Source organism: Cornus florida, unplaced genomic scaffold (assembly GCF_030987335.1).
Source record: "Cornus florida cultivar Cherokee Brave unplaced genomic scaffold, ASM3098733v1 CherokeeBrave_3.0.0_Hap2_Chr01, whole genome shotgun sequence".
In the NCBI taxonomy this organism is placed as follows: domain Eukaryota; kingdom Viridiplantae; phylum Streptophyta; class Magnoliopsida; order Cornales; family Cornaceae; genus Cornus; species Cornus florida.
Window position 1 is genome coordinate 95,043,111 of NW_026775571.1, and position 132,692 is coordinate 95,175,802.

At 36.5% G+C, this 132,692-nt stretch overlaps 5 protein-coding genes across 7 annotated transcripts; all 5 read right to left on the minus strand.

Annotated features, from left to right (window-relative positions):
* Nucleotides 1-11,779: 11,779 nt before the first annotated feature.
* On the minus strand, nucleotides 11,780-58,984 carry LOC132307371 (dihydroflavonol 4-reductase-like). Of its 3 annotated transcripts, none has more exons than XM_059805102.1 (2): nucleotides 58,702-58,943; nucleotides 11,780-12,079 (listed from the first exon to the last, which is right to left on the minus strand). In XM_059805102.1, exons 1-2 carry the CDS (start codon nucleotides 58,805-58,807, stop codon nucleotides 11,877-11,879), a joined length of 309 nt encoding a protein of 102 aa, XP_059661085.1. In that variant the 5' UTR covers nucleotides 58,808-58,943; the 3' UTR covers nucleotides 11,780-11,876. The 3 variants fall into 3 exon arrangements, 1 of the variants encoding a protein (XP_059661085.1); XR_009482222.1 differs by lacking the exon at nucleotides 11,780-12,079 and adding an exon at nucleotides 12,246-12,436 and having other exon boundaries at nucleotides 58,702-58,984; XR_009482221.1 differs by lacking the exon at nucleotides 11,780-12,079 and adding an exon at nucleotides 52,327-58,604 and having other exon boundaries at nucleotides 58,702-58,984.
* Nucleotides 58,985-64,487: 5,503 nt separating this feature from the next.
* On the minus strand, nucleotides 64,488-67,888 carry LOC132307387 (anthocyanidin reductase ((2S)-flavan-3-ol-forming)-like). The gene is made up of 6 exons (XM_059805122.1): nucleotides 67,676-67,888; nucleotides 66,051-66,217; nucleotides 65,756-65,956; nucleotides 65,450-65,609; nucleotides 65,052-65,265; nucleotides 64,488-64,829 (listed from the first exon to the last, which is right to left on the minus strand). Exons 1-6 carry the CDS (start codon nucleotides 67,779-67,781, stop codon nucleotides 64,685-64,687), a joined length of 993 nt encoding a protein of 330 aa, XP_059661105.1. The 5' UTR covers nucleotides 67,782-67,888; the 3' UTR covers nucleotides 64,488-64,684.
* Nucleotides 67,889-73,218: 5,330 nt separating this feature from the next.
* Nucleotides 73,219-79,249, minus strand: LOC132307395 (protein HEAT-STRESS-ASSOCIATED 32-like). Its single transcript, XM_059805133.1, has 5 exons — nucleotides 78,962-79,249; nucleotides 75,264-75,455; nucleotides 74,956-75,166; nucleotides 73,625-73,848; nucleotides 73,219-73,522 (listed from the first exon to the last, which is right to left on the minus strand). Exons 1-5 carry the CDS (start codon nucleotides 79,085-79,087, stop codon nucleotides 73,412-73,414), a joined length of 864 nt encoding a protein of 287 aa, XP_059661116.1. The 5' UTR covers nucleotides 79,088-79,249; the 3' UTR covers nucleotides 73,219-73,411.
* Nucleotides 79,250-102,282: 23,033 nt separating this feature from the next.
* Nucleotides 102,283-102,974, minus strand: LOC132278009 (uncharacterized). Its single transcript, XM_059779846.1, has 2 exons — nucleotides 102,891-102,974; nucleotides 102,283-102,831 (listed from the first exon to the last, which is right to left on the minus strand). The coding sequence occupies exons 1-2, from the start codon at nucleotides 102,972-102,974 to the stop codon at nucleotides 102,283-102,285; spliced, it is 633 nt and encodes a 210-aa protein (XP_059635829.1).
* A 3,356-nt stretch (nucleotides 102,975-106,330) lies between these two features.
* On the minus strand, nucleotides 106,331-112,096 carry LOC132307403 (protein HEAT-STRESS-ASSOCIATED 32-like). Its single transcript, XM_059805147.1, has 5 exons — nucleotides 111,805-112,096; nucleotides 108,299-108,490; nucleotides 107,990-108,200; nucleotides 106,731-106,954; nucleotides 106,331-106,627 (listed from the first exon to the last, which is right to left on the minus strand). The coding sequence occupies exons 1-5, from the start codon at nucleotides 111,928-111,930 to the stop codon at nucleotides 106,517-106,519; spliced, it is 864 nt and encodes a 287-aa protein (XP_059661130.1). The 5' UTR covers nucleotides 111,931-112,096; the 3' UTR covers nucleotides 106,331-106,516.
* Nucleotides 112,097-132,692: the final 20,596 nt, after the last annotated feature.

Here is a 132,692-nt window from a genome sequence, read left to right on the forward strand (position 1 = left end):
GCGTTGAAAAAAGGCGGTTCTAATTAACGTGGTCCTTTATTTGAAGGAGAATTTTACAATTTTTGGAAATCAAAGATGAGAGCCTATTTGCAAAATTCTGGCGTTAAAACATTGGCAATAGTTGAATCTGGCTATACACATCCTACAGTAGATGCAACTGTGGATGGTAAAATAGTCAAAGAGTTAAAAAATACTTTTGCTTTTACTGCTATTGAAACTGAGGGTAATGATGCTAATGGCAAAGTTTTATATTCAATTATTAATTATGTTGTTCCATCTGAATATGCTAGAATTTCTGATTGTAAAACTGCTAAAGAAGCTTGGGATATTTTGCAGGTTACTCATGAAGGAACTTCAAAAGTGAAGTTGTCCAAAATTCAGTTGTTGTCTTATAAATTTGGTAACATTGTGATGAAAGAAGATGAATGAAATCTAAAAAAGATAAACTGAAAAGGTTCAATATGAGTCAAAACAATTTGAATAAGATAGTCAACATGGGTCAGGATGTGAATGATAAAATAGAATTAGGATTTGTTAAGGGTTCTTCTAGTAATCAAGGTAAAACAAATTTTGTTAGACCTACTATTATGCCTAAACTATGTTTGACTGTTACATCACATTCTGATATGTCTTATGTGCCTAAATTGTTGCATTTCACTTTTTGTGGAAAAAATGGACATAAGTATAACTCATACCTTTATAGGAAAAAGAATGACTTTTCTGAAAATCATTCTAAAAATTCTCATGCTAAAAAGAAGGTGCATTCTAGGAAGAAAAAGAATGAAGTATCTCCTAAGATGTCTAAAGCTGGAAATTTTCCTAAGAAAGAGGTAAAGAAAGAAAAAGATTTTCAGGAAGTGAAAGTGAGAACTGTGTAAATCAAAAAGTCTGATTTGATCAATTATGTGCCTATTGAGTCCTTGGAACAAGTTTCTAAGAGGACTTCACCTTCAAACTGAGTCCTACAAAATTTAGTGATCATGGCTTGTGTTTAAAAAGAAAATTTTGTTGCCATTAGATCAGTTGTTAAGGTTTGGTTAGGATTTGATTTACTGATCATAATCTTCTTGATATGCATGTGAAAATTCTTTTAAATAATTTATGATCTATCTTTGAATGCAAATTTAGACACATAATAATTTAAATAAAAATAGATTCTTAGTATGTAATCTATACAGTGAAAGATGATTTGCATTGTTTAAGGAATTTTTAGATTTGAATATCTTAAGTTCATAGACTTTTGTGCACTATTCCATCTTTGACAAATTTGGTTGAAAATCTTTTGATCTGTTGACTAGGGTTTATTGTTCACAAAAGTTATAAAGGTTATTATTTAAAAAATATGAGCTAAAAACAAAAAGAAAAAAATATATTCAGCTTGAAAAGAAAAGAAAAGAAGAAAAAATGCTGAATAAGTTGCTAAAGAAAAGGCTACCTATTGAGATTTGATCGAAAGTTCCCATTAAATTATGAATTGAACCGAAAAGTGGAGATAAGTTGAGTTAGGGAATTGCTGACTACTCTTTAGAGTGAAAGCCGCCTTGCTTAAAAAAAAATTGCTCAAAACAATTTTATCTTGATACTTTTCGATCAATAAGGTTTAGACAATGATCTGTTGAAATTCAACTGAAGATGAATTAGATTGGATTTCACACACACACATGAACTTGCTAGATTAATTTCTAAACTTTTCTGTAAACTTTGCAAGTTTGATTTCATGTTGTGATTACTTTATGAGATTTAACATTATTTGAAAACTCTGTGGAGTCAAATATTTATTCTCTAAGATAAATTTAAGATTTTCTAAAAGGGTTTTGAATCATGTGTTGACTGGATGATTTTAATGATTAGTGAATTTGTTTTTAGTTTTATTGATAAAAAGAAAAACAAGAAAAAAAAATTGAAAATTTTGGAAAATTATTAAAAAAAAGTTTTGATTTTTAGGTTTTTAGTTTGTGTTTGTTGCTTGTTTTTATCACCGATGTGTTAAAATTTTCTGGAAATTCATTGGAAAAGTTTTTTTTTCAAAAAATACACTGTAATTTCACGACTGGAGGTCTTGAACCTGTTCAATGGGCCATGAACCAGTTCAAGCATGTGATTTGGTCATGATCAAGTGACTGTCTATCTTGAACCAATTCAAGATTGTGGAACCGGTTCAAGTTTTAATGCAGAATTGTGCACTGCCTTTCTTGAATCGGTTCAAGAGGGTTGAACCAGTTTAAGAACACGGGTTTGGGTTTTTATTTGCTTCGGACCTCATTTGTTTGCAACATCACTCTATCTCTCTTGCACTCTCTCATTCTCATATGCCATAACATTCCATCATATATTCTTCATCTTTGTCATCATTCCATGCCATAACATTGATCGTTAAGTGATAATTGGAGATTGACAAGGATTGAAGAAGTTATACGAAGAAGTGAAATTCAAAAATGGGTTAGAAAAAGTTTTATGGAGTTTAGGATTTGTAATACCTTTAATTTTAAAAGGATATTTCTGGTATTTAATTTTTGATCTGGTATCTAATTTTTGATTTCATTGTTTTTATTTGATTAATTGTTTAATTCTTTTATTGTGTTGATTAAATATTATTTGTTTAATTGGTTTTAATTAATTATTTAAATTAAATTAAGTGCTGAATTTATGTAACGTGGATTAATTTCCTGTTTAATTTTTAATACTGATTTAATTGTTTTATTTAATTAATGTACTGTATTTTCTTTATGGTAACTTAGGGTTACAGTTATAAGAGCCGCCGCAGGTTAGAACTGATAGTTTCTATGGGCCGAGTTATGTATGGATTAGGGTTCATGTCTAAGCCTATAAAAACATACGCTTACTGGGTTTCGGGTTTTAGAAATATATAAGTTTACGTCTGTAACACAATGGACTGCTAAGAAATAGAGAGTGAGCAAGGGGGCATAGCAAAGCAGAGCAAGGGAAAACTCAGAGACGTGGAAATTGTGTTTCAACTTTGAAAAGGTAAGTCTCTGTTCTATTCTTTTCCTTTAATTCGTGTTCTGTGCGTGCCTAGTTAGACTCCAAGGATTAAAAACGGATTAAATAAACATAATAACATGTCTTTTATGCATATATGAAGTTTATTTGATCTCGTTGAATTAACTAGTTTGCATGAATTTTGTGACGTTCTGTTATTTGTTCTTTCTGTGGTTTACGATTGAGCGTTGTTTTAATTGAGATTAGTTATATAATTGGAGGCCTTGTAATTCATCTGGGACTGAGTTTGAACTCTAGAACAGGTGCTTAGAACAGTATTTAATTGTACTAAATAAATCTGTTTTAAATCTGTCGTGACTTGCTAAAAAAAAAAAACTGCTAACAAAGGTTCTGTAATCGTGGCTCTAAAACTGGTGAATATACACATCTTAGGATAGGAGTTCAGTGGTTTAAATTTATCTAGGACTAAGATTGAACCTAGATTAAGAATTAGAACACATTACAGAAGTTCTAGAAATCACTGGGGATAGAGAAGATGATGCAGGAACAGACTACAGCATCTAAGGAGAGAAGAGCAGGCTCCAAAGGAGGAGGAGCCGCCTCTTCCTGACCTTAGAGCCGGCTCCCTAAGGTGTGGAGCCGACTCTACCTTGTTAGGAGCCAGCTCCTAAGGTATTGGAGCCGGCTCTTGTTGAAGAAGAGCAGGCTCCTCATTTTGGAAGAGCCTGCTCTCACTTGAAATCCTACGGTTGGGTTATTTGGGGGCTGTTTGGGCTGTATAGTGTTTACTAAAGCTGTTTAAAAGCTACTACATGGTGTAATTAAATGTTAGGGACTTATATAAATATTGGAAACATTTGTTACAATAATGGATTAAGGAAAGGAGCAACGAATAGCTCAAGGAAAAAATCTATACGTTACACTGTTTTGCTAAGAAATTTAAGTACCGGAACTTAGCAAATCTTTGGTATATGAATTAATTATATTTAATCATATTTTCACCATGTTATAAACATAGGGGATTATCTATAAATTCAACTATGATTGATTTGAAATACATTGGTACTTAATGGCTGTTAATTGTATCAGTTTACGAACTATATGGAGAATTTAAATGCTATGACTTATTTTAGCTATTTAAATTGTTGGAGCATGATATTTAGGTTTTGAATTGATTACCTAATATTGTTATATATGTATGAATTTATATTAATGTATATTTTAGAGGATGGTTGTTGCTTACATAGTGTTGATTTTGTAACTATGCTATGTGAAGGATTGTATGTACCGGTATGGGACGGTGACATACTAGGTATAGACTAGTTAAAATACTAAGTTCTACCTAATTTGGATTAAGGTATTGATTAACCATAAAGGTTAAGTCCATCTCTTACTGGTGTCATGTCAATAAAATAATTGAATGGCCTACTATGGTTTCAGGATGGAGTGTTATACATATATCAGACCACTATACAGATGGTTAATATCTTGTATTAGGAGTTCGAACTTTATATATTTAGTATATGATGTCATAGTATGAGCTTGAGTCTTAGGACCATGGTTAGGGCACGTATATCGCCTAGGATGGATAACTAGACATAGGTGTTGTTCCCTGGTAGATCTAGGTACTCATGACCACGTTATGTGCGATTTGCATGATATCTCTACTCAGGCTGAGACAGACCCACTGGACTAGTGAGCGTTCTATTAGTGTGTACTATATATATATATATGGACTACTCTAGGTATTGTTGAGTCTTTCTAGGATGTATCTGCGTATCGAATTACTGTTTGGATCATAGTAGGATAGGACTTGCATGTGGGCCTGACCCACTCTTTTATTTTTCAGGTGCTCGTCAGTTCTAAGGTTAGAGCTTGGTTGTGCAGAGCAGATACAGACTTCTATTCCATCGACTACGTAGGACTGCTTACTTTTTAGCTTTGGATCTTATTTTAGTATTTTCATCTACAGTTGGGATTTTTATTAAAGGTCCACTAGATGGATTCCCGAGTTGTTAAACTTATGGAGTTTTGGATTATCAGATTTGAATAATTTTATTTTAAGGATTTTCAATTAGCATTCCTTCAGTTTATTATTTTATTTCTTATTTCATCTTGTATTTTGTGTTCATTAAAGTATTAATTGTTTGATATTTCCCTCGGGTTTGGGCCTGGGCCTGATTAACCCGTGTCTCGGATCCGAGGGGTATCACAGGATTAGAAATTAGAGGATTGATTAATCTTTTGAGTTATTTGAAGAGATTAGAGCTTGATTCTGCTTGAGGAATATATATTTGCATTGTGTTGTTGATTTAGGGAGGATTGAAAATAAATACAAGTTTTTCTCTTTAACACCTTTTGGGGTTTGTTTGACAAAATTACTAAAAAAGTTTCAAAGCTTCAAAGTAAATATTTTTGTACAGAACATGGCTCCTAAACTGTCTGGAGAAGCTAAAGGAAAAAGGATTGAAACTCATAGACCACCAAAGAGGTCCAGAACCGACATTTTTATTCAAGAACCTCAAAGTGGTTTGCAAGCTCCAGCATGGCTCCAATACGTTATCTTTCAGTTTCTAGCACTGGAAGGATTGAATTTACAGCGTCACATTTTTACAATGAAGAAGCTTGGAGGGTGTATACCTCTGTTTACAAGGATGGTGCTACTTTTATTGTTAATTTATCATGCATCATGACATCCTGTTTTGTTTATTATTTCACAACTTGTCTATGCTTGTGGATATTCCTGGAATATGCTTTTATTGCATTCCTGATGCTTATCCGAATTGTACTTTAATTGACTCCTTAAATTAGACTTTACTGTTCTATTATTCTTTTATCTCGTTTGTCAATTTGTTACAAAAAGGGGGAGATAACCAATTGTGATGTTAAGGGGGATACCACATTTAACATTTAACTGTTTTGGATTTTTACTTCAGGGGGAGTGCTTATAAGTTTTATTATACTTCACTGGTAGTGTTGCTTAATGGTGTGCAGGAAACAGGTCCAGGTTTGAATACAAGAAGAACAGTGTTCCTATTTTTGTTTTTTTTTTTTTTTTTTCCTTTAAGCATATCATTTAATTTACTTTTTTACTTTGGGTAGATTGCAAGAGTGTTTTTAGGGTTTTGTCACGAAATTTCCAAAAGGGGAGATTGTGAGATATTAATGTATTTTTGGCAATTATCGTAGACATAACAAAGACATAACAAGTTTAAGTTAGGTTGTAATTTAAATTACTTGTTCTACAAGTCATCAAGTTCGACAAGGACTACAGAACTGGGAAGGAGTTCAAACTTACCATACTTGAAGATTTTGTGAAGAAAAATGTAAGGACACCATTTTAGGAAGGGATGTGAATAAGGTTGGACATTCTACACTTACTATGTTGGTAGTACATCACCGTAGAATGAAACAAGGTAGAAAGAATTCGAAATTCAGGTCTGCCAACCTTGAACCGGTTTAGCTTCCTTGAACCGGTTCAAGATGCTCAAGTTTGAGTCACTGCCAAACTTGAACCGGTTCAGCTTCTTTGAACCGGTTCAAGATGTCCTGATTGCTCTACAATTGCAGTTTCCTTTTCCTAATTTGTTTCCCTATTGATCTAGAATTATACCAAATCCTATACACGAACTCTTCCTTATTTTTAGAGGGATTAGGTCTTTTATACTCTATATAAACCGTGTCATATATATTGATTTATTTATGGCTTTTACATTATTATTCAAAGCCTTAGGAAGATTATTTTTACAGAAAATCAGAGTTAATTTTTCTGATATCTTTCTAGAACACATACACATAAACACAGAGTTTAGAATTGTGGTGTTCGAATCCTGATCGTGATCATACAGTTGTATTAACATCGATCAGACGAAGCAGATTTTCTGTGATGTTTCTGATTTTTCAGAATTTTTATTTTTCCAATAATTCGTGGAGACAAGGGTATTTCTGTCTTTTCGCATGTTATGTTCGGGATTGTGATTGGGTCTATTTGCATTGTGCATTTTAATTTATGTGGGTTGAGTAGTATTGTTATGTAGTGGTGCACTATATGAGTTGTGTGGTGTAAAAAATGGAAGATTAAAGAAAAAGAGTAAATAAAAAGAAATTTTGGAGCCCACCACTATTTCAAAAGTGGTCTAGAGACCACTATTTTGCTTCACACTTTCTCTGTCCCCATAAATTCCTCTTCTCTCTCAATTCTCTTCCATTTTTCTTTTCTTTTTTAGACAAACTTTGATCCTTGATTTCATCTTCATTACTTGTCGAAATTGGGTGCCGTTTGAGGCAAAACGACGAGCTCTACACGTCCACACAAGCAATTTCAGTTTTAGAGCCCTCCTTGGAGTTCAAATCTAGGGACCCATTGTTAGGATTTTGATGCAAACTTGACGTAGGGGCATCTTAATTCATGTTTTCTTGCTCTTTTGTGAATTATACCTTCCCTGTGTGATAATATGTTTAATTTAAGAGTTAATTGTATTAATGATTATATTAGTGATGTCTAGAGAATTTCATGATATTGAATGTGACTTGTATTATGTGAAAAGCATGTCTAGATGCTACCTTGTTATGTTTAATTTGATGATAATCTATTTTGAAATGTTGAACATGATATATGCTTGAGTGATTGTTGTTGTTATTTAAATGTCTTAATCTTGGAACCATGGAGCATATATATACAAATGCATCATTGGGTTGCATGAAATGGGAGGAATTGGTTTTGAAATGAAAAAGGGGATTTTTGGGATATGAATGTTTTGGAAATGGTTTTATGCAAACTCGGTCGCTGCGTTGTTACCAACGGGCCGGAGGTTAATATAGCCTAGGGGGGACTAGGGAGTCGTCTTAGCGTGGTTGAGCTAGCTGAGTCCCATAATGACGCCGCGGGGTTACCAAGAGTCAGGGACACTAGCCAATCCTCCTCTCGTGTCGCGGCGGGGTTACCAAAGGGCGGGTTGTATTAACATTTGGAAAGTGATGGTCTTAAGAATGAAAATGGGGAGTGGCATGAGCATGCATTCGCATTCCACGGCATAACGTTCTTTGTATTCTAATTTGGTTGGAATGATGTATTAATTCCCTATGTTGCATGCTCCCTATTTCCCATTGGCCTATGCTTTGATTGGATTCACGGGGACACAAGACGCATGTCTTAAGTGTCACATACTGAGCATATAACTCACCCTACTATATATTAAATTTTTTTTCAGGTCTTGGAAAAGAACCGGCGGATGCTAATCTACCTCAAAATTGAAAGTTGTTAGAAGATGATTTTTGCTATCTTGTATTTAGCTATTTCATGTGTAATTATAGTTTTAGGAATGTAATTAAGTTTGTGAATGATCCTTGAGAAAATGTAATTAAGTATTACTCACCTAAAATCAGTTTTGTATATTCTAAGTAACGTGTTGTAAATTACGTCACCAACGTGGTAGTTGTTATTACAATTTGATGTTGAAGCATATCTTATTTTGTATGTGAATGTAGTGGCGGGGTGGTTAATTACCCAAGTGTTGGCGTAAGTGAGTTATCACTAGACAGTGGGAAGTGGGAGTGCAATTTTCCCAGAACCGGTCGACATGTGGCCTCCCAAATGTCGACCGGTATCTTGGGAGAATGGTCATTATGGCATACATCCCAAACCAGTCGACCGGTATCCATTGTAACTTATGTTCAGAACCAGTCGACTGGTTACCGGTATCTTGGCAGTGGGTTTTCCCACTATTCATATCCCAAACCAGTCGACGTATAAGGAGTATACGTCGACCGGTTCGGCCTTTTCATGTAATTACCAATTTAAGTTCTTAAAATTACACTTTGGCATCATTTGAAGTTGAAATTAATTATTTTTATGACCCAATTAAATGCCATAATTATATTTTTGCCCCAAAAGGATTATTTTACCCCGGACCTCATTTTAATTATTGTGTGATGCACGTAAATGACTATGACGTCCTTTGGGTCTTAATTTATTGAAATATGACAAATTACCATCTTGCCCTTTTTGGAACTCAACATTTTAATTTAACGTGAAATTACCGTTTCACCCTTGGATGTTTTTGGGTTGGGTTAGGACCCGTTTAATGATCTGAATCCATGAGGAGCTGGGTCATTATATTTTCTTCTATATCATTTAGACGATTGAAGGACAGAAGTAAACGCAGTCACACTTTGAAAGGGTTAGAGCATTTATGGAGTGTTGTCTGATCTACCTGCCACTCTTCTACAAATATCAAGTGTAAGCCTGAGGTCAAGTTGCTGTTGGATGGGGAGTCGCAAAGCCAGATGATCGTCAGCGGTTGGTGTGGTGTAGAACGATCGGGTGTGAGCCAGAGTCAAAGTTTAGTATACTTTGTTTCAACCATAGTGGATTGGTTTACTTTGGACTTCACAAGTCCATGAGCTTTTTCCCATAACAGTTGACGTATTTTATCAACTGGGGTTTCCTCGTTAAAATCCTGATTTCATCTCTAACTTTACTTTGCTTTATTTTATTTACATGTGATTAACTGTTTAATTGCTAAAATAAGTAAAGGTAATAACAACACAGATCTGTTTTTACAAAATCTAAAACTTTCCTAAATATATTCCGCTGCGTAAGACTCACACATATATATATTAATTATAATTACATTTTCATGATTTACATCATGAATATTTTAAGAGAAGTGATAGGTCTTCCAACCTCAATTGTCAACTCATTTTCCGAATACAACGTGATTGGGAATGAGTCGAAAAGAAAGAGATGTTTATGGAATTTTGTTTCAAGAGTTCCAATGTGATTCAATCACGTTGTACTCAGAGGATGAGTCGCAATTGAAGTCGGAAGACCTATCATTTCTCATATTTTAATTGTTCCATACAAACTTTAATTCAATACAGAAAGCTGGAAGAGTGATGCTATCCAGGCAAATCAACCCAAACCGACTAAGAAATTGCCGGCCACTGAGTCCAATGGGGGCAATTGCCCACCATTGGAATTTTTTTATTTATTTTTCCAAATGTTGGGCTTGTAGTTAGCCGATCGCCTTTGGGAGTTTTGGTGTGTGATATTGAAGGATTCAGCCTTCATTTGGCACTGAACCACTTGTTGCTATAGAGAGTTTAGTAGTTAAGATGGTATGATTTATCTTTTTTAAGAAATAGATATTGAGTGTTTGAACGGTAATATTGTTAGTGTACCAATTTGTTTGATGTAGATAATACCAAGATATTTTGCGGGGGTGATGTGTGTCGGGTCGAATTTAAAGAAATTTCTACCATCAATTCCTCAAGTTAGTGTTCTTGTCATGAAAAGAGTACAAATATCAATTCAAGAATTTAGAAGTAAAAATTTGTGGTTCTCAAACAAGCAACGCATGATCGCTGTCCCCTATTGCTCAGGTGGTGGGCTTCGATCCAGGTGTACCATCTGATGAGCCGGGAAAATTTCTTCCAGCATATTCAGAGCATGTTGGTCTGACAAAAGTTGTTCATAGTCTAAACATTACAACTAGTTGTGGGGGGGAAATAAACCCCTAAAAATTTAACTACTATCAAAAGATTTTTTGAAATTCATAGAAATATTCTTAACATGTTAGTGAAACTCATGTAGGTCCTAACCCTAAAAATTTAGTTGCTATCAAAAGATTTTTGAAAATCGTGAAAAGATCTTAATAGATTTTTAATCACGTGAACACAGAAGACGCATACAAAACTTTTACCATCTGAACGTGACTCGGAGTTTAAAAAAGAACTGTTGTTATTGATTATTCTATTTGTGGTTTTATAATTTTAAAATTAACCATATCATGTGAGCTTAATTTTTTTAGGATACTCGGTGTTGATAGTTTTATTTGTGGTGCTAATATTTCTTAACCTTGTCATTTTAGTTACATTTTATTAAAATAACAATGGGCGTGTATTAGTTTAAATAGTATAATCTTTTCTCACTAAAAAGATGTTGTGGTGTTAGAGACAATATTGTAAAAATTTGTGTTTACTTGAGTTTTAAGAAAATAAATAAATAAATAAATTTCACAGAAGTATATTTACCAAAAAATTGAATGACAAAAATATATCCTCGATTATCCATGAATAAGAACAATAGTAACATTTTACTTCAAAAAGAAATGTGACTGTCTAAAAGAGAAAGTGTTTAATGGGATAGCTTCATGCTATGAAGCACGGACACTCCTTCCAGGGGCCCCGTACCCGTGTCGGATACTTTTCGGACACCGACACCCGTGTCCGAGGCTCGGACACGTGTCCGACACTTCTATAAAGTGTCCAAATATTATTTTTTATTAGACACGCGTGTCTGAGGCTCGGACACACGGTCCGACACTTTTGTGAGACAAAATTTATTTTCTCTCACTCCTCTCAGTCTTTCCTCTTCTTCAATTATCTCTCTTCATGAACAAGATATATATATATATATTTAAGTTACATGAACAAAACTTTATGAAAGACTAAAAGTATATATGTTTATTCATATACATATTTAGTTCATTATAGCTATATCTCTTTTGCACATCTTCTTTTGGAATTTGGATCAACTTTATTTTTTCATTTATTTTCTGTTTTGTCTTGTCTATATTTTTCTTATAACAGAGATGAAATTATTGAAATTGATTCTGTTCTTTGTTGTTGTTTTATTTTTCTGTACAAGATTCTAGTAATTATATTTTGAATATATATATATATATATATATATAGGCGTATCCCCGCCGTGTCCGTATCCTATTTTTTTGAAATTTACCGTGTCGCCGTATCCGTGTCGTGTCGTACCCGTGTCCCGTATTCGTGTCCGTGCTTTATAGGCTTCATGTGACGTGACTGGTCTAATAAATTAAGAATATATTTAAAGTGATATATATAACTTATTGTCTATGGATTTTAGAGGAAAAGATCCACATGTTCTATGGGATCAGACTCTACGACCATAATATAAACATCATCAGGTTAACACAAGCTACCATCCCGGCTTCAGACTCTACGACCATAATATAAACATGGAAATTTTCATCAAAGCCAGAATTCCCTATGTCATCAGACCTCCCCCAGAAATTGAGATATCTCCAGAAGTTGAAGAAATAATCAATGAAGAAAAGATATTGCTTGAACAGTTCGAACTTGCCTACAAAAATGAAGAAATCAGTTCACTAGACAGTATTGATGCATATGTGGCCCGCAGAGATGATAGCCCACCAGATAGCAGTATCGACAGAAATTTTTTCAATATGCTAAAGTTCTAAAAATTGCAAAGAGCATCCAAGAAAAAGCAGATTCATAACAGTGTACAGTTAAAAGCAGATCCACCAAAAGTATATTTTCAACAGTAAAAGTTGATAAGACTCTACAGAAGCCGACATCAATAGCTCAGCAATAATTCAAGCTACCTTATCTCTAAAGCATCTTGCATCTCAACCATCTATGCAGCATCAACAATCTCAACCGTAGTTTCATTCCCACTTTTACTATAAAATGAGCCACTCTGCCAAGCAAAGATCATCAAGTTTTAGAGCAACCAAGCTAAGAGTCATCCAGCATTCCAGCCCTCTGCCATAATTTTCTAGTGTGCTTTCTTTTGTGATTTCTTTGAGTACATATCTCTTTGTAAAATAGTGTGTGAGAGTGTATCCATGTATAAACAGTGTGCATATATATATATATTTCCCATGAAATAAATTATCCACGTTGTTCTTATTTAAAAATCCCTTTTCTTTATTTAATATTTTCAGTACTTCCAGGCAAAAGACTTCGGTGACAAAAATATCAAATATATAGATTTTGTTTAACCAGACAGTGTAGATCCTAGAATTTTCTTAAATTCAACCAGTACAAGTAGCCTTAGATTTAATTTAACAATTTCTTCTGTGAGTTGACTCGAACTGTTGGCTTGTTGGCCTGTTCTTGCCGGTGTTCAGGCGTTTTTACAAGGCGTTATCAGGTTCGGCAGTCATTTCTGTGATTTGATTGTTAATTTTATTTCTATGTTATTTGCATGATTCTATCCAGTTAGATTGAACTTAATTTCGGTGTCAGAGCCTATACTGTTTCTTTAAATTTAATTTATATATAAGATCTTTTGTCTAAAGAAGTCTATAAGTCTATATTACTCTACTGTGAAATCTTAATTTACTGTGAGAAAATTAAAAAGTAAAAAGAAATATTAAATAAGTTTGTTCAAGGATTTTTCCATAAGTTTATTTCATGTTTTAAGGCTTTTATGTTATAATAATATATTGCTTTGCGTCATTATAGTAATATAGTTTGTTATGGGGTATAAAGCATAAAGTGGAGTTCATTTTATAGAAATAGTTATGTGGTCCTTTCATTTTTAAGAAAAAGTTTGTGTGGTCCCCCCATTTTCTTGATAAATCAAAACTTTGACCTCATTGTATTGTAGTATTTGGGCCTTAAGCCCATGTATTGGTAAAAATCCCTTAATTTTATATAAATTGTAGCAATGTTTTTGTTGTATTGTGATTTATTTCAAAATAAAAATATTTTTGGTAACAAAATTTGATGCACAATGTTTTAAACAAAAAATAAAAAAATTTAAATGAGTTTGAATGACAAAGAACTCTCACAATACTATTGAGGAAAATTTAAACTCTTTTTATTTTATTTTAAAAATAAAAAATATACCACTAAATCATAAACTCCGTCATATTATTATTTTTTGCCTCTATGATTCATGTCACAACTTTAGAGACTAGAACATGGTGCTTACACGCGCCTTTCCTTTTCACAAACCATTTTCTTTTCCTTTTATCAATAGAGTATTTTTTGTGGTCTGTTTTTTATTTGTAAGTTTGTAAGTATTGTAATTTACATTGCCATCTTTACTTTTAAATTTTATAACAATTTATGATGTGACATTCATTGTATTAACCGTGGTATAACCTAGTCGTATTACCTTTATATAGGCGCATGAATTTCTTATCAAAAATTAAAAAATATATAAATATATATTTATTTCTTCCAAAACTAAATAAATAAAAGTAAAGATACTTGCACCGATTTATTGTAGTGAATTACCTAATCGAAAGTTTCTGATCGATTATTTATACACAATACAATTAAGTAGAAGATCTCACTTCATTATTTGCTATATAGATAGACCAATTAAAATAAATAAGTTTGATAATTCATTGTAACAAGTCAGTGTAAGTATCATTTTTTAATAAATAATTGAAACATATTTCCACAACACTCTTTTCGGTCATATGTATTCAATAATCATAAGTAATTATATATAAAGAATTATAACAAATAAATATATATATACATATATATATATATATATAATTTCTGAAAAATAAATATATACATATTTTATGTCACTTTATTGACTAGATAGTGTAGATATGACAAAATTGAAACTACAGAGTTATCAGAAGAACAATGGTAGAAATGTCAAAACATGAAATTAATCTTTGCGGATGTGGTTCAGCCATGTCACCAAGGGTCAAATCTAAGTGAGCCTAAAATAGTACTATCTTTGATCAAGAAGACAAAATAGTGTAACACTGGCTCGAGACCAAGAACACCTCAGCAAAGTCAAAAAACGGTGGGCCTCGAACCTTGGCCCAACCAAACAAATCATCGATCGACGGGCCTTGAACCTCGATTCGACCAAGCCATGAATTGTCGATCAACGGACCTTGAACCTTAATCTGACCAAGCCAGGAATTGTCAATCGACGGGCCTTGAACCTCGATCCGATCAAGCCATGAATTGTCAATCGACGGGCCTTGAAACTCGATCCGACCTACCCACGAATGGTCGATCGACGGGCCTTGAACCTCGATTTGACCTAGTCTCAGATTATCGATTGACAGGCCTTGAAACTCTATCTGACCTAGTCGTAAATTGTCGATCGATGGGCCTTGAATCTCGATCCTACCAAGTTGCGAACTATCGATTGACGGGCCTCAAACCTCGATCCGACCAATCCATAAATTGTCAATCGACGGACCTTGAACCTTGATCTGACCAAGCCACGAATTTTCGATTGACGGACCTTGAACCTCGATCCGACCCAACTACAAATTGCCAATCGATGAACTCCGAGTCTCGGTTGACAGAATCGTGTTCAAGACGAGAAAATGATAAATGGTTATTATAGGACTCTTCAAGGCCAAGGGGATGCAGAAGGGATCTTAGAATGGAAGATGAAAAATTAGTAATGTCTTGCTCACTAAGGCAAGGCTAATTTGAAGATAAGAGTAAAAGACAGCTAGAATAGTACAATTGCCTTTACAGCTAGCCTTGCTTGGGTTACTCAATAGGGTAGATACACTTGGCAACAACACCAAAAATATAGGGATTAGGGCAACATGACCTAGGGGCATGGGCCCTGACCCATTTTCGATCTAGAGGCCCAACAAATATCACCTGAGTGACCTAAAGCTATAAAAAAGGCAGTGACAAAGGGCAAAAGGCTAAGGAACTGACGGCAGCATTTTCCCTAACATTGCTCCAATTCTCTCACTGGACTGGTTTTCTCTCACTTCTTCCACTATTCTACATTCCTCACACTGTTTAGTGACATATTCCTAAGTCTTTTGACTATTCAAACACCCTCGAGAAACAGATAACTACATTTGGCGACTTCGCTAGAGATTATCCTAGCAAGAATATAAATCTAGATGAGATTCCCCCCCCCCCCCCCCGGCACAAACTGAGGTGTCTCCCATCGGGGCTACCAGCATCAAGGCCACTGGCGCCAAAACTACTAGCGACAGAGCCACCAGCTCTAGGGCTACCAGCACCAGGTCTCATTCCTCAAAGTCAAGGCACAGATCTAGTACAGACGCTATTCTAGAGACGATGCAGAGCATGAATCACCATTTGATGACTCGGATAGAGAAATTTGAATAGGCCCTCCATGCGCTTGATAAGAGGCTTCTAACTGCACCAACTATAACCCAGACAGAGTTGGTCATAACTAATTAAATAATGCACTCTACCATTACTCCAACTGGCATGAACGTCCCACCGTAGTGTAACCAGTAGACCATGATGCAATCGCCAATGGGTTAAGACCATAGTACAGATCTACTCTCACAACCCATCCCAGAGCCCTACAACCCACCACTGCAGGTAACCCCCAGAGCTCCTCACACTTTTTCATCTCAAGGCAAAGAGCCCATGTTCTACTCCCCACCCACCTATGCCCAAGCAAACCTTAAAACTAATTGCCCTCTCCCTTCTACTCCTACTCTTCCCCAAAATAAGTGTTCACACGCTCTGAAGTACACGACCTCTTCAAAAAGGGTACCTCAACCTCTCGAGCCTTGGACTTTGGTAACGAGCCCCCTTATCCATGCTCCATCATGCAGACCTCATACCCACAAGGATACTTAGTTCCCAAATACAAATCTGGCGATCCCAGAGAGCACGTCATGTGTTTTGTTGAAGCTTTAGGCCACTTTGGCGATAACCATGTGGTTCGCCTGCGAGAATTCTCCAAGTCCTTAACTGATTGAGCATACCATTGGTACTTCAACCTTGAGCCAGACTTTATCAGCACTTCGGAGCAGCTGAAAGATCATTTTTTCACCAATTCTTCCTGGTTGAAGAACGTGTCACCACTCTCTCCCTAACCAAAGAGGCTCAAGAGGACAATGAGGATGTCCTTGCCTTCATCAACCGATTTAGTGATCCTGCAGGTGAATGCTTTGAGAGCAGTAATGAGATGGACCTAATTGACATCTGCATCCAGGGCATGTTGCAAGCCTATAATCTCCACCTAGTTAAACTCCAGATCACAAGTTTTGGTGAGCTAAAGATTTCAGCTAGAAATTTAAAAGTCCTCAAGCCAGCAGCCACCAAGTATGAGCCTACCAAGTACGATTCCCCTAAGTTCGAGGCCCCAAAAGTCTCCAGCCGCAGGCCTGCACCGGCAGTGACTATCGAGGAGCACCCACGGAAGCGATTTGATAAGACTTCCTAATCCAAGCCCACGAGTGAAGAGCCACTACCTTTCCCCATTCGAATTGAAGAGGTCAAGAACACACTAGCCAAGTGGGTTAAAGACGGTGTCATTGTTTTGCCCACCCTATGCCGTGAACCCACCCCAGCACATAAGGTCAGCGCTGACTTCTACGTCTTCCATTAGAGTCTCATTTATCCCACAATCAACTACTGGGGCCTACGCAGCCTTTTCCAGTGCCGCATGACAACAAGAGACCTTGAGGTTACCCCTCCCAAAGATGTTTATTGTTTCCCATATCCCAACCATCGCATCGCAACAATCACTTGCTATGATGAGCTCAAAGAAACAAACCCAGGCCATAGCACAGAGCCATCTCCATCAGAGGTTGATCATTGCCTTATGGTTGCTACAGCCAAGCCCATACCGCTTGGTACAAAAAAGGTTATCTCCTTCACTGATGCTGACAAACAAAGCCAAGGTGCCCAAAATCAACCCTTGTATATCCTGGCCATGATCAAGGGCGTAGAATTCAAGTGTGCATTCCTTGATAATGGCTCATCCATTAACGTCACGCCTCTTTCCACTTTTCGCAAGACAGGTATCTCTGAGGACCATTTGGTCAAAGAACCAATCAAAGTTATAGGATTTGGCAATGACCTTCGTCGTATGATGGGTTATGTCAACGTTGATCTGGCAGTCAACAAATTCCAATCTTCCACGAACTTTCATGTGATTGACAGCAACACATCCTATCACATCCTTTTCGGGCGCACGTGGATGCACCGTTTTAGCATCGTCCCTTCCATATACCATCAATGCTTCAAAGGCATTTGGAATAATAAGATTGTCACTGTGCCTTGCTCTGATCGTCCTTTCGCCACTTTCGAAGCTCACTACACCTATGTTTTGTTCTTCAACGAACTTGATGACTACGCCAAGACCGCCACTTGATGACTACGCGCAAGACCGCGATACCACCATCATCAGCACTCCTCTACCGACTTGGTATGATGCCCAGAAAGACATCTTCCAACCCCCCTCTCAAGTCCAGAGCAGTGACGCCCCACGCGAATGCAAGCGTGTCCGTCTCCCCAACGGTCTAGTCATCTATCGATTATGATGGTGCTCAGGGTTAACAGAGGTTCACTCCACTAGCCTGCAGAGTAACAACCTCGAATCCTCGAGAAACCACCACCACCGGACCTTGTTGAAGTAACTCTTGCTCCTTCCAATGAGTAGCACCGCACTACTTTTCTATTTAGTGCACTCAACTCTCTAGATCAGTCTCAACTCATCTCCCTCTTACAGGAGTTTCACGATGTCTTCGCATGGACATACCTCAAAATGCTAGTCCTTCACCTTTTGTTGGTCTCACACCACCTCAACATCTTACCCAATGCTAATCTAGTTAAGCAAGGCTCCTGCACTTTTCTGGCCAGAGCTTGAACTGCAAATCAAGGATAAAGTTTAAAAATTGCTGGAGGCTGGTTTCATCAAGCCCATTATCCACCCTACTTGGTTGGCCAACATTGTCCCAATTCAAAAGAAAAATGGTCAAATAAGGGTGTATGTCGATTTCAGAGATTTTAATAAGGCATGCCCAAAAGATGATTTCCCTTTGCCCATCATTGACACTCTGGTCGACAGCACTGTAGGACACGAAATATTCTCTTTCATAGATGGCTTTAGTGGATAGAATCAAATTCATATGGCTGAGGGCGACGCAAAAAAGACAGCCTTTCGAACACCTCTTGGCAACTTCCACTATACCGTTATGCCCTTCAGATTAAAGAACGCATGTGCCACTTATCAGTGCATAATGACTGCCATCTTCCATGATCTGCTCCATCATAACCTCGAAGACTATATGAATCATCTGGTCATTGAGTCCAAACAAGCAACCAACCACCTCCATGACATACAATAGGTATTCAAGCGATACAAGCAATACAATCTCAAAATGAATCCCCCTAAATGTGCATTTGGTGTCAATCATGGCAAATTCTTAGGTTTCATGGTTAATCGACAAGGTATCGAAGTGGACCCCGTAAAGTCTAAGGCCATACTCAATATGCCTTCTCCAATAACTCCAAAGCAATTGAAAAGCCTCTTAGGCAAAGTATCATACCTCTGTCGATTCTTACCAGGCCTCGTCGAGGCAACCCATTCCTTCAGCACTCTCGTCAAAGGTAAAGCAAAATTCTTCGGGACGGACACCCACTAGGTAACCTTCGAGCGGATTAAACAAGTGTTACTTTCCCCATAGATCATACATGCCCCACAGAAGAAGTAGCCTCTCTTGCTATACATCACCTCCACTCCTCGATTCATAGGGGCACTTCTGGCTCAAGAGGTTGAAGGTCAAGAACGACCGGTCGCCTGATCCAAGATGTTGAGGAACGGTACTCCATTATCAAGAAGTATTGTCTCACCTTGGTCTTCGCAGCATCCAAGTTCAGGCACTATTTTTTCACTCATCGCATTATCTTACTCACCAAGTGTGATCCTTATAAGTATCTCCTCTCCAAATATATCCTCACAAGTAAGGTTGCACGCTGGTTTCTCTCTCTCGCTGAGTTTGACATCACCTGCCAACAACCTAAGGTTATCAAAAGTCTAGCTCTAGCCAACCTAGTTGCTCAATTCCCAAATGAAGCCCACGAACATGTGGTTGAGTAGCTACCCCTCGATAACCTTCTCGTAACATCAATTGAGTAACCCTAGGAATGGCACTTATCTTTTGATGGTTCGTCCACAGCAAGAGTGGTGGCGCTGGCATTGTGCTCTCATGCCTTATGATAACCTCCACTATTGCTATCAAACTCAACTTCAAATGCACCAATAATAAAGCAAAGTATGAGGCCCTCATCCTTGGACTTCTAATAGCACTTGACAAAAAAATCTCCCGGACATACATCGACGGTGATTCAAAGCTGATTGTTTAGTAAACCTCAGAGGAATTAGCCATTCATGAGCCTTCATTAGCATCTTGCCGGACGATCATCCAAAAACTCCTGCCTTGATTCACTAGTGTTAGCCTGGCACATGTCCCTCGATCTGCCAACTGATACCCTGATGTTCTCGCCACACTTGCATCTAAACTCGACATCTCTAACGACAACCAACAGATCACTATCCATAGACAAGCATAACCTGCCATCACCATCATCCTCCCACCTTTGGAATTCATTGATCGGCGCCGACCAATCATCGACGAAATGCAGTCCCTCATAGGGTCACTACCCCTCGCCTAGCTCAAAAGTTTCTATCTTATCCAAGGTCTCCTTTACCATCGACCCCCTCGAGCATTCTCAGCCGTTGCCTTAGGGACATAGAGGCCAGCGAAGTATTGCACAAGGTTCATTAACAGCACTGTGCTACAATTAATATCGCCCTCTACCACCGTCTTCAACAACAGGGTTACTACTGCCCCAGATGTCCAATCAGGCTGCCACATTACAACGCGCATGTGTTGCCTGCCATAAATGCCCTGATGAAGCTGAAATACTTGAACTCGAATTGGCCGATTGGAGAACTCCCTTCATTCGCTACCTTCAGCATAATCATCGCTCGGATGACCCAACCTTAGCTACAAAACTTAAACACCAGGCATCACGCTTCTAGCTCAATAATGGTCAGTTGTTCCGCCTCTCCCGAAAAGGAAGATGTCTAGCTGGTGTTGAGATCTATAAGGCACTTCATCAAGCCCTCTCCCTCGAGCATCAAGGCGCCTATAAATTATTCCAACATTTCGTCTAGAAGGGACTTTATTGACCAACTATGGAACGCAATGCCAAGGCACATGTACAGCAGTACAAGCCTTGTCATTACTATTATCATCAGATACATATTCCCCCAACAGTGTTATATCCACTCACTGCCCCCTAACCCTTCCACACTTGGGATTTGGATCTCATTGGCCCAATTAATCCTATAGTTTGTCAAATGCACTTGACCCTTATTGCCACTGACTTCTTTTCCAAATGGATCTCATTGGCCCGATTAATCCTATAGTTTGTCGTTTTGGCATCCCAGCGATTATCCTATCAGATAATGGCACACCCTTCGTCAATCACAGGGTTCCCCAGCTCCTTTAGTAGTATAACATCAAGTAATGTCGATCCTCCACTTATTTACCCAAGGGAAATGGCTAGGCTGAAACAACCAACAAATCCCTCCTTAAAATCCTCAGTCAAACACTCGAAGAGCACCAATCCACCTGGGTCGATCAATTGCCTCTAGCTTTGTGGGCCCACTGAACTTCAAATAAACGATCGACTAGCTAAACTCCTTTCTTTATCCTCTACAGAACGGAAGCCATCCTTCCGGTCGAGATCACTATCCCTGTCGCAGCATTAGCAGCTCGAAGTGAGGTCGACCACTTTACTCATCTTGAAGCACTGGATGAGTGACAAGAATTGGCACGGCAACATCTCAAAGTATACTAACACACCTTAGCTAAGGCTTATAACAAACATGTGAGGCCTCGAACATTCCAAGTAGGTGATCTTGTCTTAAAAGCTGTCAAACATATTATACACAACACCTCTACCCGAAAATTCACCCCCAAATGGGAAGGACCCTTCATTGTCATCAAGGTCCAACCCAGAGGATACTACAGACTGCATGGTGATGGGCGCAGGGCTGAGCCTATCAACTTCAGTTGGTTGAAACTTTATCACAGTTAGCTACACATCTAGCTTTTATGTACTTAGTTCCCTTTAAACATCAATAATATTTCTTGTTTAATCTTATTTGCTTCGTGCCATCACATTGCAAAAACAAAAAACTAACATTTCCTTTACCATAATACTTGGCGCTTTATTCAAATTCATATATCATTATATCATACTATGGTTACCCATTATATCCATCACACACATATCACTACACTACTCATAAGACAATAAAATTGCTTCATTGCAACCAAGCTCGTGATATGTCTCTTCTACAAGCGTCCGTTCTTGTTCTGCAATCACTAGACGTGCCTGAATCTCCTTTATCATACGCCTATCCCTAGCAATCTTGGCTTCTAAATCTGCCATCTGCTAGGTAAGAAAGGCTCGCCCCACCACTCGATTACATGCCTCAAGCCTAATGTTTAACCAGTCAATTTCTACCCTATCTTTTAGCAGCTCGACCAACTCGCATGCTTCCTATACTAAACCCTCTGACCCCCCCTTCTCAAGCCATAATAATGAATATCTCAAGCACTCAACCCAAGGCTTCATAGCTAAAGCACCGAAACACTAGATGTTCTCCTCCAATAGCCTGAATTGTTAAAGGGTGCGCTTGACCAGCAACCTCTAACAATGGAACATAGTCTGCACAAATTAATACCCCACACCAGGTTACCTCTGGCCTCACAACTTTTTCCATATGCACTATCACTCAATCGGCTTCTGCAACCACCTGTTGCCTCTCCTCAAAGGGTGGCACTTCTTCATTTCATTAGCCCACTTTCTCTGCGGAGGGATCGTGGGCATAACCTGCCCCACCAGTTACACTATTTCTCCCACTCTCAATCTCCTCATCCGATGTTCGTCTGTTCATGGTACTTTTTGAACCCTCCAAAGAAGACAATGGCATCATCCCTTCTACTCCATTGCACCCCAGATTTGCTTCTGCCTTTATGTCTTCAAATTTAACCATATCACCAGAAGAATGATCCTCGGCTATCTCCTCATCACCCATCTCCAGATCCGCGACTGGATGATATTCTAAGAGGAGCAATGATGTAGGTACCCTCGGTTTGAATGGTACCTCTACACGCGGCATCCATAGGACCCTGACTTTAGCTTCCCTTTCCAACTGCGAGCGATAGCCTGCTAACCAATCAATCGCATGTCAATAAAAATTACAGCTATGTTTATTTACAAATTTTGTTTATCAAAGCACAATCTTACCCATAGCAGTGTCGATTGAAGCACGCACACTACCAGCTGTCAATAGGCGTCTCAGTATCTCCCTCCTCGAACCTTCTGCTGCCAGTGTTGCCCCAACACTTCCACTAAAGGTTTCTTATGAGCCCAATGGCCCTCTCATCTCTGGCTCCATCGAGCTCTCAGCCCATTGTTCAGTCTAGCCCGGCTCATCATCACTTACATCCACGACTTCCTCCGAGCTATCATCCAATAATTAACCATAGGCGCCTGCCGCTTTGGTCGAACCAAATTAATAATTAGCTTATCACTCCCTTCTATCGAGGATGTCCCCCTCGTCTGCCCTTCACTTGTCCATGGCTGCATAGGAGTTATCCCCTTGGTTAAACTAGGCTCAACTGGTGTTTTACCTTTGCTTGCCCTTGAACTACTAGGAGCCACAGCCACCACTGCCTCTAGCACTGCATCGTATGCCACCTCACCTATCTCTGACGCACAGGGCGTATTATCCAACGCTGCTATCGAGATCCCATACGAGGCATATGCAGTGACACATCATCCTTGTAGATTTGTATAGGTTCACACGGCTGGGGCACTTGCAAACAAAATACCTTAAACACTTTGAGATACTACAGCCAGAACAACCGATAACCCTCTATAATGTTTCCCACACGAAACCAGAAAGGAATTTCAATATCTCACATCCCTTCCTCTACCAGGTTATAACATATAGAGAATCAAAAAAGAGTGTCCTCTAATTCCTCATACTTCTCTACTAAATCACAGCCCCCTGGCACCCCTTGGTCAAAACCAAACTGCCTTGGCACTAGCCTCGGATTGAATTCCCGTGATTCCTTCCAATATAACTCCACATCAACCACCCCAGCCACTTCGTCTCTGTACGGCCTAAACACAAATTCTGTCTCTTAGTCGATCACGTTGCCTAAAGGTTCTCTCTAACTACGTCCCATCCAGTGTTTCCCTCACGCCCCTTGCGATTTCCCCAACTCCACAGGAAGGGACCCGTATGAGGGGAATCGCTCATATAGAAATATCTGTAAGAACCCAGTCGCCACATAGGGCACAATAGGGTAACGACCCACTGAGCGAACACAATCCTCTGACACCATATCCAAATGCTAGTATAAAGTGCCCAAAAATATAGGCCCCAACAGAAGCACAACCCTACTGGCTATCTTTATTGCGATCTGCAACCACCTACTCAGGGGCGCATCGTCCAAAGTCCCTAGAAATATGTACTTAGATAACCAGCATAATACATATGCTGCCAATTCAGCTGGATGCCCAATCTTGTCCCCACCAATCGCAAGGCGCAAGGCTTTTTCACCCTTGAACTCGGGCTGAAAATCCTTAAAGAAATATTGAATCCAGGCCCCAGTAGTGCTTTTCTTGGCCCCTTTAGTTCTTTCATCGCACAAACCCCCCTTGGGCCCATAGAAGGACCCATAATACATGGTTTTCTCTAGACCCTCTTCTAGGGTCTCCATAATTGCTTGTTCCCTCTCATCCATCTTCAACGGCACAGTAAAGGCTCCCCCTATCACATGCAAACCCAATAGATGAGCCCCGTTCTCCAAGGTGGGTGTAAATTCACCCCACCTTATGACAAAGGTATGAATCTCGCTACATCATTGTGACAACAGCAATTCCATGCCTACAACATCCCTCGGCATTTTCAAAATGCGAAATAGTCGCACAGATTGAGCCACCCTCGACTGATCAAATCAGATCCAAATATATCCAGAGTAAAAAGATATGCTCAGTCCACTCATCCCAGCCTACACATGGGTCCACAGGCGCCTTGAAGTCTACTAAGCAATAAGGGCAAATCCCTTTGTTCAATGGCGAACCGGTGCATATAACCTGTCTGTGGCCTTGCTCCGTCCTTAATAGAACCCTCATCTTCCATTGACTGAGCAACACCACTATCTATACCCTCCTCCATGACATCACCGGAGGATGTCTAGAATTTTTTAATTGACCCAAAGAACAGAGCCCTCTTCCATTCCTCCTCCGGCGGCATATTCAGTACTGGTTAACCCCATTTCCTCAGTTCTTTGCGCTTCGTCATCTTCACAAGTTTGATTCACATAAGTCGCACTGCCACAGATGATCTCGTTACTCAAATCTATACCGATCTCCCTCTGTTTGCTTGTCTTTCTTCTCTCACTCCACAACAATGGCAGTTCTCTCTCTCTCCATGGTAGCCCGCTGTCTTGTCTTACCCTCTTTATTTGGGGAAGATGAAGACCAATGGTCATAACCCCACTACCACAGTCATAACCCAGCGTAAGGGTTACACCTATTAATGACCTAACCAACATAGGTTACACAACCCACGTTTCCCAATGCCAGCTGTACCACGCCTCTTTACACGCGCCCTATTTTTTTTCAAACTCAAAAATGACCCGTGTAGGGGGACTAAATGTGGATATGGTTTAGCCACGTTACCAAGGCTCAAATCTAAGTGACCCTACAATAGTACCATCTTCGAGCAAGAAGACAAAATAGCGTAACATTGGGTCGAGACCAAGAGCACCTCAGCAAAGTCAAAAAACTATGGGCCTCGAACCCCAGCTTAACCAAATGAATCATCGATCAACAAGCCTTGAACCTTAATCCGACCAAGCCATGAATTGTCGATCGACAAGCCTTGAACCTCGATCCGAACTAGCCACAAATTATCAATCGACGAGCCTTGAACCTCTATCCGACCAAGATAGTAGTTGTCGATCGATGGGCCTTGAACCTCGATCCGACCAAGCCACAAATTATCGATCGATGAGCCTTGAACCTCGATCCGACCTAGCCACGAATTGTTGATCGACGGGCCTTAAACCTCGACCGACTCCAGGAGTAGTCAATCGACAGGCCTTGAACCTCGATCCAACCTAGTTGTGAATTTTTGATTGATGGGCCTTAAACCTCGATCTGACCAAGCCACAAACTATTAATCGATGGGCCTCGAACCTCAATCTGACCAAGCAATGAATTGTCAATCAATGGACCTTGAACTTCGATCCGACCCAACTATGAATTACCAATCGATGAACTCCGAGTCTTGGTTGACAGAATCATGCTCAAGACGAGAAAACAATGAAGGGTTATGGTAGGACTCTTCAAGGCTAAAAGGATGCAGAAGGGACCTTGGAATGGAGGATGGAAAATTAGTAATGTCTTGCTCACTAAGGCAAGGCCCTGTTTGAGGACAAGGGCAAAAGATAGCTGGAATAGTACAATTGCCTTTACAGCTAGCCTTGCTTGGGTTACTCAATAGGGTAGATACATTTGGCAATAGCACCAGAAATATAGGGATTAAGACAATGATGAGCGCTGAATATATGCATATTCGAGCCCCTAAATATACGTATGTTAAGGCCTAAAGTAATACTTCTATCAATAGTTAGACTAATTTATGTTTAATATGTGTTTACAGGTACTTTCCCAGAGAAATAGTTAAAACCGGGACGTTATGGTGATATCGAACTTACAGAGTCGTTGCTGATCATTCAAAGCAAGCTGAGAGCTTAAATGGTGAAGTTTGAAGAAATTCAAGCCCCGGAGCTCGAGCCTAAGTGATAAGGCTCAAGCTTTGCAACACAAAAAGGAATAAAAGTCAACAAGGTATTAAAGCTCGAGCCTTGCACCTTGATGCTTGAGCCCTAGCCTTGGGTGCTCGAGCCTTACCCAAGGGTGCTCGAGCCTTGACCCTGAAGCTCAAGCATAAGGCGTCGGAAGTTGAAGAGTTGATTTTAATTGAAGGGTTATGCTCTTAGGTCTTATGCCTTACCTTCAGGATCGAGCACTATACATTGGGCTCGAGCTTGGTACCTAGTGCTCTAACCCAAGAAGCTTGGATCGAGCAATATTAAAAGATTTCAATCCAAAAATATTTTAAGTGTTGAAGAAAAAGTCACTTCGGAAAATAGTCGAAGAAAATTGGCTAAGTGTCAATGTGAGGATCGAGCACTGAGGATGCCAAAGACGGCTCGGGCCAGATCTAACTCGCATAACAAAGTTTGGGCCTAATGATCGACATAGGCCCAAACTTGACGTCCACAAAGCAGACCAGGTGTAGTGGACTGACTAAAAAAGGCCTTCAAAGAGGATTCAGGCCCATAACCATTTAACCTTGAGGAAAGGCCCAGCGGCGGAAGTTAGTTAAGAATGCTCTAGAATAATACAAACTATCTACAAATAGAAATGAGAAAGGAGGAATGGGGGATGGAAATTTTGAAGTGTAATGAAACTCTGTCAATTTAGAGAAAGAGAAAATTCATGCATCTTCAATGGCGTCGTTTGTGGGAAACGAAGAAGATTAATGAGTGTTAATTTCAGCTTGATTCGATCTAGAATAGTTCATTAGGATGAAGCTAGATCGCTAAAGGCAAAGTCGTGATCGGTGAAATCACAGTTTGTGTTACCGAATCTCGATTCCGTTTGATTTGGAAAGCTCGATAGGTCACTTTGCACAGCTCTGGTTTGCGTTTGTTCTGATGAGTTATGTGGTTGGGATCAGTAGAGATTACTGAGTTTGTTGAATTTATCGTTAGAGCAATCCAGATCCGGTCAATTGCAGTCAGAATTCGACCGAGCTTGAGTCTGGATCTAGTGCGTTTGTATTAGCAAAGTTCAGATCTAACAGATAATTTGCAGTGAATGACTTTACTTCAATCCGGCATGATGATCGGAGGAGAGAGCTTGAATCTATTGGATAATGGCCAGCAGTCAAAGCTCGATGAGTTGATCAATATGATTGATGCGTTACGAAAAGAGAACGCCAAACTACGAGCTGGAATGGAACGTCGTGAGGTTCCTATAGTTCTAAGGCCATCTCCGATAGTTGAAGCAGTTGCACCGTCCAATGCTGTTCATCATGACGATCTAGAAGGGGAAAGTCGCCTGGATCCTCACCACGACGAGATGGTGCAAGTTGATCTACCTCCTAACCTCCGATAGATGGAGGATAGGGAGGGATCTATCCACCACGATCCACACCGCGAGCGGGTCACGCGAGAAGGAGCCGCAACATTTGATCCAAATCATGGAGGATTGTGACGTGATGAAGCAATGGAGGTTAATCAACACGTAACCTCGTCGCCATGGCAAAGAGGATTTATGGAGGAGAGGTAGTTCGATCCGCCCTACCATCCTTCAATGTCGACCTATGGTTATAAGAGTTCCAACAAGAGGTCGGCGGATCTGAAGGTTCCATCGCAGTTTTCAAGAGAGAATGAGGCGCTTCATTCATCTGCAAGAACGGTTGCCTCTCCATTTACTAACGAGATCCTAAACGCTCTGAATCCGAGGAAGTTCTCCATGCCTGTGTTCATTCTTTTTTATGGAACAACCGATCCGATTGATCACATTTACTATATTCAGTTGAAAATGGCTTTGAATAAGAACAACGATCCACTGATATGCAAGTGCTTTCAAACGAGCTTAGCTGGCCCAGCCCTCAATTGGTTCAAGAACTTGGCTCAAGGTTCAATTGCTAGCTTTCAAGATTTGTGTGATAAGTTCATAAGTCAGTATTATGGAAATAAACGTCCGGCAAAAGATGTGTCAAGTTTGTTTACAATGAAACAGCATGAGGATGAGCGGCTCCAGGCCTTTCTCACCAGGTTTAACCTTGTTAAAAGTATAGTTATGGAATGTCATCCATCAACAGTTGTTCAAGCGTTCAAGGTAGTAATGACCCGAGGGACTCCGTTCCATACAAGTCTGGTGGTCAACACACCAAAGACGATAGACGAGCTGAACGAGAAAGCTGATGGTTTCGTTCGTCTAGAAGAAGAGGAAGTAGCTAACGCTAGGAAGACGTCTATCATCTCCATAGAGGAGAAGTTCAAAGCCAAGATTCGGCAGAAACAACCTCCGCCGCAGCGTCAGATCTCCTGGAAGGCAGAGAAAAGGCCCAGAGAGGATGAACTGATTACCCCACTCAAAGTTACATTGGCGAGGCTCTACCAAGAAAATAAAGATAAGTTTCCTCCTCCCTTACCAATCAGACAACCTCTCGAGCAGAGGGATCAATCTAAACATTGTGCTTTTTATAGTGATTTTGGTCATCAAACTAACGAATGCAGGAATCTAAGGAGGTAAGTGGAAATGTTGATCGCCAGAGGCGAGTTTGTAGGGTATGTTCAAGGGCCGACGCAAGAGCAAAATCGTCCAGCTGAGTAGGTCAAGAGAAACCAAAAACCAAACCACCATAGCGCTCAGCCCGTATGGATTATCAACGCAATCCATGGCCGACCCGAGCAGACCACAGAATCCGAGGAATTGCTCTTAACAAGCCTCCGCTAAGCGCAAATGAAGACGCGTGTAGGCAGTGTCAACACCCTGCACCAACAAAGCTCGGCCATACATATAAGGTTCGATAAGACAGACCTGATACGAGTTTAGATTCCGCATGAGGATCCCTTGGTTGTCAGTTTGACAGTGGCAGAATGCTTAGTACTAAAAGTGCTCATCGATTCGGGTAGCAGTGCGAATATCATGCCTAGAGTCACTTTCGATCGGCTTGAAATTAAGCCAGAGGAGCTCAAGTCTACAGGAAATCCATTGTTAGGGTTTGATGGCAAACGAGTCGAACCGATCGGCACAGTTGAATTGGTGGTCCAAGCAACTGAGAAGGACTTAGTCGAAAGTTTTGTGGTGGTGGAGATCTATCCCTCCTTCAAATTGTTGATGGGGAGAGCATGGATCCATAGGGTATAGGGAGTCCCCTCAACCCTACACCAAGTGATGAGATGCCTAATCCCATACAGGAGCAAGGTGATTGATATCCATGGGGATCAGGTTGCAGTAAAGGAATGCTACTCAATAACTCTGAAAGCCGCAGGGAAGGGAAAGGCTCCCATCCGATCTGTTGCTGCACAATAGCAATTACAGGAACCTCCCCTCGGTATGAGCAGGGAGGAAGAGCCCACGATATTGACCGAAGAGCCTCTGGATGAAGTTCAAATTGATCATTTGAGGCCAGACTGAACCACAAAAGTAGGATCGCGACTCTCAGATGAGGAAAAACGCCAGTTAATTAATTTCCTTTCTCAAAATGCAGATGTGTTCGCTTGGAGCCATACAGACATGCCAGGGATCGACCCTTTTATCTCTTTTCACTCCCTTAATATTGATCCGAACGTCAGGTCTGTGAGGCAGAAGTAGAGGAGGTTCGCCCCGGAACGCAACCAGATCATTGCTGAGGAGGTAAACCGATTGGTGGAAGCTGGGTTCATTCGAGAAGTACAATACCCGAGCTGGTTGTCAAATGTGGTTGTAGTGTAGAAGAAGAATGGAAAATGGAGAGTTTGTATTGACTTCACTAATCTGAACAAGGCCTGCCCGAAGGATAACTTTCCACTTCCGAAGATTGATCAAATGGTAGACGCTACAACAGGGTATGAGCGGTAAACTTTTCTTGATGCTTATTCAGGCTATAATCAAATTCCTATGGATCCGAACAATGAAGAAAAGACTTCTTTTATCACCGAACGAGGGAATCTAATAGTGTTTAAATGATGGATGCAAAATAAGGCTTCACCGGGAAGAAGGTCTTCACCAGTTCTGATATTTACATTTATGGGGCACTCCCTAACATGAATATTAGTGGGAAGATGGAGTTTCATGTGAAGAACATCTAAATCAATGGGCATGGTGAAAAAGATTATGAGCCTTGGCAAAGAATGCAAAGATTTTAGGAGGAGAGAGGCAACAAGACTAACCTCAAAAGATATTGCAAGGAAACTAAAGATGAAGAATCTTTTACAAGATTTGCCAGAAAAGATGAGATATAACCGGAAAAGATGCAATTCGCCTTGAGAAAGTGGACTGAATTGATTGACAGCAGGATGTAAGAGATGCGACAAGAAAAGCTTCGATCATGGAAGAAGGGTATTTAAAGGGAAAGTGGTCCCATTTGCCGAGACGTTAGGAAGCTGAAGGGATTCGAATTTCAAAAGGGACATTAATTCTGAGGTCGACCGCTCGGTGCCCCACGCAATCGTCTTGAGCCGTTAAATCATCATAAGCCATCAAATCATCATTGAGTCTCTAAATAATCACACCCTAATTAATGAGGAAGTGATTATGGGGGCAGTTGAGGATGCCAAAGACGGCTCGGGCCAGATCCAACTCGCATAACAAAGTTTGGGCCTGATGATCGACATAGGCCCAAACTTGACGTCCACAAAGCAGACCAGGTGTAGTGGACTGACTAAAAAAGGCCTTCGAAGAAGATTCAGGCCCATAACCATTTGAGGATAGGCCCAGCGGCAGAAGTTAGTTAAGAATGCTCTAGAATAATACAATCTGTCTATAAATAGAAAGGAGAAAGGAGGAATGGGGATGGAAATTTTGAAGTGTAATGAAACTCTATCAATTTAGAGAGAGAAAAAATTCATGCATCTTCAAGCACCAATTCTTGAAGCTTGAGCATCAATCTAGAAAAGCTCGAGCCTTGTTCCTAAAGCTCAAGCCTGCACCTTAAAGCTCAAGCCTCTGTTTCTAAAGCTCAAGCCTTCTATGACATATTAGATTTAAAGTACGGGATTATTCTCTTTATCAACCGTATCTCATCCCAGATGGGCCGGAAGACCTAAAAGCCCACTAGATCCTTATTTTCTTTTATAAAAGAAAGCGTAAGCCTTGATAGAAGAGGTCTGAAATTTCAAGTCTTAGTACGGTGTTATTCAGAAGGCTGGTAGCATGATGACTTATAGGGTTTCCCCATCCTTAAAAGTGAAGATCCTGAGAAGAGAAGTGTCATCCATGACGATGGAGACAACTCCAACACAGATGACATCCGACATCGTCATAAGTAGCTAATTCCTCTCTTAGGGCACTGATGTTACCCAATCTAGTATTATGATTTGATTGTTCTTAACTCTGGGATTATTTTAATATATAATATTTTCTTAATTATATGACTATGAGCAAATGAGATAACTCAATCGGTTTTCATGCTTTAATAGATTACAAACTTTTATTACCTTGTCTTAGATATAATTGTTTGTACTCTATTCTCAACCTAGCTTATTGGACGGTATCTGGTGGAGCCCTGTTGGCCATAAGAATAGATGTTATATAATGGTATTCCAATGTTTTTTACCAAACAATGTTTTCATAGTCTATACTTAGGAAAGACTTATTTGCAAAGTAGTTAAAGTAGGTAGAGTAAGTAGGCGGATAGCCCATACAAACCGCAGATAGGTTCCAGTTAATTGAATTTGGTAAAACATCTTTCTTTAAAACCCGAATTGAATGAATGTCATTGAGTTCAATTCATTTGAAAACATAATTGGTTAAACTCCCAAAGTTGATGCAATTGACAATAGTATGATGATTGTGGTAAAGATTGTGGTAAAGTCAAAGTCCTAAGATTTCTCTCTCTGATTACTTAGTTTAATAATTTAGTTTCATTATAGTTTGTTTTTAATCGTGATAACCAAGCAAACTTTTCAACCAGTTACCTGTAAATTAATAGAACCAACCTAAAGACTAAACATAAATCTCGTCTCCCTGTGGGTTCAACATCTCTTTTTATAGCACTATTCTACACAGAATCGTCCTATTGCGAGTGAAAAACATACATCAGGCAACATGACCTAGAAGGGGCATAGGTGATAAGTGCTCAAATGTGATGCATTTTAGCACCTAAGCTAGGGTATTTTAGTCCATTCATCTATCTTACTTTCTCGTTTTAGTTGTACTTTGTATTTTTGTCTCTTTTAGGTCAATAAGGTTCAAACAGATTAAAAATAGCCTTTTAGCTCCTTTTTAAAATTAAGGAGAAAATTCAGAAGAAGTTAGAAAAATCTGCAATGGACAGTCTTTGATCAATCGAAAAAAGTCCCGATCGATCGAAAAGAGCTAGAATCGATCGAAATTAAGGCGGTGTTAGCTCAGTGGATAAGGTCGCCAGTTGTCAAAAATATCTTTGCCATGTCATCTTCAATCTATCGAAAGGAGGTTCGATCGATTAAAGCCAGCTTCGATCGATCGAAGCCCCTGTTGGCAGTGAGCTGTTTAATTCCCAAGCGCGTCCGAACTCCACCAACTTTTGTAGCTGCGAGATTGCACCAGTCAGAGGCCTATTTTCTGACTTATTGCTTACTCAAAGAAGCTTGTATTTAAATCAAATGAAACCAATTGTATAGGTTCCCAATTAGTAGTTCCACTAGTTGCTCCAATTTTTGGAAATAGTTTTTAAATATTTTTCTCTCTCTAGATTAGGGGTTTTGGAGCAAAGCAAAGAGGAAGAAGATGATGCTTACATTGAAGAAATCCCTCGAGGGTTGGATGACAACAACCATGAATGGCTAAGTCCTTCTCATGGGGCTAGAGATTGCCCCTAGGCTTGCTTCCTAAACTTAATATTTTGTAATTTTTGGGGATTTATATTATAAATGATGTTTTGACTATGAATATATATAAATCTTGTTCTTTTACATGGTTTATATGAATTAATGCTTCTAATTGATCTTTTAATTTTATTCATATGTCTATGTATGCTAGAATGAATGGTCATGTGCTTAATGCATGTCTATGTGTGTTGGAATTATAGATTTAATGATGGTTAATGTATGGTGCTTAATTGATTACTATTATGGTTTATTTGATGGATTATACTTATTTCTTGATGGATTGTGCTACCACCTTAGATTAATTAGTTTAATTTTCTTGTCATTAGTCTAGTTGTAGTGTTGTTGCTTTAAATTCCTAGATAGGTAGACAATCCATTCTTGTTGTTTGATGATCCATGCTTATAAGTGCAAGTAGTACATTTCTCTAGATTTTTGTGTGTGCATTAATTGTGGTTTTGTTGAATGGTTAATGACTTAATTGGTTGTGCTACTCACTAGATTGATTAGACAATTTATACTTATTTTGCTATCCATGCTTAGTATTTCAATTAATGGCACACACACTTGTTTTATGACATATAATCCCCTTAAATTAATAAATACTAAATGTGTAGTGAAGTGAAGCTTAGTGGTGAACTCTATGTCCTAAGAATTCTCTCTCATTCTCTATTCCTTAATCATTAGATTGTTATTAATTTGTATGCTTTTTTAATTGAATTATTAGCTTAATTCAACCAACCAAACCCCTCTTTGATCATTCGACCTACTAGCCCGAGTTCAATTCCGTAGTACCCTGCAAATCCCTTGGGATGATCCCTTTTCACTCATATAACATAGTATAGTGTTAAGTGGATTTTTATAAATTTTGAATGTGGTGGCTGATGAGCGCTGTATGCATATTCGAGCCCCTAAATATACATATGTTAAGGCCTAAAGTGATACTTCAATCCATAGTTAAGACTAATTTATGTTTAATGTATGTTTACAGGTACTTTCACAGAGAAATGGTTAAAATCGGGACTTTATGATGATATCGAAGCTTACAGAGTAGTTACAGGTCATTCAGAGCAAACCGAGAGCTTAAATGGTGAAGTTTGAAGAAATTCAAGCCCCAGAGCTCGAGCCTAAGTGATGAGGCTCGAGCTTTGCAACAAAGGTAAAAAGAAAAGTCAACAAGGCATTAAAGTTCGAGCCTTGTACCTTGATACTCGAGCCCCAGCCTTGGGTGCTTGAGCCTTAACCCTTAAGCTCGAGCATGAGGCGTCAGAAGTTGAAGAGTTGATTTTAATTAAAAGGCTATGCTCCCAAGGCTCGTGCCTTACCTTCAGGATCGAGCACTATACATTGAGGCTCGAGCCTGAAGTCCCAAATGCTCGAGCCTGGTACCTAATGCTCGAGCCCATGAAGCTTAGATCGAGCAATGTTAAAAGATTTCAATTCCAAAAATATTATAAGTGTTGAAGAAAAAGATACTTCGGAAAATAGTTGAAGAAAATTGGCTAAGTGTCAAAGTGAAAATCGAGCACCAATCCATAGAAGCTCGAGCTTTATTCCTAAAGCTCGAGCCTAAACCTTAAAGCTCGAGCCTCTGTTCCTAAAGCTCAAGCCTTCCATGACATGTCAGATTTAAAGTACGGGATTGTTCTCTTCATCAATCGTATCTTACCCCAAATGGGCCGGAAGACCTAAAAGCCCACCAGATCCTTATTTTCTTTTATAAAAGAAGGTGTAAGCCTTGATAGAAGAGGTCTAAAAGTTGAAGTCTGATTACGGTGTTATTCAGAAGGCTGGTAGTGTGGTGACTTTTAGGGTTTCCACAACCTTAGAAGGGAAGATCCTGAGAAGAGAACTGTCGTCCATGACGATGGAGACAACTCCAACACAGATGATATCTGACATTGTCATGAGTAGCTAAGTCCTCTCTTAGGGCACTGATGTAACCCAATCTAGTATAATAGTTTGATTATTCTTAACTCTGGGATTATTTTAATATATAATGTTTTCTTGATTATATGACTATGAGCAATTGAGATAACTCAATTGGTTTTCATGCTTTAATAGATTACAAACTTTTATTACCTTGTCTTAGATATAATTGTTTGTGCTTTTTTCTCAACCTACCTTATTCGACGGTATCTGGCAGAGCCCTACTGGCCATAAGAATAGAGGTCATATAATGGTATTCCAATGTTTTTTACCAAAGAATGTTTTCATAGTCTATGCTTAGGAAAGATGGCTTATTTGCAAAGTAGTTAAAGTAGGTAGAGTATGAAGGTGGATAGTCCATGCGAACCGCAGATAGGTTATAGTTAACTGAATTTGGTTAAACATCTTTATTTAAAATCCGAATTGAACGAATGTGATTGAGTTCAATTCATTTGAAAACATAATTGGTTAAATTCCCAGGGTTGATATAATTGACTATAGTATGATGATTGTGGTGAAGTCAAAGCCCTAAGATTTCTCTCTCTGATTACTTAGTTTAATATTTCAGTTTAATTTTATTTTGCTCTTAATCGTAACAACCAAGCAAACTTTCCAACCAGTTACTTGTAAATCAATATGACTAAATTAAAGGCTAAATATAAATCTCTTCTCCCTGTGGGTTCGACATCTCTTTCTATAGCACTATTCTACACGGAATCGTTCTATTGCGAGTGGTAAAATTAGAGACATATCAATTTTTGGAGCCATTGCCGGGGAGATTAGTTTATTTTTAGTTTTTAATTAGTTATTTTGGTTTACCAGTCTTTGAATTTTTTGATATCTCACCTTACTTCTTTTTCTTTTCAGGTACAAGTTAGCAGTGAGGACGAAGACGCTTCAGGGATAAAAAGCTTCGATTTATCAAACCTTTTGCGAGTTCTTATTGTTTTCTGTTACTTGGAATATTTTATTTTTACTACTGTTAGGTCTAGTGGAACCAGTGCATATTAACTCGCCATAATTGGACAACACCTTTAGTGCATGATCCTGAGATAGAGAAAACTCTTTGACAATTAAGAAAGCTTAAAAAACATCTGAATTCTATAGGAAGTTCCTCTGATAATATGGCTGACCAACATGATGCACCGGGTAATAATAATGGTAATGGTAATGGAGAATGGGTTCCTCCTGTTCTTCCACCACAATCTCAATTAAGGGATCACTCCATTCCTACCATATACACTTCCCCTTCGTGCTTTGTTTTTCTGGATGTTGATGCAACCCATTTTGAGATCAAGCCTGCTATAATCCAAATGTTTCCTACCTTCCGTGGGTTTGCAATAGAGGATCCTTAGAAGCACTTGGATGTATTTTTGGAATTGTGTTCGACTACCAAGTTGAATACTCTTACCAACGATTCATTAAGAATGCGTCTTTTCCAATTCTCTCTTAAAGATAAAGTGAGAACTTGGTTGCAGTCCCTTCTAACAAATTCCATATCTACATGGGACATGTTGCAACAGGAGTTCTTGAAGAAATACTACACTGTGGGTAAAACCATACAAATGAGAAGAGAAATCATGGCATTTTCCCAAATCCCGGGAGAACAGCTTCATAATGCATATGAGAGATATAATGATCTTCTATGAAAGTGCCCATACCATGATATAGTCTCACTGATTCTTATAGGAATATGGTCGATGCTTCCAGTAATGGAGCTTTTCTACGTAAGAGTCCGGTTGACGCTTGGGAACTGTTTCAGGCCCTAAGTGAAAACTTAATACAACATGCTTCTTCCTCTAGGTCTAGGTATTCACCTGGAATGCATAAGGTTGAAAAACTTTGTGAGGTAGATAAATCTAGTGAGTTAGCTGCTCAAATAGAAGCCTTGAACTGTAAGTTCGATCAAATCTTATCATCTGGTTTCACTCCTATTGGTAATCCATAAACTGTCTTACCCAAGGAAGTTTGTTCAATCTATGTTAATCCAAATCATTTTGCTAACACTTGCCCTATGCTGTGACAATCATCTGAGATCCCACAGGAGCAAGTGAATGTTATATTCTCTAGACCAGGTTATAATCCATATTTTTCTACATATAATCTTGGCTGGAGAGATCATCCCAATCTATCATGGCGTAATCAAAATCAAGGAACCACTGTTCCTCAATCACAGGGGCAGTATCAAAATTCATCCAATCCTATGCCACAAAATAATTCTTTCAACCAATCTGGTATTTACCGTCCACCTCAGTTTAGGAATCAACCCACTCAAGCTCCTAATCCACCACCTCCTCCTAGAAATTCTACATTAGAGGATCAAGTACTCAATGCTCTTGTTGATCTGAAAGTCAATACCCAACTTCTTAATTCTCATTCTCAAGCCATAGCAAAACTAGAAGCATAAGTTAGGCAAATAGCGAGTACTCTATCTCAAAAAGAGGATGGAAAGCTGCCTAGTCAGCCAATAGCCAACCCGAAATGGTAGACTTACATGATTGATGAAACCAATTCCACATGTATTCATCATGAGCAAGTTCAGGCTATCACTACATTGAAGAGTGGTAAAGTGGTTGAAAACCAAGTTGAGAAATGACAGAAGGAAAAAGAAAGGCTTAGGATTCTCATAATTCCTATCATTCATAATCTACATCCCAAGGATGTTCCCTAGAGTTCTATTCCATAATCCACCAGAGGAGTTGAAGGTGGAGTCACTTCTTTATCTACTCCTAATCTTGAGTTAGCTTATAAGCCAAAAGTGCCTTATCCTGAACGTCTCAAGGAACCCTCCCACTTTGGTAAACAAGGGGAGAAAATTCAAGATATGATGGAGGTCTTTAAACAAGTCAAAATCAATCTTCCTCTGCTCGATGCTATAAAGCAAATTCCAGGCTATTCCAAATTTTCAAAGGACTTGTGCACTCTTAAGAGAAAATCAAAAAGCCAAGTTCTTAATAAAATTTGTCTCACCGAACAAGTCAGTGTTATTTTTAATTATAACACTCCTTTAAAGGTTAAAGATCCTGATGCTCCTATAATTTCTTGCGTCATTGAAATGTAATAGAGCGAGCACTTCTTGATCTTGGAGCAAATGTTAATCTTATTCCTTACTCAGTGTATGAGAAATTAGGTTTGGGAGAGTTAAAACCTACGTCTATAGTTCTACAGCTTGCTGACCGTTCTGTCAGACAACCACGAGGTATTGTTGAGGATGTACTCATAAAAGTGGACAAGTTCTATTTTCTAGTCGATTTTCTAGTTCTTGATACAGAACTAGTATACGATTCCAAAAAGTATATTCCAGTTATTCTTGGGCATCCTTTTCTAGCCACAACAAATGCTTGCATTAATTGTAGGACTGGAGCCATGGATTTATCTTTTGGAAATATGAAAGTCTAGCTAAAGATCTTCAATGCTATTCATCATCCCACAATGACAATGAATGTTTTTTCCTTAATATTATTGATGAGTTGGTTGAGGAATCACTCCCAACTATTTTATCCAAGGATCCTTTAGAAGCTTATCTGAATCACTTTAATTACGAAGATTTCGATATCGATTCTTCAATAGCTGAAGTGAATTCTTTGCTCAATTCCACTCCTATCACAGATTTTCCTCCATAGAAATCTAGGTTAGAGCCTCTTCCACCACTTTCTAGTACTCCATCTATTCCTTCCTTAGAGTCTCCACCTAAGCTTAAGCTTAAGCCACTACCGGAAAAGCTTAAGTACGTTTTCTTGGGTTTAAATTACACCTTTCCGGTGATCATTGCTTCCAATCTTACAAGTTCCCAAGAAAGTAGTCTCTTAAAAGTTTTTAAACAAAATAAAAAGGCTATTGGGTGAAGTATGGCTGATTTGAAAGGAATTAGTCCCACAATTTGCATGCATCAGATCCATTTAGAAGAGGATTCTCAAACATCTCGGCAACTTCAATGAAGATTAAATCCTAATATGAAGGAGGTGGTGTTGAAGGAAGTTGTGAAGTTGCTAGATGCTAGAATAATCTACCCTATCTCAGATAACAAGTGGGTGAGTCCTACTCAGGTAATACCTAAAAAGATAGGTGTTACAATAGTTGAGAATTTTGAGGAAGAATTAGTTCCACACCGCACCACCACTGGATGGCGTGTGTGTATTGATTGCCAAAAACTCAACTCCGCTACTAGAAAAGATCATTTTTCACTTCCATTTATTGATCAGATTCTAGAGCGATTGGCTTGCCAGAGCTATTATGGCTTTTTAAATGGATATTCTGGCTATAATCAGGTGGCCATTGATTCTAAGGATTAAGAGAAAACTATTTTCACTTGTCCATTCGGTACATTTGCATATATACGGATGCTTTTCGGATTATGTAATGCGCCAGCAACATTCCAAATGTGTATGATATCTATCTTTTGGGACATAGTTGAAAATTTTCTCGAGGTCTTTATGGATGACTTCTCTATTTTCGGGTCCACATTCGAAAACTGTCTCCAAAATCTTTCCCTAGTGTTTCAGCGTTGTAGGGAAACCAATCTTATTCTTAGTTGGGAGAAGAGCCATTTTATGGTTCAAGAAGGGATTATTTTAGGACATTTCATTTCAAAGAGAGGTATTGAAGTTGATAGAGCTAAAGTAGATTTGATCTCTAAATTGCCTCTTCCTACCTCCGTAAGGGGAGTGCGATCATTTCTTGGGCACGCCGGATCCTATCGATGCTTCATTAAAGATTTCAGCAAAATTTCTTGTCCTTCGTGTAATCTACTTGCAAAGGACACTCCTTTTGTCTTTGATGAATCATGTCTGGAAGCTTTCCAAAAGCTTCGCTCTCTTTTTTCTTCAGCTCCCACCATGAATCCTCCAGACTGCACTCTTCCATTTGAGATTATGTGTGACGCATCTGATAATGCTATGGGTGCTGTCTTGGGACAACAAGTGGATAAGCTTCCTCATATTATCTACTATGCGAGTAAAACTCTTTCAGATGCACAATTGAATTCTACCACTACTGAAAAAGAGTAATTTGCGGTTGTCTTTGCTTTGGATAAATTCAAATCATATCTATTAGGTTTCAAAGTTATAGTCTATTCTGACTATTCTACTTTGAAACAACTTCTTTCTAAAAAGGAAACCAAACCCCGTTTGATTCGATGGATCCTCTTACTTCAAGAGTTTGATTATGAGATCCAGGATAAGAAAGGGTCATTAAATGTTGTAGCTGACCATCTTTCTAAATTTCATATTGAGGATACCTTATCTTCACTTCTAGTTTATGATTTCTTTCTAGATGAATAACTGTTCGGGGTTTCTCATAAGGATTTGCCTTGGTTTGCTGATATTGTGAATTACCTCGCAATAAGTAAAATTCCTTTGTCTTGGTCAAAGCAGGATAAAGATCGATTCTTCTCTCAGATAAAGATGTACTATTGGGAAGACCCTCAACTATTCAAACTGTGCTGATCAAATAATTCGTAGATATGTTCCTGAGAGTGAGTTTCATAGTATTCTGACCTTCTGTCATAGTTTGGCATGTGGAGGTCATTTCAGTGCAAAGAAAACTACAGCTAAAATTCTTCAGTGTGGTTTCTTTTAGCCTTCACTCTTTCAGGATGCATATTTATTCTGTAGGTCATGCCTTAGATGTCAGTAGCTAAGGTCAATTTCTAGAAGGAACATGATGTCATTAACTTTAATCTTAATTATTAAGGTTTTTGATGTTTGGGGTATTGATATTATGGGTCCTTTTATTCTATCTAATAAAAATGAACACATTCTTATGGCTGTTGACTATGTGTCTAAATGGGTTGAAGTAGTAGCTACCAAAACCACCGATCACGTAGTCGTGGTTGAGTTCATTCAAACGAACATCTTTAGTCGGTTTGGTATGCCACGAGCTATTATTAGTGATGGGGGTTTTCATTTTTGTAATAGGTATTTCCATACCTTGATGCAAAGATACTCTATCACTCATAAATTTGCTTCTGTCTATCATCCCCAAACAAGTAGCCAAGTAGAAGTATCCAGTCGTGAAATTAAGAGAATTCTTGAAAAAACGGTTAAGCCATATCGTAAAGATTGGTCTCATAGACTAAACGATGCTTTGTGGGCTTACCGTACTACTTATAAGACCCTGATTGCTATGTCACCTTACCATCTAGTTTATGGTAAAGGGTGTTATCTTCCTGTAGAGTTAGAACACAGAGCTTTCTGGGCCATTAAAAAACTCAATTTTGATATGACATCTGCTGGTTCTAACAGGAAGCTTTAGCTAATTGAGCTTGAAGAATTGCGTAATGATGCTTATAAGAGTGCTAAGGTTTACAAATCAAAAACTAAGGCATTTCATGACAAGCATATCTTACGTAAGACTTTTGAGCCTGGGAAGAAGGTTTGGTTGTTTAATACACGACTGAAACTGTTTCCTGGAAAGTTAAAGTCACGTTGGGAGGGTCCATACATGGTTATTTCTGTTATGCCTTACGGTGCAATAGAAATACAAGATTATAAGACTAGACAATTGTCCAAGGTCAATGAACAGAGACTCAAACGCTATATAGAGGGTAGTGTGTAGAGAGACACAGTCGAGGCAGTAGAATTTCATGATCCTATCTACTTGGACTAGGGAGTTGGTTTACGTCGAGCTATCGACGTTAAACTTAGCATGTTGTCGAGCTGTCGACGTTAAACTTAGCATTTGTATGTTGTACCGTTGTTTTGTTTTGTTTTATTTTTATTTTTATTTTTCATTATTTTCATGTGTTTTAATTAGTTATTTTTCTAGGTTTTAGTAATTTTTAGGTTTATTTTTATTTATAGTTTAGTTTAGTTTTAGGTTGAAATAGAAAAAGAAAATAAAAATTGAAAAATAATAAAAATCCAAAAATTTGCCACAATGCTCGAGCCTGAAAGTTGGGGCTCGAGCATTAGCTACTAAAGGCTCGAGTATCAATACCTCAAGCTCGAGCCTTTCATCATCGTTAAATCTATGGGTTTCAGCAGCCATGCTCGAGCCTCACACTTGAGGCTCGAGCCTCTGTACTTTAAAATAAAAGAAACCCTCGAGCCACAGATGCAAACCCTCGTGCCTTTGCTTCTTTTTGCCTCCATACACTCTCAAATCTCTCCAATCTTGAGCATCAACATCATTCTAGGTTTCGATTCCACATCAAAAAGGTATGAACCTCTTCCTTCTTCTTGGTTTTTATATAAATATATATATATATATATATATATATATATATATATGTATGTATATATTGTCTATATCTACACTGATATCATCTCCAAGTGATGCCCAAACCTATTAAAAACCTTCCTTTTGAATTTGTATCATCTACTCTAATATGGAATCTATCATCCAACCTTGCAGAAATTTCAAATCTCAAAGGATTTGAAGAATACGGGTTGGGTCATTTGAAGGATTGCCATGCAAATATAGGAAGTATGGGGGTTGTAGTGTGATTGTAGAGGTGTGTTGGGGTCAATTTGGAGTAATTTGGGGTCAATTTCGAAGGATTTGTGGGAGATTTGCTTCTGTTGAAAACTAGGAAGCTCGAGCCTTCAGATTGAGGCTCGAGCATCAGGTTCCTAAGCTCGAGCCTTATACAATATCAAGCTCGAGTCTTTAGCCTCTAGGCTCAAGCCATAGAGCACAGAGTTGGGAGTTTTGCTTGGCTATTGTTCTTGGATTATAGCAATGCCAAGACGGTTGAGGCAGAGAGTTATTCGGACACCAGCGATGGCGTTAGATGATTCATAGCGGTATAGTAAGATCTACCATGAGACGAATATTTTTTTAAAGGATTTTTAGCGCCTCCGTGATACATTCTGGGTAGTGGAGGCCCTACAAGCTGGCCAGCTTTCAGGATTCTTGCAGCATCCAGCCCAGATTGCCTACCCCAAGCTGGTTCAAACTTTCTACCGCTTTTTACAGTTTCACGCAGGAGACGAGGAGGAGGATGAGGAGGATCATTTTACAACCACTGTCGAGGGCGTACGGCTGACAGTGAGCTGTGATACTATTGCTTAGGCTATGGGTTGCTATAACAGGTGCCCAGCCGCTCTTCAGGACAGATTTCCACAGATTCCCCCGGGCACGACCCGGGAGGTGATGGTTCCTGCTTTGGGCTAGGGATGACATTTCACCACCTTAGAGACGATTCGGAAGTCACAGCTTTTGCAACGTTTTTGGTTCCTAGATACTGTCCTTGTGGCCAACGTTCGCCCTATCGGACACAAGATAAGGCGATGCCTTGAGATGGTGGATGTGACCTACACATTCCATGCCAGCTACTGGGTGTCTATACCCCAGTTAGTTTTTGTGCAGCTCCGCCGGCTATACGATGAGATGGGAAAAGCCCGACGCCCTCATATTTATCATATTCACTTTCCCAGTCTAGTCACATGCCTGATGGAGATATCAGGGGTTCCGATACCCCCGAATGAGGCTTCTGTGACCGTCTTCACCCAGTACCATTTCACGCAATGGAACAACGTCTTCGAGCATATCCCAAGACGAGGAAGTTGGAGTAGGGTGTTGACGATGAGATCTGAGAGGATCGACGGCGCAGGAACGCCGAGGCGAGGGGTGTGCCTTATGTGTTACACTTTCCACCTTATCCACCCTCACCTACTATTCTTTGTACCAACCTTGCTAATGTGGTGATGGTAGAGGCGGATGAGGATGAGGATGAGGACGACGACGACGATGATGAGGCTACGAATGAGGAGATGTATCTCTCTGATTTCAGCCCCCAGGTTAGGAGGAGGCTCACTTCTACAGCCCAGCCTGAGAGTTCTTCTCAGGCTGAGATTAGAGCTTTACAGGCCAGGGTGGCTGAGCTGCAGGATGGCCAGACGGTGTTGCGGCAGATGCTGACTGCGCAGTAGAACATATTGGAGGAGTTACTGCGCCGTACTCCATCTGCTCCTTCTACCTCTTCTGATCCACCACCACCACCTACGGATTAGCTTGTTAGGGCTTTTCTATATTTTTGTTGACTAGAGATGTCTTTTTGCTATATTTATTTCCATATGATGTATATCTGCCATAAGTCTTTCACTTAAAAGTATTGTAGATTTCTGATATATATACATACTTTTTGCTTATATTCTCCTTGTGTTGATATTTTAGTTCACTGTGATATTTCTCTATGCTTACTCCATATACTTAACACTCTGATGTGTGTTGGAGTTTATTGTTTTTTCCAGATACAACAGATTAAGTTTGGGGGTAATGTGACTACAGCACCATTGAGTGGTTTTGAGAGGAACCACTATGTTTAAGGAGGAGATGCTGGAAACTCTTTTTACCCGTCTTTGCATTATTTTGTCATATCTTTGCTAGTCTGCTTGTATGGTAATATCTTTCTAACTTTTTTTTATTCTCCCACGTTGAGGATAATGTGCACATTAAGTTTGGGGGTAAGGTTGTGTTTGGAAATTTTAACTTTTGCTTACACAAAGGCATGATTTGATAGTTGATGATATAACCATGTGTTTGAGGCTGTTGATTATTGTATAATCTATTTACAGTCTGATATTGGTTAGAAATGGTTTGTATGCTAAAACATTGTGGAAGGGATTTCTTGACAATTTTTTAAATCAATTGGTGGCTTGTGGTCCACATTGCTAGGGTGATTATTGTTTAATAATTTTAATCTCTGAGATGTTACACTTTGCACATATTCACACGTGCATGAATTCTGTGGGGTAAAAAATAGAAGTCTTATTTTGTTTTGAGTTAGACTAAGATGAGCAAGTAGAGTTGATAATTTTGATGATCAAGGCATAAAAAAATAATATAAGAAAAAAACAAAGAAATTGGTATGTATGCAATACAATAAAAGAAAAAAATTATTTACCAATGTGAATGAAAAAAAAAGAACAACATGAAAGAAAATAGAAAAGTATTAAGTTCAGGTTTGTACTTAGATTGCTTGAGTGATTAAGTCCTTAGGGGTGTGTTCTAACACTTAATACCCTAAAACCATCTGGCCTGGGAATCATTGGCTGAAAGCTTGTTACATAAGGAGTTTAAGTTGCCTAAATTACTTGAACAATTAAGTCTTTAAGGGTGTTTCAACACTTAACACCCTAGGATCATCTAGTATGGGAGTCGTTGGCTAAAAGTTCGTTACATGGGTGATTTAAAAAGCTTAATAAACCTGAACATTGCAAGGGATAAATGCAAGTATGGACAGTAAGCCACACGTTGAATTGTAGGATCACTTCAAAAAAGTGTTTCAGAGATTAAGAATGTTGAATGATTAATTAAACTGATATGTGGGGACCATGGTTGTTTAATTAAAATTGGAAGTTGAAAGTTTTTCTGATTACATAATTGGTATACTTGCAGTATTTAACTGATTAATGAACTATAGGGGATGATATGATTTGAAAACAGGCTCGAATGAGCTTGCTGTGCAATTAAGGCACTGATTTGAGAAGTTTGTAGGTATCTTCACTAGAAACCGTCATGAGAATACAATTCGTCCACTAGGGGTAACCTAGGGTTTAAAGGCTTGTTGCATAGGCTAAATACAACCGTGATTCCCACGAAAACGGCTTTTTAGTTCAGTATTGCTAAGGGACTAGCAATATGTAAGTTTGGGGGTGTGATGAGTGCTGAATATATGCATATTCGAACCCCTAAATATACGTATGTTAAGGCCTAAAGTGATACTTCTATTCATAGTTAGACTAATTTGTGTTTAATGTATGTTTACAGGTACTTTCTTAGAGAAATGGTTAAAATCGGGACTTTATGATTATATTGAAGCTTACAGAGTCGTTGTCGGTCATTTAGAGTAAGCCGAGAGCTTAAATGGTGAAGTTTGAAGAAATTCAAGCCCCAGAGCTCGAGCCTAAGTGATGAGGCTCGAGCCTTGCAACAAAGAAAAGAAGAAAAATCAACAACGCATTAAAGCTCGAGCCTTGTACCTTGATGCTCGAGCCCCAGCCTTGGGTGCTTGAGCCTTACCTAAGGGTGCTCAAGCCTTGACCCTTAAGCTCGAGTATGAGCATCGGAAGTTGAAGAGTTGATTTTAAATGAAAGGCTATGCTCCCAGGTCTCGTGCCTTACCTTCAGGATCTAGTACTGTACATTGAGGCTCGAGCCCATGAAGCTTGGATCGAGCAATGTTAAAAGATTTCAACCCTAAAAATATTATAAGTGTTGAAGAAAAAGACGCTTCGAAAAATAGTTGAAGAAAATTGGCTAAGTGTCAAAGTGAAGATCAAGCACCAATCCAGAGAAGCTCGACCCTTGTTCCTAAAGCTCGAGCCTCTGTTCCTAAAGATCGAGGCCTCCATGACATGTCAGATTTAAAGTACGGGATTGTTCTCTTTATCAGCCGAATCTCAACCCAGATAGGCCAGAAGACTTAAAAGCCCACCAGATCCTTATTTTCTTCTATAAAAGAAGGTGTAAGCCTTGATAGAAGAGGTCCAAAATTTGAAGTCTGATTACAGTGTTATTCAGAAGGCTGGTAGCGTGGTGACTTTTAGGGTTTCCACAACCTTAGAAGGGAAGATCCTGAGAAAAGAAGTGTCGTCCGTGACGATGGAGACAACTCCAACACAGATGACATCTGACACCATCATGAGTAGCTAATTCCTCTCTTAAGGCACTAATGTAACCCAATTTAGTAGTATGGTTTGATTGTTCTTAACTCTGGGATTATTTTAATATATAATGTTTTTTTGATTTTATAACTATAAGCAATTAAGACAACTCAATTGGTTTTCATGCTTTAATAGATTACAAACTTTTATTACCTTGTCTTAGATATAATTGTTTGTGCTCTATTCTCAACCTACCTTATTGGACGGTATCTGGCAGAGCGCTGCCAACCATAAGAATAGAGGTCATATAATGGTATTCCAATTTTTTTTTACCAAAGAATGTTTTCATAGTCTATGCTTAGGAAAGATGGCATATTTGCAAAGTAGTTAAAGTAGTTAAAGTAAGTAAAGTAGGTAGGTGGATAATCCATGCAAACCACATATAGGTTATAGTTAACTGAATTTGGTAAAACATCTTTTTTAAAACCCGAATTGAACGAATGTTATTGAGTTCAATTCATTTGAAAACATAATTGGTTAAATTCCCAGAGTTGATACAATTGACTATAATATGATGATTGTGGTGAAGTCAAAGCCCTAAGATTTCTCTCTCTGATTACTTAGTTTAATATTTTAGTTTAATTTTAGATTGTTTTTTCACGTGACAACCAAGTAAACTTTCCAACCAGTTACCTATAAATCAATAAGACTAAATTAAAGGCTAAATATAAATCTCTTCTCCCTGTGGGTTCGACATCTCTTTCTATAGCACTATTCTACACGGAATCGTTCTATTACGAGTGGTAAAATTAGAGACACATCAGTGGCCACTTCTCACACTCACACTTTTAACATCATTTTGAGGCTACGGTCGAGTCCACACCAAGTTTTTGGTGCCATTGCTGGGGATTAGCAACGCCGTATTAAGAATTGAATAGGAATTAGTACTCTTTTAATCCTTGTTTTATTTTATTTTATTTTGTTTTCCCACCTTGTTTAATCTTAATTGACTAGGTACTTAGAGCAAGGAAAGCAAAGCAAAATGAACCTCAAAGCAAACAAAGCATAAAAAACAAAAATAAAAATAAAAATTGAATTGCAAAAGCAATGCAAAAAGCTTAAAAATTTCTTGAAGTTGCTTAAGGACCTTTGTGAGCGTTTTTAACTCCTCTTGCTTAGTTTAAATCATCGGCCTGTGTGGAGGCAATTTTACTTCATTGTTTGTATATCATCGGCCCGTGTGGAGGCAATTTAATTTTTTGCATTATTGAAAAGCATGGGAGTATATGATCAATATATGTGGAGGCTTGTTGTTGATTGATTTGTGTTGTGGAGGAGAAGTATTTGCTATTTGTTGTTCATGTTGATTTGTGTTGTGCATGCATAGTCGTAAGTCTTTAAATCCTCATCTTGTTCCATTGAATCTTAATCTTGAGTCAATTGTGCGCAATCCAAGGGGTAGGGGCAATTCAAGTGAATCCATTGCATCAATGGATGATCATATTGAAGACCTTGGTCATGTAGACCAATAAGGCATACTTCATCTTAATGTGTATGAACATGATAACATGCACGTTCCTTTAGGCATGCCTAGACCTTTTGCTCCTCAACCACAAGGCCAAATTCCAATTGGAATGCCAAGGCCATTCTTTGTGTCACCTCCACCACCTATTGTCCAAGCTAACAATGGAGCTCATATAGAGCCATCAATTGCAAATCCTCCCATGGCTTTAAAAGATCACTATGTGCCTAATGAGTATAATACACCCGCATGCATTCGTCTTCTTCAATTTAGAGCACATCATTATGAAATTAAGCCACAAACTATTCAAATGCTCTCAAATTATTTTGGGTTGACCAATGAAAAACCATGCAAGCATTGGGATGAGTTTTTTGAAATTTGTTCCACCGTAAAACATACGGACATACCGGAAGAAGTTTTAAGGTAGAAAAATTTTCCCTTTACCCTAAAAGATAAGGCAAATTATTAGTTTAACAATTTAAGACCTCTTTCTATAACTTCTTAGGCGAAAATGCAACAAGAGTTTTTGAGAAAGTATTATCCCGTTTCCAAAACCAATACCATGCGAACTTCAATTCGTGAGTTTTCACAAGGGGATGGGCAAATGTTACCTGAGGCATAGGAACGGCTGAATGATTTGCTTGGGAAGTTTCCTCATCATGATATTCCTAAATGCAAGTTGTTCAACATTTTTATGAAAGTTTTTCGAATACCCATAAAGGCATGGTTGATGCCTCAATGGGTGGATCTTATTTAGATAAGCATGAGGATGATATGTGGCGTTTATATGAAAGCATGTATGAAAACTCAATGCATCATTCATTGTCCTCTAGTAATGGTAGAAATTCTGTTGGAGGGAGAAAGAATTCAAGCTTATATTAAGTTGAGAATTCAAGTGACATAGTTCCTGAGGTAAAAACTCTAACCAAAAGGTTTAATCAATTTTTTATCAATCAAAATTCAGTACATCATACGTCTTCTTCCCCTCTTCATCATCATTCAAGTGAGTCATGCATGACATGTTCAAGTGTGTTACATACTACTTCCAATTATCCCCATGGACATGTGCATAATGAGCATCATGAACAAGTCAATGCCACATTTATGAATCAAGAGAATAATCTCTATAACAATCATAACTATCCCGGGTGGAGAAATTATCCCAACTTCTCTGGGAAAAGTCAAGGGGAAGGTTCAAATCCTCCCCAAGGTGATTTTCAAGGAAAATATGTTCCACCCTATTTGCAAAGCCAAAATTCTCAAGGCTATCGTCCATCCTATCAAACTTCCAATGTAAGTCAATTTTCAAATTCTCATTTTCCCAATCAACCATCTTATTCTCAAAGTCATCCTAGAAATCTCGCTTTTGAGGAAAAAGTTTTATCCGCTTTAGGTACTTTAAAGATGAACACTTAATTACTTCACTCTTACTCACAATCAATTGCCAAGCTAAAAACCCAAGTAAGGCAAATAGCTAGCACGTTGAATATGAAAGAAAAATGAAAAATGCCTCTTAATCCCGCACCAAAGGAACAAATTTGTAGTGGAAACCACTTTCCCTTTGGAAGGTCCTTCACTTGAACAAGTCAATGCAGTGACCACTTTGAGAAGTAGAAGGGTGATTGATAATCAAGTTGATATTTTTAATTAAGAGAGTGAACCGGTGCAACCTAGTGTTGACACCCGTCCCATTTCCCATCCTATTCCTCCTTCATCTAGTGCAAAGGACCCCATTGTTGAGAGTTTATCACAAAATGTGTTTGAAAAATCTTTTGAGCTAAAAGCTCCATTTCTGGATGCTTTGAAACCATCCACATCTTTTGAAAAGTAACAAGGTAAAGTGAATGAAATCATTGATGTGTTTCAGTAAGCTAAAATCAATCTTCCTCTCGTAAATGCAATTAGACAAATTCCGGCTTATGCTAAGTTTTTAAAAGATTTTTGCACTCTAAAGAGAAAGAACAAGATCCAAGTACTAAGGAAAGTTGTCATTACCAAACAAGTTAGCTCTATTTTGCAATACAACACTCTTCCCAAAACAAAGACCCCGTTCACCCACTCCATCTTGCACCATAGGTGACCATGTCATTAATCGGGCTCTTTTGGATTTAGGGGCAAGCATAAATCTTCTTCCCTATTCGGTATATGTCCAATTAGGCTTGGGCAATCTAAACCCAACATCGGTAGTTTTGCAACTAGCCGACCGATCTATCAAAAAGCTCCAGGGTATAATTGAGGATGTTTTGATAAAGATTGATAAATTATTTTTCCCAGTTGATTTCGTAGTCATTGACACAAAACCGGTTGCAAATCCAAATAGCCAAATTCCCAGTATCCTTGGTCGTTCTTTCTTAGCTACCGCCAATGTAAACATTAATTGTAGGACGGGGATAATGAAGATTTCTTTTGGCCACATGAAGGTGAAATTGAATATATTCAATCCAACCCCTAAATCAATGGACAAGCATGAAGAGATTTTTGTTGTCGAAAAAAGTTTTGAAAGCAAAATTGACAAAAATGAGTTATTTCCTCGCGTTGAAAAATCAAATTTTTTGCCTTTGAACCAATTTTCAAAAGATGTTGTCGTGAATTCCAATGTTGAAAGGGCATGGAAGACTAAAAGTTTCTTTGACCAAAAGCCGTCAAGCGTACTTGAATCAAATCCAACAATTTCTTTAGGGAATGATTTGTTGGGTGGGATTCAAAGTTCAATTCACCCCGTTGAGAAGGGGATGTCCAACAAAATTTTTGATCCGAACTAAAAGAGCCCAACGTCTTGCTAGAAACGTTAAACACTAGTACTTCGTAGGGTTTTCCAACCCTATTGCTCCCTCATTTCTTCTTTTCTTCTTTCCTGCATCGTCTAGATATGTTTTGAGTTGATCATTCAGGTTTCCGGGCAGTTTTAAGCATTTCCTGCACTTTCAGTGTCATCTTCGATCGATCAAAGACCCCTCTTCAATCGATCAAATTCTGTAGAAGCCCATTTTGCCTTGAAATTTGCTCTCGAGATCTCATCTTTTCAACCGATCGAAGCTCTTAAAATCAAGCTTTTCATCTTCCATTCTATCGATTGAAGCTGTTTCGATCGATTGAGAAATTTTCTAATCGATCAAACTTTTGCATAATTCTTCCAAAATTACTCTTTCGAGAGATCGAAGTAAGTGTTCGTTCGATCGAAGACTTCTTTGCTCGATCGAGATTACGTCTTTTCAAATTCCGAGAAAAAGCCATTGGGTTTCCGAACCCTATTTTTTTTTTATTTTCTTTCTCTTCCTTTTTTTTTTTTTCTTTCTTCCTCCCTCATTCTCTCTCTAACTCTCGGCCTTCCTCTCTCTCCTCTCTCTCCCCGAATCTCAAACCCTCAATCATAATCTCCCTCTCTCAGTCTGGTAACCGCCAAGACGCCATTCACCATCCATCAACCTCCCTTCATCCCTCTCATTTCCGGTGAACCCAAGCCATCGCCGTTCTCCATTGAAACTGGCGAGGAGCTTTTGGCCTTCGGCCAAGCTCGTTCTCTCTCCAACCTCTCGGATTTCTCTCTAAATCTCTTGATCTCCGGTCGATTTAGGCCAAGGAAATCCCATCTCAACCTCCGGCGAGTTTCTGCAGAGTCCAGCGAGACTACGGTAGTCACTTCCGGCCATAGTTAGGCCGAAAATCTTGAGTTCATCCCAAATCTCTCTCTCTCTCCTCTTCTCATTCTTGAGTCGGGTATGTAGAAATTCATTTTTTTTTTTTAATTTTTCTTTTGTTTTTGCATTTTGCAATTTTAGTTTTATTCTCTTTTTGAATATATGTTTGTATATATTTTTATATTCAATCATGAAAACAACAATTGAAAAATAAAAGAAAATGGAAATCAAAAAAAAAAAAAAAAAAAAAATTGGACCACATTGGACTGAAACCATGGGACTGTGATAATACTTACACTATGATGGTTTGTTATTAAAGAGGTAAGAGGTGAAAGGACTGAAAACTTGGCTTTTTGATGTTAGGTTGTTTGTTTCATGAAGGATGGACATCTGTAAATGGAGTATGGGTATGGTTTGTTGTTGAATTAAATGGAGAATGGGCTTAAAAATGTGCCTTTGTGATTTCATGTGAATGGAGGATTGGGGCAATATATGGATATTGATTTTGATGTATATATGCATTATATGTTGCCTTTGTTGATTTTTTTTTTTTTTTTTTTTTTTTGTGGAATGCATATTTTAAAGGGAATTAATGCCAAAATTTTGCAAAAATAGATTTAGATTTTGGTTTTAAATTCTTTAATAGCACTTGGTTTATTTTTGTCACTAGAATTGAAATGTGAATTGGGAAAGGAATTTAAAATTCAAATGTTGAATTGAATTGAAGAAGAAAAATATAATTTTTGGGAAGTTGTTTTGAGATTTCAATTTGTGAATGGAATTTAAAGTTAGTTGCCATTGAATTTTGAAGTATGAATTGGAATGTTTGCTTAATAATTTGAAATAAAGGCATGATTGTCAAAATTGTTTTGATTTTGAAAGAATTGAATTAAAATTGTAAACTTTTTGGACTTGAAAATTTTCTTGGAAATTTTGAATTGCAATGGCATATGAAATTGAATATTGATGAGCATGATTCTCAACTTGTTTCATTTGTTCGTATTGAGTATGAAATGCATGGATTTTGTTTGTTTCTAAGTTGTTTTAAATGCATAAAAGCATGACTTGAGTTGAAACTTGTGCTTCTGAAACTTGAAAATGCAAAGTCATGATAAAATGAATAAATATGTTTCAAATGGAATCTCTTTGCAAGTTTGATCTTAAATTGTTGATTGCTCATGGTTAAGATGCTTTGTTTTGGCAAAATAATTTTTGAATGCTTAAAATGCCTTTGTGATCACACTTGTTGGTTTCAAAAAAATAAAAATGAGTTTTTGAACTTTGTTTTGAAAATGCGAAGTCGAGTTGTTTAATTCCTTTCTTTGTTGAATATTCAATGCATGATTCTTGTTATGATGTTTATCTATAATGCATTTGAATGTTTGACCTCAAAGTTTTTAAAAATTCCAAATTTGCCCCAAAAGTGTTGAAAATTTCCAAAGTTGACCAAAATGCCCTTAAATGAGTTGAAACTTGTTCTATTTGTTTTCTCTCCATCCAAATGCATGTGCTAAGTGCTATTGAACTTGTTTGTGCTCCATTCTTGATTCTTGCCATGCTAGGGCATAGGTTTGATATCTTTTGACTCCATTTGTCATGAATTTTGAACTTTCTTGAAAAATGTATTGAATTGACCTTCTAAACCAAACGTTTTGAAGTCAAATGTTCCAATATTGTTTAATAAGCTTGAAAAATTGTCAAATGAATAATTGTGTGTATTTTGGAATAATTTGCAACTCGTTGCTTGTATATACACATTTTGCACACTTTTGTCACATTGATGGTTTTTAAAATGTTTGTGTGCATCTTTTGAATAGATCTTTATGGCATTGATCTTTGAATAAGTTTTGAGGAGGGAAATGAATGTTTAGAGTTCAAAAAAATTCATGTTTGGGATATCATTGTTATTCTTTGGCCTTAGTACCTATTTGTGAGCATAACTTGAGTTTTAAACTGTTATTTGAAGTAAGTTTGGGGGTATGTTGTCTTATCTTGCAAAGTCGATCTTTAAAATGCCATTTGCTTGATTCTATACACTTGTGATCTATTTTTGGAAGCTAGTAAGGGCTTGAGACCGAGGTTCTTTACCGGTCATGATTTTGATTTAGAAAAGGGTAAGTTTTTTGTTATTCTCAGTCTTTGACCATTCTTTACTTTATTTAAGCTTTAAAGGGGGTCGCGAGCCATAAGCAATCAATTTTCTACTTATATATTGCTTAGAGGGGGTCACGAGTCATGAGTGATCATAGGATGTTGATTTTGTTGATATGGAGTACGGGATATTTCTGTGACTGGAATTTGACTTTGTTATTTGTGCATCATTCATATACATGCCATCTAGTTGCATACCATGTCCATGATTCATTTTTGAACTTGTGTATCATAACATGCCTAGGATTGAAGTGTTTTGCAACCGTGCAACCCAGTTAGTCTTTATTTCATGATATACATGCTTCTTGAGTTCTAGGTAGACAGTTGCCATGATTACATTCTCCATGTCATCATGCTAGTTCCATTGGTCTTAAATGTTGAATTTATAGACATTCTTGCTTAGGAATTGGTATGATGTCATCCTAGGGTCTACTTGCCATGAAATTACAGAATCTTCTTGAGTTTTAGGTTTATGAACGCACGTTGCATCCTTTATGCACATCACATCCTATACTTGTCATTTTGATCTCATTTTTGCTTGATGCTTCCAAAAGTGACTTTTCTGCCCTCTATGTTATCATTGCATTATTTTGCGTATCTGAGACTGCTTGTTGTGCCATGATCTATTATTGTCTTGTTGAAGTATATTAAATGATATTCTTGAAACTATCTTGATCACATCTTGCACAAGTATGTTCTTACATGTCTCTTTTCTGTTTCTACTTGATTCAGGCATGTTTTGTGTTTTCTTATTAGATACTTACCTCATTTTGTACCTGTGCACTGATTTATATTTGTTGTTTTTACAGATGCAGCATAGGCAAAAGACTCTAGCTAAAAAGAGAGTAACCAAAGCTACACAACCTACTCCATCTCCAACAGAGGAGTCATCTTCGTTATCAGAGCCATCTTTCATGGAGGCACAGGGTCCCATTGTCAGAGCAGTGCCTACTATCTTTTTCTCCGACAGGAAATTAGAGTTGGAATTCAGATTTGACAGAGAGCTATTTTTTGGGGTTAGAGCAAACAGCGTAGTCATTTGCAGAGCTCACCCGTAGGGGCATAGATACTATCATGACCCCGGCAAACACTACTGTTTATCCCCAGTTGGTTGCTTTGTTCTTCCAGCACCTCCGGTTGGATGAAAATAACCGAGAGCTGATGCACACGACTATAAATGGTCAGGATATTGATATATTCGTCCCTGCCATTGCTGCCGCCTGTAGATGCCCCCATCTCTCACTAGTGGTCACTGACTCTGAGGATCAACAGTATCTGATCATTACAACTTACCCTGCTGAGATGACCATGGTTGCTACACTCTCTCCACAAGCTGTCTACGAGGGCAATATATTTACAGACCAAGTTGATATTGATCCCCGCTACTGGTTCTTAGATTCTGTGTTGCATCTCAATGCCTTCCCTTCAGGCCATGGTATACAGAGGCAAGAGGGGATGCTAAAGGTTCTCTACTATTTGAGCCAGGGCTGCTAAATATCTATTCATGCTCTCATCTGGGAGATTAGTCACAAGTACTGGGACAATATGATCTTCAAGCACAATTCCAGAGCTGATACTTGGCCTTTACCATTTGGCCATCTTATCACACAGATATTGATTGACCAGGGTTATTCCTTTGACCCAGCTGAGATTGCAGAGTCTACAGAGCAGAAAGAGAAAAGGGTGTATGACAAGAGGCAATAGACCAAGACTTGTAATGTTTGCTTAAAGAACAGAAATAATAGAGAGCATAAGAGGCAGGGAACTCAGCAGAGAGCAGAGGAGGAGGCAGACGAGGGATCTCAGGGATTACCTTCTTCCTTCCAACCCAGACAGAAGCATCATACTACTGCTTCCACATCTACGTCGCAGCCGGGTCCACCTCTTCCTCCCCATCCATCTCAGCAGGCCGGCCCCTCACATGTCCCTTCTACAGAGCCGATGCCCCAAGCGACATTCCTCCCATCATGCCAGTTGAGATTCCAGCTGCAGAGCTGACATGACTCAGCTACATTCAGATTTTACTTCTTTCAAAGCTAACATGACAGTGCGGCATGATAATTTGGCGAAGCGGCATGATGACTTAGTCAGGCAATTTGACAATCTGGTGAGGGTTGTAGCTAATGTGAGGAGAGACATTTCTGATTTGCGGACAGACATTCAGACATCTTTTACTCGACATGCCGAGAGATGTCAGATATGCTCTAAGTCATTACAGATATGCTTGTGTCGGATGCTTCTCCTTGATTTCAGCATTCTCTCTATCTCTATTACTTATTCCTTGCCCTGATACACTTTTGCTACACTGCTATTTCTGGGATATTTTTGCACTATTTTAAGATATTTACATTGATATTTTTGGATATTATTTTGCACTACATTTGATACACATGGTTTTTAGATATTGATTTTGGATTTATTTGCATACATGGATTTTTGAGATTTTGCCATTCTTGATTTTGGTTTTGGATAATCTGAGCTTTATATTGCTATATGCCATGGATTTATGCCCAGTTCTCCATTTCACCTCTTATTTAGATTATCGATGCATATGCTTTGACAATTGCTAGTGTGACATTTTCAGACAGGTTTTTGGAATCTAAGTTTGGTGGTGCGCCTTCCAATGCTAAGCTTCCGTTTTCGGGTCATATTTGCTACACCCATTTGGTATACTCTTTCCATTATTTATTGCCATGTTTGGACATTGAGGACAATGCACTGATTAAGTTTGGGGGTGTGCTAGCATATATTGGCATGTCATACTAATTTTCTATGCATGTGGTATGATTTGAGAGTTTTAGCTATGACGTTGATCTTTTGAAGGCCATGATACTTAGAATTAAAAAATTACTTGACTTAAGAGTTTAATACTCCTTGTATGCCTTGTGGATACCATTTAGGAGTAAATTTTTCGAAAGATTGATATTATGCTTACTTTTGTGGTCCACATTGTCTTGATCTTGTGATTGTTTTGAGATTCACTCTAGGATTCTAAACTAGGACAGGCGCACACTAGCATTCATTTGTGGGGTACATGTTTTGTTGATTATTGATTTAGTTATATCCCAATTGAGCTAGTAATGCTTTAAAAGTTTTCATTCTTGATAAAGGTGGATAACAAACCCTTTTCACTAAGTAACCGGGATTCTAGCCTCATCAAGCATTGAATTTCTTGCGCCGAAAGGTGGAGGGCCCAAACTCTAGGTTAAATAAAAAATAAAAATAAAAAGTGAGGACTTCTTACCAAAGGTGAAGAGTAGAAAATGATTAGATGGAAATCGTTTTGATTTGTAGCCTAATTGATTTGAACTTGTAAGTCCTTAGGGGTGTCTCTACACCTAATACCCTAAAGCCGTCCGATTTGGGAGTCATTGACCTAACGCTCACCTCATGAATCTTCTAGAAAGCTTAAGAGATCACTAAATTGCACCATGCTTCCAATGGGCCCTGACCCATTTTCGATCTGGAGACCCAACAAATATCACCCGAGTGACCTAAAGCTATAAAAAAGGCAGTGACAAAGGGCAGAAGGCTTAGGAACTGATGGCAACATCTTCCTACCATTGCTCCAATTCTCTTACTAGACTGGTTTTCTCTCCCTTCTTCCACTCTTCTGTATGGTTGGCCACGGATCGAATCAGATCGGATTAGGCATCAATCCTAATCCGATCTACTCGCAATGGATTAGGAGATTTTGAATCCGCCACTAATCCGTTAGTCCATGGATCGGATCCGTGAAATGACGGATCGGATCCAATCCGCGGACTCGATTTTCCAAATTAACTAAGTGCAATAATTAAAAAATTAAAAAAGATTGTGAGATACAGGATACTTGATAATATATATATATATATATATATATATATATATATATATATGACAATTGAGCAAAACCAATAGATAGATCATCATAACACAAGATTCAAAAATATATCATCCAAAACGACTTAATCGACCTCAAACAAAAATCTAATCTACTAAAAACAAAAGTACCAAAATACTGAAATAGCAGTAAAATTTCTGCAAACAAACTCTACTTCCGTACTAGAAAAAGATTAAATCAAACAGAAGATTTTACAGCAGATCAGAAGGAGAGAAGGAGACGGCAGCAATCAGAAAAAGAGAGGATCGATGGTTAGGTTTTGATTTGGTGAAGGAGACGGCAACAGATCAGAAAAACTGAACTGAAGAAGAGTAGTGAGAGTGTGTGACGGCCGCAACAGATCAATAGTGAGAGTGTTAGATGGATTCTTTAGCTAAGTTTAGGTTTTATCTTTTATGAACTGAAAACTGAAAAGTCAGTGCTGTGTAATATGTATAATACAGTTAATACTTACCAAAACAAGAAAATAAAAAAAGTAAGCTATATTATTACTATATATATATATATATATATATATTTTACGGATTGGTCACAGATCGGATCGGATTTTTGATAACCTAATCCGTGATCCGATTCGTGAACTACGGATTCAATTTTTTTGAATCCGTCACCGATCCGTGAGTCTGGTAATCCGATCCAATCTGCACGGATCGGATTAGATCGAGTTTGCGGATTCGCGAATTTTTTGTCCACCCCTATTCTTCTGCATTCCTCACATTGTTTAGTGATATTTTCCCAGGTCTTTTGACTATTCAACCACCCTCGAGAAACAGATATCTACAATCTCCAAGGAAGGAATAACATTTTGTTGATCAAAAAAAAAAGGTTAACACAAGAAAAGTAGTGCATCTGAACAAGAAGAGTAGTATATTACCAGGGTCCCTAACAGTTGTGTTGACATCGTAGCCCTTCTCAAGCAATAGTTTGACAAGAAAAGAAGCCACGAAACCATTCCCTCCGACCACACACGCCGTCTTCATTCCGATGATGAATACAAAAATTCCACCACTGTAACTTTCTCGCGAACCAAACACCACCAAAAAGGATATATATATTTAATGAATATGTCTTTCAAGTGTTACTCATAAGTATATGCGTTCTTAAATATATATTACGTTTCATCTAATTGTATTCGGAGAAGTAGGTGAGCACGTGGACAATCACATGCCCAACAACTCTAAAGTCTAAAATCTTTAAGTCTAAGGTTGTTTATACAAACAGGAGAATTTCATAACAGTCCCCCACTAGCCTGTCCCAACAAACCCAATGATTACTTTTATTCAAATGTTCAATGAGTACCCAATGAGTAGACGGATAAAAAAATACTCCATCTCAAAATTCGTGAGTGTTTTTGGAGAATTTAACTATGATGGTAGGTTTTTAATATTCTTTTATTATAAAATTTTAAATTAATGCATTTATTTAATAAAGTAAACTTGAATATTCACTCTTATTGTAAAATAGAAAAGAGTATTTCGAATTAATGCATTTGTTTAATAAAATAAATGTCAAATGTTTTATATATATATATATATATATATATATATATATATATTGGTGTGGGATCCTCAAATATATTGTGTTATCCATTAAATCATCTGTTGAGGCTTCTTACAAAGGAAGATAGCATATAGTGGCGTACAAAGGAAGCCAATTTTGAAGCCTATAAAAAGGCATTGTGCATGTACTGATGAGATACACAATTGAATGAAAATATTTCTCTCTCTCTCTCTGTGTAAAGCTTTGCTTTTATTTCTCTTATAATATTACTCTCTCTATATATATACACACACATATATTTATTAAATCAAAAGAGTAGTTTAAAAATATTATAAAAAGCAGTACGTTCATTTTATGAATGTGACATGTATTTTGGAACGTTTCAAAATACAAAGATGAACAAGTATTTTGAGAAGTAGAGAGTAAATAAATAAAAGAACTAGTTTAGTGCTAGACCTCTATTATTTTAGTCTGGAGAGGGTCAAATGGAGTAGTCAAATATAATTAAATGAACGAAACAATAAAAATCTTTCGACACCACTAAGACAAGTATTTCCTCAACTTTTAACTTAAAAAAGTAAAAGGTTCGAGTCTCTCAAAAGCATTGTGAGATTAATTTGTCGCACGAATATCAATATAAACTAACTATACTAATCGATTTATGAAGATAAGTAACGATATCAAACCCTTTAAAAAAAAAAAAAAAAATTGAATCCATCAATGCGTCTCAGCCATGCTTGCAAGGTAAAATAAGATTTATGGATGCCCAACAATTGCAGGTGAATGGACAAATCAACATTTTTAAGGCATTTGGTAGTAAAAGGGTTTGGTGGGTAGCTGAAACGTGATGGATGCAGTCCTGTCACACTTTTCGTTGTAAGTGAGAGTTTTGAACAACTACATGGGCTGCCCATTATGGGCCCAATATTCTGTTTTGGACTTTAAAAGGCAAAAAAACCAGTCAAATACTGCACTAAGTATTAATTAAAGAAGGAGTTGGATTTGGGCCTGTTTAATTCTTCAAATCTTGAAGATACATGAACATAAATAATTACTCACTCTATAAATCAATTCAATCTATTTTCTCTCATCCTATTCAATTTGGTTATATCTTATTATTTTTTTTAGAGAGACGATATTCGCACTCCACATTTTTTCAATTACACTTTATTTATTATTTTAAAAAAAATGACAAGAAGGCCTTTGAAATCATTAATGCACAATTCCTTAATTTATAATGTTATAACTACCCTATATACAACTTTAATTTTTTATTTTTTTTTGTTTTTTACCTTCTTTACTATTTTTTTTTCTTTCTTTTTGTTTTTTCCAGAGATCCTCTCAAAAAAAATAATTTATTCCATACTAATAATTTTATTATTTTTGGCAGTCAAAATGGATAATTTATTCACTTTAAAAAAAAAAAAAAAAATCGAAAAAGATATTTATTCAACAAAATTAACTTTTTTTCAATTTTGTCAAAAGAGGTAACTTTATTTTTTGATAATTTTTTATGGGTCCTGTCAAAAGAAATAATTTATTCAATAAAAATAACTATCTTCTTTTCTTCTCCTTCTTTTTTTTTTTTTTGTCTTATCAAAAAAAATAATTTATTCAATAGTGATAAAAAAAAAAAAAATCAATCATCTTCCTTTTGTACTTTTTTTTGGGGGGGGCGGGGGGGATCTTGACAACGGAGATAATTTCTTCAAAAAATATATATTCTTGGGGTTTTTTTTCATGTCAAAAGAGGTAATTTTTTTAAATAGTTACTTTTTTATTTTTTTTGATCCGGTCAAAAGAGTCAATTTATTCAACATAACAATTTTTTTTTTTATTATTATTTTTTTTTGGTCCCTTAAAAAAAATTTATTCAAAATTTATTTTATTTTATTTATGTTGTCAAAAAATACTTAAATATTAAATATTAGAGATAAGAAAATATGAAGGGGCAGTTGTGTAATTTAAAAAGTAATGATTATTTAGTTGTAAAGTTATGATTAAAGTTGTCATTTCATTTAAGATTGTAATATAAATGTTGAAAAGTGGACGCAATGATGAATACCACCCCATTTTTTTTTTTTTTTTTTTTCGTAACACGTAAGAATTCTATTGACACAAGCAGTCTTGGAGGGTTTGTTTTGCCTGCAAACAGATAATTTAAATAGGGAAAGGACAATTTTATTTAGAACAAAAATTCTAACTAAAAAGACTAGCACAATCTTATTTAGAACAAAAATTCTAAGTAAAAAGACTAGCAGGGATTTATGTCTCTGAAATGAATTGGATTTAAAACAAAGACTATAACGATAATGCTAATCGAGGGATTTTTCACCTTTAATATTCAATTCTGAATTAGGAGTTGAGGGACATAAATAAGAATAAGCAAGAACCGAAAACTATATTTTTTATTATGTTACTTTTTCTTTTTTTTCTTTTTTTTTAGTTGGGACTCTCACACACACTGCCTCCACTGAGGTTCGAACTCTTGACCTCCTTTTGAGAAGTAAGAGCCTTATACCGCTAGGTCACAGACTTGTTGATTATGTTACTTTTTCTATGTCTAAGTTCAAAAAATAAAATTAAAAATTTTCTTTCTTTTTTAACTTAATCAAACTACAATTTGTGTGAATACTTCAAAAATGATTTTGAGATAATAATGAATAAGCAGAAACACATACTCATTTATGATAAGTGTGTTTATGATATCATTTACGATTTTATATAGGGAGTTAATGAGAGGATTTTTTTTTCTTGTTTTTTTGTGGAGGAGAGACATTGCACTTACTAGTGTCAAAGGACACCATTTGGTTCACTTTGGAATTTTTAAAATGAAACTATTGCTATTTATAGACCATCCTCATTAGAATACATGGTTGAAATATTCCCCGAACTCTCTCACTTAAATATCTACCTCTCTGCAAAATTTGCTTTTCTAAAATATGGATCTCTAAGCCCTATTTCTTTTGACCTTTCTAAAATATATTTTATTGTACAAACATTCGTAATCTATCTAATATTTTAGAATATTCTAACTTTATTTACACCTCACAATTTTCGCACAAAATTTAAAATTTCTAGAACTCAATTATCCTAATGTCATGAAAAACCTCTCTAGCTCTCGTGTGTAGCTAGCTCAAATAGTACCTTAATTTTCACATTCCACAACCATGACTCAAAAATGCCATATTTCAAAATTAATCGGTTCATAACGATGTGTTGCAAGGTAAAATGAAACTTATAGATGCCCAATAATTGCAGGTGAATGGATGGGTAGTTATTGGGACACTTGGACAAATCAGCATTTTGAAGGCACTTAGTAGTAAAAAGGTTTGGTGGGTAGCTGAAACACGATGGATGCAGCCCCCTGTTCGTTGTACGTGATAGTTTTGAACCGATGAAGGGCACGTGTACAACTTCATGGGCCGAGTAGCCATGTGGTTGATTTTAGTTATGAACGTTGGGTCCACTGGGATGCATGATGGTGCCCAATATTCTTTGTTGGACTTTAAAAGGGAAAAGGCAGTCGACTATTGTATTAACTATGGACTTGGATTTGGGACTGCTCAACTCTATACAGTACCATAAATAATTATTCCATTTTTTTTCACAACTATTCCACATATATATATATATATATATATATATATATATATAAGTCGACTGTATAAATCAATTCAATCATGTTCACTTGACTGAATGCATCATTATGTCGTTTTTTTCTTATTTCCTCTCATCCCATTCGATTGGTTCTATCTCATTCTTTTAATTGTAATACATGGAAATTATATTGAAAGAAAAGAATTTGCAGTCTTGCAAGTTTAAGTAGAGAAATTAGAACGAAAAATCTAACAAGGATTTATGTTCCTTGGATATATTGAAATGCAATTTAAAACAAAGATTCTAATGAGAATTTTAGTTGATGGATCTTGTCCCTCAAATGCATATCCAATGCTAAATTATGTATGCATATGCAATGCAATGAAATTTAGCTAGTAGAGTTTCATTTTTCCTTTTCTGTTTAAATGATCGCCCCTACACCAAGCAAACTATCCAATACTGCAAATGTGCAAGTAGAAACTAGAAGAGGGTGGAGAGAGATAAATTGATCTAATTTAGAACATAAACCTGACATGTAAGATAAAAGATTTTTTTTTTGTAATTTTTTGTTTTTCATTGAACCTATCTAAAACCTATTAACTAAAAAAGCCCTAAACCTTAAACTGGACAGCGGAATTTAAAGAAATGAATAATCAAAGAAAAGCATTTCAAGAAACTCAGCAAAAGCTATATAGAGAAAGATTGGGGACCATGATATGTAAATATTTTTTTTCAATAGTATTGGCGGGACCATTGGTCCTGACCATCTAAAAATTTCTGAGTATGACGCTGAATTGTGACGTAGTACTCGTGGTTTCGGACCATGATATGTAAACAAAGTTTGGATTGGGCCAGTATATGTCTGATTCTAACCCAAACTTTTTTTGGGGCTTAAACATGGGCTAGGCCTTTCCAAATCCATAAATGCAATAGATGTGAGGCATCGGGCTGCGTGGACTGATTTTGGGTGACCAAGAAGTGGGAATCGGATTGAATAAAATTTCAAGTTAAACGCAATTCACTTTTATATCTAACGAACTCAGATTTTCTTTTGTGTCATTTCTTTAATAACTTTACAACTCTTATGCAAAAATTACCTTATATTGCTTGTGCAATAATTTTACATCATAAACAATGTCTTAATTTGTGTAACTAATGTTTTGATACAAACACGTGATCCGACGGAACTTTCTTAAAAAATAATTACTCACGTCCTAGTGTTTACTTGTTTCAGGATTAAATCTTTGATAAAAGGTTATTTCTTCACTTTGCTTTCCTTCGTGGACATGATGATTAAAATGTTGGATATTTTTCATTTCGTAAAGTTGTAACATTTTTCGTGAATCAATGGGTAGACCAGCGTAATGTCATACAATACTCATTCAAAAGGTCCCTATTATTGTCCAAAATTCTTTCTAGCTAGGAGAAAATAAATAAATTGAACAATGCTTAGTGTGGTCAAAATTAGTTTCATGATTCATAGCACTATAATTTATTGGAGGGAAATTAAACTAGATTAAGGTCCCACCAAGTCTTATTTGATTTATAACAGCATATCCCTTTCACAAATACTAAATACATTGATCAAGTGGCCAAAATATATCAGGGTGCATACAACCAAGCAATTCTACATCCTTAATTTTTAAAGGACAATACTATTTAGAACGAAAATTCAAACAGAGTATCCATATTACTAGGTTTGAAAATCATAATCCATCTTCAAATAAGACATTAATATTTTACAACTACGAAGATCTTCACTTTGGCAATAGTCCCTTATCTTTGACGTACGCCACGGTTTGGTCATAAATTTCTTCAATCCCATACTTAAAATTGAATCCCTCTTTGATTAGCTTATCTGATGAGATGATCAGCTTGGCTTTACAGGGGAAATCTCCAAAACTGTACGCAGTCAAAAAGAACACACAATACAATGGTAAATTATTAATATCAGAATTTGTTTTAACTAAAAAAAAAAATCATTTACTTGCATGCCATGAGTCCTTATTTAATCCAAGTAAATAAAACCATTGAACTGTTGTTTTCGCACTGATTCAACAGTGTACTTAAGACTCAAAACTTGGTGATTATTAGATGCTTAAAAGAAATATTGCTTTGGCTTACTCAGTAGGGACATTATATTGGGAGTATCTTTTGCTGAGGAACTTTGCAAGCTCAGGAACACTGGTATTAACACCACAACATAGGTATCGACCAGAAGCTGATTCTTTCTCGGCTACAAATATATGGGCGCGACAAACATCCTCCACATGAGAAATGGAGATTGAACCGGACAGCATCTGCATTCCTTTCATCCCATTTATGAGGAACTCATTCCCTACAAGAACATGAATCAAAATGCATTAATATATAAAAATACACCATTAGTTTATCCAAAATTGGATGTAGCATGTACAGAATGAAAAGTTCATTCTCGAATCTAGGAGAATTTTTATGAAAGCCCTTTCATTTGTGATGTTAGTTTTATTTTCCGCGCATTTCAGGTTGTTCGTGCTTCATACCTGTGATCAAGGACATGGCTAGACCGACACTGCTAGGGATGTCTGGAGTAAGAGAAGGACCAGCCATGAGAGTGGGGATGACAGTGATGAGATCAATGTTGTTTTCTTTAGCAAATTCCCAAGCTGCCTTCTCAGCTAATGTTTTAGAGACAGGATAGCCCTGCAAATTATTGCACATAATTTGTTGTATTCTTGTAAGTTTGTTCAATATAGACCTGTTTTGGTCCTTGATCATACATTACAATACAGATTTAAAATCTAAAAATTAAATAGAAGAATGTATGAATGTTGAGTTTTGGGAGATACCCAAGTAGGTGGCTTCACTGATGTCAAGAACTCAGTGTCACTCCAATTATCTTCGTCCATGACTAGGCCTGTGCCGGTAAGCTGATTGATTGTTACAGCAGCTGCTGATGATGTTAAAATGACACGCTTAACTGTTCCGGATTTTGCACAGGCTTTTAGTACATTGATTGCTCCTTGGATTGCTGGCTTGATCATGTCATTCTATTTTGTTCAAGAGACACAGCCAAGTTTTATCAGAAATCCGAGTTAATTTGCTTAATTTGTTATACCAATGATCCTGAAATTGCATATGTACCTCAGGATCTTGAGAAGCAAAGTTGACTGGTGTTGCGACATGGAAGACATGGTCACAACCGGCTATAGGGGCATCAAAGCTTGATTCGTCGGTTAGGTCTGCTCGGAAGATTTTTAAGTTGCCCAAATTCTCTAGTGCTAGAAGATGAAAAATCTTTTTCTGATTTTCTGCCAAAAAAAAAAAAAAAGATGATTCACATTCATATTTCTTTATGCAAAAGTGGCAGTAGGATTTAATTACTCTACTTCCTTTATACCATGTCACATTCAAAACATAGCTGTGTAATCATAATTACTATGACCAATTCAATTGTTCCAGTGGTACGTACAAAAGTTCTCCAACGCTAGGTCACAATTCAAATTTAATAAAACCCAACAAATTATATGATAGTTACTTCTTCTTTATATTATTAATAAATAACACACTTAGGTCACATTTTTACTGACGTTTGGGCTCGAACCTCTCCCCTCATTCTTCGAGAAAAGTAATTTGTGAGTATGCTTAAATGTGTACAAAAATGTACAGGGTCCAATAAAATGGGCCATGAGAGCAATGGCTTAAGCCCAAGACTTTTAGTTACAATTAGACGACTATACACCCTTACCACTCCGAAAATGTAAGAAAGTTCAAACAATAAATAAATAAAGTTTGAATGATTGTAAAAAAATTTGAATGAGAAAAAACTCTCACAATACTTTAAAAAATTTAAATTGTCTATATTTTATTTTAAAAGTAAAAAATATACCACTAAATCACATATCCGGGCATTTTTTTTTTTTTTCCCTAAAGATTCATCACCAAGGGATGTCACAACTTTAGAGACTAGAACATAGTGCTTACATGCGCCTTTCCTTTTCGCAAACCAATTTTTTTCCTTTTATCAATAGAGTATATTTTGTGGTCAGTTTTTGATTTACAGGTTTGTAAGTATTGTAGTAATTTACATTGCAATATTTACTTTTAAATTTTAGAACAATTTATAATGACGTGACATTCATCATATCAATGCCGTATAACCTAGTCACATTCCCTCTACATCTTGTTAAAAAAAAAAAAACATTCACTTGTTTCTTCCAACAAAACTAAATAAATAAGAGCAGTGATACTTGAACCAATTTATTGTAATAAATTATTTAATTGAAAGTTTTCGATCGATTATTTATGTATAATATAATTAAGTAGAGAACTCTATTTCCTTATTTGTTGCATAAATAGACCAATTAAAATAAATAGTTCTAACAATTTAGTGCAACAAGTCAGTGCAAGTATCATTTTTTAATAAATAATTGAAACATATTTCCACAACACTCTTTCGGGTCACATGTATTCAATAATTACAAGTAATTATATATAAAGAATTATACTAACAAATACATATATATATATATATATATATATATATATAATTTCAAAAAAAAATACATACATATTATATGTCCACCTTATTGACTAGATAGTCTAGATATGACAAAATTGAAAATGCAGAGTCATTAGAAGAACAGTGGTAGAAATGTCAAGACATGGAAATTAATCTCCAAGGGAGGAATAATATTTGGTTGACCAAAAAAAAAAGGTAAACATAAGAAAAGTAGTGCTTTTGAACAAGAAGAGTAGAAGTATATTACCAGGGTCCCTAACAGTTGTGTTGACATCGTACCCTTTCTCAAGCAATAGTTTGACGAGCAAAGAAGCCACGAAACCACTCCCTCCGACCACACACGCCGTCTTCATTCCGATGATGAATACAAAAATTCCACCACTCTAACTTTCTCGCGAACCAAACACCACCAAAAAGAATATTTTTAATGAATATGCCCTTCAAGTGTTGTTACACATAAGTATATGCGTTCTTAAATAGATATTACGTTTCATCTAATTGTATTAGGAGAAGAAGGTGAGCACGTGGACAATCACACGCCCAACAACTCTAAAAAGTCTTAAATCTTCAAGTCTAAGGTTGTTTGTATTCAACATAGAGGAGAATTTCATAACAGGTCCACCACTAGCCTGTCCCAACAAACTCAATAATTAATTTCATACCGATAATGTTCAATAAGTGCCCAACGAGTAGACGGATTAAAAAAATACACCAGGGTCTCAAAATTCTCGAGTGTTTTTGGAGAATTTAATTTTTTATGATGTTAAGTTTTTAATTTTTTTTATTAAAATTTTGTAAATTAGTGCACTTGTTTAATAAAATAAATTTGAATATTCACTCTTATTTAAAAGAAAAAAGAGTACTTCGAAATTAATGCACTTGTTTAATAAAATAAATGTCAAAAGACTAGTTTAAGAATATTGTAAAAAGTTGTTGGTTTACTTTAAGAATGAGACGTGTATTTTGGAACGTTGCAAAATAAAAAAAGATAAACAAGTAATTTGGGAGGGAGAGAGTAAATAAATAAAAAAAACTAGTTGAGTGCCAGACACCTAATATTATGAGTGTGGAGAGGATCAAATGAAGTAGTTAAATATAATTAAATGAAATTTTTCAGCGCCACTAAGATATGTGGAATAGTATTTTCTGTACTTTTAACTTTAAGAAGTAAAAAGTTCGAGTCTCCCAAAAGCATTGTGGGATTAATTTGTTGGGAAAAAATAAAATGAGGGCACTTGCAATCATTGTTTGTAGTGGCGGTAGGGGTGACAAAGCTTGACACGACCCTCCAATACGACTCGAACACGACACGAGTTAAACGGGTTTGTATTGACCTTAAACGGATTCGGGTCGTAAACGGTTTGACACGATTAACCCGTTTAGCTAATCGTGTCATGTTTGGGTTGAGGAGTTCAACTCGCGTAACTCGTTTATACACATTTAACTGTATATGTCATAAGCAAATTTTTATTTAAATTCTAAAATAACTATCTAAACTTGTATCTTATAATTTATTCTTTTGTATATTAGAGATTATTTAATAATTTGGTTGAATTGATACTTATATTTTTCTAATATTTAATGTTTTATCGAGTATTATTAATAATTTAAATAATAAAATATTTAATTTTATTAAACAGATCATTAAATAGGTTAGACGTATAATCCGTTTAATAAATATGTCAAGTCAGTGTTGAGGGTTCCTGATACAATTATTAAACAGGTCGTGTTCGGGTTGAGCTGTTTAGTACAATACCCTTAAATCGACACGACATCATTACGATCCGCAAACATGAATTGCCATCCCTAAATAGCGGTGTAACAAATTCGAACAAATATCGATATAAACTGACTATACTGGTCGGGTTTATAAAAAAATGTAACAATATCAAACTTTTAAAAAAAATTATGAATCGATCACCCATCATTGCAAGCTAAAGATGAGATTTATAGATGCCCAATAATTGCAGGTGAATGGACAAATCAGCATTTTTAAGGCATTTAATAGTAAAAGGGTTTGGTTGGTAGCTGAAACACGATGGATGCAGTCCTGTCACACTTTTCGTTGTAGGTGAGAGTTTTGAACAATTACATGGGCTTCGCATTATGGGCCAAATATTCTGTTTTGGACTTTAAAAGGCAAAAGACCAGTCAAATATTGTACTACGTATTAATTAAAGAAGGAGTTGGATTTGGGCCTGTTTAATTCTTCTTATTTTTTATTGTAATACGTAAGAATTCTATTGACACAAGCAGTCCAATAGCAAGGGATTTATGTGAAGTGCATTGGATTTAAAACAAAGACTATAACTATAATGCTAATAGAGGGTTTTTACCTTTAATATTCAATTCTGAATTAGGGGTTGAGGGACACAAATATTATATTAATGTTAAAAGAATAAGCCAGAACGGAAAACTATATTTTTTATTAAATTTCTTTTTCAATGTATCTAAATTCAAAAAATAAAATTAAAAATTTTCTCTTTCTTTACTAACTTGATGAAATTATAGTTTCTGTGAATACTCCAAAAATGCTTTTGAGACAATAAAGAATAAGCAGCAACACGATTATGATTAGGGTGTATATGATATTTTATAAGGGAGTTAATGAGAGATTTTTTTTCCTTACATTTTTTTGGCGGAATAGAGACCTCGCATCTACTAGTGCAAAGCACACCATTTGGTTCACTTTCACTGTTGGAATTTTTAAAATGACACTATTGCTATTTATAGAACATCCTCAGTACAATATATGGTCGAGATCTTCCCTCTAGAACTCTCTCACTTAAATATCTACCTCTCTGTAAAATTTGCTTTTCTAAAATATGGATTTATAAGCCCTACTTCTTTTTACCCTTCTAAAATATATTTTACTCTACAAACATTAATAATCTCTCTAATATTTTAGAATATTCCAACTTTACCTACACCTCAGAATTTCTGGACAAATTTTAAAATCTCTAGAACTTAATTATCCTAATGTCATGAAAAACCTCTCTAGCTCTAGCGTGTAGCTAGCTCAATAACACCTTAATTTTCATATTCCTCAACCATGACTCAAAAATGCCATAAAACATTATATATTTCAGAATTAGTCGATTCATAAAAATGTGTTGCGTTTTGGTGGGAACATCTTGCAAGGTAAAATGAGAGTTATAGATACCCAATAATTTTTTTTTTTTGGGAGAATATAGATACCCAATAATTGCATGTGAATGGATGGGTAGTTATTGGGACACTTGGTGGATAAATCAGCATTTGGTAGTAAAAGGGTTTGGTGGGTAGTTGAAACATGATGGATACAGCTAGACCTATCAATAGAGCGAATTTTGATCCGATCTAAATTCGATTCGATTAGTCGGATATGGATTGAACAAAAAATCTGATAACCCGGTTACAATCCGAATTCGATAATCCGTTAGCTTAATAAATCGGATATGGATTATGCTGATCTGATCCGATAAAAATCTGATCCGATCCGATTAAAATTATATATATAAATAATTATATAAATATATAATTATTTATCAATAATTTTACATATATATATATATCAATACTCCTACTAAAAATCTGATCATATCCTTTTTCTTTTTTTTTCAAAATAATAATAATAATAATAATGTTATATGTAAATATTGTGGTGTTCTCATTCATATGCTAATAAATCTCTTAGTACACATACTAATAAAATCATATTCTTTATAATTATATATGTTAGTAAATATTATTTTAATTCGATTTTGAATCCGATCCGATCCAAGTCAAAGCTAAATAGGATATGGATTGGGACATTCAGTCTGAGAATTCGTTAGTGATCTAAATCCGATAATCCGTTTGCTTAACAAATTAGATATGAATTTGATCGATCCAATTCGAATCTGATCCATTAACAAGCCTAGATGCAGTCTTGTCGCACTTTTCATTGTACGTGAGAGTTTTGAACCGATGAAGGGCACGTGTACAACTTCATGGGCCGAGTAACCATGTGGTTGATTTTCGACATGAACGTTTGGTCCAATGGGATGCATGATGGGCCCGACTTTAAAAGGTCAAACGCAGTCAAATACTTATTGTATTAACAATGGACTTGGATTTGCGATTGCTCAACTCTATACAGTACCATAAATAATTATTCCATTTTTTTTTTTTTTGACAATTATTCCATATATATATAAGTCGATTGTATAAATCAATTCAATCATGTCATTATGTAGTTTTTTCTTATTTCCTCTCATCCCATTCAATTGGTTCTATCTCATTGTTTTAATTGTAATACGTGGGAATTATATTGAAAGAAAAGAATTTTACAGTCTTGAGATTTAGGCCATTTGGTCTTGTCGATTGACCCATATTTTAAATTGGACCAAGATTGGTATCGGTAAACCCATATATTCCTTCCCAAAAATAAAAAGTTTTAATTGACCAATCAATCCATTTGACTCTTTTGACATTAAATGATGAATATATTACTATAAAATTTTCTTTGTCTAGTCCATGGTAGGCTTTCTCCATGTTTGGTGCTGCAAATAATTTTTTTTCCCCTCTTATTTATGTATTTCTTTGGGACTTCAAAATGTATTGGGTATGTCACAAGGTATATTCTTCTAAGCACTTACATAGTCAGATTATTTCCAGAGTTCATACACCAAAATTTCAAGACATTTTTAAGTGTGATAACTGGAGACTGGGTTGGCTTTGTCCCAACTAGGACATGAAATAGATCATTCTTAATGTGAAATTTTATTCACTAAATTTTAGCATATAATCTTAATCATAAAATAGATAAAGAATAAGACATGAATATTTTTTAAAAAGATTCATCTAGACATATCAGAGTAGAGTATGCGAGTCAATCTGACACAATCTGAGAATTTATTTTGATTGTACATTATTATTATTATTATTATTATTATTATTATATATAGATATATATATATTTTGCCTTAAAACTCCCATAACTCACTAATCGACGCATATATAGTTCCCACATTTACCATAATTATTTCATGCTCCACCCAGAAACCACCCAACTCAATCTATTATGGTAGGGCTTAGATCATGTTTAATCCTGATATGAGTTTTGGATGAGGGTCAGACATTCACTGGGCCAATCCAAACACAACTTGAGCCCGTTAATGGTTAGACACTTGGACTATTATTGTTAAACAACTTATATACGACCCCCTTAATCCGGTGTCATGCACCATCAAGATGAAAATGTTGTTAGAGATTCTTGTGTCACTCTTTAAATAGATATTATCATTTTACTTAATAAGAATATTCTTATTTACATCTCAAAAATTATGATGATACAGAATTGGTGTATTGAATTTTTGTCTCTCCTTTTGTCAAATAGAGGTATCAGTATATAAATACTTTAACTAGGCATGTAAATTTTAGTAACAAAAATGACTCGAGTTGCTAAGCCAGTATTTCATTACTCCATCAGTTTTTAGGGGGGTGTGAAATTTTATCTGGCCCGAAGTAAATTAAAATTGGTCAAGCTGCACTTATAACCTCGTAATTTTATTTGGCTTGGCCTGGGCCTTGATTTAATTCGTATACATATTTGGGTGGTTTTGGGCTTACTTGGCCCAACTAACTCCACTCGATGTGCAGACCAAGAGGCAATGTTACTTGTAATATGGACTTAATGATGAGTGGTCCGAACATTAATCCTATTGTTGTCACGGACCTCGTGACAACCACCATCCTATGGAATCTATGGATGATTGAAGATTATCGAATTGAAGAAAAGTGATTACACTCGTGCAATAGATAACAATGTATCATAACAACACAGAAAAGGATGAACACAGTTATTCAAGCAAAATCTCCACTGAAATGTACGAAACAGCCATATTTTCACACACTGTCGGGACATCTTTTTAACATGAACTTAACATCTTAACATACAACATAACGCAGGGCAATTAAAAAGCATAACCAGTTCCATGGAACATATGTTCTCAGCGCCAGCTTAGAACAGAAAATAGGACGAACCGAGAACAGATGTGTGATTTTTACCAAGGTTGCACCCCCGAAGGCACTCCAGATCCATCACCTGAGAGTGATCCACAAAAAGGTTGACCTGAAATCCAAGCCAATAATTAAAAAAATGTTACAAACATCAGAGGGGATAACAACCAAATGCCCCAACAAAAGAAAAGGTTGAATGGTAAGAGCAAACTACCCTGGGACCATATTGTGTAATGAACCACTCAGAGGTTTGGGAATTTGATGCTTCAAACATCGTCTTCTCTAGTCCAAGACGCCCAACAATCTTTGCAATAATATCTGCCCGTACAGAATCAGCTTGCTTGCAGACATCATCGGCATCAATCATTATCATGTCGGCTCCAGCTTCCAAGCATCTCTCGGCCATTCTGACCAAAAGATCAACATCCTCAACCATTTCTGAGGGCAAAAAGCAACAACCATCAGGTACACAAGCATGGATGTAGTCTGTTACTTTACTCTTGTATTTCCCTCTCTTTTTTTTTTTCGTTTTTTTTTTCCTTGTAAGTATTTTGTTCCCCTGAACAGGAAACCACGTGGACTTGAATGCAACTCTCTTCTCAGTTCTCTCTCAACAATCTATAGCAGTCAAGTCATCTTCCTTCTCCAGATTTCAAAGCATACATCCTCACAAAAGTATATCAACTTTGTTCCATAAAATTGCAAAAGATCTAATAACTTCTTGAGCACTTTTAAGTCATACATTTAGGTGGCCCAAGTGTTTAATAAGCCCCATTTCCAATGCCCTAACTTGGTAAAGTGGCATCGGTTGCCCAATATTTTTTTTGTAAATTGATCAAGGTTTACACCCTACCAATTTTAAATGTACTGTAAATATTTAGGATAAAAAAAAACGAACATGACATGGAACATTGACATGTTCAAGACAAAGGATTAATTATATCACAGAGTTTTCCAGACAAGGACCTTCTACATCCCATTATACATGTGTTTTGTCTAATGCACGGCGCTCTAGAAGCTCTCCGAGCAACAATCAATCAATCACTCCATAGCATTTAAAACGACAATGTTAAATGCACTGAATATGGTAATCACAAAAGGTAATCCCATCACGACACAAGACAAATTCAATTTCATCGGTGAGATGCAAACTCTAACTGCAGCTACTGTTTAAGCTAGCACACATGGCATTTCAGAAACATGTTCACCAAGTACCTAAATCACCTTTTTTACTCCACCTATAATTATAAAAATCTTTTCAGCATACTTCTACTAACAATAAAAAATGAATACAAAATACGACAAGCTCATCTGAGCATATCTACCTCATCATGACCTAAAATAAGGATTAGGCACCATCTCAGAATGTTATCAATCCAATCATAAAAAGGTTTAGGTTCCTACTTTCCCACACACTGGAAATCAAGTTTCATCCGCAAACAAAATATTACAAAAATTTTTAATTTATGTCTCAGCAAGGTCAATTGAAAGATACAAGCAAGTTACGACTGTGAATACTATAATTAAAAGAAATTGGTTGCATACCAGAAGATCGAGGTGCTGGGACCACATAAGCCCCAAATGCTCGGTCACCATTGGCGGGGATATCAGACCTGTTGAACTTCACTGCAAATTGGGGCTTGGCTTTCAGGCCACCACTCTTAATCAACCGCACAAATCTCAAGAGAGTTTCTTCAGGAACTCCAAGTGATCCCACGTTAATCTCAACTGTATCAAACCCCAATTGCTTACATTCCTGGAGCAATGATATTTTAAAAGAAAAAAAACCAATTCAGTGCCAAGGGATTCCGCAAGTAGTCACTAAGAAAAGATTATAACTTATCTTGTCACACCTCTATGTACTCTTTGAAAGCCGATGGACCTTTGCGAAGTAAATGTTCAGCCCAGTCACCCGTACTGACATATATATTGTGTTTGTGGGCCATATTAGTCACGTCTTTAACAAAATCTTTCTGCATCAAACTATGAGAGCCTCCGGTAAACTTCAACCCATCAACAAACTGTCCCATAGACTCAAAAATATCCTGTAAAACATAACTAGTATAGTTAGAAGAACCAATCAACTGTGTATCCTTTCTCAACCGTCTTAAGAATGTAATGCAAATTTAGCTCTCATAAACCATCTTTTTAAAACCCATATCTTAAGCCCAGTAATAGTAAGCTTTGCTTGTGAAACATAACGTGACTATCTTATACCAGATAGGAAACAGTGTAGCATTTAGCAAGTGATATATTGGCTAACTGCACGAATAACTAAAGAAAAATGGAAACAAACGTAATATTAACCATAATAATTAACGTTAGGTAGATAAATAATTTGATATGCATGGACTTTCTAAGATGTGACAGGTTATATTTACTTATTGAACATGTACAAATGCAATAAGGTCTTTGTAATCTGAACAGAGAATGACTTCAAACAATGATTTTGCAGCAAATTAAAATAACTTATTAACAAGAAGCTCCAACTATGGATGGAGTACAACAGGAACTTGGAGAACACAGTAGGAATCTTTTTTTTTTTTTTTTTGATAAGTTGAACACAGTAGGAATCTCCTTGATATGCAATCTGTTTTAATTGAACAGTCATTTTAAGAGCATTGGCTAACCATTTAGCAGACAAAGACAATGTTCCAAATTTTAGAACACAAAAAAAAAAAATTAAATTAAATTAAATTAAAAAAAAAAAAAGAAGAAGAAGAAAGAAAAAGAAAAAGAAAAAGACAAAGAAAAAGAAAAGAAAATTAAAAGATAACATAATTCAGATAACCAAAGAAAAGCATCCAATTGATATGAAGATTATATCAACTGAAAATATTTTGGAGAATGCCCCTTTCTTTTCTCATAAGAAAAAAATATAGCTTTGTAGTTTGGGCCCTTAAAACTCGTCAGTCTGTGCAATTATTAGTACACACTGTATACCTTTTCAGGAAGCAAAACAACTTTGTGTAAAGATTCCTTCTAGCAGGAATCCAGACAACTATTGGAAAAAGAACAATTTCATTCATGTTATATTAAGCTTCATACATTTAAATTTTTCCAATTTTTTTTAACTCGAGATTCTTTCTAAAATCTATAGCGGATAAACAAAATTTGTTGAAACCTGGAAAATCGGATGTGCTCCTTATAAAGCTACTCCATCTCGACCTGCCCAACGAAAAACATTTCGCTGGAAAAAATGGTGGTGACCTGCAAAAACCACGAACCATTTTTGTGGTTGTGATGGAGTTGGTTTCTTCTTTTAAACTCCACCACCTAGTTGTCAAGAAACTAATTACTTCATTTACTCTCTTTTTTTCCATTCTTACATCTAATAGCGCTTTGTTCATTTTAGATATTTGTCTAACAAAAAATATGATAATATGTGGTTTGACTGAGATTATGAGCTTAGATAAAGCGGAATGGAGAAACAACATTCATGCAGTTCACCACAAGCAGTTGAGATAAGCCTTTTGTTGAGTTTAGTAGCTCTCCAAAGATAATATTGCAAGTTTATATCTTCAATGATCTTCCTACTAATGGAAATAAAAAATAAAAAAGTCTATCCACCTTACAAGTTCATGCTCTCTTTGTAAAAGGTGTTACCAACTGCAGGATTAATTTGGATTGTACATTCTTGGATCACATGTCCTACCACATTCATCAGCTAAATTCGTATTCTAAAATTTCTGCACAAGATTGGAACTTCTGGATCCCCTTCTCCCGAAAATACACTCACTCTATCAAGTATTACTCAAATTCATCAATATACATCATTACATCATGAAGGAAATCTGGTGGATCCGCAAACACACACAATGTGTGTGTGTGTGTGTGTGTTATGTGTCCATGCCTCATTATTATTACAACATAGTTATCATGTCTACTTATCTGCACACTGGATACCTGATAAAGTTTAAAGCCAGATTTTATAAGATTAATACAAAGTAATGCATGATTTAAGGAAAATATTATTGGACATTAAATAAGCCGAGCTAAAAAGAGACCTTAAAGTGGACAAAGTCGGTTGACCGCTGAACAAGAAAAGATAAAACAATTGGATGCATAAAGAAAACATTAATTGAGGAGAAGCTTAGAGGAAGACTTCCTATCATAGTTAGTCATTTTGGAACCAAGATCACTGACTACACCTGTAAAGAGGATCTATATAATTCATTAAGATAAGATACAAGGACCACAACCAGGGAAAAAATGAAACTGCAAAGGTCACAGAAAATAATCAATACCTGAAAGTTTATGATCCAATATAATATAGTTTTCAAGCTGAATCAAAAAATAAAATTCATCCAACTCACCCCAAGACTACAACATGGTTTTAACCTTCAGAATGTTAACAAACAGACACAGGGCAGAATGAACAAAGTTTTCTTTTCCTACACTCTAGAGTGAGCTGGAGTGTCTATATAACATATTATCACCAACAAAGAATGTTTGCCCCATTTGGAAAATTCCTTTGTGTAGGAAGATGTTAAGAAAGTCAGTTGCGAGTATCCAGTTAGCAAAATATGTACTCTGTATGTCTTTCATGTTCTTTTCCTAGGCACACCTTTCAAGTCCAAAAAGAGATGTGATTGGCACATATCATATTCAGCCCAACCATGTTGTATCCAACTCAAGTACTTCAGATATTATGTAAAATCCTTTCAATTAGAAAGTACAATTTATTACTTTAGGAATAATCTTCAAAATTAATAAATCGAATTGACAAGCAGAAGATATCCTGGTATTCAGCATTCTACTGTAATAACTAAAGAAAGAAAAAAAATGCATTAAAAACCAAAATTTGAATATTAAACAGGGGCACAATAATATGATAACATTTTTGAGCATATACTGGCAAACAACAATGCCAATTTTGGATATTCCAGATAAATTGAATATATCCTTCGTGCATTAGAGATTGCATTTCTGTGTGAAACCAATCGTCCCCACTGGACCAACCATTAGTGAAAATGGCAGGAAGCCGAAGAGTGGTGGTAAAAGAACTGAATTGTAAAAGAGCCTAACATTCACCCAGAGTTTCAGTTGTAAATCAAAATCTCCAATTTTCTTCAGTGTTTGGAATATTTATGAACAATGTCACCTTCAAATGCCACATGAAAAACACAACCACAGAGCAATTTTAAGTTCCACTAGAAATGAACATGCAGCCTGAAAGAGTAAAGATGACGCAGATGAAGTGCATCCAACAATTTGGATCACCGCTAGTCAATTTGTTTCATATAAGACACAATTATTAAACAAAATCAATATCTCAATTTTCGAATTAAGTCACACAAACAAATAATCGTGTGACAACATCTTATGCTGGAATTATTGCAAAATTGAGACCAATTGAGACCACTAACAATGGCGAATCCATCTCAAACCTAGAAATAAAAACCCTAAAACTTAAACTTGATAAAGGAATCTAAAGAAATGAATAATAAAAGAAAGGCATTTCAAGTAATTCAGCAACACATCAAGCAAAAGCTATATATAGAAATAGAAATAGATATAGATATAGATATAGATATAGATATAGAGAGACCTGAATGAGGTTTTGGCTAAACAGGGTGTAATGGGGGCCTCTCATCTCAGTGACACCGAACCTTCTAGGCTTCTCGGGACGATCTTCGTTCTCGAAAAAGCTCTTCCATGTGTATGCCGACGACATCTTCTTTCTTCTTCACACAGAAATTACGAAGAGACACAATATTGCAAGGCACCAGAAGGAACTTGTTTTAGATGTACAAAGATACATATAAATGGGAGCGTATATAAGCTCTGGTATGGGCATACCATTTTCAAGAAATGTTGAGCAGCTTCTAGAAATTGTTCCACTATTCCTCTCAGAAATAAGTGTCCCCTCGCACGAGTAATTACTGATACACTTTTTTATGGGACATGGCCCATTCTTATTTTTAGTGCAGTGAATTTTATTAGAAGCCTCCATAATAATAATAATAAGATTAAAATATTTTTAAGATAATTATTTTTAAAATAAAAAAATAACTATAAAAAGTAGTATTTTGATGGATAATATTTTTATTTGTGATATATTTACTACAGTTCGCGAGAAGTGGATATATATATTCATTTAGGTTTTTTTTCCAATGATGTGAGAGAGAGAGAGAGAGAGACCAATATTAAATTTGAGATTAAAATTTAAAAATTAGTACTTCTCCATGGGACAATTTAAATTTGAGGTTAAAAAATATATATATATTATCTCCGGAAATTTTCAAATATCCACTGCAAATAAGTAGTTTTTTTTTATACTCCAAATCCATTTACTAACAGCATAGTAGCCTATATCAAACAGAAACCTAGCCTGGCAATGGGTTAGAGGTTAGAATTTTGAGAATAGATTTAAATTCCACAACTTTTATTATATTTTTAGAAGGACTTTTAACATGGGAAGTCCTTTCAGAGCCTTCCACAAAGCTTCAGTAAATACATGCAGTGTGTCTCATGGGAACCTATAGTAGCAACAACTGAATTAATCATGGTTCTCATCATCTACGACGAGAAGGTTTTTTTTTAGAAATAAAATTGTTACAATGTTTTTGGGCAGACTTAAAACCTCCACTATTTTTTTTTTTTTTTTTTTTAAAATATATTTTTACGAGTGGAGGTATTACTAAATCGAATGCATTAATAATTTCTCTTACATTGTTATTAGGTCCAATCAATCTGTTGTTTTAGTAGGATTACTCAGGATTTCATTACGGCACAGAGATCCTTGAGGGGTTCTGCATTATATCCAGTGGTTGAAATTGTATGATCAATAGTGGATCTCATTTATCAATTCAATCTCAACCACTGGATACAGTGCAGGACTCCTCCAGCACTGGAGAGAATCCATGTCCTTCATTATATTAACTACTAGCTAATTTAATATAAAAGATGTGTAAATTTTTTTATTTTATATTAGATTAGAAATTTTGAACTACAAAAGTTAAAGATGTAAAAAAAAACTAGCTTGTTTTGTTATTTAAAAATCTAGGATGAGAAGGGTTCTAAATTCCACCTTTGTTATGCTTATGTTTAAGAGCATCAAATCGTCCAACTACGTTTTTCTTTTTTCAATTTCAATTCTTTTTTCAATTTCAATTCCAACGACCGGATTAGCACTCCCAAACTCAAAGCATAAATTGCCTTGGAATTGTCTTACTTTGTTGCAATGCTTGTGAAAAATATGGAATCCAAGTTTCTCCCAACTTAACAGTTGGAGAGATTTGAAAAATAGTTGTGAAATGGCTAACATATCATCATATGGAACCTTTTGTGTGTTTATAACATGAACATAGAAAATCCATTTTGATCATATATCATCATATGTAGTGACAGTTTTCATTTTCTGACTCAGTTCTTCTAGTATTTATTGCCTTAAACAAATATAGTCCAAGTCCTAGAATTAGTGAAAAAGACCCTTCTTTAACCATAAATCAACAGAAGATACATGAAGTAACTGGAAAACAGAACTTCCTCAAAAGCCTGAGTTGGATATTGAAATGCATGGTTGGGCAATATTTCAAACTTTAAGCCGTCCATGCATTCAAGCCAGTAGTCATCCAATCAATTCCGTCCCGTTCCGTCCCTTGCCGGTGATGCCCTGCTTTCCTTCTCCCCCATGAAAGGAATCCAAATCAAAAGGCAAAAGCAGAATAAATAAAAAAGTTACCGAGTAATGAGTAATCCATCGCAAACCTATAACTAAAAAAGTTACCGAGTAATGAATAAAAACCATAATTTATTATTATGGTGGCAATTATTGCAAAAGTGAGACCACTAATAATGAGTAATCCATCTCAAACCTATAACTAAAATCCCTAAATCTTAAACTTGAAATGGGAATCTAAAGAAATCAATGACCAAAGAGAGGCATTTCTAAGGAATTCAGCAGCACGTGAAGCTAAATATATATATATATATATATATATATATATATATATATATCTGTGTGTGTGTGTATAGTTATACACACATAGAAGTTATAGGATCTCGGTGACATCAAACCTTCCTTGCTCTCGGGGTGATCTTCGTCCTTGTAGAAGCTTTCCATTGAAAATAAAGGATATTTTGTTTGTTGTTTGGTATTAAATTTCGGAGGGAAAAGAAAAGGGAATTTTTTTTTTTTTTTTTTTTTTTTTGAGGATAAACAAAATTTGATGAGTTGGTTTTGATATTTTTTGTGAGAAAAAATTGAAAGAAAAATGAATGAAGAGTTACCATTTTTAATGAAATTTTATTCATATTAAATTTAATCTAATTTTTATAAAAAATCAAAATTTATAAAAAAAAAAAAAGAAAAGAAAAGAAAAGTGTAGAATAATAAATTTATTAAAATAATTTTTTTAAACATAATTATAATTATTTTTTAATAATCAATCAAATACAATAAGTAATTAAAATTATTATTTTTATATAAGAGACGCGGTTTTATATATATACAATGTAATATACTGTGTATAAGCAGATAAGTGAATTATTTGTCAAAACTTAAAAAACAAAAAATAAAAAAATAAAATTGGAAAAAGGAAAACCTTTTAGAAGTATACTAACAACAGGTCATATTATTAACTTAAAAAAAATAATAATAAATAAGGGGTCTTATTATTGAATAAAATAATATACATCATGATCGATCTCACATGAGTCACATGACTAAAAATGGGCAGTTGCATTACTCGTGACTCTTTGTAGCATTACATTTTAATGACATATCAAATCATGATATGATATTTAGTGTGTTTTCAAGATTCATGGTTGATATTCTCCTTTAACTTCTCTTTAAATAGGATTTGGGTCCTCTAAGTTATTGTAAGTTTACTTTTTTATGTAATGACATGTGTCATTAAGATATATCAATTACCTATATTAAACAACGTTAACTAATTTCAAAAAAATTAAAAAAATTATACCTTCTAAATAACATATGCCATCAGTGCTCCTTGGTTTTGCCACTATTAGTTCTCTCCCTCACAAATTTCTCTTCCTCACGAATTTAGGTCCCCAATTTAATTCTCCTTGGTTTTACACATTTTTTTTACACATTCACAATAACATATTTCTTTTCTCTTTTCCATTCCATTAACTAATTAACCATATATTAAGTAGGTTTATAAAAATTATATGGGTCCTGCCAAGACACGTGGTTGATTATTATTAAAGATATATTTTCACATAAAAGATATAAAATAATTGTTAGAGCTAAAATTAAATAATCCAAATTTATATATATATATATATACACAACAGTTAGAGATGTTCTAAATTTTGGTTCTAACTAATTTGTACTTGACTTTTTAACTATCACTTTTGAGTAATCAATTTTTATTTTTATTTTTATTTTTATTTATTTTATTTTTATTTTTATTTTTTCTAATTGGTACTAACACAACATGTCTCTTATTAAACTTAAACCCCTGACCTTCTTTTAGAAGGTAAGAGACAGATACCGCTAGGCCCCTAGGGGGTTGTTAGGGCTCTCTCTATTCATAAGTATCTACATTTAACCACAAAGACAATTTTTTAAAAATTTGTAAAAAGTCAAATGATAAAATTTATATTTACCAAGAGAAAAAAAAAATAAAATTAGAGAGTTTGCGTCTCTTATCATGATATAGTTCTCATACTAGTGTTATTTTATTTTTTTTTTTTTTTTGTTTCCTTATCAATATTATTTGCCGGTGTTTATTAGTGTATGCTAGGTTTAATTAGTTTTGAAATCATAGTTGGAAAGGATGTGACTATAAGAGCATTGTTCCTGTCGATCTCGTGATTTCAGTTTGTTACCGTCTTGTTTGGTTGTATTGAAGATGAAGCTCCGCAAGCTACTTTATATTGGCATAGTACTTATTTCATTTAATTTTTATTTTTGTTTGGAGCTCCTGAATAAGACTCCAATTTTTTGTTTGGGGTAAAAAAGCATGCACAGAAGAAAAGAAAAATACAAGTATACAAGGGGTATTTTCCAGGGTTGGGCCATGTGCCCCTTTGTCAAAACAAAAGCAAAAGAAAAAGAAAACGAGTCCAAAGAAAAAAAATAAAAAGCAATCGAAGTCCATATTGTCCAAAATATTGGCCCAATGTGAATACCATAAAACTCAAAGCCCAGTCCATAATCAGGGGTTGGAATTCATCAACATGCTTCGTAGCGGTTGCGCGAGAGAGTTTGTATTAGCCTAAAGGCTTATCCCAACAGGCATAAGGGTGGAATCCCGAATTTCCAGTGTCGAACCAACAAACTATCGTGGAGTAAGCTGCTGTTCGAAAATGTGCTCTATGGCCAGCATCAATCAGCCAAACCCTCCTATCCCATGATCCCTTTTATAAAGCCTTGGCTGGGTAACCCAGAAGCAAAATATCTCTATTCTGGGTGGTTGTTTGGCTATAGCAATGGATGTGGTGGTTGTAGTTGGGGTGTGGGTAGGGTTTGTGAAAATGAGAAGAAGAGGTTCGAATGGGATGGTTCATAGGACGAGCTAGGAAGGTTTCAATTCTTTGCAATTTCTTTAGCATGCATGACTATGAACACTTTTTGATGGAGAACAACTTATACCTCACCGAATTGGCAATTACACTAAATGTCTTTGCTGGAGTTACACTCAGATTCCGGAAGACTCAATTATTGCGTTCCCTCCACATATGGACAAAGCTTGCCACTATTAACTTCTAAGTAAATATTTTACAAAATTTTAAATTTTTGCTCTTAGAATTAAATTTTGAAGTTAAACATTCATAGTAATATTAAAAAATATATATATTTAATAAATTTGGAAAGCTGTCAATTCAAAAGGTGCTAAAAGAGAAAAATTAAAGATTGATTATGTTTTCACCACCAAAATATGTTATTTAGTGATATTTTTTCTTCTTTAATATAATGAAAGGTAAATGATTTGAGGTTCCCCAACATTATTGATTTAATTTTTAAAAGAAGAACAATGGGAATTAATTTGTTATTACATTTTTCCGCTAATTAATCTTGACATTAAAAATCATTTTTTCCGCTTTTGTTCCAACAATCAATGTTGTTCATAATCTAATATATATATACATGTAATCAGAATTTTTAGAGTATTTGGTATAAGTTTGTAGTAAATGTGAGCCGATAATTCTTTTGCTTGAGTCTATTGTTGACCCCATTTTGAGTCTATTGTTCCAAATTTCCAATCTTCTAAAAAACCAATATATACTATATGAGAAGAATTGATAATCACAACTCTCATCAAGTCACCGCGTCTTGCAAAACCCATGGTAGTTGGATTTTTAATTTTTGTTATATATATTTTTAATCGTGTTCAATATGGCCCGACTTAATATCCTGATTCAATTTCACATTTGTTATACGTATCAATTCATTATTTTTTAACAAATATATAAAACCTACCAATAGCAGCAGTGTTAGATCAACGTATCTTTTCAAATAACTAGACAATTTAGAGAAAGTGAACCAAAGCAAGAAATAAGAAGTTACACAAGCTAATCATATAAAATTATTACAACAACGGTATAATTTTAATTTTTAAATTATGTTAGAGAAATTCTTTGTATAGCTACACGTAGGTCCTTATATGTCAAGCTGAAAACGAGTAATATGGTAATATAAAGTAGGGTTTTTAGGTTAGTGAGGGTTTTTAGTATAAAGTAGGGTTTTAGGGTTTTAGGTTGGTTAGTTAGGGTTCTTAGCAGAGACAGAGGAGAGAGAGGGGGAAAATGGGTAATTTGAGGAGTTTTGGCGATCGGATGCTGTATTGCCACGGGTCTCTGCTAAGAACATGGTTCAATTGTTCCAATCCGGCGAGATTTCACAACTTCAGCACCGGTGGCGATGGTGGTTTGTTTCTTGGATGCGGATGCTTCAAAAAGGCTGCAACCTTTTCTTCTCCACCTGTAAGTCGTCGTCCTCCTCCTCCATTGCTTATGCTACCTCCGGGGGTGGTGGTTGTTGCCGATGATAACAAAACATCACTAAATCACTCAAACCACCAGGACGATGATAACTATTTTAATTTCTTCAGTGTTTCAGAACAGAGTCAATTTAGGGTTCGGAAGAATCTTAGTAGTATACCATGGCAGAGGGAACTCCTTATGCCTACAGCCGCACCATGCGTGGGGTCTTCCCATGGCTGGTTGGCCTTTAACCACCCTCAGAATTGCCATCCTTATCTCTACAACCCATTGATGGATTCTCCTCATTTCCCCTACATTCCCCTCCCTTCCATCGAAACCCTCCCTTCCTTTCTCGCCGCACGCCATTTCAAATCCGATCACTTCTCCCCTTCCCCTTCTCTCAACACCCAGTTCCTAATCTCACTTTACAAGATCACGAATATCGAGGAGGAGGACGCAGATGAGCTCGCCGTTTACCCCAAAGACATTGATTACTTTTATGTACGAAGGCTTGTTATGTCATCACCCCCATCTCTCCCCTTTTATTCATCAGATTCATCTTCTCCCGGAAATGATTGCACTATAATGGCCATCCACAGCGGCTCCGACAGTCTTGCCTTCTGCAAACCGGGCGATGATAGCTGGACCGACTTGGAGGGTTCGCTCGGATGTTATTCTGATCTCATATATTCCAGCAAGAATCACCGATTTTATGCAATGAGATCAGATTATAGCATTGAAGCTTGGGATCTCAGAGACCCTTCTTCTCCCAAATATCAAGTTTTTGATAGTCCCGACTTTTGTCCTGGGAAGCTTTACCACAAATTTAAGGGATCTTATAATTTTACATTCACAAATTACTTAGTTGAATCCTCGGGGGATCTTTTGGTGCTTCGCAGATTTATAGCCCTAAGTGTTGCTAAAACTGAATTTGTGCATCCTCGTAGGTCTGAAGACGATGTGGTGAATAACATTAATGACGATGAACGAGAAAATCTTTTCCTTCAAGATGACGATGCTTATTGGACTCTGGGATTTGATGTTCATAAGTTTGATTTCGATCAGAGTAAGTGGGAACCTGTGGATTGCTTAGGTGACCGAGCACTGTTTGTGGGTTCTAATCATTCCTTTTCTCTCTCAACTTGCCATTATCCCGAGCTGATGAAGAATTCTATCTACTTCACTGATCATTTCCTCGAAGGATTTAACCAAATATATGATGGCCATGACAATGGTGTCTTTCACCTAGAAAATAACGGCATAAAACCTTATTATCCAAGAAGGTTGAAGATCATTAACCCACCTCCAGTTTGGATTGCCCCCAACACAATGTAGTTTGGCTTACTAATTAGGTATGGTTGGTAGGAACATGATTATAATGTTTATGACTCTTCATTGTATATGCAATTGCTTACTAATTAGATTTTGGTGCTTGCTTATTTGTGGTTGCTAGCAGCAAGGTTGTAATGTCTATGACTCTTGATTATATTTGCAATTGCCTAAAAGGGTAGATTTTGGTGGTAACGGATTTGTGCTTGAAAAGTTAATATTATTGCTTTGAATCCTAAATGGAGTGTAGTAACTAGCTGCTATTTGATAACTTTATTCAAATCCCAAAGCTCACATTATTGTGTATTTGCTTGTATATTTAAATATGGAATTGTGAGAATTTCATCATATAATCACATCTTACCAGATTTATCTTGCTGAATGTCTAATTATGTGAACACATTTATTTATCATTTAACATATAGATATATGAGCTCATGTTTTTTTTTTTTTTTTTTAAAAAAAAATTATTGTCTTTTAGTATATGGGAACAATGTTGTAATGTTTATGACACTTGATTATACATGCAATTGCCTAGTCGATTTTGGTGCAAACTGATTTGTGCTTGAAAAGGTGTTTTTGCTTATGATTCTCAATGGCTGGTGTTGGATAGTGTATGAAAATGCTGGTGTCTGAAAATATAACCCTGTTTGAAAATGCTGGTCTTGGTCCTCAAGCAATTAAAATGCTCCTGTCAATTTATTATAACCCTGTTTGAAAATGCCGTCTTTTTTTCTTCTTTTTTTTTGGCTTACTAATAAGGTTTTATCTTCCTCCTTTCATCCATGTAAGTTATAGTTAATTCTTTTTCGTTGCGAACTTGCGATGATTATGACTCTTGATTTTGCCTAATAAGCTGAGAAATGGAGGTGATCTTAGATTACTTGGAGAGCAGAAGACTTACTACAATTGTTTATACAAGGATGCTCTTTTGCAGGAGGACAAACCAGGTGTCTCTCTGATTAGGTGGTTTGCTACCTAGTTCTAGGTTCTCTCTGATAGAGGGAATGGATTGTTGTTGTGTCCTGTCTCATGTACATTATTATCTTCATTTATTAAAGCTTACCATTAACCAAAAAAAAAAAAAAATTGTAAGAAAGAATAAATATTGGACAAATATAAGAAGCCCAATATGATAAATAATAATATTTCCCTTCAATATAATTACAAATGGTCCACGGGTCTTCATGCGTTGATTTAGCAATGCATGACAGTTCCAAGGAAGACATATTGGCAACATGACAATGTATTGAACGATTCCTTCACAACTCTCTCTATCAATTTTACCTAAAGAACAATTTAAAATACACATTTACTTTTTCAATTTTTTAATTTCCTTGATGCTATTACAGATCTGAAAATTGGGTTATTTTCTATAAAAATACGCCTGAATTAATGGATTATGTTGGAGGAAATTCAAAGAATGTTGTGTGTTTTTTTTCCGTAATTAAAAGAATGTTGTTACCATAGCTAAAATGAGTTAATGACAATCTTGAAACATATAAGAACGTCAAAATTAAACAAGATCTCAAAATTAATTTTGCCAAATTTCGAACTCAGAATCCAAAATTCGAATTCAGCATCAGGATTTTGATTCTGAAATTGAAAAATCGAATTCACAATGTCCACATACAAACACACATACAGGTTTGACATGAATTTGAAAGCAAACACTACCACATTGTGAAAAATAAAAACAATGTAAATCATTACTTCAGTCTTGTGGGTTTTTTTTTTTTTTTTCACAAACAAAATTATCAAGAATCTATCATTGAGAATAAAGTGATGGTTTTATGGAACGGAACTTATGAATGTTTGAGAATGAACTAAGAACAACTTTGAATCTAACAAGTTAAAGGGATAATGGTAGAGGATTCGAATCTATTTATACTTCCAACAAAAAAAATATAGCAAATATTTCGCCTTCTTCCAATCAGACGGAGAAGAAACATGATTTTGAGGCCCTAAATTACCGAATTTGGTCAAAAAGCACCATGAGCTACTAGCTAAAGATTAACGAGTTTTAGTTATGGTTGAGTCATTTTCGAAGAATGAGTTTGATCCTTGAATCAAAACAATGTGATCAAGCCTCAAAAAGTTCTATAAAACTATCTTACATCATGATTTTACTTGTAATCAAGAGACTGAGAGCATGAGAGAAGACATTTTATTTTTCTAACTGTGTATGAAAAAATTATCACATGATCCAGAATCATGTGACCTCAGCCAATCACATGCTAACACGAAAATGTGTCACCTTTATTATTATTATTACTGTTGTTTAAAATATGATTTTAACATATTTTAACAAATTCTCTCTTTGAAACTTGAATTTCCAGGGCCAGTCAGCTCCTCCTTATGAATCCAACGATTACACCAAAGATTCGTACTCCTTGCGTTGCATAAACACATTTGATGAACACGTGAATTCACATTCAGTAGCATTCACAGATACGAGTTGTGGAGATGTGTATTCGAATCTGTTTTGTTCTAACACTAATTATTTCATCTATTAGTAAAAATAATTATGTGGAACCCATTAATTAGGAAGGCCAAATTTCATATTAATTCACCCCACACTAATCGGTTTATTGATACTTCTCATGTAGTTGTTGGGTTTAGATTTGTCTCAAATATTGATCATGGGGTAGTACGTACATATTTTGTATGATTCTGAGCCTATATATACCTGATGTGTTATAGCATGGAGATTAATTTTTGGAGAAAAGTTGGAGCCGTGGCTCCAAGTTTATATATATATTCTAATTGTTGGACTAATATATATATAATGTGTATGCGAATGGAAAAAGAGATAGGGAAGATAGTGTGTGTAACTCAATCAATTGTGTAATGTCCATCACTTGGCTGGTTCAGATACATGCGACTGCCTGTGTGACAGCAAAACAGGATAGTAACACGCTTGAAAGGGTGGTTTCTGCTGCATATCCCAAGGGATATTATACAAATTGTCAGAAAATTTCACTTGTGCAGCTTCAGTATCCCCCATTCATAGATCTTTTAGCTAATGTTATGTTTGATAGCTCTGAATTTGTGCCTTAAATTTGAAATTAGAAGAAGTTTAGTTCAAAATTGGTACTAAATTTTCTCCAATCCAAGGAACACATGGTCTCGGACCATTGAAACCACCTAAATTACAGTCTCTCGGACCTAAAGATACAAAAGAAGAAAAAATTAAGAATGCATGGTCCCAGCCTATCATAACTCCAAAGGCAATAAATAGTCTCAATAATACATTTGCTTGTACATCAAATTCTGGGGAATCATGTAATTTTTTATTATTAATTTATTATCTAAGCTTTTAAAAATGCAATGACAGTACAAATTATCCCTAGTATCATAAATTAAAGAACCAATCAATTTGAATGAGGTTAGTCTTCCTCCTTTAGCCAAAATAACCATAACAAACCACACCATCTTCATCAACATAATAAAGACTGATCATTCACCACACTTAAGCATATCATAATATTTCATAAGATGCCACTCATTCAAGCATTTGAAGCAGGAATCAACATCCCTTTTGTTTGATTCCACGGAAGGAGGAAATAATTAGATACTACTATCATTTTATCTCTATATCAAAGGTCAGCAAAGGCAAAATGAAATCTACCAAAAAAAAAAATGAAGAAGAATATTGAAGACAGTGAAACTATATTGTCAAGAATTCGAAAAAATAAACAAACACCAATAAATATGCTGGTTCACGCCAATGGATTGGTTTATCAAACCAACGTTCCGCAAGACAAATCTTGTATGATGTGATTATATAATGGAATGCACCACACCTCATAACTATAATAACACGTGAACATGTGAATGTCCATACTCACAATGTCCATCCCAAAAAAAATTAGTTTATATGGTCTCAGAGATCCCTTAAAAATGTGCAATAGCAGGTTCTCTTTAGACACTACAATAGCTTAAAAGCATAACTGTGTCAATCCTGAAAAAAAAAGAGTTTATATTACAAGTGTTTGTGTGAAAGTTTGAGTATGGATATAACTCAGTTGTAATCTCCATATCTCCATCCATGTAGGACGCATTCAATATCAAATCAAGGCAGAATATCAAAGACATCACACAAATCAATGTTCAAGACATGGAGAACTACTCGTTCACATTTAGATTGCACGTTTAAGACAACAAAACAGGAGAGTAACAAGATAAAACCAATATAGAAAACTTGAAAGGGTCGTTTCAGTTTACATATCATAAGGGATTTAAACAAATATCTTAAACACAGTATCAGGAAATTTCACTTGTGAAGCTTCAATATCCCCCATTCATGGACCTTTTAGCTAAATGTAAATTGGCACAACACAAAACCATTATAAGTTCTTGTGGATTTTCTTAACATTATTTTGAAAAAATGTGATGTGCACTTGAAATGGTTCTAGTGCTACATATATCATGACCGATGCATAAACAAATTGCATAAACAATTCTGAGGAGGCCCAGGATGACATGGGCCGGATATGACTTGCAAACACGACATTCGGTCCGTATAGCTGGGTCGGCCCATAAAAAGACACTGCCATATGGGCCGAACGCGAATAAGCCCATCAAAGGTGACCAGGACTTATGGAGGAATAGGCCCAGATCCAGCAATCCGTCAATATTTGTAAATATCTATAAATAGGAGAAGGAATGGAAAGAAAGGGGGGAGATCTTTTTGTTGAAATGTAAGAATTCTAGAGAGAGAAAGAGAGTATGAATTTCTTGCATCTTCAATTGACGTCGTCAGTGGGAAGCGTTGAAGATTGATTGATCAACTGATCAATATCGTGTGGATTCAGACCAATTCGTGAAAACGAAACTCAACCTTTGGGAGTTGAATCCAGATCTGAGCGATTGTGACCTACTCTGGAAGAATCTTAGTTCCTGCTGCTTTGGCGGAAGTGGCTTCGGAACAACGCAACAACGAGTTGCTCGATTGTGGCAGGATCTGACAGATTTAGAATTCGGACAATTCAGATCTCGTCAACCGTAAGCAAAATTCGAAGAATTCGAAACCAGATCTGAAAAATTCGCACTCACGAAGCTCAGATCTACTCGCGAATCTGAGATTAATGCCTTTACTCCGTTCAGGAATAATGATAGGTGAAAGCTCCAATCCGATGGAGGCTATCCAGCAAACGAAGCTTGAGGAGTTGATGAACTTGATCGAAGCTCTCAAAAAAGAGAATGCAGAATTGAAAGCTGGAATGCAACATCAGCAAATACCTGCGGTTTCGCATCCACTTCCGGTCGGTGAAGGAGGTGTTCAATCTAATATCGCGCATCAGGGCGAGCAGGACGAGAACAATCAGTCAGCTCATCACCGTGATGAAAGGATGATAAACAATTTGCCGCCAAATGTTCGTCGAGTTGAGGATCACGAAGGATCGACTCACGTTGATCCGCGACATGAGCAGATCAGACAGAATGAAGCCATGACCTTAGATCCACATCAGGCAAGGTTCAACCGAGAGGAGGTGACAGAGGTTGATCGCCGCCGAGTTGCGTCGCCTTGGCAAAGAGAGCTCATAGAGGAACGGTCGTTCGATCCGTCCTACCGGCCTTCCATGGCTACAATCACTCATCGCGGTTCGGAGAGCAGAACCGTAGCCCACAGAGCTACCACTGGGCGCCAAAGAGAGAATGAAGCGCTCCGATCCGCAGCTCGAACGGTTGATTCACCATTCACTGACGAGATCCTGAATGCCCCTCATCCAAGGAAGTTTGCTATGCCAGTGTTTATTCTGTTTGACGGAACAACCGATCCGATCGATCATGTGTACCATATCCAGTTGAAGATGGCCCTGAATACGGAAAACGATGCTTTAATGTGCAAATGTTTCCCTACAAGCCTAGCTGGACCGGCGCTCAGCTGGTTCAAGAACTTGCCTAAGAGCTCCATTGGTAGCTTCCGAGATCTGTGCGATCGGTTCATAAGTCAGTACTATGGGAACAAGCGCCCGCCAAAGGACATCTCAAGCCTATTCACAATGAGACAGCACAAAGATGAACGTCTCCAGGCTTTTCTCACTAGGTTTAATCTCACTAAGAGTATGGTGATCGAATGCCACCCTTCTACAGCGGTTCAAGCCTTCAAGTTGGCCATGACACATGGCACTCCGTTCCATACCAGTCTGGTAGTGAACACGCCGACGACTATGGATGAACTTAATGAAAGAGCCGACGGCTTTGTGCGCCTAGAAGAAGAGGAGGCAGCCAATGCTCGGACAGCGTCGCTCGTGTCGACCGAGGAGAAGTCCAAGGCAAAGATCAGGCAAAAGCAAACTCAGCCGCAGCGTCAGACCTCCTGGAAGGCAGAAAAGAGGTCCAGGGAGGAAGAGCTGATTACTCCGCTGAAGGTCACTCTGGCGAGGCTATATCAGGAGAACAAAGATAAGTTTCATCCACCACTGCCAATTAGGCAACCCCTCGAACTGAGGGATCAGACTAAACATTGTGCTTTATATTCCGATTTCGGTCATCAGACTAACGAGTGCAGGAATTTGAGAAGGTAAGTGGAGATGTTGATAGCTAGAGGGGAGTTCGCGAGTTATGTTCAAGGCTCGGCGATAGAGCAGAATCGACCGGCGGAACAAATAAAAAGGAGTCACAAACAAAGCTCCCACAATTCACAACCAGTTCGTATAATCAATGCTATCCACGGTCGACCCGAGCCTAGCGAAGAGTCAGATGAGCTATTCCGAGCGCGCCTACGGCAGGTGCAGATGAAGAAAAGGGTCAGCAGTGTGAATACTCTACACCAGCAGATCACGTTGATGCAGATAAAGTTCGACAGGACAGACCTGCAGCGTGTTCAAGTCCCCCATGAAGACCCGTTGGTAGTCAGTTTAACAGTGGCGGACTGCTTGGTGCGCAGAGTTCTGATCGATCCCGGGAGCAGTGCGAATGTCATGCCGAGGGACACATTTGATCGGCTCGAGATTAAACCAGAGAGGCTCAAGCCCACTGGAAATCCCCTGTTAGGGTTCGATGGCAAGAGGGTGGAGCCCGTCGGGATGGTGGAAGTAGAAGTTCAAGCTGCAGAACGAGCTCTTATGGAAACTTTTGTGGTTGTAGAAATTCACCCCTCGTATAATCTCCTGATGGGAAGAGGATGGATTCACAGAGTCCAAGGTGTACCCTCAACTCTGCATCAGGTCATGAGGTGCCTCGGACCCGATGGAGATAAAGTGATAGACATTCGGGGGGATTAGGTTGCAGCCAAAGAGTGTTATTCCGTCACACTAAAGTATGCTGGGAAAGAGAAGGCGTCCGTCCGATCGGCAAGCCCCAGATAGCAATTACAGGAACCTCCGCCCGAGCAGAACAGGGTGGAGGAGTCGGTTGACTTGACCGAAGAGCCCCTTCTGGATGTGCAGATCGATCAGTCCAGGCCAGAACGAACTACCAGAGTAGGTATAAGACTGACCAGAGAAGAGCAGCAAGAGCTAGTGGATTTCTTGTCCCACAATGCCGACGTATTTGCATGGAGTCACCTAGACATGCCTGGAATTAATCCCTCCGTATCCTGTCATTCCCTGAATGTCAATCCCAATTTCAAACCAGTGAAACAGAAGCAGCGAAGATTTGCTCCAGAACGCAACCAAATCATAACGGAAGAAGTCGATAGGCTGCTTGATGCGGGATTTATCAGAGAAGTGCACTACCCTGATTGGTTGTCCAACGTTGTTGTCGTGCAGAAGAAGAATGGGAGATGGCGAGTATGCATTGATTTCACCAATTTGAACAAAGCCTGTCCGAAGGACAGCTTCCCGCTGCCTAAGATTGATCAAATGGTGGATGCCACCACCGGGTATGAGCGTTTAACCTTTCTGGACGCTTATTCAGGTTATAATCAGATCCCTATGGACCCCGCAGATGAAGAAAAAACTTCTTTTGTAACCGAGCGAGGAACATACTGCTACAAAGTTATGCCTTTCGGACTAAAGAATGCGGGAGCAACTTATCAAAGACTTGTTAGCAAAATTTTCAAGAATCAAATAGGAAAGATTGTGGAAGCCTATATTGATGATATGGTGGTAAAGAGTAGGAAGAAGGATGATCATCTGAAGCATCTGCAAGATGTATTTGATGTAATGAAGCGATATGGGATGAGGCTCAATCCAACCAAGTGCTCGTTCGGTGTGAGTTCCGGTCAGTTTTTGGGACACGTGGTCAACCGCAGAGGCATCGAAGTTAGCCCCGCTCAAGCAGAGGCTTTGATTAAGAATGCCGAGCCAAAGACGATTAGAGAGGTGCAAGCCCTCACAGGACGAATAGCTGCATTAAGTCGATTCATTTCAAAATTGTCAGATCACTGCAAGCCGTTCTTTGACACGATTCGGAGCCATGGAAGGCAGGTCTGGGGAGATGAGCAACGACAAGCATTGACTCATTTGAAGGAATATATGCAGAATCCACCAGTCCTGTCAGCCCCGGATCCAGAAGAAAAGTTATTTCTATATCTTGGAGTATCTGGTGTCGCGACAAGTGCCGTTCTGATTCGTTGCAAGGAAGGGATGCAATACCCGGTATTTTATGTAAGCAAAACAATGACAGAGGCAGAACAAAGATACTCAAAGGCCGAACGGGTGATACTTGCACTTGTAAATGCAAAAAGAAAGTTGAGGCATTATTTCGAATCCCACCCTATAGCTGTTCTAACAACTTTTCTAATCAGAACGCTTATGCACAAGCCAGAGCTCTCGGGCAGAATGACAAAGTGGGCCATAGAGTTGAGTTCATTTGACATAACGTATGAGCCGAGAACAGCTGTCAAAGGGCAAGCGGTAGCCGATTTCCTGCTAAAATGTGATTCCGAGGATACGGAAGAAGACCTTAGATGTGGCTCTTGGAAACTTTTTGTGGATGGCTCCTCTAACCAGATGGGGGCTGGAATTGGAGTCAAACTGCAAACCCCAGAGGGTACTTCTTTGAGTCAAGCACTTAGACTTGAGTTCCGAGCCACCAATAATGAAGCGGAATACGAGGCATTGCTAAATGGGTTAAAGTTGGCCAGAGAGCTACAGGTCAAAAGTTTGACTGTGTATAGTGACTCGCAGTTGATTGTTCGGCAGGTAAATGGTGAGTACGCGACCAAGGATGACACGATGGGGGCATATCATTCTGCCGTTCTACATAAAGCCAAGGACTTTGCAAAGATTGAATTCATACAGTTACCGAGGGAACAGAATGCAGATGCGGATCGGTTAGCATGTAGTGCTTCGAGTTCCGGTGAAACATTGGCGAGGGTGATTCCAGTAGGAATATTGACCCAGCCATCTATTTTCGAAGAACCCTTGGACTCTGACCCTTGGCAAGTCAACGTCATACCGTATGAACCGAGTTGGATTGACCCCATCATTACTTATATTCGAGATGGCGTTTTGCCTATGCAAAGGGATGAAGCTAGGAGACTCAAAAAGAATGCTGCAAAGTACGCCATCGTGCGTAACCAGCTGTACAGAAGGTCCTACTCTGGCCCATACTTGAAGTGTGTCACCCCCGCGGAGTCGCAGCAGGTATTGCGAGCTATTCATGAGGGTGTGTGTGGCAATCATTCTGGGGGAAGATCGTTAGCGCATAAAGCAATGACACAAGGGTATTTCTGGCCAAACATGTCAAGAGATGCGGAAGAGTTCTCTCGAAGGTGCGATAAATGCCAACGATATGGACCATTGATCCACCAACCACCTGAGGAATTGCACGTAATGGCCTCGCCATGGCCTTTCGCGCAATGGGGGATGGATGTGGTCGGTCCTCTGCCAACTGCAAGAGCTCAGAACAAGTATGTGTTACTGGCCACGGATTACTTCACTAAGTGGGTGGAAGCAGAACCATATCCTAGCGTGACTCAGACTCATGTGAGACGATTTATTTGGAACAATATTATCTGCCGTTTCGGCGTTCCAAGATCAATAGTCATGGACAATGGCACGAACCTCGACAGCAGGCAAGTAAGAGAGCTGCTGGAGGAGTATGGAATCAACCAGAAGTTGGCTACAGTAAGTCATCCTCAGGCCAACGGACAAGAAGAAATCACAAACAGAACCATTTTCGCCTGCATTAAGAAGAAGCTGGAAGACCATAAAGGGAAGTGGTTGGATGAGCTCCCGAACGTTCTATGGGCTTACAGAACCACCCCAAGGCGGCCGACTGGGGAAAGCCCGTTTGCAATGGCATATGGTACCGAGGCAGTTATACCGGTTGAGCACTTGGTCCTCACTATCAGAAGCTTAGCATGGAGTCGAGATCAGAACGACAAGATGTTAAGATTGAACCTCGATATGATAGACGAAAGGAGGGACGCTGCAGCCATAAGGTTAGCATCATATCAGCAAGTATTGGCGAATAGTCACAACAAAAGAGTGAAACACAGGGATTTTGCCCCTGGCGATCTGGTTCTGAAAAGAAAGGTGGGGATAGTCAAAAAAATGATGCCACCCTGGGAAGGCCCATACAGAATCGCAGAAGTCATAGGCAAGGGAGCATATACATTGGAAACCATGGCGGGAAGGTTGGTCAGCAAGCCTTGGAACGCCACGTCTCTGAAGAGGTACTACCAATAAAAGCTAAGTTTCGGCCTTAATTGGATGTTGTTTGTTGTCAATCAAGTACGTATGAATGTGCAAATTACTGAAGTTTACAAAAATAACTTTCTTCTTCAATGGGTTGCTAAAAATATATATATATATATAATAAAAGATTTTTTTTTTTTTTTTTTTTAAAAAAAAAAAAAAGAAGCCAAGTGGCAAGTGGCATTCTAGCTGAGCGCCAGGCACTTAAGCAAGACAAGTGGCAGCTGGCACCACAAGCCGAACGCCAGACACTTGCTAAAAATTTAAAGAGTGGCAAGTGGCATTCTAGCCGAGCGCCAAACACTTGAGCAAGATAAGTGGCAGCTGGCACCACAAGCCGAACGCCAGACACTTGCTAAAAATTTAAAGCCAAGTGGCAAGTGGCATTCTAGCCGAGCGCCAGGCACTTAAGCAAGATAAGTGGCAGCTGGCACCACAAGCCGAACGCCAGACACTTGCTAAAAATTTAAAGCCAAGTGGCAAGTGGCATTCTAGCCGAGCGCCAGGCACTTAAGCAAGACAAGTGGCAGCTGGCACCACAAGCCGAACGCCAGACACTTGCTAAAAATTTAAAGCCAAGTGGCAAGTGGCATTCTAGCCGAGCGCCAGGCACTTAAGCAAGATAAGTGGCAGCTGGCACCACAAGCCGAACGCTAGACACTTGCTAAAAATTTAAAGCCAAGTAGCAAGTGGCATTCTAGCCGAGCGCTAGGCACTTGAGCAAGACAAGTGGCAGCTGGCACCACAAGCCGAACGCCAGACACTTGCTAAAAATTTAAAGCCAAGTGGCAAGTGGCATTCTAGCCGAGCGCCAGACACTTAAGCAAGATAAGTGGCAGCTGGCACCACAAGCCGAACGCCAGACACTTGATATAAAATGAAAAGCCAAGTGGCAAGTGGCATTCTAGCCGAGCGCCAAGCACTTGAGCAAGAAGAGTGACAGCTGGCACCGCAAGCCGAACGCCAAACACTTGCCATAAACAAGCACACGACAGAGTTAATATAAAAGAAAAGAGAGAAAAGGTATAAATGTATTGAAAATAGGTTAAACAGAGCACAACACAAAGGGAAAAGGGAAAAAGAGTTCTGTCATTTCATTCATAATAAGCATTGAGTTTACAAAAAATGAGATATTCAAGTCACATTGTTACAAAAAAGTATGGAATCGAAGAGTCCGGAGGAGTCCTAGCTAGCTGCCTCAGTACCGACAGCATCCTGGTTGTGCCGACCCGCCTCCTCGGTCCCATCAGCCGTCTCACCCTCACGAGGTGGGGAATCAAGATGAATGACAGAATCATTCTGCTGGGGTTCAACGTCAGCAGTGGCTATGGGAGGTACCACAGTTGACGATTGAGGAGCGGTTAGAGACAGAGCGGTAGGAGGAGCTGTAATGATCCTTGAGGAAGCAATGTCCTGGCACTCATCAAATATGCGCTCCGCTTCGGTGGGTTCTGGGTCAACATAGACCCCCAGAGGGTCGATCCCTAAATCCTTGTCGACCTCATCTGGAGTGGAGCTGGTCTGTCCCTCATCCGAAACTCGGTCGGAGAAACCTTCTCGGAATCCTTGAGCATATCTAAGAGCGCCGACCCTTGAGAACCGAGCATGAAGAGCCAGCATCCCACCGTTCACTCTGCTGATTGTATCAATCAGAGCGGTACGCTCGTCCAGAGCTCTCTTCTCAAAAGCCATCCGAGCAGACTGTTCATCAGCCAGAAGGCGCTGGAGCTCTGCCTTTTCGTCTCTGATTGAGTCACGCTCAGTCTGCCAGACGCTCTTTTCCAGTTGGAGGGCATCATTCTCATCCTGAAGAGAGTCGTTCTCCTTCTTCAGGACATCTCTTTCTTGTTCAGTTTTTAGTACCTCGGTATTTTTGCTGGCAAGAAGGTCGTTTTCTTTATTGGCCACCTCCAGGCTATCAGAAAACTTACGAGCCCTGGCGTTCCCCATCTCTACCTGCTTCTGCATAGCCATCATTCCGAACAAAGTCTGCATAGATGTACATTAATAACGGTTAAGCCAATAGTCGGGTCGGGCGAAGGCAAGACCAAATAATATGAGAGAATTCATAAGTTGGAAAATAAAAGTCACCTCCATGGCAGATTGGGGAAAGCGGCTGAACACATCCTTCTGGGATAGGCCTTTCGCCGCCTCAAGGTCTTCCGGAGTCCACATGCTCCTATAGTACGCCATGGCGGTTTGGCCATCCTTCAGCATGGTCTCGTTCGGTTTCACGAACGTCCCATCCGTTCGGGTGTACCGAGGGGCCCATGGTGGTAAAGTGGGCAGAGAAGGGGAGCCTGAAGCAGAAGCAGAGGCACCAGCTACAATAGGCCCGGAGGGGGCAGGAGCCCTGACCGAGCGATGCAAGAGAGCACCCGGCCCGGAGACCCGGGTCCTTCTTATGAGAGGTTCCTCCTCAGGATCGACTCCACTGTCAAGATGAGGCCTTTTGCCTCGTTCTTTGTCCCGAGCGCCCCCCGCGGCAGCAGGGGCTGTGGTAATTTGGGGAGACGCGCTCGGGTTGGCAGCAGGGGTGCTAACAACAGAGTCAGTAGCCACCGTGCTCGGGATAGTGTCAGAGATGGTGGCTGAGGAAGAGGCTGATGCAGGAGAGGAGGTTGCCCCAGCAGCAGGAGTGGCTGGGGGAGTATTTTTCTTCCTGCCAAAAGAAGGAATCTGAAGCCTGCTCATGTTGTAGCCGAGGGATGAGAGCGCTAGGAGGTTGTTTGAAGTGAGGAGGTCTGAGCAGGAAAGAATATCGTTCAGAACGTATTTCTTCAAGTAATTACTCCTATCCCTGCAAACACTGTAGCTCAAGTCATCACAAGGTATTCCTAAGGAGCGGCATAAGAAAGTACAAAAGCGGGGAACGCATGTTTCGCAGGGGCAATCATGTTTGTGAGATTTGAATTTCTTATATGAGGAAACAGAACAGACGCCAAAGGCGCTCGGGATTTGGTAACCCTCTGCAGCCGGCGAAGACCAAGCCCCACTAATGCCCACGATGTTATCCCTCCAACCCTTTTCAGATTTTATTGTGTCCGTACATATGGACATCTTCTCGAACGGGTAGAGGTGGTAGAAGGGCTCGTTAGTTCGGATCTTACTGACCTTATAACACAGAAGAAGATCTATGAGGTCAAGGTCCAGACTTCTGTCACGAATCAACAGAAGCATAACAGATATGATTCTAAAGAAATTGGGGTTTACCTGCAGGGGGGATATCCCCAGTCTATTGAAGACATAACTAAAGAAGGGGTGCAGAGGGAACCTAACGACATTCAGTTGAAGGTTCGTAAATAAAACTTCGCCGGGCAGGAGGCCGGCACCGGTCATAATATTAACATCCTTAGGGCAAACCCTAACTTCGATGTCGTCAGGAAGTCTAAGTCTCATACGAAGAACATCTAGATCTACAACCATGGTAGAAGTGTTTGGAGGATCTAAAAGGGGTAAAAAGAAGCCTGCCGAAAGTAAAAAGGAACAAAACTAACCTCTGAGGTAGAGAGCAACAAAGAGCACTGCAAGATCGCTGGAAGAATGACTCTTGAAGGATTTCACCAGAAAAAGCTTAGCACTGTTCTAAAAAGAGAGAGATTTGACTGATGATGGAGACGGTAAAAAGGCGTGAAGTGGTATTCTAGAGCCTTATAAAGGCGAGGGGGACCCGAGGGCCGAAGCGTCAGGAAGGCGAGAAATTCATCGAGCCCCGGAACATTGATTCTGGATCTAACCGTCCGTTCCCCCACGTGGTTTTCTCGAGCCGTCAACGTCATGATGAGACGCCATCAATAATTACCCCCTTATTAAATAAGGGGCAATTATGGGGGCAGTTGAGGAGGCCCAGGATGACATGGGCCGGATATGACTTGCAAACACGACATCCGGTCTGTATAGCTGGATCGGCCCATAAAAAGACACTGCCATATGGGCCGAACGCGAATAAGCCCATCAAAGGTGACCAGGACTTATGGAGGAACAGACCCAGATCCAGCAATCCGTCAATATTTGTAAATATCTATAAATAGGAGAAGGAATGGAAAGAAAGGGGGGAGATCTTTTTGTTGAAATGTAAGAATTCTAGAGAGAGAAAGAGAGTATGAATTTCTTGCATCTTCAAATTCCATTATCAAGAAACGTTGTATCTTACTTAGATGCTCCAGTCACTGATAGGAAAGTTTATAGTAAGAATAATAGATCACCTTCTGTCATCAATTAGCACAAGAGAGACACGGGAGGACTAATATAACAATAGAATGCAAAGAGCAATTAGCTTATAATCATGGGATACCAATCTAGATACAGAGGTAAAATGAACTCAGAAGGAAAAACAAAGTTGAAGATAATGAATTGTATTGTCAAGAATTAGAGAAAATAAACAAACACAAAATTATAACAAAAAGAAAAACAAATTGAGCGCATATATCTATTTATCAAAACAACATTCTGCCAGGAAAATAAATCTTGTATGAAATTGAATTTGACGACAACTATAGGAATAAAACAAATAAACAAATTAGAGCCAATAGATGTTAATATGCATCGAGGAAAATAATACCAGAAAAAACATTATTGAGTCCTGGAATCTGCATACATACATACTCCTAGTCTTATTTTTCTTTTTCACAATGTGGAGGAGGTGAGGTCAGGTCGAGTTTATTTTCTAAATCCGTGTGAAACTTCTCTCTTGTCCCAGTCTAAATTATTTGATAATTTGACCAAGCAGTATCCACTCAATAACATTACCAACTTAGTATATACAAGGATCCACTCAATAACATTACCAGCATACTAGTATATAAAAGGATCCATTCAATAACATTACCAACATACTAGTATATATAAGGATCCACTCAACAACAGTACCATTATACTAGTATATATATATATAAGGATCTTGCTCTATTTCAAGATAACAGTAAAATTAGTACATCCGAAAGAAACAATGCATGGCGCCAACAGAAATCGTATGCATACATAATTGTACCATAGATTTGCTAGTACTGTAAGTTAGCAAAATAAAGAAAAGGGCTTCCTTCAAATTTTTTCATTGCTGAGCTGCAGGGACAATCCATAGAGAAGGCAGTTGAATGTCCAAGTCATAATGATAAATTGGAGTGATGTTGTTATCTTCAAAGTTGAAGACACCCAAATCATGAGTATCTTCGAGTAATTCAGCATTGGGACAAGTGAAGTAAATGCAATTCATGGCCAACCCGGGGAAATCAACGGGAGAGACAGAGATAGAGTCATTAAGACCGATGAACAATGCCCTATCGGGGCCTAAGCTAGGTAGGAGTAGCCAGTCCATGTTAACAAAGTCTAGCTTATACACATCAAAAATAATTGTCTTCTTGGGACGTGAACTATCTTGAGTGATAATTTTAGGTTGGTAGTTGCCGTCATCATCTACATTGTGATTATAGTACCTAACAACCATCAACAACTCCCCTGAAGACTCCACTAGATAACGATCAGGGTGCAAAGCTTGTCTTAGCCAGTGGTGGTCCCTTATTGTGGGGTGTAACAAAGGAGGCCAATGAGAAATGATGAGAGTATTCTTTGGAGAGGCAGGGTTGCGGAGATCCCAAAGCTTCTACAAATTCATGATGCAAGGCATAGAATTTTTGGTCCTTGCTGAAATATATGACATACCCCTTCTCCTTTTAAGGCAGTCCAAGCGGTGTCCCCAATTTTGCAAAATGCGAGTTTGTATTCCTGGTAGCCTTGGATGGCCATCACAGTGCAATCCGAATCCAAAGAAGAGTTGCTTTCATTAATGTGGTTAGCATTACGATTGATGATGTCTTCATGATGAAGGTGATGATGGGAAGGGAAAGGGGGCGGGGATGAGGATAACACGATTTTCTGAAAGAAAGGGGCCTCACTCAGATTTCGAGATGATATGGGCTTCTACTTTCTCCAAATGTTGAACTCCGTAACAACATTGTTTGTATTATCTATGGATGAAGAAGAAGAAGCAGAGGTGTGCCCGTGAGTACTGGAATTGTAGCGGAGACATGACATGATACAAAGGAGGGTTTGAATAGGAGGGAGAGGGAGGTAGGGGAGATAAGAGTGGATGAAAGGGTTGAAAAGGTAGAGAGAGCAATTGCGAGGGTGGATGAATGCGAGCCAACCACGAGACGAACCGAAGCAGATGGCCTCGTCCGGAGGAAGTATTTCCCTTTGCCATGGAAGTATAAGCCTAACATTCTTCCTCATCTTCACAACTTTCTTCTCTCTAAAGCTAAAGAATTGGTAATAATTCCTCTCATCCTCCATTTTTACGAGCTTATACCTTTCACCGCCTTCAGCAACCAAACCAGAGCCGGCAGGAAGCATCAGACACGGTGCTGATCGAAGAGGGAGGGGTACTCTTAGTGCCTCCTCTTCGTCAGCTACTCCTACATCTACATCTTCTGCTGCTGCTGCTGTTGCTTCAGCAGCAGAAAGAGAGAGAGAAGAGAAACAACGGTGAATCGAAGAAAATGACGCACCTGTTTTCAAGACTCCGACTGATCCGCCTCCAAGACGAGGGACAAAATCCTCCGAAGCTGATCGGACGGGACAGAGCAAAGCACCACCAACACCATCGCCGCCACATGTGCAGTGATGAAATCCGGCCGTATTCGAACAATTCCACCGTGTTTTTAGGATTAACCGGTGGCAAGATATTAGACTCCACTTCCGACCGCCAAAACAACTCCAACTACCCATCTCCCTCTCCCACTCTAAATATATAAAACACAAAGTGAAAAAGATATTAGATTCCACTTTTTAACCTTTACATTTGAATCGTAACTAAAATGTCAATTCCAATTATAACTTTTCAAAAAAATAATTATAACTTTTTAAATGAGGCAACCGAAGATTTCTTTTCCTTATCCTTAATCTTTAACATTTTAAATCTCTTTTCACAAGACTAAAAAAAATAAAATTTTGAATAATTTTTTTACGAAATCAAAAGGAAAAAAAAATTATATTAAATAAATTGTCTCTTTTAACCGGACAAAAAATAAAAAATAACCATTAAAAATTATTTCTTCTGACATTAAAAAAAATTCGCAAAAACATATTTACTGAAGAAAGTATCTCTTTGTATGAAGATCTAAAAAATACCGAAAAGAAGAGGATTAAAAAATATATATCTATATTGAATAAATCATCTCTTTTGATAAGACCCAAAAAAATAAAATTATTTTTATGTAAAAAATTATTTCTTTTGACAGGACCCATAAAAAATTACAAAAAAAAAAAAGTTAACTTTGTTTAATAAATATCTCTTTTCGATTATACCAAAAAAAAAAAAAATCACTATGGAATAAATTATCTCTTTTGATTGTCAAAAATAAAATTATTAGTATGGAATAAATTATTTTCTTAGGACCTCCAGAAAAAACAAAAAGAAAGAAAAAAAAAATAGTAAAGAAGGTAGGGAAAAAAAAAAAAAAAAGTTAAAATTGTATAAAGGGTAATTATGACATTATAATTTAAGGGGTGATGCATTAATGAATTCAAAGACCTTTTTGTTATTTCCTTTAGAAGAAAAAAGAAAATCGAGTGCAATTGGACAAAAATGAAGTCCAAATATCGCCTCCCATTGAAAGATTCTTACAAAGTTAGAAGTGTAATTATGAAAAGATTACATTTAATTTGGTTGCCACAATCCAATTTCAATGAGATTTTATTTATTTATTTTTTTTTTTTTTGGGTGGGGGATATTGAATCAATTTCGAAAAAAAAAAAAAACGAATTATATACCATTGATTATTCTTTTTTCTTTTTTCTTTTTTTAAATATCTTCTATATATTGTATATTACAATTATTTGACATTTTTATTTTTAATAGTATTGGTCAACTCAAATATAATCTATTGTCATTTTTGTTGATATTGATGCTAAGGTTCGAATACTACCACATCCAAAATTAATTGTATCATTTGAAAAGTGAAAAGCAAAAAAAAAAAAAAAAAAAATGTTATCTTTTTATTATTACCTTTTTAAATTTTTTAAACTTGATAATATACATTTTAAAACTTAATAGGATATTTTAAAAAGTGACAATACATTAATTGCATGTTAATTAAAAAAATTAAAAATAAAATGTGAACACCTAATACGAAGGAATGGAGTAATTGACATAAGTTTCCACACTTTGTCACATTAAGTGCATCCAATTTTTTGGCTCAAATTTTTGAGAGTTTGCTAAACTCTCAATCAATTAAAAATAACGATCCAAACTATTCTTAAAGTGAACCCATCAACTATTCAAAACTCAACATGAGGCTCACATGGACTTTGTATCTATGCACCAAAACTAGGGGTGACAAAGACACGACACTTAAACGACACGAGTTTTGGATGAGGATCTTGGTCCAATCCAAACACAAGGTTAGACACCTAAACTATTGTTAAACAATACCCCTTAATCTGGTGTCATGTCAAATGCCACCATAAAGATGAGAACGTTGCAAATTTGGGCATGGATAGAAGAGAATGTTAGAGATTTTTGTCACTCTTTACATTAAGACATCATAGATAATTAGATATTATCATTTAATTATTTAATAAGAATATTCTTATTACATCTCAAAAATAATGATGATACAGAATTGGTGTATTGAATTTTTGTTTCTCTTTTTGTCAAATAGAGTAATCAAAAGATAAAAACTTTTAACTAGGCATGTATATTTTAGTAACAAAAATGACTCGAGTCGCTAAGCCAGTATTTTATTACTCCATCAGGTGGGGGTTGTGAAGATTTATCTGACCTGAAGCAAATTAAAATTGGTCTAAGTTGCACTTATAATACCTCGTAATTTTATATGGTTTGGACTGGGCCTTGATTTAATTTGTATACATATTTGGTTGGTTTTGCGCTTACTTGGCCCAACTAACTCCACTCAATGTGCAGTCCATTAGGCAATGTTACTTGCAATATGGACTTAATGATGAGAGGTCCGAACATTAATCCTATTGTTGTCACGGACCTCGTGACAACCACCCAACCACCCATCCTGGTATGGAATCTATGGATGATTGAAGATTATCGAATTCAAGAAAAATGATTACACTTGTGCAATAGATAACAATGTATCAAAACAACACAGAAAAGGATGAACACAGTTATTCAAGCAAAATCTCCACTGAAATGTACGAAACAGTCATATTTTCACACACTGTCAGGAAATCTTTTTAACATGAACTTAACATCTTAACATACAACATAGCGCAGGGGAATTACAAAGCATAACCAGTTCCACTATGGACCATATGTTTTAGAACAGAAAATAGGACGAACCGAGAACAGATGTGTGATTTTTACCAAGGTTGCACCCCCGAAGGCACTCCAGATCCATCACCTGAGAGTGATCCACAAAAAGGTTCACCTGAAATCCAAGCCAATAATATAAAAAAAATGTTACAAACATCAGAGAGATAACAACCAAATGCCCCAACAGAAGAAAGGGTTGAATGGAAAGAGTAAACTACCCTGGGACCATATTGTGTAATGAACCACTCAGAGGTTTTGGAATTTGATGCTTCAAACATCGTCTTCTCAAGTCCAAGACGCCCAACAATCTTTGCAATAATATCCGCCCGTACAGAATCAGCTTGCTCGCAGACATCATCAGCATCAATCATTATCATGTCGGCTCCAGCTTCCAAGCATCTCTCGGCCATTCTGACCAAAAGATCAACATCCTCAACTATTTCTGAGGGCAAAAAGTAACAACCATCAGGTAACACAAGGCATGGATGTAGTCCGTTACCCCCGTTTTTTTTCCTCGCAAGTATATTGTTCCCCTGAACGGGAAACCACGTGGACTTGAATGCATCTCTCTTCTCAGTTCTCTCTTAACAATCCATAGCAGTCAAGTCATCTTCCTTCTCCAGACTTCCAAGCATACATCCTCACAAAAGTATATCAAATTTGTTCCATAAAATTGCAAAAGATCTAATAACTTCTTGAGCACTTTTAAGTCATAAATTTTAGGTGGCCCAAGTGTTTAATAAGCCCCATTTCCAATGCCCTAACTTGGTAAATTGATCAAGGTTTACACCCTACCAATTTTAAATGTACTGTCAATATTTAGGATAAAAAAAAAAAAAAAAGAACATGACTTGGAACATTGAAATGTTCAAGACACAGGATTAATTATATCATAAGTTTTCAGGACAAGGACCTTCTACATCCCATTAATTATATCATGGCGCTCTAGAAGCTCTCCGAGCAACAATCAATCAATCACTCCATAGTATTTAAAACGACAATGTTAAAAGCACTGAATATGGTAATCACAAAAGGTACTCCAATCACGACACAAGACAATTTCATCTGTGAGATGCAAACTCTAACTGCAGCTACTGTTTAAGCAAGCACACATGGCATTTCAGAAACATGTTCACCAAGTACCTAAATCACCCTTTTTACTCCACCTATAATTATAAAAATCTTTTCAGCGTACTTCTACTAAACATAAAAATGAATACAAAATACGACGAGCTCATCTGAGCAAAGCTACCTCGTCCATGACCTAAAATAAGGATTAGGCACCATCTCAGAATGTTATCAATCCAATCATAAAAAAGCTTAGGTTCCCACTTTCCCACACACTGGATATCAAATTTCATCCGCAAACAAAATATTACTACAAAATTTTTAAATTTATGTCTCAGCAAGGTCAATTGAAAGATACAAGCAAGTTACTGACTTTGAATACTATAATTAAAAGAAATTGGTTGCATACCAGAAGATCGAGGTGCTGGGACCACATAAGCCCCAAATGCTCGGTCACCATTGGCGGGGATATCAGACCTGCTGAACTTCACTGCAAATTGGGGCTTGGCTTTCAGGCCACCACTCTTAATCAACCGCACAAATCTCAACAGTGTTTCTTCAGGAACTCCAAGTGATCCCACGTTAATCTCAACTGTATCAAACCCCAAATGCTTACATTCCTGGAGCAACGATATTTTAAAAGAAAAAAAAATCAATTCAGTGCCAAGGGATTCCGCAAGTAGTCACTAAGAAAAGATTATAACTTATCTTGTAACACCTCTATGTACTCTTTGAAAGCCGATGGACCTTTGCGAAGTAAATGTTCAGCCCAGTCACCCGTACTGACATATATATTGTGTTTGTGGGCCATATTAGTCACATCTTTAACAAAATCTTTCTGCATCAAACTATGAGAGCCTCCGGTAAACTTCAACCCATCAACAAACTGTCCCATAGACTCAAAAATATCCTGTAAAACATAACTAGTATAGTTAGAAGAACCAATCAACTATGTATCCTTTCTCAACTGTCTTAAGAGTGTAACATAAATTTAGCTCTCATAAACCATCTTTTTAAAACCCATATCTTAAGCCCAATAATAGTAAGCTTTGCTTGTGAAACATAACATGACTATCTTATACCAGATAGGAAACTGCACGAATAACTAAAGAAAAATGGAAACAGACATAATATTAACCATAATAATTAACGTTAGGTAGATAAATAATTTGATATGCATGGACTTTCTAAGATGTGACAAATTTTATATTTACTTATTGAACATGTACAAATGCAATAAGGTCTTTGTAATCTGAACAGAGAATGACTTCATACAACGATTTTGCAGCAAATTAAAATAAATTATTAACAAGAAGCTCCAAATATGGATGGAGTACAACAGGAACTTGGAGAACACAGTAGGAATCTCCTTGATATGCAATCTGTTTTAATCGAACAGTCATTTTAAGAGCATAGGCTAACCATTTAGCAGACAAAGACAATGATCCAAATTTTGGAACACAATAAAACATTAAAAAGAAAATAAAATAAAAAGATAAAATAATTCAGATAACCAAAGAAAAGCATCCAATTGATATGAAGATTATATCAACTGATACAATTTTGGAGAATGCCACTTTCTTTCTCATAAGAAAAAAATATAGCTTTGTAGTTTGGGCCCTTAAAACTCGTCAGTCTGTGCAATTATTAGTACACACAATACCATTTCAGGAAGCAAAACAAGTTTGTGTAAAGATTCCTTCTAGCAGGAATCCAGACAGCCATTGGAAAAAGAACAATTTTATTCATGTTATATTTAGCTTCATACATTTAAAATTTTCCAATTTTTTCTAACTCAAGATTCTTTCTAAAATCTATAGCAGATATCACAACAACCATTTGAAATGAACAACTCTACTGAATTCCACCAAAGGATGATAAATTCACCAATGAGCAACACAATTTCGCTCTTATTGACCATCTATTTCCCAAAACATATCTTATTTTATCTGCACTGTTCAGATGTTACACTTTTATTTATTGGTTTCTTCTTTTAAACTCCACCACCTAGTTGTCAAGAACCTAATTACTTCATTTACTTTTTTTCCATTCTTACATCTAATAGCGCTTTGATCATTTTAGATATTTGTCTAACAAAAAATATGATAATATGTGGTTTGACTGAGATTATGAGCTTAGATAAAGCGGAATGGCGAAACAACATTCATGCAGTTCACCACAAGCAGATGAGAAAAGCCTTTTTGTTGAGTTTAGTAGCTCTCCAAAGATAATATTGCAATTTTATATCTTCAATGACCTTCCTACTAACGGAAATAAAAAATAAAAAAAGTCTATCCACCTTACAAGTTCATGCTCTCTTTGTAAAAGGTGTTACCAACTGCATGATTAATTTGGATTGTACATTATTGGATCACATGTCCTACCACATTCATCAACTAAATTTGTATTCTAAAATTTCTGCACGAGATTGGAACTTCTAGATCCCCTTCTCCTGAAAATACACTCACTCTATCAAGTATTACTCAAATTCATCAATATAAATCATTACATCATGAAGGATATCTGGTGGAATCCGCAAACACATACAATGTGTGTGTGTATTATGTGTCCATGCATCATTATTATTACAACATACTTATCATGTCTACTTGTCTGCACACTGAATACCTGATAGAGTTTAAAGCCAGATTTTATAAGATTAATACAAAGCAATGCATGATGATTTAAGGAAGATATTATTGGACATTAAATAAGCCGAGCTAAAAAGAGACCTTAAACTTAAAGTGGACAAAGTCGGTTGACCGCTGAACAAGAAAATATAAAACAATTGGACATAGAGCTTAGAGGAAGACTTCCTATCATAGTTAGTCATTTTGGAACCAAGATCACTGACTACACCTGTAAAGAGGATCTATATAATTCATTAAGATAAGATACAAGGACCACAAACTGAAAAAATGAAACGGGCTGCAAAGGTCACAGAGAAATAATCAATACCTGATAGTTTATGATCCAATAGAATATAGCTTTCAAGCTGAATCAAAAAATAAAATCCATCCAACTCACCCCAAGACTAGTACATGGTTTTAACCTTCAGAATGTTAACAAACAGATACACGGCAGAATGAACAAAGTTTTCTTTTCCTACACCCTAGAGTAAGCTGGAGTATCTATAAAACATATTATCACCAACAAAGAATGTTTGCCCACTTTGGAAAATTCCTTTGTGTAGGAAGATGTTAAGAAAGCCAGTTGCGAGTATCCAGTTAGCAAAATACATACTCCGTATTTCTTTCTTTTCTTTTTCTAGGCACACCTTTCAAGTCCAAAAAGAGATGTGATTGGCACATATCATATTCAGCCCAACCATGTTGTATCCAACTCAAGTTCTTCAGATATTATGTAAAATCCTTTCAATTAGAAAGTACAATTTATTACTTTAGGAATAATCTTCAAAATTAATAAATCGAATTGACAAGCAGAAGATATCCTGATATTCAGCATTCTACTGTAATAACTAAAGAAAAAAAAAATGCATTGAAAACCAAATTTTGAATATTAAACAGGGGCACAACAATATGATAAATTTTTGAGCAAATACTGGCAAACAATAATGCCAGGTTTGGATATTCCAGATAAATTGAACATATCCTTCGGGCATTCGAGATTGCATTTCTGTGTGAAACCAATTGTCCCCACTGGACCAACCATTAGAGAAAATGGCAGGAAGCCGAAGAGTGGTGGTAGAAGAACTGAACTGTAAAAGAGCCTAACATTCATCCAGAGTTTCAGTTGTAAATATAAATCTCCAATTTTCTTCAATGTTCGGAATATTTATGAACAATGTCACATTCAAATGCCAAACGAAAAACACAACCAGGAAGCAATTTTAAGTTCCACTAGACATGAACATGCACCCTGAAAGAGTAAAGATGACGCAGATGAAGTGCATCCAACAATTTGGATCACCGCTAGCTCAATTTGTTTCATATAAGACACAATTATTAAACAAAATCAATTTCTCAATTTTCAAATTAAGTCACACAATCAAATAATCGTCTGACAACATCTTATGCTGACATTATTGCAAAATTGAGACCACTAACAATGAGGAATCCATCTCAAACCTAGAAATAAAAACCCTAAAATTTAAGCTTGATAAAGGAATCTAAAGAAATGAATAATTAAAGAAAGTCAAGTAATTCAGAAACACATCAAGCAAAAGCCATATATATATATAGATATAGATATAGAGAGAGAGACCTGAATGAGGTTTTGGCTTAACAGGGTGTAATGGGGGCCTCTCATCTCAGTGACACCGAACCTTCTGGGCTTCTCGGGACGATCTTCGTCCTCGAAAAAGCTCTTCCGTCTGTATGCCGACGACATCTTCTTTCTTTTTCACACAGAAATTACGAAGAGACACAGTATTGCACACAGGAAGAAACTTGTTTTAGATGTACGAAGATACATATAAGCACTGGAAGGCAAAATTTGTGGATGGTCTTCCTTCAGTGGGGGGATGGACTGAATGAATAAAAATCATCCAAAATATTTAAATTCGTAATGGAATGAATCGTTAGACAAAACCAAGAAAAAAAGGTATAACTATTTTATTTTCGATAATTATAAAATTATGTTTTATAAAACTGTAATTTTTCATTATCAAAAGTTTTAAAATACCAATTTTGAAACTCTTTTCTTGTTAAAATTCAGCATTAATGGCTTTTCTATCACGTTTAAAATCCATTAAAACTAATATTTTTCTCTTTCATCACTTTTCTCTTTAGTCTTATCTTCATCTTCAACACCCAATTCTGATGCTGTGGGAGTGAAGTTGATTCCAAATTCCCGACGAGATGGATTCTTTGGTGTTGATTCATAAACAACGTGTGGAATCTTATTCCCACTGATATTCAGAAAGCAGAGATATTTTCAGCTGTCAAGATTGTAAAGGATGAAAATACTCAGCAAGAAGGCCCAACTGCAGATGCGGTCTACACTCTCATTACCACAATTATTCAACATTTCGTTGGCCCAGAAGGTGCTAATAGTGAAAGAAGTAGAGCGTTGTTACAGAATCTAAGATGTCCATCTTTAACCCATTTCCGTTGGTATAAAGATGTCTTCTTAGCCAAGGTTTTACAGCTTCGTGATGCCAATCATGAACACTGGAAGGCAAAATTTGTAGATGGTCTTCCTATCTTTTTTGCTGAAAGAATTAGAAAGAAGTTAAGGGATATGAATAATGGAATCTCTATCCCTTACAGGAACTATACCTATGGTGGATTAGTCAACATCGGAATCCAAGAAGGTTTAGCTCTTTGTAATGATCTGAAGTTACAGTCTCAGTTAAAACAACAGAGACTAACGGGGAAAAAGAAAGTAAGTGAATTTTGTGATCAATTTGCCTATCAGACACCTTTATCTTATCCTAAAGTTAGGAAAAGACATAAGGTTGACAAACTTATAAAAAAAAATATTCCCGAAGGAAATATCAACAAAAGGTTGATACTTCAAAACAGTACACTAAGCCCAAAAGGAAAACCTATCCAAAAGCAAAGGGTAAAGGAAAACCCAAAACAGAGGCTAAGTGTTTCAAATGTGGACGGATAGGCCACTATGCAAATAAGTGCAGAACTAAGGAGAAACTTAACAATCTTCCCATCAGTGAAGAGTTAAAACTCCAATTAAGCAAATTACTGCTTAATACTAGTTCTTTCGAAAATGGATCTTCTGCGTCTGAAGAACTCATGGAATTACAATCTTCGTCTTCCTCTAAAAAGGAAAATAGTAATCCAGAATGTTCTTGTCACCAGAAGACTGACTATTACAAGGCTAAAGTTGAAATGAATGGTCTAAATTTAAATGTCTTAACTGTTCATCAACAATCCTTGTTAGATCTTATAGATCAAGTTCAAGATCCTCAGATAAAAATGAAGATCTTTGAAATAGGTTGTGCTATTGCACAACCTCCAGAAGATAATGATAATCCAGACTTTATAAGATCTGAGAATCATTATAGCATGAAAGAAGTTCTAAACAGGTTAGAACATCAAAGCCAGAACTTTCGTCCTGCTAATCTTCCAGATTTAAGGATGGAAGTTAACAATTTAAAAGCTGAAATTCGCCAATTAAAGATCCATCAAACCAATATGGATTTGGAAATTAAGCTTTTAAAAGTGAAGGCTAATCATACTACTACAGAATCTTCGTCTTCACAGATTAAAGTGCCTCAAGATAAAGAATATCTTAATGTTTTGAATCAGGTCACTTACCAAAAATGGTATATCTCCATTAATTTGGTCATCAATCAGGAATATACTATCAATAATGCTATTGCTTTGGTTGATAGTGGTGCCGATATGAACTGTATTCAAGAAGGATTGGTCCCTACTCAATATTTTGAGAAAACCACTCAAGGTCTTACCAATGCAAGTGGTGGTAAGATACAGATTAAGTATAAGCTTAATCATGTTTTTATTAGTAAACAAGGTATTTCTCTACCATCTACCTTTTTACTTATTAAAAACATGGCACAACAGGTTATTTTGGGCACTCCCTTTTTAGCCTTGATTATGCCAATTGAGAAAATTGATTCTCATGGAATATGTTCAGCCTTACAGGGTCAGTCAATTACTTTTGAATTTTTGACCAAACTTGTAAATAAGTATATCAATGCTCTTAAAGATAGCATTATCTTTAAAGAAAAGTAACTGGATTATTTGCAAAAGGAAGTCTCTTCCTTAGCAATCAATCAAAGATTGGTACATCCCACTGAGCAACAGAAAATTGAGTCAATACGACAAAGTTTTCTAAAGGAAATCTGTAGTGATGTGCCTAATGCTTTTTGGGACAGAAAGAAGCATATTGTTTCTTTGCCTTATGAAAATGGATTTACCGATCTGATGATCCCTTCCAAAGCTAGTCCTAGCCATATGAAGGCTGACTATTTGGAATTGTGCAATACTGAAATTAGCTCTTTAATGAAAAAAAAGCTAGTTACAGCAAGTTACTCCCCATGGAGTTGCAGAGCTTTTTATGTCAATAAAAACTCTGAAAAAGAAAGAGGAATTCCTCGATTGGTCATTGATTATCGTCCCCTCAACCTTGCTTTGAGTTGGATTCGATACCCAATTCCCAACATGAAAGATCTGTTAGATAGATTACAATCTGCTGTAATATTTTCTAAATTTGATCTTAAATCCGGATATTACCAGGTACAGATTGCAGAAGAGGACAGATATAAAACTGCTTTTTGTGTACCCTTTGGACAGTATGAAAGGACAGTAATGCCTTTTGGTTTAAAAAATGCCCCTTCAGAATTTCAACATATTTTGAATAACATTTTTAATCCTTATACTGAATTTTCTATTGTTTATATTGATGATATTTTAATATTTTCAAAATCAATAGATCAACATTATAAGCATTTGAAAATTTTCAAAGAAGTTATTTATAGAAGTGGTTTAGCAGTATCTGCTCCTAAACTAAAAATTTTCCTCACTCAAGTAAGATTTCTTGGTCATGAAATTTGTGATGGAAAAATCAAACCCATTGACAGAAGTATTGAGTTTGCATCAAAATTCCCTGATAAAATTAAAGACAAAACTCAATTACAAAGATTTCTTGGGAGTTTGAATTATATTCGTAACCATTACAAGAATCTTACACAGGATACAACAATTTTATATACACGGCTCAGGAAGTTACCTTCCCCTTGGACTAAAGAACATACAAAAGCCGTCCAGAAGATTAAACTTCGTGCTAAACAGATTCCTTGCTTAGCCCTTGCAAATTCTTCATGGTTTAAAATTGTTGAAACAGATGCCTCCAATATTGGATATGGTGGTATTCTTAAACAAAAGAATCCAGGAACAGGAACAAAGGAGCTTGTTTGCTTCACTTCAGGATCTTGGAAAAATGCACAATTAAATTATTCTACTATTAAGAAGGAAATTCTTTCTTTAGTTAAATGCATTTATAAATTCCAAGATGATTTAATCAATCAGAAATTCTTATTACGCATTGATTGCAGTGCTGCTAAACAAGTGTTGGGAAAAGATGTAAAAAATTTAGTTTCCAAACAGATATTTGCTGGTTGGCAAGTTGATTTATCTGCTTTTGATTTTTTAATTGAATATATTAAGGGCAGTTCTAATTCTTTACCTGATTTCTTAACCCATGAATTTTTATAGGGTTCATGAATCAGCCCCATCATGGGCAAGGACGTGGTAATACCACAAAAGGCCGTGGCAAAGGCAGGGCAAAAGCTGTAATACCCCCAATTTTAAAAAGGATATTCCTAGTATTTAATTTATTATTTAAGTGCATTTTATTTGATTATGTGTCATTATTTTTTTTATTAGGTGCTTAATTATTTTCTTTTGTGCTGATTTAATTTATTTAAATAATATTTATTTTTAGTTATTTGATTGGAATTACTTGTTAGTGTTTTAATTATTTAATTGGCATTAATGGTTTAAGTGTAATTGGTTTAATTATTCTATGTGTGTCTTATTTTATGTGTGTCTTATTTGATTTAATTGGGTTTATTAATTATTATTTTGTTCAATTAGATTATTTGTTAAGTATTTAATGTTGAATATGGTAATTAGGTAAATACATCTAACTAGGGTTTTAATTATAGTTTAAATTAGGGTTTTATATTATAGCCATCGTAGGTTTCTATGTTAATTGGATGGGCCGGTTAGGATTGTGAGTTGGACTTAAATGAACCTAGGGTTTAGGAAAACTCTATAAGTATAAGGTAGACGTCTGTGTAGGGTTTTTTTTAACAAAGCACACGTTTTGTGGAAGTGGAGAAGGAAAAACGCAGTTTTTCACATTCTGCCAAGGTTTGATCAAAGCTTCGATTCCCCTTCGTCCGTGGTCCGATCGAGCTGAATTTTGGAGGAGAGGTTCACGACTCAGTGACGCACAATCTGAACGGTGGAGATCAGAGTTTGACCTCGGGAACAGTGATTCGTACTCATGAACAGTAACTGGGTCGCACAGGTTTTTTCCATTCTGCCCAGATTTCATCAAACATCCGATCCTGCTTCGTCCGTGGTCCAATCGAGCTGAATTTTGGAGGAGAGGTTCAAGACTCAGTGACGCACAATCTGAACGGTGGAGATCAGAGTTTGACATCGGGAACAGTGATTCGTACTCGTGAACAGTAACTGGGTCGCACAGGTTTTTTCCATTTTGCCCAGATTTCATCAAACATCCGATCCTGCTTCGTCCGTGGTCCGATCGAGCTGCAATTTGGAGGATAGGTTCATGACTCAGTGTCGCACGATCTGAATGGTGGAGATCAGATTTTGAGTTCGGGAATAGTGTTTCGTACCCGTGAACAGTAACCTGGTTTTGGAACTCGCCGGGATTTTTTTAAGAAGACGACGTTGAAACTTTGAACAAAAGTTTCTGAGGCAAGATTCTATCCTTACTCTTTCCCTTAGGCTTCATACTCTTTGCACTCTTAAATGATTTCAGGATTAATGAAGATTAAACCAAACGAAAATGATATCTGTTTTGCTATGAAACTGGTAGTTACAGTAGTGTTGTATGCTTGTTCAACCTAGACTAAGCATGTTTGTGGATGCATTGTGGTTCTGTGGTTCACGTTTTTTCTTACCACTGCTAATATAAATTATTGGAAGGATGGGTCTAGATGATAGCTATCTTAACTTCTGTAATAGCAACTGTTGGAACTTAAATACTAGGAGGATTTGAGTTTAACACTAGATCGGTTTTGTGGAACACTATAATTTGAGCATGTCTACATACATACTGTGAATATTGTTTTGATGCTTACATTATCACAGTTAGTATCAACTGTGGAGGTTAGGATTTTGTGATACATACCCTACATATCTGTATGTCGTTTGAAGGTGTTAAATAGAAGTTTTAATTAATTCTGTCTTTATATCAGACTAAAGGGAACAACTTAAACTGGGCATGTATATGTTGTTGTTGTGACCCTGTTTATCAATTCTTATTTTATCACTGCTAACATTGAATGTTGGATGTTGGAATTTAGTTGATATATACTTGATTTATTGATATTATTGACTACTGGAAGATTGGAAAGTAGGCACCGGTATGGGACGGTGGCATACTAAGGATGGGTTTGGTTTTTAAAACAATACCATTACCCACCTACTTGGAATAAGGATGGGATTAACTAAAAGTTAAGTCCCGTGGATTTGTATTGTCATGACAACTACTTGTTGAGCGGCAATACCAGGGATTTTGGATGGATTTTATATATGTACTGTTATGGTGCCTCGGTATGAGTTTGAGCCTCAGGACCGATGGCTAGGGAGCGTATATGCATCGGGATGTGTAGCTGGCTACGATGGTTGGAGGTGTACCCTATTTAGGTATAGGTACATATGCCCACTTCGTGTGCGTTTTAGCATGTTACCTCTATTCAGGTTGAGACCGCCCTGTAGTCCAGTGAGAGTCCTTTAGTATGACTATATATATATTTACGGACTATTAGCTATTGTTGAATTGTTTAGGATGTACATGCGTATCGGGCCTCTGTTTGGATTGTAGTAGTATAGAACTTGCGCGTGGGCCTGACCCACTTTTATTTTTCAGGTACACGACAGTTCCAGGCTTAGACGTGTTCGTGCTGAGCAGAGGTCTCTATTCACTCTTCCGACGATGTAGGGCTCTCTCTATAGTTTTATTTCTGGACGTTTATTACAGTTGTTCTATCTTCCGTTTGGATGTTTAATAGGGGTCCACTAGAGATGGATTCCCAAGTTGTAAACTGATGGAGTTTTGGAGTTTGGGTTTGATGGATTTTAATAATTATAATATTTTGCGAATTCTATTTTTAGTTCCTTCCAGCTTTAATTTCATTTCTTAATTTATTTTGTATTCCGTGTTCATTATAAAATATTAATTGTTTGATATTCTCTCGGGTTTGGGCCTGGGCCTGATCAACGTGTCTCGAATCCGAGGGGTAACACAATAAATTACACTTATCACTTCCGATCCAGGTAAGAAATTATACCCATGAATCTGTACACAAAGACTAGCTGCTTCGTATATATTTCTATCCGTCAAAGATAGATTCAGACTAGGATATACATCAAAGTAAACCGGTCCATAACATAGACTGGTGTCCAGTGCACCCATTAAAGAAGGCTGAAAATCTAAACACCTAGCATCCCTAAGTGTTGCCTGGATACAAGCATCCATACCAAGTAAGGTTAAAGGTTTAAAAACAATTTGAATTAAACCTATATGGATATACTTGTATTTCTTCATGTATCTCTAAAGATCACAGGGAGACAATAATTTAATTATTGTGTCCTTGTTACTCAATTGCATCTTCTGTTCCATAGTTTTAGTAGTATATGCTCCTAAACTAAAAATTTTCCTCACTCAAGTAAGATTTCTTGGTTATGAAATTTGTGATGGAAAAATCAAACCCATTGACAGAAGTATTGAGTTTGCCTCTAAATTCCCTGATGAAATTAAAGACAAAACTCAATTGCAAAGATTTCTTGGAAGTTTGAATTATATTCGTAACCATTACAAGAATCTTGCACAGGATACAGCAATTTTATATACATGGCTCAGGAAGTCACCTTCCCCTTGGACTGAAGAACATACAAAAGCCGTCCAGAAGATTAAAATTCGTGCTAAACAGATTCCTTGCTTAGCCCTTGCAAATTCTTTATGGTTTAAAATTGTTGAAACAGATGCCTCTAATATTGGATATGGTGGTATTCTTAAACAAAAGAATCCAGAAACAGGAACAGAGGAGCTTGTTCGCTTCATTTCAGGATCTTGGAAAAATGCACAATTAAATTATTCTACTATTAAGAAGGAAATTCTTTCTTTAGTTAAATGCATTTATAAATTCCAAGATGATTTAATCAATAAAAAATTCTTATTACGCATTGATTGCAGTGTTGCTAAACAAGTGTTGGAAAAAGATGTAAAAAATTTAGTTTCAAAACAGATATTTGCTGGTTGGTAAGCTAATTTATCTGCTTTTGATTTTTTAATTGAATATATTAAGGACAGTTCTAATTCTTTACCTGATTTCTTAACCCGTGAATTTTTACAAGGTTTATGAATCAGCCCCATCATGGGTAAGGCCGTGGTAATACCACAAAAGGCCGTGGCAAAGGCAGGGCAAAAGCCAAAGTGGTTATACCACTCACTGATGATCAGTATCCAGCTTTGGAGCATCTCTCTGATTTGCTTCGGACTCCTACTCCAGGAGAAAGCTCACAGAAGAAAACCATGAAAGAGGTTCTTATCACAGAAACCCCATGGATACCTAATTCAAGGTATATTCAAACAGTATTGGTTCTGGATCCTCAAGATGAACAATGGATGTCAGATCCTTGGGAAATAAAAACCTGATATTTCCAAACGCAGCAATATGCAGCACCAGATGGTCGTCATAGATATGTCTATGAAGTCATGCTTACTGAAACTTCCTCTGTAGAATTTACCCACACAAAGAAATTTTCGAATTCCAAAGATAGTCCTCTTACTTATAGTAAAGCTATCTTTAAAAAGCTTTATAAGCCTTCTGACTGGGGATTAAATCCTAATTTATCCAGAAAACTTATTTTCGGGCATAATTATAATTACTGGGATTATATCTCAGCTTAGACATATTCGTTCTTTTATCAGAATTCAACACATAAACATACTTGGTTTTTCAAGATCTGTCCTCAATCTTTTAAGGTTGATTTCCCAAATTGGGCTATTCCTTGGTGGGCTATATTTGGTCCAGATCTGCATATTTTACCAGAACAGGTGAGGCACTTATTCCTCCCATGGTAGCAGTTCCATCCTCATCTCAGAGGACAGGATCATATCCCTGCGGGCAAATCCACCCTCTTATTCTTTACAGAATTTGGAATCCATTTGATTTGGAGATGGGATTTCCAATGCAGTTATAATTCTGATTAGCTGCCCATCTTGGAAAGGATTTTTTATTACAGGTGGTGGGCTAGCATGTCTCAAGAGCCGTCTCTGACATCTCTCTTGAACCTCATTAAACAGAAGACAGTGGAGTATCAGGATGCTATTCCAAAGTTATCCTTAACACAGTTTCCAAATGCCACTGATATCTTTAATCCCTTTGAAATGATTAAGGATATGATCAGAAAGCAACAACCGTTAATTACTGAAACCGATTTAATGGTTAAATGCATGGATTTCATGAAGACTAAATTTGTTAATACTTTTGGTTCTTCTCCGTCCACAGTTACGGATGACATATCCATGGTCTCAGTATCCAGTCAAGATGGTAATTAATATTCCTGTCTAGCTGGCGAAGCACAAGATCCTAATGAAGATCTTATCCAGGATGAGGACCCCTCTGCAGAAGATTATTGGGATTCTTTAACTAGCCACTTGAAAGAAAAAATGAAAACTCCCAAAAAGTAGAGATTCTCTCTTATCCTGCCGACAGAAGATGACAAAGTACTTTTTATAAGTCTTTGTTTCCACAGAATTATTTCTTGTCAAAGGTTCATCATTCCTATCAGACAAGAAGACAGAACTTAGTGGCGGACCATCCGACTGCATTATTCGAGCACACGCCATCCAGCCACTATGCGGACTTCAAATTTAAATTTTCAAGTCCAACTTTATGTATAAATAGAGGGCAATATTTTCCCTCAAAATTATCTTTTTCAGTTTTTCTTTTCTCTCTCTTTTGTAATATTTCTCAGTGTACTTTATTTTGAAGTCTCAATAAAGAAGGAAGTTTTCTGTAAGTATTTCAAAGTTATTATCTGCTGTTTAAAGTTATTGTTTATCTGCTGTTTATTCCAAATATTAAAGTTATTGTTTAAGTGCTGTTTATTCCAAATAATATATTTGGTATATTTGTGCATATTTGGCATATTGTTATTTGGCGGACCATCCGACTGCATTATTCGAGCACACGCCATCTAGCCACTATGCGGACTTTATGGGGCATAGCCCATTCTTACTTTTTAGTACAGTGAATTTTATTAGAAGTAATAATAATAATAAGATTAAAATATTTTTAAGATAATTTTTTTAAAATAAAAAAAAAATAACTATAAAAAGTAGTATTTTGATGGATAATATTTTTGTTTGTGATATATTTACTACTGTCCGCAAGTAGTGGATATATATATATATATATATATATATATATATATATTTCTTTTTCATTTAGGTTTTTTCTCATATAATAAAAGAAAAAATAATTGAAAAAGAGCCTTGTAGTTTGGAAAGCAAAGGATTATAGACGGGATATAAAGTGTCCAATGATGAGAGAGAGAAACACCAATATTAAATTTGAGGTTAAAATTTAAAAATTAGTACTTATCCGTGGGACAATTTAAAGTGTCCAATGATGAGAGAGAGAAACACCAATATTAAATTTGAGGTTAAAATTTAAAAATTAGTACTTATCCGTGGGACAATTTAAATTTGAGGTTAAAATAAATAAATATATATATAAATATATATATTGTCTCCGGAAATTTTCAAATATCCACTGCAAATAAGTGGTTTTTATTTTTATTTTTTATACTCCAAATCCATTTACCAACAGCATAGTAGCCAATATCGAAACCTAGCTGGCAAATGGGTTAGAGATTAGAATTTGAGAATAGATTTAAATTCCACAACTTTTATTATTTTTTTCACATGGGAAGTCCTTTCAGAGCCTTCCCCAAAGCTTCAGTAAAAACATGCAGTTTGTCTCATGGGAACCTACAGTAGCAATAACTGAATTAATCACGGTACTCATCATCTAGGATGTGAAGGGTTTTTTTTAAAAATAAAATTGTTACAATGTTTTTGGGCAGGCTTAAAACCTCCACTTTTTAAAATATATATATATATTTTTACAAGTGGAGGTATCACTAAGTCGAATGCATTGATAATTTCTCTTACATTGTTATTAGGTCTAATCAATATGTTGTTTTAGTAGAATTATTTGTGATTTCAGTATAGGACAAAAATCCTCTCCAGCATTGGAGGGGTCCTACAGTGTATCCATTGGTTAAAATTGCATCATGAATAATGGATCTCATTTATCAATTCACTTTCAACCTCTAGATACAGGACCCCTCTGGCACTGGAGAGAATCCATGTACTTTATTATATTAACTACTAGCTAATTTAATATAAAAGATGTGTAAGTTTTTTTATTTTATATTAGATTAGAAGTGATGTAAAAAGAACTTGTTTGGTTTGTTATTTAAAAATCTAGGATGAGAAGGATTCTAAATTTCACCTTGTAATGCTATGTTTAAGAGCAGCAAATCGTGAACTACTTTTTCTTTTTTCAATTTCAATTCCAACGACCGGATTAGCACTCCCAAACTCAAAGCATAAATTGCATTGAAATTGGCATACTCGGTGTGAAAAATAATGGAATCCAAGTTTCTCCCAACTTGACAATTGGAGAGATTTTGCAAATTGCAGTCGTCGTTGCAGTAGATGTGCCCTCGTTTAGTTATTGACTATTATTCTCTATTATCCTTCAATCGTGTCTATATATATATATATATATATATATATATATATAATATGTATATAATTCTGTCAATGCATTATTTCCTTTTCTTCTTCTTCTTCTTTTATTTATTTTGACTTGTCTTTAAACAGATTTATTATTTCCTTTTTTTCTTTTTTTTTTCAGTCCATTCTATACTTCTTCTTTTTATTATATCAAAATCAATCATTTATCTTTGTTATCATTTATAATAATCAATCACTAATCAAAACCATCTTATTATATCTTAAAGTGTAATTCCTATTACCACTAAACTTCTCTCTTTCTTTTTATTAAATCATTCATTTTTATAATTTAAAAATAACAAAAACTCAATTATACAATTTTACTTCAATTAAAATTCAATAAGTGTGATTATCTCATCACCATTATTCTTCTCTCTCCCTTTCTCTCTTTAATAAACCATTCTTTTCTATCTTCTACAAATAAACTAAAACTCAATTTTACGTCAAAGAAAATTTAATTTTATAATTTACTTCAATTAAAATTTACAGTTATGAAAATTCACATCTAAAGTATAAATAAATAATATTTAATATATGCAGAATTTATCATCAATAAAAAGACTACTGCAAAAACTGAGAAGGAAAAAATGAATCCGATTTAGCTATATACAGTATATGTTTTATATATACACGCAGAAGAGAACAGAGAATATTAGTTAATAAACAAAAGAGGGTAATATTGTCTTCTTATAAAATAAGATTTTAATACTCCATAAACAGTAAAAACAATGTATTAATTATAGTAACTTTTTTAACTAATCACATCTGTGTCTGTCTTTCAACAGGTGCGTATCGCGAATGCAATTAGCAATTCTCTTAAAAAATAGTTGTCAAATGGCTACTATAATTGGGGTCAAAATAAAATTTTATCATTGAAGATTTAGGAAACAGTGGAAATTTGTCTAAGCATCATAGTTAGCAAAATGAGAGCTGGCATTACTATGAAACAAGAACTTGAGGTGGAGTGAAATTTATCACGTATGGAACCTTTTGTGTTTTATAACATGAACATAGAAAATTCATTTTGATCATATATCATCATATGTAGTGACAGTGTTCATTTCCTGACTCGGTTCTTTTTTCTTTTCTTTGTTTTTTGTTTGAAAATTAAAGCAACTGTATGAATGGAATTGAAAGATGCATGGTGGGCCTTAGGCCGAAAACAAGCCCAAAGAGGCAGCATTTCAAGCCCAAAGGGCAGCCCAAATTAGAAGATGGATCACAACACGGAACACTGGTAACCGCAATTAACTGAAGATCAGTTCTTTTAGTATTTATTGCCTTAACTAAATATAGTCCAAGTCCTAGAATTAGTGAAAAAGACCCTTCTTTAACTGTAGATCAACAGAAGATACATGAACTAACTGGAGAGCATAACTTCCTCATAAATCTGATTTGGATCGAGTCGAAACCAAGTCGATGTATAATTTCTTCTGAAAATCAATTAGTTGATAACATAAAGTTCAGATCGGTAAAAGTGTAAATAGTGTGAATTCCTACTATCTGTCACAAATAGTTGACTTTTTAGTTTGACATTGTGCGAATTAATATTAGAAAAATGATAATCGGGTTTGCTTCATTGCAATGAAGTAGGTCTGTCATTTTGGCTGGTCATTTAGGTCCGAATAACATTGTTCTTAGTAATATTATGGATTTTGTTTAGATGCGTTTCTTAAAGCAGCAATGAAGTAGGTCTGCCATTTTGGTTGGTCATTTAGGTCCGAATAACATTGTTCTTAGTAATATTATGAATTTTGTTTAGATGCGTTTCTTAAAGCAAGTCACTAATGTGTTGGGCCGTTTGAGTCTAAGCCCAATGTGTAAGGAAGAAGGTTCAACCCAAAATGGTCCAATACTTGACAGATCTTCTCATTAGCCCAAAATGTTACACCTATAAGGGGGATCTATATAATTCAATATAAGATACCTGTAAGTTAAAATGGCAGGAATCCCAAGGGTTGGTAAAAGAACTGAATTGTATAAAAGCCTAACATTCATCCACAGTTTCAGTTGTAAATATAAACAACTGAATGGTCAGAATATTTATGAACATAGTCACCTTCAAAAGCCACATGAAAACACTACTATAGAACAATTTAAACTTTCACTAGATGTGAACACGCACCATGAACACGTAAAGATGATGCAGATGAAATGCATGCATTAATTGGATCAACGAAACCTCATTTTGTTTCAAGTAAGACATAGTAGTAATTACGAGGATACCAAAAAATGGTCTGGGCAGGGCACGACCTGGATTGTTAGGAACAAATCGAATAAGAGTAATCAATCTGAATCAAGTCTTCATTGATTAGGCCCAGGACAGAAGGATTAGTGTGGAAGCCCGATTCAAGATAAAAGGAAATGGGCCCATAACTAAGATGAGCCGAGGAAGTCAGCCCAGCATAAGGAATTAGTTAGGAAACTTCTAGAATGATTGTAACAGTCTATAAGAGCATCTCCAACCGTTGTGTATATTTTTTTTCGTGTAAATCTGATGTGTCATGATGAATTTACACAAAAATTTTAGATTATTTAATTTTAGCTGCAACGGTTATTTTATACCTTTGTGTAAAAATATATCTCCCAATAACAATTAATCATGTATCATGTCAGGACCTCACATAATTTTTACAAACCTACTTAATATATAGTTGATTTTTTAATGGAACGAGAAAGAGGGATGAAAAATGAAATATGTTGATTTGGCAATGTAAAAATATTGTGTAAAATACACAACCCTTTTACACATTGGTGATAGGACAATGTATCTTAACAGACTGCTAGAGATAAAATTTTTTTTTACACATTATAGGTGGCAGTGTATATTTTACATAAAAGATATTTTAACAGACTGCCAGAGATGGAAAAAAAATTACACATTATAGGTGGCAGTGTATATTTTACATAAAAAAAATATTTTAACGAACCACTAGAGATGCTCTAAATAGACTTAAAAGAGAGGGTAAGAGGTTGTTGGAAAATTTCTTGAAGTGTAGAATTATTTTATCCAAATTGAAAGAAGATTTTTCTTGCATCTTCAAATTATTTAACTAAATCAATTTCTCCAATTTCGAATTAAATCATAAATTCATAATCTCATCTGGCAACATCTTATGGTGGCAATTATTGCAAAAGTGAGACTACTAACAAAAGGAATCCATCTCTACCCTGTGACTAAAATCCCTAATTCTTAGACTTGAAATGGGAATCTAAAGAAATCAATAACCAAAGAGAGGCATTTCAAGGAATTCAGCAACACATGAAGCAAAAGATATATATATATATATATATATATATATAGCGATGTTAGTAGTGAGCAAGAAATAATATACTCACTTTATTAATTAAAAAAATATAATACTTATTTTAAGAAATTGTCATTTTTATAATTAGATTTAATTGTAAAATGACTATTATTTTAATTACCAAATTATAGATGGTAATGAAATCACTATTTCTGATTTGGTAAGTGAATATCTACCTACCATCTTTGATTTGATAATTAAAGATCACATGTCGGTCCACATCAACAGTACTAGTAAAGACCTAAGTATTGTCCTTCCTTTTTATATTGGGTTACATGATTCGATGATTTTGCATGTCTTTGAATTAACCTTGATGCCCACACATACAAATAAACATATTTTGAGAGTACAACATTCCTTTGTAATTGGATTATTTAGTAAGTAATTGTTTCATAGACATGAATTAATTGCAATGTTGAGAAGGGGACGATTGTGCGTTAATTAAAATAGAATATTAATGGGGACGATTGTGCGTTAATTAAAATAGAATATTAATTTTTTTCGTTTTAAGAAACTATTCCTTCTAGTAATTTTACAATTAATATTAATTAAAAGAATAATAATTTCTTAAAATAACTATCTCTTCAATTAGTCCTAAAATTAGATTTCAAGATTATAATTAAAAGTGATTATATCACTTCTTAAGCACCATGGATCAGTTGAACACTGTTCTATATAGTATATAGTTACATACACACATAGAAGATATAGGGAGAGACCTAGATGGGCCCTCTCATCTCGGTGACACCAAACCTTGTTTCCTTCTCGGGGTGATCTTCGTCCTCGTAGAAGCTTTCCATTTGTATGCCGACATCTTTGTTTCTTCACACATCAATTTCGAAGAGAGACAAATATTGCAAACCAAGAATGGCAAGGGGTTTGTTTAGAAAGAAATGGAAGGAACAGAAAGGAAATAGAGGATGTTGTGTTTGGTATTAAATTTAGGAGGGAAAAGAAAAGAATTGAAAAGATTAGGAGGAAAAACAAAATTTGATGAGTTGCTTGGATATTTTTTGTGAGAAAAAATTAAAAGAAAAATGAATGAAGAGTTATCATTTTTAATTATAATTATTTTTTATTAATCAATCAAATACAATAAGTAATTAAAATTATTTTTTTATATTAAGAGTCTCAGTTATATATATATACAATGTATTATTAGTATACTGTGTTTAAGCAGATATGTATGAGCATTCCATTTTCAAAAAATGTTGAACGGCCTTTGAAATTTTGTTTCACATCATCATAAAAGTATAGGTTTGACATGCGTAATCACCCAAATTAATTAAACCTTTTTAACCAACTATTATAATCTAGATGACTCTCGCATCAAAATTGAAATAGTGTGAGAGCCGTTGAGTGAATTATTTGCCAAAACTTAAAAAACATAAAATAAAAATATATATATTGGAAAAGGAAAACCTTTTAGAAGTATACTAACAACAGGTCATATTATTAACTTAAAAAAAAAGAAAAAAAAGAGAGGTCATATTATTGAATAAAATAATATACATCATGATCGATCTCACATGAGTCACATGACTAAAAATGGGCAGTTGCATCACTCGTGACTCTTTTTGTCGCACTACATTTTAATGACAGACCTAATCATAATATTTAGTGTGTTTTTAAGATTTATGGTTGATATTCTTCTTTAATCTCTCTCTAAATAGGACTTGAATCTTTTAAGTTAAAATTCCTCTAAATTATCTTAATCTATAACATATATTACACAACATCAGTTAATTTAATAAAATTTAAAAAATTATACCGTTTTAAAATAAAAAAATCTTTACGAAGACCTAAACAAATTTCTCTCCGATAAAATCTCTCTTCTTTTTTTCAAAAAAAGATTGCTCCTCTCTCTTTTCTAAATAACATATGCCATCACTATTATCTACATCAATTCTCCTTGGTTTTGCCACTATTAGTCTCTCTCCCTCACAAATTCAAGTCCCCAATTTAATTTTCCTTGGTTTTACAAAACCTTTTTACACATCTACTACAACATATTTTCTTTTTCATCCATCTTTTTCATTCCATTAACGAATCAACCCTATATTAAGTAGGTTTATAATAGTTATGTGGGTCCTGATATGACACGTAATTAGTTGTTATTGGGAATATATTTTTAGATAAAAGATATAAAATAATTGTTGGAGCTAAAATTAAATAATTTAAAATTTTTGTGTAAATCTATCATGACATATCATATTTACATAAATATATATATATACACACACACACAACAGTTGGAGATGTTAATTTGTACTCCACTTTTTAATTATTACTTTTGAGTAAAGCTATTGAGAGGGCTCTCTTAATTCATAAGTATCTACATTTAATCACAAAGACAATTTTTTTAAGGACAATACTTGCCTACTCACCGGTGAGTAGGAAGTTCATGCTTACCCATGATGTGGCGTAAAAGTAATGTGACAAGTGTCCATAAAATACAAAATAAAAAAAATTTAAAAAATTGAATGCTTACTGGTAAACCCAAAATGATGCAAATCAAATTCTAATTTACCTCTATCCCTCTCTCAAAGTAGGTTGCCGAAATCCTAATCTGCTAATACCGGAAGTTTTGATTTTTATCTTTCATGATTTAATGTGTAATCCTTACATGTACTTATCAATTATTTTTATGTAAACTACACCCAATTATATAAAATTCGATTCACATAGTTTAATTGATGATTTGTTGATTGTAGGATATATTGTTATTGCTTATTTCTTGTCTTTTTTTTCTTTTGGTAGAAAATAAATATCTATATATCATTACATTTATAGTTATTTCTATTCATCATCCACAACTTTGTTTGTATCTTATAATATTATTTTATTTAAGAATTTTAGCTTAAATTTTTTTTTTTTTCGACGACTAGATCCCTTTCTCATTCACAACCTGAACTTCTCATCCAGATTAAACTCAATATGATCCAAATCTAAATCTCTCATTGTCCTTTTTTATAAATTTGTCAAAAGTCAAATGATAAAATTTATACTTACCAAAAAAAAAAAAAAAAAAAAAAAAAAAAAAAAAAGAGTTTGTGATTCTTAAGAGTTCTCTTACCAGTGTCACTTTTTATTTTTTTGTTTCCTTATCAATATTATTTGCCGGTGTTTATTAGTATATGCTTGGTCTTGTATAGTTAATTAATTTTGAAATCATAGTTGGATTGGATATGATTATAAGAGCATTGTTCCTGTCGATCTTGTGATTTCAGTTTGTTACCGTCTTGTTTGGGTGTCTTGGAGAGGAAGCTCGGCAAGCTACTTTATTTAATTTAATTTTTAATGCTGTTTGGAGCTCCTGAATAAGACTCCAAGGGGTACTCCTAGGGATGGGCCATGTGTCCCTTTGTCAAAACTGTTAAAACAAAAACAAAAGCAAAAGAAAATAAAACGAGTCCAACGAAAATAAAGAAAAAGCAATCCGAGTCCATATTGTCCAAAATATTGGCCCAATATGAATAGTATAAAATTCAAAGCCCAGTCCATAATCATGGGCTGGAATTCATCGACAGGCTTCTCAAAATGTTTCTGTTCTAGGTGGTTGTTTGGCTATAGCAATGGTTGTGGTGGTTGGAGTACCAACAAAATCAACTATGGATTTAATGAGCAGAGAAGTCAGGGGGAGAGAGCATCTTGGTTTTATATACAAGGATTATTGAAATTAAATACATAAAAATTGAAAGATGGCTATGGATAAAGGAGATGCTGGAGCTATGTTACAATATTTTCATAATATGCAGCTAAAGGATTCATCATATTTTTATTCAATATAACTTGATGAGGATGATATGATCACTAATATTTTTTGGGCTGATGTACGCTCAGTTAATGACCTTGGCCTCTTTGGAGATGTTGTGTGTTTTGACACTACTTATAAGACAAATGAATATGGTTGACCTTTTGCACCATTTATTGGGTGAATCATCATAAGCAAACAGTCATTTTTGGTGCAGCTTTACTTTATGATGAAACCACTGAATCATTTAGGTGGTTGTTTGAAGCTTTCCTTGGTTCAATGTTTGGAAAACAGCCTAAGACAATTCTCACAGATCAATCTGCTGCAATGGCAAGAGCAATATCGGATGTCTTTATTGAATCTTAACATCGACTATGTATTTGGCATATTTATCAAAATGCTGTAAAGAATTTGAGTCATGTATTTCGCTGTTCAAACCAATTTGCTCATGATTTTGGCAACCGTGTGTATGATTATGAAAATGAAGATGAGTGGTTATTAGCATGGAATAATATGTTGGAAAAACATAGTCTCAAAGATAATAAATGGTTGAAAGAATTATTAGAAGTAAGAGAAAAATGGGCAATGGTTTATGGACGACACACTTTCACTGCAGACATGAAAACTACCCAACTTAGTGAAAGCATGAACAATGCGTTGAAGAAGTATTTGAAGCCAAAACATGATTTTTTTGCCTTTTTTTGAGCATTATGAGAGGGTTTTAAATGATCAACGGTATGAAGAACTAGCTCGATTTGAAGATGATGCAAACTATGCCTATACTGTTAACTAGTGTGGAGACGTTACGTCATGGTGCAGAAATTTATACCCCAAAAGTTTTCAATTGTTTTAGAAAGAGTACATGAGGTTGGGTGATTACATTATATACAAAATGGCTTAAGAAGGGACAAAAGTGGAATACAAAGTATCTTGTATTGAAAAATTTCAAGAGCATGTGGTTCAATTTGATGCCTCAACACAAACAGTCAGTTGTAGTTGTATGAAGTTTACTTTTATTGGAATTTTATGTGCTCATGCATTGAAAGTGTTGGATAAGAAGAATATAAAAAGAATTCCATCCGAATATATCATGAAACGATAGACAAGAGATGCAAAGGCAAGAACTATCACCAACTATCATGGAATTGAAGCTAATGATAGTCCTAAAGTGTCTGTGGGAAAGCGTTACAGTCATTTGTGTCGTAATTTTCATGAGATTTCATCTTTAGCATCGGAACATGAGAAATTATATACATATGCAAATGGGTATGCTCTTGTGTTGCTTAATAACTTAGAGAAAATGAAGAAAGAACTTTACTCGAACAATTTAAGTGGTCCTGAAAGTTCAGTTGGTCGAAATGAGCAAGTTGAATTGATAGCTCCACCAAACAATTGTGTTCCAGTAGAAGTTTCTGGGGTTAAAAGAAAAGCCACGGTTGGATGTCCGCGTGGTCGATTGATAGGCGCACTTGAGTGACGAAGAAAAAATGCACACCCTAAAACTACCAAAGTTTCAACAGGAAAAAGAAAAAGCAACAAAGGTATGTTTTGAAACTTTATAAATTGATTAGAGGGTGATTATTGTTATACTTATGTTTTTTTTTTTTTTTTTTTTTTTCCTTTCTTCTTCTTATCAATGAGTGATATAGGAGTTTATTTCTAGTTGTTGTAACTTACAACAGCAGCAAGTTGCCATGGAGTTCAACAAACATTTGATATTTTAACTCAGGAAATAAATTTTTTATTTGTCATATGTAGATAAATTATAAAATAACAAAAAATTTATGTTCGCTGCTTGATTTTCCATTGAGCAAATTTTGAATTATCGAAAATAGTATATTAATAAAGGTTTATGGTAGCTAAAATTCATTGGTCAGTTTTATTACGTGACTGCCAAATGATCAAGTAAAAGTAGCACCAGATAGACAATTATGGACTTGTATAATCTAATATCTTTCCGTCCATGAAGAATTTATTTCAATGCATTAGATGATAGACAAAATTTGAATGAATATGAAGAACAAACTAAATCTTTAATCAACATACCTAGGGTTCTTTTTGTTTGGCTGATTAAAGCGGTTTACTTTGAAACCAAATTTTAATCTCAATATATTTTCTCTTAATTTTATTGGCTTATAATTATTGCCTAATTAATATGTACTTTATATTTGACAAGAATCTCATATCGGCCTTGGAATAGAAATGCTTTTCATAAGCCATTCAATGATGAACTCAACTTTTGAAAATTTTGGAGTAACCACAGATTGGAGAGCTAGGCAATATACGTTTCACTCAATTGCCTCAGGAAAGTAACTGATTGATATTGTTAAAGAAAAATGACAAGGATTTATTTATAATAACTTTCTTATAATTAAAGTTTTTCAATGCTTGTAGGAGGCATTGTCACATTATGAGAACCTTTCACAAAGTGCAGACAAAGGCAACAAGCTTGAGAGTTTTCCTTCTAGTTAGTTAATATGAGTACTATACGGAGCTTTGAGGATGCGTGTTGTGTGCATATGTTATTTTTTGTG

Coding starts and splice junctions, on each gene's coding strand:
- LOC132307371 (XM_059805102.1), bottom strand. CDS start 58,807: ATGAAGACGGCGTGTGTGGTCGGAGGGAATGGTTTCGTGGCTTCTTTT. Junction 12,080..58,701: donor CACAACTGTTAGGGACCCTG/GTAATATACTAC, acceptor TCATTTTTGTAG/GCAAGTTCGAACTGTTCAAG.
- LOC132307387 (XM_059805122.1), bottom strand. CDS start 67,781: ATGAAGACGGCGTGTGTGGTCGGAGGGAGTGGTTTCGTGGCTTCTTTG. Junction 66,218..67,675: donor CACAACTGTTAGGGACCCTG/GTAATATACTTC, acceptor TTTTTTTGGCAG/AAAATCAGAAAAAGATTTTT. Junction 64,830..65,051: donor CAATATAATGTCCCTACTGA/GTAAGCCAAAGC, acceptor GACTGCGTACAG/TTTTGGAGATTTCCCCTGTA.
- LOC132307395 (XM_059805133.1), bottom strand. CDS start 79,087: ATGTCGTCGGCATACACATGGAAGAGCTTTTTCGAGAACGAAGATCGT. Junction 75,167..75,263: donor CTTTCAAAGAGTACATAGAG/GTGTGACAAGAT, acceptor TCATTGCTCCAG/GAATGTAAGCAATTGGGGTT. Junction 73,523..73,624: donor TTACACAATATGGTCCCAGG/GTAGTTTGCTCT, acceptor CTTGGATTTCAG/GTCAACCTTTTTGTGGATCA.
- LOC132278009 (XM_059779846.1), bottom strand. CDS start 102,974: ATGGCCATCCAAGGCTACCAGGAATACAAACTCGCATTTTGCAAAATT. Junction 102,832..102,890: donor CTGCCTTAAAAGGAGAAGGG/GTATGTCATATA, acceptor ATGAATTTGTAG/AAGCTTTGGGATCTCCGCAA.
- LOC132307403 (XM_059805147.1), bottom strand. CDS start 111,930: ATGTCGTCGGCATACAGACGGAAGAGCTTTTTCGAGGACGAAGATCGT. Junction 108,491..111,804: donor TAAGCCAAAACCTCATTCAG/GTCTCTCTCTCT, acceptor TATGTTTTACAG/GATATTTTTGAGTCTATGGG. Junction 106,955..107,989: donor CCCAGCACCTCGATCTTCTG/GTATGCAACCAA, acceptor TTTTGCCCTCAG/AAATAGTTGAGGATGTTGAT.